Genomic DNA, 142563 nt, shown 5'->3' on the forward strand with positions numbered 1-142563 from the left:
AGCCATTTGGGATGTACCCAGAGAGAGGCTGATGGTTGAATGCAGCTCTCTCCTCTCCGTCTCTTTGTTCTGTCGGGACAAAAGGCAGTTTTCTCCACCAGGCTCACGGCCGGCCTTTCTCCCAGATTAATAACCCCAGCCGAGGAGCAACCAACCCCCCTTTGTCCCCTTCTGCCCCCTCTCCTTGGGGAATAGCCCCCCTGATCACCCACCACCCCAGACCCATCTAACTGCCCCATTCCTAAGTTAATGAGATGGGTCTGTTAGCAACACCATTAGTTAGTAACACTATGGAGGGTGATTTGCAACTGAAAGTTAGTCACTTCCTGCTGTGCCTTAGTAGGCCTACTGACTGAGCAAGGAGGATATTGGTAACTTCCTGCTGTGCCTTAAGGCTTCCGCATGCTTTAGTTCGGCTGGCGCATAGTAAACTGGTCTAGGGGAACCTAACGAGGGTGCACCGTACTTCCTTAAAAAACCTTAGCTTAAAAACAACAAAAAATCTGCAATAGTACTTTTTGTCCATTTTGAGATGCCGTAGCCAGTATACACGCCCTCAAAATAGATAACTCAAGAAATCTGTAGTTAATTTGGATGTGTTTGTCAAGGAGACCTTAGTCGCACAATTTTACATCTAAACTAAGATGTTTGGTGCTGTATTTCTCAATGAAAACATGTCATCGTCTCTGAATGACAACAAATACTTTATTGAAGAATCCCTACTGTTGACCGATCACCATCGAAGGGGCGTAGACTTGGTCTACCAACTTCTGCTTGCCTCGAGAGAACATTTAGTGTTCATGAACAGCCGGAAAAAAACCTTTACCGATGCCCAAAACGAACAAAAACGCCATAAACACAAACGTGATCCGAACTGTTTCGGCTGGGATGTGTGCATCCCATTTTACGTATGGGTGGTCCCAGGAATTGAACCCACTACCCTGTTGTTACAAGTGCCATTCTCTCCCAACTGAGCTACAAAGGACCAATGGTATTCTAACACAGTCAAGAGAAACCTTTCAGAAATCTGGCAACAACTTATACAACTGTCTCACACTTACAGAAGAACTAAGTTGAATATGTTGTATTGATACATAGTTGTACTAATCTCCCCTCTCCTTCTCTCTCTCCTGTAGACTCCATCCGTAATAAAGGCGGTCGTGTGTTTGTCCACTGCCAAGCCGGCATCTCCCGCTCCGCCACCATCTGTCTGGCCTACCTGATGAGGACCAACCGCGTGAAGCTGGACGAGGCCTTTGAGTTCGTCAAGCAACGCCGCAGCATCATCAGTCCTAACTTCAGCTTCATGGGCCAACTCCTACGGTTTGAGTCCCAGGTCCTGGCTACTTCATCCTGCTCGTCGGAAGCCGGGAGTCCTGCCCTGGGGAAGAGCAGTACGGTCTTTAACTTCCCCGTGTCTATCCCCGTCCATGGCTCTGCTGGACACGGACAGCTCTCCTTCCTCCACAGCCCCATCACCACCTCACCAAGCTGCTAAGGGGAAGAGTAGGATCAGATGGAGGGCTGTCTGTCTTAGCCTGGACTTGAACTGAACTGTCACTATTGGTGTCGAGTCGTTGTGAATACTAGTACTGTACTGTAACAATACTAGTAGTGACAATACTAGTAGTGTACTGTAACAATACTAGTAGTGTACTGTAACAATACTAGTAGTGTACTGTAAAAATACTAGTAGTGTACTGTGACAATACTAGTACTGTACTGTAACAATACTAGTGCTGTACTGTAACAATACTAGTAGTGACAATACTAGTAGTGTACTGTAACAATACTAGTAGTGTACTGTAACAATACTAGTAGTGTACTGTAACAATACTAGTAGTGTACTGTAAAAATACTAGTAGTGTACTGTGACAATACTAGTACTGTACTGTAACAATACTAGTGCTGTACTGTAACAATACTAGTAGTGACAATACTAGTAGTGTACTGTAACAATACTAGTAGTGTACTGTAACAATACTAGTAGTGTACTGTAACACTACTCGGAGTGTACTGTAACAATACTAGTAGTGTACTGTAATAATACTAGTAGTGTACTGTAACAATACTAGTAGTGTACTGTAACAATACTAGTAGTGTACTGTAATAATACTAGTAGTGTACTGTAACAATACTAGTAGTGTACTGTGACAATACTAGTAGTGTACTGTAACAATACTAGTAGTGTACTGTAACACTACTCGGAGTGTACTGTCAGTGTCACTCAACTACAGGTGACTAAGGATTGAGTTTTGGATAGACATTGAGCCCTAGAACTGATGGAACCCTTATTGTTGCCCTTCCTGGTGTAAAGGTCATAAAGAAGTGATCTTGGCATCACAGGACAAAAGGGATCACTTTTGGAGAGACAAACCAAGTGACCTAGTTTATGGGTTAAATCCACAGGTCTGCAGGTCTGCCCCATCGCCTTAAAAGGAGTTTCTCTGGCTACCAATATGGCAGTATGGTTATCACAGCATCCTCTTCTGAAGGTGAATGATACCCACAGATCTGCCTAGAATACCTCAACTTCTAGGAAGAGACAGAGAAGTCAATGGCTGAAGGTGAATGATACCCACAAATCTGCCTAGAATACCTCATCTTATAGGAAGAAACAGAGAAGTCAATGGCTGAAGGTGAATGATACCCACAGATCTGCCTAGAATACCTCATCTTATAGGAAGAAACAGAGAAGTCAATGGCTGAAGGTGACTGGGGGAAAGGGTCAATTCTTTAAAGGAAGTTAGACGTATTTTAATGAGATGAAGAGAAGAAATTGTATTCAAAGAACTTTGTCAAGTATGCAAAGTCATTTAATGAGAGTGGTCAGCTTTTCATAATCACAATAGCAAAATGTACCTGCCACAACTCTACTCAGAATGGGCAAGTAAACCCTCCCTTGGTTACTCACAGACAGTCATATTTATTGCTACCAACCAGACTCTCAGGAATCATGAATTACTTTCAATGTCCCACAGCTTTGTTCACACAGAAACGAGCTGTCATCCTGAGAGAATCCCGCTAATGCCTCGGCAAACGACACGCAGGTTTGGATAAATCACTCCTCAGGCTCTTTATTGTTGACGAACAATGAATGTATCTCTGATCTCTGGCCAATCGGCCGGCTCGGAGAGCGCCAGAAGGTTTAGTTTAAAGTGGATGGGAAAGCCCCATTCACATGCAAATGTATGCCTTTTATAAAACACCGTAAGACCCTGACGATCCCGACAAATATTGGGGGAACCAACCAACCAACCACCAGATACCTCTGAAACACCACCATGCCTTTGTAGTGCTAGCAGCTGTTAGCTAACACTAGCTCTGTTAGCAACATGTACCGTTCGCATGTTAGCTCTGTTAGCATCATGCTAGCTCTGTTGGCATCTTGTACTGTTAGTATCATTAGCATGCTAGCTCTGTTAGCATCTTCTACAATTAACATCTCTGGGAGAGAGTCAGAACCCCTAAAGCACTAAGACGGGGGATCAGGCTCACCAGAGACTGCTGTCTGTCATTACCTATGTGATATTTATTGAACTAAAGTAATATATTTCTTACCATATATATTTTTGCATATGTTTGTTAGTAGTTGTTTTTGATACCGTTAAATAAATCATATTTGTCTTTTGTACTTCGTTGCAGAACTTTGTCGTTTCTTTATTTTTGACACATAAAGTCAATTGGAAATGCTAAAAGACACCACAATCTATATTATATACATAGGATGACTATACACATGACTACATCATCAATCTAATGCTGACATCTAGGCTTCCAAATAAGAAATGTTATAGTTTAGCAGTGTTGGGCCTGAATTTCAGGACAAAACATTACAGAATAAAATATTATTTTAAAATATCTGAAAAATATATTTCATCAAAATGTTATCAATGGTACATGAAACAACAACTGATGGTGTAATAATCGAAAATATATGGACCCTGAACCACAGGGTTCGTGTCGGAAGCACAAAGTGGCCAGTATAGTTACCATACCCAGTATAGTTACCATACCTACTATAGTTACCATACCCAGTATAGTTACCATACCCAGTATAGTTACCATACCCAGAATAGTTACCATACCCAGTATAGTTACCATACCCGGTATAGTTACCATACTCAGTATAGTTACCATACCTACTATAGTTACCATACCCAGTATAGTTACCATAACCAGTATAGTTACCATACCTAGTATAGTTACCATACCCGGTATAGTTACCATACCCAGTATAGTTACCATACCCGGTATAGTTACCATACCCAGTATAGTTACCATACCTACTATAGTTACCATACCCAGTATAGTTACCATACCCAGTATAGTTACCAAACCTACTATAGTTACCATACCCAGTATAGTTACCATACCCAGTATAGTTACCATACCTACTATAGTTACCATACCCAGTATAGTTACCATACCTAGTATAGTTACCATACCCAGTATAGTTACCATACCCAGTATAGTTACCATACTCAGTATAGTTACCATACCCAGTATAGTTACCAGTATAGTTACCAGTATAGTTACCATACCCAGTATAGTTACCATACCCAGTATAGTTACCATAACCAGTATAGTTCCCATTACCGGTATAGTTACCATACCCAGTATAGTTCCCATACCCAGTATAGTTACCATAACCATTATAGTTCCCATACCCAGTATAGTTACCATACCCAGTATAGTTACCATACCCAGTATAGTTCCCATACCCAGTATAGTTACCATAACCATTATAGTTCCCATACCTACTATAGTTACCATACCTACTATAGTTACCATACCTACTATAGTTACCATAACCATTATAGTTACCATACCCGGTATAGTTACCATAACCAGTATAGTTACCATACCCAGTATAGTTACCATACCTACTATAGTTACCATACCTACTATAGTTACCATACCTACTATAGTTCCCATACCCAGTATAGTTCCCATACCCAGTATAGTTACCATACCCAGCATAGTTACCATACCTAGTATAGTTACCATACCTACTATAGTTACCATACCTACTAGAGTTACCATACCTACTATAGTTCCCATACCCAGTATAGTTCCCATACCCAGCATAGTTACCATACCTAGTATAGTTACCATACCTACTATAGTTACCATACCTACTAGAGTTACCATACCTAGTATAGTTACCATACCCAGTATAGTTACCATAACCAGTATAGTTCCCATACCCAGTATAGTTACCATACCCAGTATAGTTACCATAACCAGTATAGTTCCCATAACCAGTATAGTTACCATACCCAGTATAGTTACCATACCTACTATAGTTACCATACCCAGTATAGTTACCATAACCAGTATAGTTCCCATAACCAGTATAGTTACCATACCCAGTATAGTTACCATAACCAGTATAGTTACCATACCTAGTATAGTTACCATACCTACTATAGTTACCATACCTACTATAGTTACCATACCCAGTATAGTTACCATACCTACTATAGTTACCATACCTACTATAGTTACCATACCCAGTATAGTTACCATAACCATTATAGTTACCATACCCAGTATAGTTACCATACCCAGTATAGTTACCATACCCAGTATAGTTACCATAACCAGTATAGTTACCATACCTACTATAGTTACCATACCTAGTATAGTTACCATACCTACTATAGTTACCATACCCAGTATAGTTACCAGTATAGTTACCAGTATAGTTACCATACTTAGGATAGTTATCATACCTACTAGAGTTACCATACCCAGTATAGTTACCATACCCAGTATAGTTACCATACCTACTATAGTTACCATACCCAGTATAGTTACCATAACCATTATAGTTACCATACCCAGTATAGTTACCATACCCAGTATAGTTACCATAACCAGTATAGTTACCATACCTAGTATAGTTACCATACCCAGTATAGTTACCATAACCAGTATAGTTACCATACCCAGTATAGTTACCATACCCAGTATAGTTACCATACCCAGTATAGTTACCATACCTACTATAGTTACCATACCTACTATAGTTACCATACCCAGTATAGTTACCATACCCAGTATAGTTACCATACCCAGTATAGTTACCATACCTACTATAGTTACCATACCTACTATAGTTACCATACCCAGTATAGTTACCATAACCATTATAGTTACCATACCCAGTATAGTTACCATACCCAGTATAGTTACCATAACCAGTATAGTTACCATACCTAGTATAGTTACCATACCCAGTATAGTTACCATAACCAGTATAGTTACCATACCCAGTATAGTTACCATACCTAGTATAGTTACCATACCTAGTATAGGTCCCATACCTGCTTCCCACAGCTATTACTGTTACCTCAGGTCCTGGTCATTCATTGATATTTGAAATGTCATGGGTGCTATGACTCTGACGATCCTCTTCAGGATTGGTGGGTCTCCCGCGGGACAGTTGAGATAATGTAGGCTAATGTGATTAGCATGAGGTTGTAAGTAACAAGAACATTTCCCAGGACATTGACATATCTGATATTGGCCTGGTCTGAGGTTCCTATGTGAAGTAACATTCCCATTCCAAGTTGTGACCTCACATCCTGCTTGGGTCTAAAGCGATGGAATCTCCCTGTACCGCAGGCTGCATCGGGACTCTCCCGTATAGAATCCCCGGGGCAATACGTCTTCTACTGTTTAGACAAGACAGTGTTTCCCACTCCCCATGGAACTGATCACGGGCCAAGCTGGCAACAGTCTGGAGAAATACCCACACACACACGCACACACACACGCACGCACGCACGCACGCACACACACACACACACACACACGAAGGACCCCCCCCCCCCCATCCCTCCTCCACACCCTCTTGCGGGCCACAAAAGGAGCATCTGCTAAGCGTTTGGGAAAAGTGTGACAACTAAAGAGCATTGATGGTTGAGTCATTGAGCCAGAGCCCCCGCCTTGTGTCCCCTGTCTGTCCCTCTGTCCTCCTCCTGGCCAATGAGAGATGGAGATGTGTGTTTGTGTGAAAGGTCTTTTAGTGCAAGGGATACAATACACCCTGGGCTTCATCCAGGGCAAACCCTTCCCTCTCCCTAGCGGTCAGGAACCCGAAAGGCAGCTGGTTCGAATCACCAAGCCGACGACGTGAAAAGTCTGTTAATGTGTCCTTTAGCAAGGCCCTTAGCCCTATTTGCCAGGATAAGGGTGTCTGCTAAAAAATGACGACAATTTAAAGAACGGATTCTGTGAATGGTGTAGTCATTTTGAAACTGAATCTCAAACTGTTGGGTTCCAGAATTAGATTTTTTGTTGCTTTTTATTTAACCTTTATTTAACTAGGCAAGTCAGTTAAGAACAAATTCTTATTTACAATGACGGCCTACAGCGGGTTAACTGCCTTGTTCAGGGGCAGAACGACAGAGTTTTACCTTGTCAGCTCGGGGATTCTATTCAGCAACCTTTCTGTTACTAGTTCAACGCTCTAACCACTAGGCTACCTGCCGTCCCTACGCTCTAACCACTAGGCTACCTGCCTCCTCTACACTCTAACCACAAGGCTACCTGCCGCCCCTACACTCTAACCACAAGGCTACCTGTCGCCCCTACACTCTAACCACAAGGCTACCTGCTGCCCCTACACTCTTAACCACAAGGCTACCTGCCGCCCCTACACTCTAACCACAAGGCTACCTGCCGCCCCTACACTCTAACCACTAGGCTACCTGCCGCCCCTACGCTCTAACCACAAGGCTACCTGCCGCCCCTACACTCTAACCACAAGGCTACCTGCCGCCCCAATGGCACCAAAATAACTTGGGTTGTAGGTTCTAGAAGTTGGAGAATGTTTTGGAAACTCCACAAACACCATCAATGTGACCAAAGTGTTCACACAGCTAGCACATTTGGTTCCTTGAAAGTTATGGGAAAGTATGTTTTTGTTTCCCATTAGGTTCTGGGAACGAAGTCATACGTTTCCTGACATTTAAAACTGAAAGTGTTCTAAACGTTCTGAGAACAGAAGTGAACATTTGGACTTCTTGTCACGAATCCCGTTTCCTGAGTCTGTTTTTTGCCTATGTTCTGTCCTGGAGAGTTTTTCCGGCGTCCTGGAACGCACCCTGTCTGGTTGCCGGGCAATGTAGCCAGTTGGGGTTTCTGATTATCCGCACCTGTATCCTATCAGCTATCTGCACACCTGGTCCTGATCATCATCTCTCCTCTTCATAAGCCCGGACCTGACATCCATTCCCTGCCGGATCGTTAGCCATGAACAGTATGTTGTGCCAGAGTATCAGCCTCAAGTTGGATAGAAGTTGTTTTGTTGTTTGTTACGTATTGCTTGCCTTGAACTTACCTCTGTTTGTTCTGTCTTCAGTTACTCACCCGGATCATTTACCCCATTCCCGCCTGGTCGTCAGAAGATTCCGCTTCCCCATTGGATCCACCTATTTACTCCCATCAACTCATCACCGCTACACCACCTGGATATATCTACCCATTCACTTGTAAATAAATACTCACCTTTTTCCTACTCTCCTTATCCTGGTCTGCTTCTGGGTTCGACTTTGAAGAATCGTGACACTTCTAGGGAATATTTTAGGTTGCACGGAGGTTCTGAGAACGTTTATCTATGGTTCCTTGAATGTTTTCCGGGGAGGTTTTTATTAACGTTCTGAGAACGTAATTAAATAATGTTCTCTCAACATGTTTCAATAAGAGTTTTAATAACACTGCTAGCTTTAACTGTTATGAAATCCAAGCACAGATATGAGACATGGAAATGAATTTGCTTAGGCATTAATCATGCACATCAGGTGTCTTTTTTACTGTGGCATGGCATCAGTGAGATTATAATGATCTTCTGCTCTCTATCCAGGGAATTAGTCCACTGTGACACCAAGATGGAGCTACATGGTAATTTTTTTTCTCATACAAAGCTGCTCATTTTAGTCTATTCAAACAGACTCCATTTCAAAAGAAACAAGCACTCATTAAGATCAGGTGTGGCCAATTAGTGGGCGCTCCTCAAGGTTGTGTTGTGTTGATGCTGAGAACGGAATGTATATGTTTTTAAATAACATTCTTAGAATGTTCTAAGAACATTACTAGGGTTTTTTATGGAACGTTTTATTAAATAGAACCACGAGGAAACTTGTAGAAAATGTTATGGGAAGATTGTATGCAAAATAACCATGACAACCAAAGCTCTCATCGAGCTCTAAGAAACATCTGCTTCTCGGAATGCTATGTGCTAGGTGGGAAGTGCTTACCTCACCCCAACAACCAACCACAGACAAGCTGGGAGTTTGGAATGCTATGTGCTAGGTGGGAAGTGCTTACCTCACCCCAACAACCAACCACAGACAAGCTGGGAGTTTGGAATGCTATGTGCTAGGTGGGAAGTGCTTACCTCACCCCAACAACCAACCACAGACAAGCTGGGAGTTTGGAATGCTATGTGCTAGGTGGGAAGTGCTTACCTCACCCCAACAACCAACCACAGACAAGCTGGGAGTTTGGAATGCTATGTGCTAGGTGGGAAGTGCTTACCTCACCCCAACAACCAACCACAGACAAGCTGGGAGTTTGGAATGCTATGTGCTAGGTGGGAAGTGCTTACCTCACCCCAACAACCAACCACAGACAAGCTGGGAGTTTGGAATGCTATGTGCTAGGTGGGAAGTGCTTACCTCACCCCAACAACCAACCACAGACAAGCTGGGAGTTTGGAATGCTATGTGCTAGGTGGGAAGTGCTTACCTCACCCCAACAACCAACCACAGACAAGCTGGGAGTTTGGAATGCTAGGTGGGAAGTGCTTACCTCACCCCAACAACCAACCACAGACAAGCTGGGAGTTTGGAATGCTATGTGCTAGGTGGGAAGTGCTTACCTCACCCCAACAACCAACCACAGACAAGCTGGGAGTTTGGAATGCTATGTGCTAGGTGGGAAGTGCTTACCTCACCCCAACAACCAACCACAGACAAGCTGGGAGTTTGGAATGCTAGGTGGGAAGTGCTTACCTCACCCCAACAACCAACCACAGACAAGCTGGGAGTTTGGAATGCTATGTGCTAGGTGGGAAGTGCTTACCTCACCCCAACAACCAACCACAGACAAGCTGGGAGTTTGGAATGCTATGTGCTAGGTGGGAAGTGCTTACCTCACCCCAACAACCAACCACAGACAAGCTGGGAGTTTGGAATGCTATGTGCTAGGTGGGAAGTGCTTACCTCACCCCAACAACCAACCACAGACAAGCTGGTAGTTTGGTGACATATGTGCTATCCCCCCCCCCCCTCTCTCTCTCCCCAACCTCCTTTCACCCTTCCTCTCCCACATCCCTCCCTCCTCTGCTTAGTTCACCCTTCTCCCCCTCTCAGACTGTTCTTCTCCTCCTCTTCTCCCTCCTCCCAGCCTCCTGTTCTTTTGTGTATTTTGACTTCCTGTTGTTAAGGATGAGGTCACAGGGATAAGGAGGAGATGGGAGTGTGTCACCTCATTGGCCCTTCTTTAGAAGCAGATGAATGTGAGAATAAACAGTCCAATCACACACAGGACAGAGAGGAGGATCACACCGTTTGGTCAAAGTCAATGTCAATACCGCTGAAATAAGGAAATGGTCTCCTGTTCATCTGGACAGCCTGCGACCAGTTTGACCAATTTGGTGCTGTGGACCACTTGGAGAATATTAGACATATTTACTTCAGTAAAATCTCTATGATGTTGTCTTCATCACTTTCTAACTACTGGTAAATCTACAGTGTTTTATGATTCTTCTTCTTCTTCTTATTATTTGTGTTGTTGTTGTTGTTTAGCTGCATTTCATGATGGATTATTTGATGCTTACGGGTGCTTCTTTGTTGCTGTCTATCGAAGCAGTTATTTGGCCATAGATTAGAAAGTGTTAACTCAATGTGAGTCTTTTTGGGTAATGAGCCGTCATCAGGACTGTGCAAGAGAACAATGGCTGGCTATTGTATCAGACACTACTGTGTCTGGCAGGAGTACCGACAACGACAGGAATAGACACACACACTAGCGCTGTTTGTTTCCCCAACCGCACGACTATATGTGATAAAGTGAAAATCGGAGGCCTGCAACCGATCCTAAAAGGCACTGCATGGTCAATCTGAGTCCTCATTGGCGGTGCAGCGCAATTACGGTGATATGGCCTCAGTAGAAATCTGGGCATGCATACATCTTGCGCTCTGCTGCGAAGCAGTATATAGATAGTAGGGGGGGTGTAGTCTGGGTATAGAGAGTATATAGATAGTGGGGGGGGTGTAGTCTGGGTATAGAGAGTATATAGATAGTGGGGGGGGTGATAGTGGGGGGGTGTAGTCTGGGTATAGAGAGTATATAGATAGTGGGGGGGTGTAGTCTGGGTATAGAGAGTATATAGATAGTGGGGGGGGGTGATAGTGGGGGGGTGTAGTCTGGGTATAGAGAGTATATAGATAGTGGGGGGGTTGTAGTCTGGTTATAGACAGTATATAGATAGTGGGGGGTTGTAGTCTGGTTATAGACAGTATATATATAGTGGGAAGGGTTGGGCTTGAAGTCTTGTTATAGAGGAGGGGGGGGGGGTGGGCTTGAAGTCTTGTTATAGAGGGGGGGGGGGGTTGGGCTTGAAGTCTTGTTATAGAGGGGGGGGGGTTGGGCTTGAAGTCTTGTTATAGAGGAGGGGGGGGTTGGGCTTGAAGTCTTGTTATAGAGGAGGGGGGGGGTTGGGCTTGAAGTCTTGTTATAGAGGGGGGGGTTGGGCTTGAAGTCTTGTTATAGAGGGGGGGGGGGTTGGGCTTGAAGTCTTGTTATAGAGGGGGGGGGGGGGGTTGGGCTTGAAGTCTTGTTATAGGGGGGGGGGGGGGTTGGGCTTGAAGTCTTTCCTTGGTCTCTACTAACTAGGTTTGTCATACATCGTCTCTACTAACTAAGGGTTTCATACATGGTCTCTACTAACTAGGGGTGTCATACATGGTCTCTACTAACTAGGGGTTTCAGACATGGTCTCTACTAACTAGGGGTCTCTACTAACTAGGGGTCTCTACTAACTAGTGGTCTCTACTAACTAGGGGTCTCTACTAACTAGGGGTTTCATACTAACTAGGGGTGTCATACATGGTCTCTACTAACTAGGGGTGTCATACATGGTCTCTACTAACTAGGGGTTTCATACTAACTAGGGGTTTCATACATGGTCTCTACTATCTAGGGGTGTCATACATGGTCTCTACTAACTAGGGGTCTCTACTAACTAGGGGTCTCTACTAACTAGGGGTCTCTACTAACTAGGGGTCTCTACTAACTAGGGGTTTCATACTAACTAGGGGTGTCATACATGGTCTCTATTAACTAGGGGTTTCATACATGGTCTCTACTAACTAGGGGTCTCTACTAACTAGGGGTCTCTACTAACTAGGGGTTTCATACTAACTAGGGGTGTCATACATGGTCTCTACTAACTAGGGGTTTCATACATGGTCTCTACTAACTAGGGGTGTCATACATGGTCTCTACTAACTAGGGGTCTCTACTAACTAGGGGTCTCTACTAACTAGGGGTCTCTACTAACTAGGGGTTTCATACTAACTAGGGGTTTCATACATGGTCTCTACTAACTAGGGGTGTCATACATGGTCTCTACTAACTAGGGGTTTCATACATGGTCTCTACAAACTAGGGGTGTCATACATGGTCTCTACTAACTAGGGGTTTCATACTAACTAGGGGTTTCATACATGGTCTCTACTAACTAGGGGTGTCATACTTGGTCTCTACTAACTAGGGGTCTCTACTAACTAGGGGTCTTTACTAACTAGGGGTTTCATACATGGTCTCTACTAACTAGGGGTCTCTACTAACTAGGGGTTTCATACATGGTCTCTACTAACTAGGGGTGTCATACATGGTCTCTACTAACTAGGGGTCTCTACTAACTAGGGGTTTCATACTAACTAGGGGTGTCATACATGGTCTCTACTAACTAGGGGTGTCATACATGGTCTCTACTAACTAGGGGTTTCATACTAACTAGGGGTTTCATACATGGTCTCTACTATCTAGGGGTGTCATACATGGTCTCTACTAACTAGGGGTCTCTACTAACTAGGGGTCTCTACTAACTAGGGGTCTCTACTAACTAGGGGTTTCATACTAACTAGGGGTGTCATACATGGTCTCTATTAACTAGGGGTTTCATACATGGTCTCTACTAACTAGGGGTCTCTACTAACTAGGGGTCTCTACTAACTAGGGGTTTCATACTAACTAGGGGTGTCATACATGGTCTCTACTAACTAGGGGTTTCATACATGGTCTCTACTAACTAGGGGTGTCATACATGGTCTCTACTAACTAGGGGTCTCTACTAACTAGGGGTCTCTACTAACTAGGGGTCTCTACTAACTAGGGGTTTCATACTAACTAGGGGTTTCATACATGGTCTCTACTAACTAGGGGTGTCATACATGGTCTCTACTAACTAGGGGTTTCATACATGGTCTCTACAAACTAGGGGTGTCATACATGGTCTCTACTAACTAGGGGTTTCATACTAACTAGGGGTTTCATACATGGTCTCTACTAACTAGGGGTGTCATACTTGGTCTCTACTAACTAGGGGTCTCTACTAACTAGGGGTCTTTACTAACTAGGGGTTTCATACATGGTCTCTACTAACTAGGGGTCTCTACTAACTAGGGGTTTCATACATGGTCTCTACTAACTAGGGGTGTCATACATGGTCTCTACTAACTAGGGGTCTCTACTAACTAGGGGTCTTTACTAACTAGGGGTGTCATACATGGTCTCTACTAACTAGGGGTCTCTACTAACTAGGGGTTTCATACATGGTCTCTACTAACTAGGGGTGTCATACATGGTCTCTACTAACTAGGGGTCTCTACTAACTAGTGGTTTCATACATGGTCTCTACTAACTAGGGGTGTCATACATGGTCTCTACTAACTAGGGGTGTCATACATGGTCTCTACTAACTAGGGGTGTCATACATGGTCTCTACTAACTAGGGGTCTCTACTAACTAGGGGTGTCATACATGGTCTCTACTAACTAGGGGTGTCATACATGGTCTCTACTAACTAGGGGTTTCATACATGGTCTCTACTAACTAGGGGTGTCATGCTAACTAGGGGTGTCATACATGGTCTCTACTAACTAGGGGTTTCATACATGGTCTCTACTAACTAGGGGTTTCATACTAACTAGGGGTGTCATACATGGTCTCTACTAACTAGGGGTGTCATACATGGTCTCTACTAACTAGGGGGTTCATACATGGTCTCTACTAACTAGGGGTTTCATACTAACTAGGGGTTTCATACATGGTCTCTACTAACTAGGGGTCTCTACTAACTAGGGGTTTCATACTAACTAGGGGTGTCATACATGGTCTCTACTAACTAGGGGTTTCATACATGGTCTCTACTAACTAGGGGTGTCATACATGGTCTCTACTAACTAGGGGTCTCTACTAACTAGGGGTCTCTACTAACTAGGGGTTTCATACTAACTAGGGGTTTCATACATGGTCTCTACTAACTAGGGGTGTCATACATGGTCTCTACTAACTAGGGGTTTCATACATGGTCTCTACAAACTAGGGGTGTCATACATGGTCTCTACTAACTAGGGGTTTCATACTAACTAGGGGTTTCATACATGGTCTCTACTAACTAGGGGTGTCATACTTGGTCTCTACTAACTAGGGGTCTCTACTAACTAGGGGTCTTTACTAACTAGGGGTTTCATACATGGTCTCTACTAACTAGGGGTCTCTACTAACTAGGGGTTTCATACATGGTCTCTACTAACTAGGGGTGTCATACATGGTCTCTACTAACTAGGGGTCTCTACTAACTAGGGGTCTTTACTAACTAGGGGTGTCATACATGGTCTCTACTAACTAGGGGTCTCTACTAACTAGGGGTTTCATACATGGTCTCTACTAACTAGGGGTGTCATACATGGTCTCTACTAACTAGGGGTCTCTACTAACTAGTGGTTTCATACATGGTCTCTACTAACTAGGGGTGCCATTCGTGGTCTCTACTAACTAGGGGTGTCATACATGGTCTCTACTAACTAGGGGTGTCATACATGGTCTCTACTAACTAGGGGTGTCATACATGGTCTCTACTAACTAGGGGTGTCATACATGGTCTCTACTAACTAGGGGTGTCATACATGGTCTCTACTAACTAGGGGTCTCTACTAACTAGGGGTGTCATACATGGTCTCTACTAACTAGGGGTGTCATACATGGTCTCTACTAACTAGGGGTTTCATACATGGTCTCTACTAACTAGGGGTGTCATGCTAACTAGGGGTGTCATACATGGTCTCTACTAACTAGGGGTTTCATACATGGTCTCTACTAACTAGGGGTTTCATACTAACTAGGGGTGTCATACATGGTCTCTACTAACTAGGGGTGTCATACATGGTCTCTACTAACTAGGGGTTCCATACATGGTCTCTACTAACTAGGGGTTTCATACATGTTCTCTACTAACTATGGGTTTCATACATGGTCTCTACTAACTAGGGGTTTCATACATGGTCTCTACTAACTAGGGGTGTCATACATGGTCTCTACTAACTAGGGGTGTCATACATGGTCTCTACTAACTAGAGGTTCCATACATGGTCTCTACTAACTAGGGGTTTCCAAAGGGCACAGCGGTCTAAGACGTCGTTGCATCGTGTTGTTGCATCACCCAACTTCTGACGAGCTTCATATGGCGGACAGATAGCCTTACATTCTCTTGCAAAATGTCTTGATCAAATCAAATGTAGCCTTTCTTACATCAGCTGATATATCAAAGTGCTGTACAGAAACCCAGCCTAAAACCCCAAACAGCAAGCAATGCAGGTGTAGAAGCACGTTGGCTAGGAAAAACTCCCTAGAAAGGACAAAACCTAGGAAGAAACCTAGAGAGGAACCAGGCTGAGGGGTGGCCAGTCCTCTTCTGGCTGTGCCAGGTGGAGATTATAACAGAACATGGCCAAGATGTTCAAATGTTCATAAATGACCAGCATGGTCAAATAATAGTAATCACAGTGAAGTCAGGGTTCCATAGCCGCAGGAAGAACAGTTGAAACTGGAGCAGCAGCACGGCCAGGTGGACTGGGGACAACAAGGAGTCATCATGCCAGGTAGTCCTGAGGCATGGTCCTAGGGCTCAGGTCCTCTGAGAGATAGAAAGAAAGAGAGAATTAGAGAGAGCATACTTGAATTCCCACAGGACACCGGATAAGACAGGAGAAATACTCCAGATATAACAGACTGACCCTAGCCCCCCGACCCATAAACTACTGCAGCATACATACTGGAGGCAGAGACAGCAAGGGTGGTTCGTTGCTCCAGTGCCTTTCTGTTCACCTTCACACTCCTGGGCCAGACAACACTCAATCATATGACCTACTGAAGAGATGATTCTTCAGTAAAGACTTAAAGGTTGAGACCGAGTTTGCATCTCTCACATGGGTAGGCAGACCATACCATAAAAAAATGAACTCTATAGGAGAAAGCCCTGCCTCCAGCTGTTTGCTTAGACATTCTAGGGACAATTAGGAGGCCTGCATCTTGTGACCGTAGCGTACGTGTAGGTATGTACGGCAGGACCAAATCAGAAAGATAGATAGGAGCAAGCCCATGTAATGCTTTGTAGGTTGGCAGTAAAACCTTGAAATCAGCCCTTGCCTTAACAGGAAGTCAGTGTAGGGAGGCTAGCACTGGTAATATGATAAAATATTTTGGTTCTAGTCAGGATTCTAGCAGCCGTATTTAGTACTAACTGAAGTTTATTTAGTGCTTTATCCGGGTAGCCGGAAAGTAGAGCATTGCAGTAGTCTAACCTAGAAGTGACAAAAGCATGGATTAATTTATCTGCATCATTTTTGGACAGAAAGTTTCAGATTTTTGCAATGTGACATAGATGGAAACTGTTATGTTCGTCAAAAGAGAGATCAGGGTCCAGAGTAACGCAGAGGTTTTTTTGAGACGACTGTACAACCATTAAGATTAATTGTCAGATTCAACAGAAGGTCTCTTTGTTTCTTGGGACCTAGAACAAGCAGCTCTGTTTTGTCAGAGTTTAAAAGTAGAACGTTTGCAGCCATCCACTTCCTTATGTCTGAAACACAGGCTTCTAGCGAGGGCAATTTCGGGCTTCACCATGTTTCATTGAAATGTACAGCTGTGTGTCATCCGCATAGCAGTGAAAGTTAACATTATGTTTTCGAATGACATCACCAAGAGGTAAAATATTTAATGAAAACAATAGTGGTCCTAAAACGTAACCTTGAGGAACACCAAAATTTACAGTTGATTTGTCAGAGGACAAACCATTCACAGAGACAAACTGATATCTTTCCGACAGATAAGATCTAAACCAGGCCAGAACTTGTCCATGTAGACCAATTTGGGTTTCCAATCTCTCCAAACGAATGTGGTGATCGATGGTATCAAAAGCAGCACTAAGGTCTAGGAACACGAGGACAGATGCAGATCCTCGGTCTGACTCCATTAAAAGGTAATTTACCAGCTTCACAAGTGCAGTCTCAGTATTATGATGGGGTCTAAAACCAGACTGAAGCATTTCGTATACATTGTTTGTCTTCAGGAAGACTGATCAACAGCTTTTTCAAAAAAAATTGAGAGGAAGGGGAGATTCGATATAGGCATATAGTTTTTTATATTTTCTGGGACAAGGTTTGGCTTTTTTTACTGCCACTTTTAGTGAGTTTGATATACTTCATTTTTCCGTCGATGATAGCAAGCTGTCCAGGCCCTGATGCCTGGTGTGCTGTTCCTTTTTTCTCCACACATAGTGTTGTGTGTTCCTTCCAAACAACTCAACTGTAGTTTAATCTGTCCACAGAATATCCTGCCAGTAGCACTGTGGAACATCCAGGTATTAGGTCTTCCGATATCTCTTTTGTTCGAGGCATGGTTCACATCAGGCATTGCTTCTTGTGAATAGCAAACTCAAATTTTGTGAGTGTTTTTTATAGGGCAGGGCAGCTCTAACCAAAATCTCCAATCTTGTCTCATTGATTGGAGAGTAGCAACCAAAGGGAGTGACATATATAGGGAAGGAACCAAAGGGAGTGACATATATAGGGAAGGAACCACAGGGAGAGACATATACAGGGAAGGAACCAAAGGGAGGGACATATATATAGGGAAGGAACCACAGGGAGGGACATATATAGGGAAGGAACCACAGGGAGGGACATATATATAGGGAAGGAACCAAAGGAAGTGACATATATAGGGAAGGAACCAAAGGGAGGGACATATATAGGGAAGGAACCACAGGGAGTGACATATATAGGGAAGGAACCAAAGGGAGGGACATATATAGGGAAGGAACCAAAGGGAGTGACATATATAGGGAAGGAACCAAAGGGAGTGACATATATTGGGAAGGAACCACAGGGAGGGACATATATAGGGAAGGAACCACAGGGAGGGACATAAATAGGGAAGGAAGCAAAGGGAATGACATATATAGGGAAGGAACCAAAGGAAGTGACATATATAGGGAAGGAACCACAGGGAGGGACATATGTTGGGAAGGAACCACAGGGAGGGACATATATTGGGAAGGAACCACAGGGAGGGACATACAGTGCCTTGCGAAAGTATTCGGCCCCCTTGAACTTTGCGACCTTTTGCCACATTTCAGGCTTCAAACATAAAGATATAAAACTGTATTTTTTTGTGAAGAATCAACAACAAGTGGGACACAATCATGAAGTGGAACGACATTTATTGGATATTTCAAACTTTTTTAACAAATCAAAAACTGAAAAATTGGGCGTGCAAAATTATTCAGCCCCTTTACTTTCAGTGCAGCAAACTCTCTCCAGAAGTTCAGTGAGGATCTCTGAATGATCCAATGTTGACCTAAATGACTAATGATGATAAATACAATCCACCTGTGTGTAATCAAGTCTCCGTATAAATGCACCTGCACTGTGATAGTCTCAGAGGTCCGTTAAAAGCGCAGAGAGCATCATGAAGAACAAGGAACACACCAGGCAGGTCCGAGATACTGTTGTGAAGAAGTTTAAAGCCGGATTTGGATACAAAAAGATTTCCCAAGCTTTAAACATCCCAAGGAGCACTGTGCAAGCGATAATATTATTGAAATGGAAGGAGTATCAGACCACTGCAAATCTACCAAGACCTGGCCAAGAGGCCCATGATCACTCTGGATGAACTGCAGAGATCTATAGCTGAGGTGGGAGACTCTGTCCATAGGACAACAATCAGTTGTATATTGCACAAATCTGGCCTTTATGGAAGAGTGGCAAGAAGAAAGCCATTTCTTAAAGATATCCATAAAAAGTGTTGTTTAAAGTTTGCCACAAGCTACCTGGGAGACACACCAAACATGTGGAAGAAGGTGCTCTGGTCAGATGAAACCAAAATTGAACTTTTTGGCAACAATGCAAAACGTTATGTTTGGCGTAAAAGCAACACAGCTGAACACACCATCCCCACTGTCAAACATGGTGGTGGCAGCATCATGGTTTGGGCCTGCTTTTCTTCAGCAGGGACAGGGAAGATGGTTAAAATTGATGGGAAGATGGATGGAGCCAAATACAGGACCATTCTGGAAGAAAACCTGATGGAGTCTGCAAAAGACCTGAGACTGGGACGGAGATTTGTCTTCCAACAAGACAATGATCCAAAACATAAACACAAAATCTACAATGGAATGGTTCAAAAATAAACATATCCAGGTGTTAGAATGGCCAAGTCAAAGTCCAGACCTGAATCCAATCGAGAATCTGTGGAAAGAACTGAAAACTGCTGTTCACAAATGCTCTCCATCCAACCTCACTGAGCTCGAGCTGTTTTGAAAGGGGGAATGGGAAAAAATTTCAGTCTCTCGATGTGCAAAACTGATAGAGACATACCCCAAGCGACTTACAGCTGTAATCGCAGCAAAAGGTGGCGCTACAAAGTATTAACTTAAGGGGGCTGAATAATTTTGCACGCCCAATTTTTCAGTTTTTGATTTGCTAAAAAAGTTTGAAATATCCAATAAATGTCATTCCACTTCATGATTGTGTCCCAGTTGTTGTTGATTCATCACAAAAAAATACAGTTTTATATCTTTACGTTTGAAGCCGGAAATGTGGCTTAAGGTCGCAAAGTTCAAGGGGGCCGAATACTTTCGCAAGGCACTGTATATTGGGAAGGAACCACAGGGAGGGACATATATTGGGAAGGAACCACAGGGAGGGACATATATTGGGAAGGAAGCACAGGGAGGGACATATATTGGGAAGGAACCACAGGGAGGGACATATATTGGGAAGGAACCACAGGGAGGGACATATATTGGGAAGGAACCACAGGGAGGGACATATATTGGGAAGGAACCACAGGGAGGGACATATATAGGGAAGGAACCAAAGGGAGGGACATATATAGGGAATGAACCAAACGGAGGGACATATATAGGGAAGGAACCAAAGGGAGGGACATATATAGGGAAGGAACCAAAGGAAGTGACATATATAGGGAAGGAACCAAACGGAGGGACATATATAGGGAAGGAACCACAGGGAGTGACATATATAGGGAAGGAACCACAGGGAGGGACATATATATAGGGAAGGAACCAAAGGAAGTGACATATATAGGGAAGGAACCAAAGGGAGGGACATATATAGGGAAGGAACCACAGGGAGGGACATATATAGGGAAGGAACCAAAGGGAGGGACATATATAGGGAAGGAACCACAGGGAGGGACATATATAGGGAAGGAACCAAGGGAAGTGACATATATAGGGAAGGAACCAAAGGGAGAGACATATATAGGGAAGGAACCACAGGGAGAGACATATACAGGGAAGGAACCAAAGGGAGGGACATATATATAGGGAAGGAACCACAGGGAGGGACATATATAGGGAAGGAACCACTGGGAGGGACATGTATATAGGGAAGGAACCAAAGGAAGTGACATATATAGGGAAGGAACCAAAGGGAGGGACATATATAGGGAAGGAACCAAAGGGAGGGACATATATAGGGAAGGAACCAAAGGGAGGGACATATATAGGGAAGGAACCAAGGGAAGTGACATATATAGGGAAGGAACCAAAGGGAGAGACATATATAGGGAAGGAACCACAGGGAGAGACATATACAGGGAAGGAACCAAAGGGAGGGACATATATATAGGGAAGGAACCACAGGGAGGGACATATATAGGGAAGGAACCACAGGGAGGGACATATATAGGGAAGGAACCACAGGGAGGGACATATATAGGGAAGGAACCAAATGAAGTGACATATATAGGGAAGGAACCAAAGGGAGGGACATATATAGGGAAGGAACCACAGGGAGGGACATATATAGGGAAGGAACCAAAGGAAGTGACATATATATAGGGAAGGAACCAAAGGAAGTGACATATATAGGGAAGGTAATCAATTAAATGATGGAGTCCAGATGAGTGTCAAAATACGCGTAAAGATGATGACAGGTGTGCGCCATAACGAGCAGCCTGGTGACCTCGAGGCCGGAGAGGTTTTTGTGTTATGAGAACATTTGCCACGACCTAACAAATGTTCTGGGAACTTTCACAAAACCAATTTTGATTTGCTGTGTAGGTTAGCCAGGAAGGATCTGCTGTGTAGGCTAGCCAGGAAGGATCTGCTTTGTAGGCTAACCAGGAAGGATCTGCTGTGTAGGCTAGCCAGGAAGGATCTGCTGTGTAGGCTAGCCAGGAAGGATCTGCTTTGTAGGCTAACCAGGAAGGATCTGCTGTGTAGGCTAACCAGGAAGGATCTGCTGTGTAGGCTAGCCAGGAAGGATCTGCTGTGTAGGCTAGCCAGGAAGGATCTGCTGTGTAGGCTAACCAGGAAGGATCTGCTGTGTAGGCTAGCCAGGAAGGATCTGCTGTGTAGGCTAGCCAGGAAGGATCTGCTGTGTAGGCTAGCCAGGAAGGATCTGCTGTGTAGGCTAACCAGGAAGGATCTGCTGTGTAGGCTAACCAGGAAGGATCTGCTGTGTAGGCTAACCAGGAAGGATCTGCTGTGTAGGCTAACCAGGAAGGATCTGCTGTGTAGGCTAACCAGTAAGGATCTGCTGTGTAGGCTAACCAGGAAGGATCTGCTGTGTAGGCTAACCAGGAAGGATCTGCTGTGTAGGCTAGCCAGGAAGGATCTGCTAATACCACATTAGCTACATTTTACAGGAATGAAAAATGTCATAATGTTTGAAAATTCTGTAGTCAAAACACTGACAATATCTCTTCAAAAACAAGCCGCTTCTTATACAGTGGTGGGAAGCATATCACCCACAAATTGTCTAACTGTTGTTCTGTCAGAGTGTAGTAGTCTAACTGTTGTTCTGTCAGAGAGTAGTATTCTAACTGTTGTTCTGTCAGAGAGTAGTAGTCTAACTGTTGTTCTGTCAGAGTGTAGTAGTAGTCTAACTGCTGTTCTGTCAGAGTGTAGTAGTAGTCTAACTGTTGTTCTGTCAGAGTGTAGTAGTCTAACTGTTGTTCTGTCAGAGTGTAGTATTCTAACTGTTGTTCTGTCAGAGTGTAGTAGTCTAACTGTTGTTCTGTCAGAGTGTAGTAGTAGTCTAACTGCTGTTCTGTCAGAGTGTAGTAGTCTAACTGTTGTTCTGTCAGAGTGTAGTATTCTAACTGTTGTTCTGTCAGAGTGTAGTAGTATTCTAACTGTTGTTCTGTCAGAGTGTAGTAGTCTAACTGTTGTTCTGTCAGAGAGTAGTAGTCTAACTGTTGTTCTGTCAGAGTGTAGTAGTCTAACTGTTGTTCTGTCAGAGTGTAGTATTCTAACTGTTGTTCTGTCAGAGTGTAGTAGTATTCTAACTGTTGTTCTGTCAGAGTGTAGTAGTCTAACTGTTGTTCTGTCAGAGTGTAGTAGTCTAACTGTTGTTCTGTCAGAGTGTAGTAGTCTAACTGTTGTTCTGTCAGAGTGTAGTATTCTAACTGTTGTTCTGTCAGAGTGTAGTAGTATTCTAACTGTTGTTCTGTCAGAGTGTAGTAGTCTAACTGTTGTTCTGTCAGAGTGTAGAAGTAGTCTAACTGTTGTTCTGTCAGAGTGTAGTATTCTAACTGTTGTTCTGTCAGAGTGTAGTAGTATTCTAACTGTTGTTCTGTCAGAGTGTAGTAGTCTAACTGTTGTTCTGTCAGAGTGTAGTAGTCTAACTGTTGTTCTGTCAGAGTGTAGTAGTCTAACTGTTGTTCTGTCAGAGTGTAGAAGTAGTCTAACTGTTGTTCTGTCAGAGTGTAGTAGTCTAACTGTTGTTCTGTCAGAGTGTAGTATTCTAACTGTTGTTCTGTCAGAGTGTAGTAGTCTAACTGTTGTTCTGTCAGAGTGTAGTAGTCTAACTGTTGTTCTGTCAGAGTGTAGTATTCTAACTGTTGTTCTGTCAGAGTGTAGTAGTCTAACTGTTGTTCTGTCAGAGTGTAGTAGTCTAACTGTTGTTCTGTCAGAGTGTAGTAGTCTAACTGTTGTTCTGTCAGAGTGTAGTAGTCTAACTGTTGTTCTGTCAGAGTGTAGTAGTCTAACTGTTGTTCTGTCAGAGTGTAGAAGTAGTCTAACTGTTGTTCTGTCAGAGAGTGTAGGGTTGTGTCCCAAATACCAACCTATACCCTAGCCATTTGGGAATCAACCTAGTCATGCAGTTCACTTCTACAAGGCAACGTTCTTCAAATCTTGGTTCTACCGTTCTACAGGCCGTGCAGGCTTTTGTTCCCACCTAGCACAAACACACCTGCTTCTACTAATCAAGGTCTTGCTGAGTAATGAATTAGTTAAATCGGGAGGGTTCGTGCTGGGCTGGAACTAAAGCCTGAAGCTCTCCAAGATCAGAGTTCAACAACACAGTAAACTTCCTGTCTCACTCTCCTGATTGGTAGGCATGGCATGTGAGCGCCCCCTAGCGTTGAAACAGAGCTACTGCTCTTGTTTTTAAAACATTTAAAATGTAACCTTTATTGAACTAGGCAAGTCAGTTAAGAACAAATTCTTATTTACAAGGACGGCCTACACAGGCCAAACACAGATGAAGCTGTGTGCCGCCCTGTGGGAATGCCAATCACAGCCAGTTGTGATTCGGCCTAGATTCGAACCAGGGTGTCTGTAGTGACGCCTCTAGGATTGAGATTGTAGTGCCTTACATTGCTGCACCACTCGGGATACATTTTAGAACTATTTGCTTTCTACCTACGGCAGTTCAGCACCCTCTTCACATGTAGGACAGCACGTATTCTGGCTCACTGCAATATGATCAGATTTATACTTAATAACTTCCTATCAGATTATCGAAGGGAAATAACTTTATTAACAACATCACATTATGACATTGTGTGAAGTCTGACACTTGATTTAAACGCCCTGAGTCAAGCCACTTGACTGCTGAATGGGTGGCCAAGATTATTCTGAGTCGTGGCATTAGAGAGGAAGTGAAATGTAATACGTCTGACCGTATATCAATGGTACATATATAATGCCGGGACCAGTCTGATAATGCTGCGTGTCATTATCTGTCTAGTAGTCACTCCAATGCTCACCAGACCAGGGTCAAACGTGTCAAATACTTTAAAGTATTCGGGGGGAGGATCTTGATTTGAGTGTAGGGTTTGCTAATTGAATATTTCATTGTACCAGGCAAACCAAATCAAGCAGAGATCCAATATATTATACATGCAGTTAACCCAGGTCAGACACCCATACATTACAGCCCCGATACTGGCTATCTGTGGAGACTTCACATCAATACAACTGAGACTAGTGGAAATCAGCACAGCTTCAACATGTAAAGAGTTGTTGGACGGTTAATGACATCTATTTCTGCAGGCTCTGCTGCTATCGACTCAACGAGTCCCACATGGCACCCTACTCCCTATATAGTGCACTACTTTAGACCAGAGACCTATGGGCCGTAGCACCCTATTCCCTATATAGTGCACTACTTTAGACCAGAGACCTATGGGCCGTAGCACCCTATTCCCTATATAGTGCACTACTTTAGACCAGAGACCTATGGGCCGTAGCACCCTATTCCCTATATAGTGCACTACTTTTGACTAGAGACTCACGCACAGTGTGTGGTTGTTGGGTCAAAGATGTTGACTTCACAGCCAAAGTTAATAAGTTACATTACTGATATTGGAGTGGGAAAAGCAAGCAGAGTAGGCTATCGAAACCATTACTGTTCACTGTTCCATTACCCTTCACAGTTCCATTACCCTTCACAGTTCCAGTACGCTTCACCATTCCATTACTCTTCACAGTTCCATTACCCTTCACAGTTCCATTACCCTTCACAGTTCCATTACCCTTCACAGTTCCAGTACTCTTCACCATTCCATTACTCTTCACAGTTCCATTACTGTTCACTGTTCCATTACTGTTCACAGTTCCATTACCCTTCACAGTTCCATTACTGTTCACTGTTCCATTACTGTTCACTGTTCCATTACTCTTCACAGTTCCATTACTCTTCACAGTTCCATTACCCTTCACAGTTCCATTACTTTTCACAGTTCCATTACTCTTCACAGTTCCATTACCCTTCACAGTTCCATTACCCTTCACAGTTCCATTACTCTTCACAGTTCCATTACTCTTCACAGTTCCATTACCCTTCACAGTTCCATTACTGTTCACTGTTCCATTACTGTTCACAGTTCCATTACCCTTCACAGTTCCATTGCCGTTCACTGTTCCATTACTGTTCACTGTTCCATTACTGTTCACTGTTCCATTACCCTTCACAGTTCCATTACTGTTCACAGTTCCATTACCCTTCACAGTTCCATTACCCTTCACAGTTCCATTACCCTTCACAGTTCCATTACTCTTCACAGTTCCATTACTCTTCACAGTTCCATTACCCTTCACAGTTCCATTACCCTTCACAGTTCCATTACCCTTCACAGTTCCAGTACTCTTCACCATTCCATTACTCTTCACAGTTCCATTACCCTTCACAGTGACATTACCCTTCACAGTTCCTTTACCCTTCACAGTTCCATTACTCTTCACAGTTCCATTACTCTTCACAGTTCCATTACCCTTCACAGTTCCAGTACTCTTCACCATTCCATTACTCTTCACAGTTCCATTACCCTTCACAGTGACATTACCCTTCACAGTTCCTTTACCCTTCACAGTTCCATTACTCTTCACAGTTCCATTACCCTTCACAGTTCCATTACTCTTCACAGTTCCATTACCCTTCACAGTTCCATTACTCTTCACAGTTCCATTACTCTTCACAGTTCCAGTACTGTTCACCATTCCATTACTCTTCACAGTCCACAGTTTCTGAGGGGCGGCAGGTAGACTAGTGATTAGAGGATTGGGCTAGTAAGCGAAAAGTTGCTGTATCGAGTCCCAAGCAGACAAGGCAGTTAACCCTCTGTTTCCTGACTGACAGTTAACCCACTGTTTCCTGACAGTTAACCCAATGTTTCCTGACTGACAGTTAACCCACTGTTTCCTTACTGACAGTTAACCCTCTGTTTCCTGACTGGCAGTTAACCTACTGTTTCCTTACTGACAGTTAACCCACTGTTTCCTGACTGACAGTTAACCCACTGTTTCCTTACTGGCAGTTAATCCACTGTTTCCTGGCTGACAGTTAACCCACTGTTTCCTGACTGACAGTTAACCCACTGTTTCCTGACTGACAGTTAACCCACTGTTTCCTGACTGACAGTTAACCCTCTGTTTCCTGACGACAGTTAACCAACTGTTTCCTGACTGACAGTTAACCCACTGTTTCCTTACTGACAGTTAATCCACGGTTTCCTGGCTGACAGTTAACCCACTGTTTCCTGACTGACAGTTAACCCACTGTTTCCTGACTAACAGTTAACCCACTGTTTCCTGACTAACAGTTAACCCACTGTTTCCTGACTGCTGAAGCCGTGGATGTCAATTAAAGCAGCCCCCCCCCACCCCATCTCTGATTCAGAGGGGTTAAACGAGGAAGACACATTTCAGTTGAATGTATTCAGTTGTACAACTGACAAGGTATCTCCCTTTATTCATAAGAAAGAATGAATGTAGTTCAATACAAATATATTCATTAAGAGGCTAGGGAGTAACAGATATCACTTTCAATAGATCTTTGTAAAAACAATTTATCCTATGTAAGAAGTGGTGGAAATGACGACGGAAAGCATGGCTGATGTTTTATGTGTTCCTAACCAACTGTGCTATTTTGTTAGTTGTTTTGCGTTGTTTTGTAACTTATTTTTTAACTTATTTTGTACATAATGTTGCTGCTACCTTCTCTTATGACCGAAAATAACTTCTGGTCATCAGAACAGTCGATTACTCACCTCGAACTGGAAGAAGCTTTTTTCCTTTAACGAGTCCAATGCGAAGGATATACAGCTTTCCCAGGAACAGGCCCAGATCCCCGTCATTTGCGTGAAGAAAAGACAGAGAAAAAGGGTGCGGAGGTCGGGCTGACTTCTGAGAATTCATAGGCGAGCGAGTAAACTCCCACTGCCATCCGTTCTATTGGCCAACGTGCCATCGATCAAGATTATCCAACGGCACATTAAAAACTGTAAAACGTTTCACTGAGTCGAACAACAACATGGGTAATATAGAGCTGGAGGGATTTTCCACCGGCAGAACAGAGAAGCTACAGTTTAAGTCGTAAGTTTACATACACCTCAGCCAAATACATTTAAACTCAGTTTTTCACAATTCCGGACATTTAATCCTAGTAAAAATGCCCTGTCTTAGGTCAGTTAGGATCACCACTTTATTTTAAGAATGTGAAATGTCAGAATAATAGTAGAGATAATGATTTATTTCAGCTTTTATTTCTTTCATCACATTCCCAGTGGGCCAGAAGTTTACATACACTCAATAAGTATTTGGTAGCATTTCCTTTAAATTGTTTAACTTGGGTCAAACATTTCGGGTAGCCTTCCACAAGCTTCCCACAATAAGTTGTGTGAATTTTGGCCCATTCCTCCTAACAGAGCTGGTGTAACTGAGTCAGGTTTGTAGGCCTCCTTGCTCACACACGCTTTTTCAGTTCTGCCCACACATTCTCTATAGAATTGAGGTCTGGGCGTTGTGAAGGCCACTCCAATACCTTGACTTTGTTGTCCTTCAGCCATTTTGCACAAACTTTGGAAGTACGCTTGGGCTCATTGTCCATTTGGAAGGCCCATTTGCGACCAAGCTTTAACTGATGTCTTGAGGTGTTGTTTCAATATATCCACATAATTTTCCTGCCTCAAGATGCCATCTATTTTGTGAAGTGCACCAGTCCCTCCTGCAGCAAAGCACCCCCACAACATGATGCTGCCACCCCCGTGCTTCACGGTTGGGATGGCGTTCTTCGGCTTGCAAGCCTCCCCCTTTTTCCTCCAAACATAACGATGGTCATTATGGCCAAACAGTTCTATTTTTGTTTCATCAGACCAGAGGATTGGTTTCTCTAAAAGTACGATCTTTGTCCCCATGTTCAGTTGCAAATCGTAGTCTGGCTTTTTTATGCCGGTTTTGGAGCAGTGGCTTCATCCTTGCTGAGCGGCCTTTCAGGTTATGTCGATATAGGACTCGTTTTACTGTGGATATAGATACTTTTCTACCTGTTTCCTCCAGCTTCTTCGCATGGTCCTTTGCTGTTGTTCTGGGATTGACTTGAACTTTTCGCACCAAAGTACGTTCATCTCTAGGAGACAGAATGCGTCTCCTTCCTGAGGGTCCTGACTGCTGCGATATACAGTATATTTATTTTTGCCATTGCTTGATCTATTTTGAATGTAAGAATGTGTTGCAGGTTAACTTTAATTGGTGAGTATGGAAACACATGGAAATGTCATGAACAATGTTTTCAATATCCAATTTTATCCTCTGCAATCCTTTCTACAGTAGGTAAGAAGCTGTAGTCAGGTGGTCATTGCCAGGTTAGGACAAGGTCCTAAAGGGGAAATTCACCTAAAACCACCAATTCCTGTAATTTATAGTATTAAATAATACTAATGGAAGAACAATTTATTATGTGAACAAATGTTCATTTTGTCATTATAATAAGGTTGGTAGCAACATGTAAAAAAAAAAAAAAAATAGTTTTTTGTAAATATGTTGATGCTCAAGTCGACTACAAACCCCACAATGCACTGCTCCCTATGGGCTGGCTGGCCGAACCCAAGCAAACGTAGCTACACGCAATAACACCAAAGTAAATATCGGCGTTTTGACGTAGCTAGTTCGCTGTAAAATCTAAACAAACTGCACTATTCATTTAGGATTCTACAATCTCACGATGTTTTAACCTGCAGGTCGATGAGGCAGACAAATAGGAGGACAAATCTCGTTGCCTGCGCTGGCACTGCAGATGGATATGTCCCGTAATACAGGACTATTAAAAGGTCCTTTTGTGATAAAAAAAAAAAAAAAAGTTTGTTATTTAAATCAGATATTTCATGCTGCATACCCACAGCTCCCCTACTTACTGCAGCTATGAAACTGAACTGTGTATGTGACCAATTGTAGGCTTTGCCATAAAATAACGTTCCACTTTAGGTGTGCCAGGATCATGTGTAGGCTATATTCCATACATAAACAAAGTTAGGAGATTTCGTCTTCTTGGCCAAATGGCGCTTCTCCGTCCATTCGTGAGCTACAGATTCCGTACGCAGAGTTACCGTCTCTGTTGCGCAAAAAAAATATTCAGGAAGGAGTCAGAATAAAATGCGTTTTTTGAATCCCCAAAACATTTGTCAAGTTGCATTCTGTGAAATTAAATGGTCAGTCTGCTTTGCCAATGTAATACTCACATTTTCAGTTACCTGATGGCAGTTTAACAACAGATGCGCGGGAGCTATTTCCAGACACTTTACGGCAGTGCCAAGTCCTCCCCTTTATGGAGCATCACTTTTATTGGAAAGAAGGGAAACAATGGTGTCCATGTGGAGAAGGGAGATAATAATGTCCATGTGGAGAAGGGAGATACTAGTGTCCTTGGGGAGAAGGGAGATAATAATGTCCATGTGGAGAAGGGAAATAATAGTGCCCTTGGGGAGAAGGGAGATAATAGTGTCCATGTAGAGAAGGGAGATAATAGTGTCCTTGGGGAGAAGGGAGATAATAGTGTCCATGTAGAGAAGGGAGATACTAGTGTCCTTGGGGAGAAGGGAGATAATAGTGTCCATGTAGAGAAGGGAGATAATAGTGTCCTTGGGGAGAAGGGAGATAATAGTGTTCATGTAGAGAAGGGAGATAATAGTGTCCATGTAGAGAAGGGAGATAATAGTGTCCATGTAGAGAAGGGAGATAATAGTGTCCTTGGGGAGAAGGGAGATACTAGTGTCCTTGGGGAGAAGGGAGATAATAGTGTCCTTGGGGAGAAGGGAGATAATAGTGTCCTTGGGGAGAAGGGAGATAATGGTGTCCTTGGGGAGAAGGGAGATAATAGTGTCCTTGGGGAGAAGGGAGATACTAGTGTCCTTGGGGAGAAGGGAGATAATAGTGTCCATGTAGAGAAGGGAGATAATAGTGTCCTTGGGGAGAAGGGAGATAATGGTGTCCTTTGGGGGGAAGGGAGATAATAGTGTCCTTGGGGAGAAGGGAGATAATAGTGTCCTTGGGCGAAGGGAGATAACAGTGTCCTTGGGCTCTTGTTTAAATCTTGTCAACCAAATTACGGGAACAATTTTTGTTTTTAAATACAGGAGTCTGATTGAGACACTGTAGGCATGACACTGTGTCACTGAACATATTGTAACGACCCTGGGTTTATAAGCGTGGATATCGACTCTGCTTTCGCGGCACAGTCGATGGCACGCTGGACTTCGGGCTAGAAGGTCGAGGGTTTGAGACCGGCTCCCTGCTGTTTCATTACAACATCATCCTCTTCAGAGAGGCTTCTCATCCGTAAAGACACGGCGCTATGTCACTGAACACATCGTCCTCTACAGAGATGGAAGAAGAAGATAAAGTAGAAAGTAATTAAAGGCCTATCATAAAGATGTACATAAAAAATGACTAAGACAATGTATTATCTTAGTATTGTGTAATCCCTGTAGACAGACTGTGAGTAGGATATTATAGACAAGCCTAATAAATGTTTGATGTCACATATTTAAAGATTGGATGAGTTAGGGCAGGAAATGCCTGTCCTGGCTCTGGCTGCTCATTGGCTTGGAGGGGTTCCGAGAGGGGCTGCTGATGATATCACAGCTTTCCCAGGACCCTTTGGGTGATGGGAAAATGGAGAGGGAGAGAAAGCGAGGGAAGGATGGAGAGGGGGAGTGTGAAATAGTGGTGGGAGGAAGAGAGGAATGTAATTTGGACCATGAGTCACCTCCATATCTGGTTATTTAGAGAGAGAGAGAGAGAGAGAGAGAGAGAGAGAGAGAGAGAGAGAGACAGAGAGAGAGACAGAGAGAGACAGAGAGAGAGACAGAGAGAGAGAGAGAGACAGAGAGAGAGAGAGAGAGACAGACAGAGAGAGACAGAGAGAGAGACAGAGACAGAGAGAGAGAGGCAGAGGGAGAGAGAGAGAGACAGAGAGAGAGAGAGAGACAGAGAGAGAGAGAGAGAGAGACAGAGAGAGGCAGAGGGAGAGAGAGAGAGACAGAGACAGAGAGAGAGAGAGAGAGAGAGAGAGAGAGAGAGAGAGAGACAGAGAGAGAGAGAGAGAGAGAGACAGAGACAGAGACAGAGACAGAGAGAGAGAGAGACAGAGACAGAGACAGAGACAGAGACAGAGAGAGAGAGAGAGAGAGAGAGAGAGAGAGAGACAGAGAGAGAGACAGAGAGAGAGAGAGAGAGAGACAGAAAGAGTAGGGAAAAGTTCCATTGAGCTACTGAAATACAATACTCTATTCAGTGAATTCTGGGACTCTTCTCAGTGTTTATTTTTCATAGCCTGATCATGTGTATACCAGGTCCATCCACTGGGGGGAAGGATATTTTACATTCGTGTGCCACTTCAGTGCCAAAGAGGTTCTTCAAATACCCCGATCTGTGTTTGAACGCTGCAGGCTAATGTATGTCCCTGTAGCCTGGTAGCTTGGTAGCCTGATAGCCTGGTAGCTTGGTAGCTTGGTAGCCTGGTAGCCTGGTAGCCTGGTAGCTTGGTAGCTTGATAGCCTGGTAGCCTGGTAGCCTGATAGCCTGGTAGCCTGGTAGCTTGGTAGCTTGGTAGCTTGGTAGCTTGGTAGCCTGGTAGCCTGATAGCCTGGTAGCTTGGTAGCCTGGTAGCCTGGTAGCCTGATAGCCTGGTAGCCTGGTAGCTTGCTAGCCTGGTAGCCTGGTAGCTTGGTAGCCTGGTAGCCTGGTAGCCTGATAGCCTGGTAGCCTGGTAGCTTGGTAGCCTGATAGCCTGATAGCTGATAGCCTGATAGCCTGGTAGCCTGTGCATAACAACCTACTGCTTATTTACACAGTACATCTCCTCTTATAGAAACAGAGCAGGTGAAACATGTTATTTAGACGATATTAAGATGTGTTTATTAGCATGTTGTTTAGATGTGTTTATTAGCATGTTGTTTAGATGTGTTTATTAGCATGTTAGGTTGTGTGGACACAGTAAAGTAGAGAAGGTCGTGTTGACATAGTAAAGTAGAGAAGGTCCTGTTGACACAGTAAAGTAGAGAAGGTCGTGTTGACATAGTAAAGTAGAGAAGGTCGTGTTGACATAGTAAAGTAGAGAAGGTCGTGTTGACACAGTAAAGTAGAGAAGGTCGTGTTGACATAGTAAAGTAGAGAAGGTCGTGTTGACACAGTAAAGTAGAGAAGGTCGTGTTGACACAGTAAAGTAGAGAAGGTCGTGTTGACACAGTAAAGTAGAGAAGGTCGTGTTGACACAGTAAAGTAGAGAAGGTCGTGTTGACACAGTAAAGTAGAGAAGGTCGTGTTGACACAGTAAAGCAGAGAAGGTCGTGTTGACACAGTAAAGTAGAGAAGGTCGTGTTGACACAGTAAAGCAGAGAAGGTTGTGTTGACATAGTAAAGTAGAGAAGGTCGTGTTGACACAGTAAAGTAGAGAAGGTCGTGTTGACACAGTAAAGTAGAGAAGGTCGTGTTGACACAGTAAAGTAGAGAAGGTCGTGTTGACACAGTAAAGTAGAGAAGGTCGTGTTGACATAGTAAAGTAGAGAAGGTCGTGTTGACACAGTAAAGTAGAGAAGGTCGTGTTGACACAGTAAAGTAGAGAAGGTCGTGTTGACACAGTAAAGTAGAGAAGGTCGTGTTGACACAGTAAAGTAGAGAAGGTCGTGTTGACACAGTAAAGCAGAGAAGGTCGTGTTGACACAGTAAAGTAGAGAAGGTCGTGTTGACACAGTAAAGCAGAGAAGGTTGTGTTGACATAGTAAAGTAGAGAAGGTCATGTTGACACAGTAAAGTAGAGAAGGTCGTGTTGACATAGTAAAGTAGAGAAGGTCGTGTTGACACAGTGAAGCAGAGAAGGTCGTGTTGACATAGTAAAGTAGAGAAGGTCGTGTTGACACAGTAAAGCAGAGAAGGTTGTGTTGACATAGTAAAGTAGAGAAGGTCGTGTTGACACAGTAAAGTAGAGAAGGTCGTGTTGACATAGTAAAGTAGAGAAGGTCGTGTTGACACAGTGAAGCAGAGAAGGTCGTGTTGACATAGTAAAGTAGAGAAGGTCGTGTTGACACAGTAAAGTAGAGAAGGTCGTGTTGACACAGTAAAGTAGAGAAGGTCGTGTTGACATAGTAAAGTAGAGAAGGTCGTGTTGACACAGTAAAGTAGAGAAGGTCGTGTTGACATAGTGAAGCAACAGGTGTAGTTACGTGATAATATATACTGTGTTTAGACAGATGTGTCCTAGTCAACTCTGATAATATATACCGTGTTTAGACAGATGTGTCCTAGACAACTGTCTGTCTGTCTCTGTCTGTCTGTCCCTGTTCCTGTCTCTGTCTCTGTGTATGCGTGGTTGTGGGTGGAGGAGCACAGATAATACTGAAGTCTAGTACAGACATTTAGGCCAGTCCCATTTCTTTTATCAGTGGTCTACTAACGTGCACTACCAGAACAGATGTTATGTTTTGAGTAGCCTCTCTCTCTCCCTGGCCATATCTCTACCCCTCTCTCTCACCCTGGCCAGATCTCTACCCCTCTCTCTCCCTGGTCAGATCGCTACCCCTCTCTATCTCCCTGGCCAGATCTCTACCTCTTTCTCTCCCAGGCCAGATCTCTACCTCTCTCTCTCCCTGGCCAGATCTCTACCCCCCTCTCTCTCCCAGGCTAGACATCTACCTCTCTCTCTCCCAGGCCAGATCTCTGCCCCTCTCTCTCACCCTGGCCAGATCTCTACCCCTCTCTCTCACCCTGGCCAGATCTCTACCCCTCTCTCTCACCCTGGCCAGATCTCTACCCCTCTCTCTCTCCCTGGCCAGATCTCTACCCCTCTCTCTCACCCTGGCCAGATCTCTACCCCTCTCTCTCACCCTGACCAGATCTCTACCCCTCTCTCTCTCTGGTCAGATCTCTACTTCTCTCTCTCTCCCTGGTCAGATCGCTACCCCTCTCTATCTCCGTTGGCCAGATCTCTACCTCTCTCTCTCCCTGGTCAGATCACTACCCCCCTCTCTCTCCCAGGCTAGACATCTACCTCTCTCTCTCCCAGGCCAGATCTCTACCTCTCTCTCTCCCTGGCCAGATCTCTCTACCTCTCTCAGACCAGGCAGGAGGCCGGGAGTACGGAGGTTGGATCCATGTGCCGCTCCTCTGTGTCATACAGCCGGGACAGTGCATCTGCCTTGACGTTCTGGGAACCTGGTCTGTAAGAAAGGGTGGAAACAAAACGAGGGTTCAGTCTCCTCGCTGCCCGGATGTCCTGCAGGTTGCGGTGGTCAGTCCAGATGAGAAAAGGGTGTCTAGCCCCCTCAAGCCAATGTCTCCACGTCTTCAACGCACTGACACCAGCCAAAAGCTCCCGGTCCCCCACATCCTAGTTTCTCTCCACCAGGCGGAGCTTCTTCGAAAAGAAGGCACAGAGGCGGAGCTTCGGTGGCGAGCCCTGATAGAGCACGGCTCCTATCCCAGCCTCGGACGTGTCAACCTCCACTATGAAGGCCAAAGAGGGATCAGGATGAGCCAGCACGGGAGCCGAGGTAAACAGAGCCCTCAGGTGACCAAAAGCCCTGTCCACCTCAGGTGACCACCGTTCCCCCCTTCAGCAGTGAGGTAATGGGAGCCGCTACCTGACCAAAACCCCAGATAAACCCCAGGTAGTAGTTGGCAAACCCTAAAAAACTGCACCTCCTTTACCGTGGTGGGAGTCGGCCAATTATGCACGGTTGAAATGCGGTCACTCTCCATCTCCACCCCTGAGGTGGAAATGCGAAATCCTAGGAAGGAGACAGACTGCTGGAAGAACAGACATTTCTCAGCCTTGACATACATGTCATGCTCCAACAGTCGACCAAGCACCTTGCCCACCAGGGACACATGCTAGGCGCGTGCAGCGGAGCATATCAGAATGTCATCGATATACTCCACTGCCAGGGTACGAAAGTCCATCGGAACTCCTGGTTCCTCGTCCCCTGCCTCAGGTGGAAGAGACATTCAGTGGCGGGTGAAATCCTCAAAGTGGTCCAGCATCTCCTTCTCCCCACAGCGGTGGCCCACTTTCCCCGAGAGACAGGAGATGAGGGCGGACACCCTTTCACGGCCCAAAGGAGCCGGGTGGACGGACGGAATTCTTACTGGTTGGTAGGTGATCAAATACTTATGTCATGCAATAAAATGCTAATTAATTACTGAAAAATCATACAATGTATTTTCTGGATTTTTGTCTCTCACAGTTGAAGTGTACCTATGATACAAATTACAGACCTCTACATGCTTTGTAAGTAGGAAAACCTGCAACATCGGCAGTGTATCAAATACTTGTATATATATTATTCAATAGGTCTCAATACAGGTGAATATATTCAATAGGTCCAGTCACAATAGAAGTAAATACATAATATTCAGTAGGACTGTGTGATGGCATTGAGTTGAGCTGGTTTAGGCTGATCTCATGGGGCTAGAGATGATTCCCTTCCATTTAGGACTTATTTTATTGTACTAATTAACAACATTTGCATAGAAGTAGCTTATTATATAGAAGTAGCTTATTATACAGAAGTAGCATATTACATAGAGGTGGCTTATTATATAGAAGTGGCTTATTATATAAAAGTGAATGAATAAGGTTTTTGGCAACAGCACGGCCAGGTAGACTGGGGACAGCAAGGAGTCATCATGCCAGGTAGTCCTGAGGCATGGTCCTAGGGCTCAGGTCCTCCGAGAGAGAGAAAGAAAGAGAGAATTAGAGAGAGCATACTTAAATTCACACGGGACACCGGATAGGACAGGAGAAGTACTCCAGATATAACAAACTGACCCTAGCCCCCCGACACATAAACTACTGCAGCATAAATACTGGAGGCTGAGACAAGAGGGGTCAGGAGACACTGTGGCCCCATCCGAGGACACCCCCGGACAGGGCCAAACAGGAAGGATATAACCCCACCCATTTTGCCAAAGCACAGCCCCCACACCACTAGAGGGATATCTTCAACCACCAATGTACCAGCCTGAGACAAGTCTGAGTATAGCCCACAAAGCTTTATCCGGGTAGCCGGAAAGTAGAGCATTGCAGTAGTCTAACCTAGAAGTAACAAAAGCATGGATTAATTTTTCTGCATAATTTTTGGACAGAAAGTTTCTGATTTTTGCAATGTTACGTAGATGGAAAAAAGCTGTCCTTGAAACATTCTTGATATGTTCGTCAAAAGAGAGATCAGGGTCCACAGCACAACCTAAGGGGGGGCGCCAACCCAGACAGGAAGATCACATCAGTGACTCAACCCACTCAAGTGACGCACCCCTCCTAGGGACGGCATGAAAGAGCACCAGTAAGCCAGTGACTCAGCCCCTGTAATAGGGTTAGAGGCAGAGAATCCCAGTGGAAAGAGGGGAACCGGCCAGGCACAGACAGCAAGGGCGGTTCTTTGCTCCAGAACCTTTCCGTTCACCTTCACACTCCTGGGCCAGACTACACTCAATCATATGACCCACTGAAGAGATGAGTCTTCAGTAAAGACTCAAAGGTTGAGACAGAGTTTGCGTCTCTCACATGGATAGGCAGACCATACCATAAAAAATGAACTCTATAGGAGAAAGCCCTGCCTCCAGCTGTTTGCTTAGAAATTCTAGGGACAATTAGGAGGCCTGCGTCTTGTGACCGTAGCGCACGTGTAGGTATGTACGGCAGGACCAAATCAGAGAGATAGGTAGGAGCAAGCCCATGTAATGCTTTGTAGGTTAGCAGTAAAACCTTGAAATCAGCCCTTGCCTTGACAGGAAGCCAGTGTAGGGAGGCTAGCACTGGAGTAATATAATCAAATTTTTTGGTTCTAGTCAGGATTCTAGCAGACGTATTTAGTACTAACTGAAGATTATTTAGTGCTTTATCCGGGTAGCCGGAAAGTAGAGCATTGCAGTAGTCTAACCTAGAAGTAACAAAAGCATGGATTAATTTTTCTGCATAATTTTTGGACAGAAAGTTTCTGATTTTTGCAATGTTACGTAGATGGAAAAAAGCTGTCCTTGAAACATTCTTGATATGTTCGTCAAAAGAGAGATCAGGGTCCAGAGTAACACAGAGGTCCTTCACAGTTTTATTTGAGACGACTGTACAACCATTAAGATTAATTGTCAGATTCAACAGGAGGTCTCTTTGTTTCTTGGGACCTAGAACTAGCATCTCTGTTTTGTCCGAGTTTAAAAGTAGAACGTTTGCAGCCATCCACTTCCTTATGTCTGAAACACGGGCTTCTAGCGAGGGCAATTTTGGGGCTTCACCATGTTTCATTGAAATGTACAGCTGTGTGTCATCCGCATAGCAGTGAAAGTTAACATTATGTTTTTGAATGACATCCCCAAGAGGTAAATATTTAGTGAAAACAATAGTGGTCCTAAAACGGAACCTTGAGGAACACCGAAATTTACAGTTGATTTGTCAGAGGACAAACCATTCACAGAGACAAACTGATATCTTTCCAACAGATAAGATCTAAACCAGGCCAGAACTTGTCCGTGTAGACCAATTTGGGTTTCCAATCTTTCCAAAAGAATGTGGTGAGCGATGGTATCAAAAGCAGCACTAAGGTGCAAAGCCTCGGTCGGATGCCATTAAAAGGTAATTTACCACCTTCACAAGTGCCGTCTCAGTGCTATGATGGGGTCTAAAACCAGACTGAAGCATTTTGTATACATCAGGAAGGCAGTGAGTTGCTGCGCAACAGCCTTTTCTAAAATTTTTGAGAGGAATGGAAGATTCGATTTAGACCGATAGTTTTTTATATATTCTGGGTCAAGGTTTGAATTTTACAAGATAGGCTTTATTACTGACACTTTTAATGAGTTTAGTACATGTTGGTACAGTTTGGTGGATAGAGAGCCGTTTATTATGCTCAACATAGGAGGGCCAAGCACAGGAAGCAGTTCTTTCAGTCGTTTAGTTGGAATAGGGTCCAGTATGCAGCTTGAAGGTTTAGAGGCCATGATTATTTTCATCATTGTGTCAAGAGATATAGTACTAAAACACTTGAGTGTCTCTCTTGATCCTAGGTCCCGGCAGAGTTGTGCAGACTCAGGACAACTGAGCATTGAAGGAATATGCAGATTTGAAGAGGAGTCTGTAATTTGCTTTCTAATGATCATGATCTTTTCCTCAAAGAAGTTCATGAATTTATTACTGCTGAAGTGAAAGCCATCCTCTCTTGGGGAATGCTGCTTTTTAGTTAGCTTTGCGACAGCATCAAAACTAAATTTCGGATTGTTCTTATTTTCCTCAATGAAGTTGGAAAAATAGGATGATCGAGCAGCAGTGAGGGCTCTTCAATACTGCACGCTACTGTCTTTCCAAGCTAGTCGGAAGACTTCCAGTTTGGTGTGGCGCCATTTCCATTCCAATTTTCTGGAAGCTTGCTTCAGGGCTCGGGTATTTTCTGTATACCAGGGAGCTAGTTTCTTATGAGAATTTTTTTTAGTTTTTAGGGGTGCAACTGCATCTAGGGTAATGCGCAAGGTTAAATTGAGTTCCTCAGTTAGGTGGTTAACTGATTTTTGTCCTCTGACTTCCTTGGGTAGAGTCTGGAAGGACATCAAGGAATCTTTGTGTTGTCTGTGAATTTATAGCACAACTTTTGATGTTCCTTGGTTGGGGTCTGAGCAGATTATTTGTTGCAATTGCAAACGTAATAAAATGGTGGTCCGATAGTCCAGGATTATGAGGAAAAACATTAAGATCCACAACATTTATTCTACGGGACAAAACTAGGTCCAGAGTATGACTGTGACAGTGAGTGGGTCCAGAGACATGTTGGACAAAACCCACTGAGTCAATGATGGCTCCGAAAGCCTTTTGGAGTAGGTCTGTGGACTTTTCCATGTGAATATTAAAGTCACAAAAATTAGAATATTATCTGTTATGACTACAAGGTCCGATAGGAATTCAGGGAACTCAATGAGGAATGCTGTATATGGCCCAGGAGGCCTGTAAACAGTAGCTATAAAAAGTGATTGAGTAGGTTCCTCAGTCCAGACTCCCAGTGGTTCCTCAGTCCAGCCTCCCAGTGGTTCCTCAGTCCAGACTCGCAGTGGTTCCTCAGTCCAGACTCCCAGTGGTTCCTCAGTCCAGACTCCCAGTGGTTAATCAGTCCAGACTCCCAGTGGTTAATCAGTCCAGACTCCCAGTGGTTCCTCAGTCCAGACTCCCAGTGGTAAATCAGTCCAGACTCCCAGTGGTTAATCAGTCCAGACTCCCAGTGGTTCCTCAGTCCAGACTCCCAGTGGTTCCTCAGTCCAGACTCCCAGTGGTTAATCAGTCCAGACTCCCAGTGGTTAATCAGTCCAGACTCCCAGTGGTTAATCAGTCCAGACTCCCAGTGGTTCCTCAGTCCAGACTCCCAGTGGTAAATCAGTCCAGACTCCCAGTGGTTATTAATCAGTCCAGACTCCCAGTGGTAAATCAGTCCAGACTCCCAGTGGTTCCTCAGTCCAGACTTCCAGACTCCCAGTGGTTCCTCAGTCCAGACTCCCAGTGAGTTCAGTTGTTCCACAGGACAGACTAGAGTCAGTATGAGAGAGGAGATAACATGACGCAGCCCAGGCTCCCAGTGGTTCCTCAGGACAGACTAGAGTCAGTATGAGAGGGGAGATAACATGATACAGTCCAGACTCCCAGTGGTTCCTCAGTCCAGACTCCCAGTGGTTCCTCAGTCCAGACTTCCAGACTCCCAGTGGTTCCTCAGTCCAGACTCCCAGTGGTTCCTCAGGATATACTAGAGTCAGTATGAGAGAGGAGATAACATGATACAGTCCAGACTCCCAGTGGTTCCTCGGGACAGACTAGAGTCAGTATGAGAGAGGAGATAACATGATATAGTCCAGACTCCCAGTGGTTCCTCAGGACAGACTCCCCGTGGTTCCTCAGGACAGACTAGAGTCAGTATGAGAGAGGAGATAACATGGTATAGTCCAGACTAGAGTCAGTATGAGAGAGGAGATAACATGATACAGTCCAGACTCCCAGTGGTTCCTCAGGACAGACTAGAGTCAGTATGAGAGAGGAGATAACATGATACAGTCCAGACTCCCAATGGTTCCTCAGTCCAGACTCCCAGTGGTTCCTCAGGACAGACTAGAGGCAGTATGAGAGAGGAGATAACATGGTACAGTCCAGACTCCAAGACTCCCAGTGGTTCCTTAGGACAGACTAGAGTCAGTATGAGTGAGGAGATAACATGGTACAGTCCAGACTCCCAGTGGTTCCTCAGGACAGACTAGAGTCAGTATGAGAGAGCATGATACAGTAGAGTAGATACAGTAGAGTCAGTATGAGAGAGGAGATAACAACTCAGCCCAGCCTCCCAGTGGTTCCTCGGGACAGACTAGAGTCAGTTTGAGAGGGGAGATAACACGATACAGTCCAGACTCCCAGTGGTTCCTCAGGACAGACTAGAGTCAGTATGAGAGAGGAGATAACATGATACAGTCCAGACTCCCAGTAGTTCCTCAGGACAGACTCCCAGTGGTTCCTCAGGACAGACTCCCCGTGGTTCCTCAGGACAGACTAGAGTCAGTATGAGAAGGGAGATAACATGGTACAGTCCAGACTAGAGTCAGTATGAGAGGGGAGCTAACATGATACAGTCCAGACTCCCAATGGTTCCTCAGGACAGACTCCCAGTGGTTCCTCAGGACAGACTCCCAGTGGTTCCTCAGGACAGACTAGAGTCAGTATGAGAGAGGAGATAACATGATACAGTCCAGACTCCCAGTGGTTCCTCAGGACAGACTAGAGTCAGTATGAGAGAGGAGATAACATGATACAGTCCAGACTCCCAGTGGTTCCTCAGGACAGACTAGAGTCAGTATGAAAGAGGAGATAACATGATACAGTCCAGACTCCCAGTGGTTCCTCAGGACAGACTAGAGTCAGTATGAGAGAGGAGATAACATGATACAGTCCAGACTCCCAGTGGTTCCTCAGGACAGACTAGAGTCAGTATGAGAGAGGAGATAACATGATACAGTCCAGACTCCCAGTGGTTCCTCAGGACAGACTAGAGTCAGTATGAAAGAGGAGATAACATGATACAGTCCAGACTCCCAGTGGTTCCTCAGGACAGACTAGAGTCAGTATGAAAGAGGAGATAACATGATACAGTCCAGACTCCCAGTGGTTCCTCAGGACAGACTAGAGTCAGTATGAGAGAGGAGATAACATGACTCTCCCTCCTCATGACTCCCCCTCCTCATGACTCCCCCTCCTCATGACTGCCCCTCCTCATGACTCCCCCTCCTCATGACTCCCCCTCCTCATGACTCTCCCTCCTCATGACTCCCCCTCCTCATGACTCTCCCTCCTCATGACTCCCCCTCCTCATGACTCCCCCTCCTCATGACTCTCCCTCCTCATGAGTTCCTCTCCTCTTGACTCTCCCTCCGTCACCTTGTGGAAACAGCAGCATGTGGGCACTTCTCCAAATCCATTGCCCATAATGCCTCACACCAACAGAAGGAAGGAAAACCCCTTATATAGCAGACACTGTATCCATAGCTACTTACAGTCATGTGTTCATACATTGTTGTATGAGTGGGCAGGAGTTGAACCCACAATCCTGGAGTTGGAAGTGCGTGCTGTACAAACTGGGCCACAGTCCAGGGCCTCAGATCTCATCCCAAATGGCAGCCTAGTCCCAACATAGTGCCCTTTGGCTCTCGTACCCTATTTCCTACATAGTGACTCTGGTAAGAAGTATTGCATAGGATGTCATTTCAGACTTCCCTGTTCCCTCTCATCCTGAAGTGAACCTCCTCTATGGAAATTCCACATTCCAGCTCTCCAGCGTTTTCCCGCTCTCTGTCTGAAGTACCTAGAGACTAGTGCCTTCTTCTGTCTCCTCTTCAAGTGCACCCTATTCCCTATATGTTGCACTACTTTTGACCAATAGAGCACTATGTAGGGCCAATAGAGCACTATGTAGGGCCAATAGAGCACAATGTAGGGCCAATAGAGCACTATGTAGGGCCAATAGAGCACAATGTAGGGCCAATAGAGCACTATGTAGGGCCAATAGAGCACTATGTAGGGCCAATAGAGCACAATGTAGGGCCAATAGAGCACTATGTAGGGCCAATAGAGCACAATGTAGGGCCAATCGAGCACTATGTAGGGCCAATAGAGCACTATGTAGGGCCAATAGAGCACTATGTAGGGCCAATAGAGCACTATGTAGGGCCAATAGAGCACTATGTAGGGCCAATAGAACACTATGTAGGGCCAATAGAGCACTATGTAGGGCCAATAGAGCACTATGTAGGGAATAGGGTGCCATTTGGGACACATTGAGGTGTGGGTGTAATTGACAAGATCAGGATGCTCTAGTTAGGACTGTGGATCAATATATGATCCTCTAGTTAGGACTGTGGATCAATATATGATCCTCTAGTTAGGACTGTGGATCAATATATGATCGTTAGGGCCAGGAGTTTTTCCTGGTCAGGTCACAAGATTAGTATCCAACAGCTGCTTGTTGTTCATAATGTAGAGATTAGTCAGTAACCAAAATCAGTTTTCTACTTCTGTTCTTCTTCTCTAGTCTCTCTACTCAGCTGGACATGTATTCATGTGTTCATGTATTCATGTGTTCATGTATTCATGTTATTGAATCAGATAGATTGCTACACAAGAAGCATACATATCTCTGTCACTGTGGCTGTTCTGTAAATTCAGTTTGTGAATAATGAAGTAAGTAAGTAGATCATCTGTGAATAATGAAGTAAGTAAGTAGAGGAATCCTGGGGGGATCTTAGAACCGCTCTGGGAAGGAAGCTCCCATGTTTACAGGATCCTAAAATAGCACTGGTCACTCAGCAGGGGGTCAGGGGGTTAGAGCCAGGAGGAGGGGCCACTGAAGGTTCCCACACGTGTCGATGGCTGATGTCATTACAGTAGAGGGAGGAAGAGGGAGAGAGAGAGAGGGGCTGACTAAAGGACAGACAGTAAAGGAAGAGGAAGAGACCGTTGACAGGATAGAATGGAGAGAGTTCTGGAGAGAACTCTGGAGAGAGTTCTAGAACCCTGCCTTTAATCACCTGTTCCTGTTCCTGTTCTGCAACCCTCTGTGATCCTGTCACTCTGAACCAACAACACGTTGTGGACATTCTACTGGACAATGCAAAATCATCCAACTAAATATATTACATTTAACAAGTTTGGTCATTTCAGTAGACACTCTTATCCAGTGACTTACAGTCAGTGCAGTCAACTAAGGTAGGCAAGACAACTACTTATCACAGTAGTTGTTGGTTCAGCAAATAAAACTGTCCTCAATGTCAGGTATATTGAAATCCTAACCTGGGAGCCTTGCGTCACGATTAGGCAGCACAGTTCATTAGCATAATCAGTCTATAAAAAGACAAACAATAAGACAATAAGTCACTAAGATAAACACATTTTCTTTTTAATCAGAGGGTCTGTAGAGCAGTGTTGATGTTAGGGTAGCGTGAGGTGTAAGGCAGCCAAGACTAACAGATCTGAATCAAAGGAAAACAGACGGAGACTGACCTTGTGGACTCAGGACTCTGTACCTCACCCCGCCTCTCTCTCTCTCTCTCTCTCTACCTCTCTACCTCTCTCTCTCTACCTCTCTCTCTCTCTCTCTCTCTCTCTCTCTCTCTCTCTCTCTACCTCTCTACCTCTCTCTCTCTACCTCTCTCTCTCTCTCTCTCTCTCTACCTCTCTCTCTCTCTACCTCTCTCCCTCTCTACCTCTCCTTCTCACCTCTCTCTCTCTCTACCTCCTCCCTACCTCCTCTCTACCTCCTCCCTACCTCCTCCCTACCTCCTCCCTACCTCCTCTCTACCTCTGCCTCTCTACCTCTACCTCTCCTTCTCACCTCTCTCTCTCTCTCTCTACCTCTCTCTACCTCTCTCTACCTCTCTCTCTCTCTCTCTCTACCTCTCTCTACCTCTCTCTCTCTCTCTGTCTGTCTCTCTCTCTCTCTCTCTCTCTCTCTCACCTCTCTCTCTCTCTCTACCTCTCTCTACCTCTCTCTACCTCTCTCCCTCTCTACCTCTCTACCTCTCCTTCTCACCTCTCTCTCTCTCTACCTCCTCCCTACCTCCTCTCTACCTCTTCTCTACCTCCTCTCTACCTCCTCCAATCTACCTCTCCCTCTCTCTCTACCTCCTCTCTACCTCCTCCCTACCTCCTCCCTATCTCCTCTCTACCTCCTCTCTACCTCGTCTCTACTGCTCATCACACTTCCTCTTCCCCACAGCTGAGACCCAATCATGTGGTGGCACCCATGTTTCATGAGCTGAAATAAAAGATCCCAGAAATGTCCCATACACACCAAAAGCTTATTTCTCTCAAATGCTGTCAACAATTTTATTGCATCCCTGTTAGTGAGTATTTCTCCTTTGCCAAGATAATCTGTCCACCTGGCAGGTGTGGCATATCAAGAAGCTGATTAAACAGCAAGATCATTACATAGGTGCACCTTGTACCGGGGACAACAAAAGGTGCCAGGTTTCCTCCAGACGTGACGCTTGACATTCAGGCCAAAGAGTTCAATCTTGGTTTCATCAGACCAGGGAATATTGAGTCTTTAGGTGTCTTATGGCAAACTCCAAGCGGGCTGTCATGTGCCTTTTACTGAGGAATGGCTTCCGTCTGGTCTCTACTATAAAGGCCTGATTGGTGGAGTGCTGCAGAGATGGTTGTCCTTCTGGAAGGTTCTCCCATCTCCACAGAGGAACTCTGGAGCTCTGGAGCCATCCGGTTCTTGGTCACCTCCCTGACTAAGGCCCTTCTTCCCCGATTGCTCAGTTTGACCAGGCGGCCATCTTTATGAAGGGTCTTGGTGGTTCCAAACTTCTTCCATTTAAGAATCATGGAGGCCATTGTGTTCTTGGGGACCTTCAATGAAGCAGATTTCTTTGGTACCCTTCCCCAGATCTGAGCCTCGACACAATCCTGTCTCAGAGTTCTACAGACAATTCCTTTGACCTCATGGCTTTGTTTTTGCTCTGACCATACACTGTCAACTGTGAGACCTTATATAGACAGGTGTGTGCTTTTCCAAATCATGTCCAATCAATTGAATTTACCACAGGTGGACTCCAATCAAGTTGTAGAAACTTCTCAAGGATGATCAATGGAAACAGGATGCACCTGTGCTGTATTTCGAGTCTCATAGCAAAGGGTCTGAATACTTATGTAAATAAGGTATTTCTGTTTTACTTGTTTATATATTTGCAAATATGTCTAAAAACCTTTTTTTCCCTTTGTCATTATGGGGTATTGTGATGTCATCATGGGGTATTGTGATGTCATCACGCTAGCCAGCACCTCGCCTAAACAAGCGTGTCCTTTCTACTGTGTTCTACTCTGCTAGCCAGCACCAAGCCTAAACAAGTGTGCTTTTCTTCCAGCTAGCCAACAACAACAACATAGGCTGAAAGTAGATAACAAGTAGGGAGAAATGGTAGTCTAGCTAGCACCTAATGCTTACTAGCTAACGTTAGCGGTCAGCAATTGACATTTACTCCTGAGGTGGTCCTATAGCATGGTCCAATAGCATGGTCCTATAGCATGGTCCTATAGCATGGTCCTGTAGCATGGTCCTGTAGCATGGTCCTGTAGCATGGTCCTATAGCATGGTCCTATAGCATGGTCCTGTAGCATGGTCCTATAGCATGGTCCTATAGCATGGTCCTATAGCATGGTCCTATAGCATGGTCCTGTAGCATGGTCCTATAGCATGGTCCTATAGCATGGTCCTGTAGCATGGTCCTATAGCATGGTCCTATAGCATGGTCCTATAGCATGGTCCTGTAGCATGGTCCTATAGCATGGTCCTATAGCATGGTCCTGTAGCATGGTCCTATAGCATGGTCCTATAGCATGGTCCTGTAGCATGGTCCTGTAGCATGGTCCTATAGCATGGTCCTGTAGCATGGTCCTATAGCATGGTCCTGTAGCATGGTCCTATAGCATGGTCCTATAGCATGGTCCTATAGCATGGTCCTGTAGCATGGTCCTGTAGCATGGTCCTATAGCATGGTCCTGTAGCATGGTCCTATAGCATGGTCCTATAGCATGGTCCTGTAGCATGGTCCTATAGCATGGTCCTATAGCATGGTCCTGTAGCATGGTCCTGTAGCATGGTCCTATAGCATGGTCCTATAGCATGGTCCTGTAGCATGGTCCTGTAGCATGGTCCTATAGCATGGTCCTGTAGCATGGTCCTATAGCATGGTCCTATAGCATGGTCCTATAGCATGGTCCTGTAGCATGGTCCTGTAGCATGGTCCTATAGCATGGTCCTGTAGCATGGTCCTATAGCATGGTCCTATAGCATGGTCCTATAGCATGGTCCTGTAGCATGGTCCTGTAGCATGGTCCTATAGCATGGTCCTGTAGCATGGTCCTGTAGCATGGTCCTATAGCATGGTCCTATAGCATGGTCCTGTAGCATGGTCCTATAGCATGGTCCTGTAGCATGGTCCTATAGCATGGTCCTGTAGCATGGTCCTATAGCATGGTCCTGTAGCATGGTCCTATAGCATGGTCCTGTAGCATGGTCCTATAGCATGGTCCTGTAGCATGGTCCTATAGCATGGTCCTGTAGCATGGTCCTATAGCATGGTCCTGTGGCACTTACTATGTGACATGGCTCATCATCATCGTCATCGTATTTTGATATGATATATCGTGATGACTGACAGTTTGCTTCTTGAAAATCCGATATCTTGAAAACTCGATTGCTGACATAAAAACCATTTTGGGACTGTATCAACAATGGACTAACGAAACAAATACCAAAAATATATATTTTTTGAGTGGACTATTGTTTTAACAGACAGGAGAATGAAATGTGGTAGGTGATTCTAGAAGCTTCTTTCTATAGCAGCAGTTAATAAATCACTCGATGTCAGGCCCCCACCCTGTCACACACAGCCACCCTGCTATTTTCACGGACAGACAGACGAGACAAAGAAGGAACCCTATTACAGAGGCCCCGGTCAAAAATAGTGCACTATATAGGCAAAAGAGTGCTATTTGGGACAGGAAGGAGCTGGAGGGGAAAGAGACCTATATATAAGCCTCTAATGACATGGACAATGGAAGACGTTGTGTAATAAATAGCACCCTATTCCCTATACAGTGCCCTACTTTTGACCAGGACCTCTGGTTAAAACTAGCCCCGGTAAAACAAAAAAATAGTGCACTACATAGTGAATAGGATGTAATTTGGGTCGAGGATGAGGAAGTCAGACAATAGTATTTGTCTTACACCAAACGATAGATTTAGACCAAGTGATAGTTTTTTGAAGTTTCCATTTAAGTTTTCAGGTATCTCTCCTCTCCGTAGCGTCGAGGTGTGAGACTGTGCGGCGTGACTTCTGAAGAAGAACACGGTGTCCTGGCCAAAAGTAGTGCACTATAAAGGGAATAGGGAGCCATTTGGTCCTGGTATAAAGTAGTGCACTATAAAGGGAATAAGGAGCCATTTGGTCCTGGTATAAAGTAGTGCACTATAAAGGGAATAGGGAGCCATTTGGTCCTGGTATAAAGTAGTGCACTATAAAGGGAATAGGGAGCCATTTTGGATACGACCCAGGCGATTCAGCAGCATGTAATGACAAGCCTGTAGAGAACAGCTATATCCAACCTCTCTAGTATTAATATAGAAACAAGCCTGTAGAGAACAGCTGTATCCAACCTCTCTAGTATTAATATAGAAACAAGCCCATAGAGAACAGCTGTATCCAACCTCTCTAGTATTAATATAGAAACAAGCCTGTAGATAACAGCTGTATCCAACCTCTCTAGTATTAATATAGAAACAAGCCCATAGAGAACAGCTGTATCCAACCTCTCTAGTATTAATATAGAAACAAGCCTGTAGAGAACAGCTGTATCCAACCTCTCTAGTATTAATATAGAAACAAGCCTGTAGAGAACAGCTGTATCCAACCTCTCTAGTATTAATATAGAAACAAGCCTGTAGAGAACAGCTGTATCCAACCTCTCTAGTATTAATATAGAAACAAGCCCATAGAGAACAGCTGTATCCAACCTCTAGTATTAATATAGAAACAAGCCTGTAGAGAACAGCTGTATCCAACCTCTAGTATTAATATAGAAACAAGCCTGTAGAGAACAGCTGTATCCAACCTCTCTAGTATTAATATAGAAACAAGCCCATAGAGAACAGCTGTATCCAACCTCTCTAGTATTAATATAGAAACAAGCCTGTAGAGAACAGCTGTATCCAACCTCTCTAGTATTAATATAGAAACAAGCCCGTAGAGAACAGCTGTATCCAACATCTAGTATTAATATAGAAACAAGCCTGTAGAGAACAGCTGTATCCAACCTCTCTAGTATTAATATAGAAACAAGCCTGTAGAGAACAGCTGTATCCAACCTCTCTAGTATTAATATAGAAACAAGCCTGTAGAGAACAGCTGTATCCAACATCTCTAGTATTAATATAGAAACAAGCCCGTAGAGAACAGCTGTATCCAACCTCTCTAGTATTAATATAGAAACAAGCCCATAGATAACAGCTATATCCAACCTCTCTAGTATTAATATAGAAACAAGCCTGTAGATAACAGCTATATCCAACCTCTCTAGTATTAATATAGAAACAAGCCTGTAGAGAACAGCTGTATCCAACCTCTCTAGTATTAATATAGAAACAAGCCCGTAGAGAACAGCTGTATCCAACCTCTCTAGTATTAATATAGAAACAAGCCTGTAGAAAACAGCTGTATCCAACCTCTAGTATTAATATAGAAACAAGCCTGTAGAGAACAGCTGTATCCAACCTCTAGTATTAATATAGAAACAAGCCTGTAGAAAACAGCTGTATCCAACCTCTCTAGTATTAATATAGAAACAAGCCCGTAGAGAACAGCTGTATCCAACCTCTCTAGTATTAATATAGAAACAAGCCCATAGATAACAGCTATATCCAACCTCTCTAGTATTAATATAGAAACAAGCCTGTAGATAACAGCTATATCCAACCTCTCTAGTATTAATATAGAAACAAGCCTGTAGATAACAGCTATATCCAACCTCTCTAGTATTAATATAGAAACAAGCCTGTAGATAACAGCTGTATCCAACCTCTCTAGTATTAATATAGAAACAAGCCTGTATAGAACAGCTGTATCCAACCTCTCTAGTATTAATATAGAAACAAGCCTGTAGAGAACAGCTGTATCCAACCTCTCTAGTATTAATATAGAAACAAGCCCGTAGAGAACAGCTGTATCCAACCTCTCTAGTATTAATATAGAAACAAGCCCGTAGAGAACAGCTGTATCCAACCTCTCTAGTATTAATATAGAAACAAGCCCATAGATAACAGCTATATCCAACCTCTCTAGTATTAATATAGAAACAAGCCTGTAGAGAACAGCTGTATCCAACCTCTCTAGTATTAATATAGAAACAAGCCTGTAGAGAACAGCTGTATCCAACCTCTCTAGTATTAATATAGAAATAAGCCTGTAGAGAACAGCTGTATCCAACCTCTCTAGTATTAATATAGAAACAAGCCTGTAGAGAACAGCTGTATCCAACCTCTAGTATTAATATAGAAATAAGCCTGTAGAGAACAGCTGTATCCAACCTCTAGTATTAATATAGAGGGAAGCAAAGCATGTTAAACACTATTAACACACTGAGTCCATGCAACTTATTATGTGACTTGTTACTTAATTAATTTGTAAACATAAATATTTTTTTATGGGATATTGTGTGTAGGCTGTAACAACAAAATATATCTGGGTCTGGGATTGCTGTGAAGTGAAAAGTATCATGAGTTCTTTCTGTCTGCCAGTCCAACACAACATGCAGTCTCATGATACAACAGGGTTCTGGAAGTCATAACAATCTGGTGGTCGAACGTAGAATGAGTGAACATGGTATGAGTTCTGGTGGTGGGTTCCCAATGGTCAGCTGCAGACAGGGAGAGAGAGAGACAGAGAGAGAGACAGAGACAGAGACAGAGAGAGAGAGAGAGAGACAGAGAGACAGAGAGCGACAGAGACCGACAGAGAGACAGAGAGAGAGACAGAGACAGAGACAGAGAGAGAGAGAGAGAGAGAGAGAGACAGAGAGAGAGAGAGAGAGACAGAGAGACAGAGAGCGACAGAGACCGACAGAGAGACAGAGAGAGAGACAGAGACAGAGACAGAGAGAGAGAGAGACAGAGAGACAGAGAGCGACAGAGAGAGAGACAGAGAGACAGAGAGAGAGACAGAGAGAGAGACAGAGAGACAGAGAGACAGAGAGACAGAGAGAGAGACAGAGAGAGAGACAGAGAGACAGAGAGCGACAGAGACCGACAGAGAGACAGAGAGAGAGACAGAGACAGAGACAGAGAGAGAGAGAGAGAGAGACAGAGAGAGACAGAGAGACAGAGAGCGACAGAGAGAGAGACAGAGAGACAGAGAGAGAGACGGAGAGAGAGACGGAGAGAGAGACAGAGAGACAGAGAGACAGAGAGACAGAGAGACAGAGAGAGAGACAGAGAGACAGAGAAAGAGACAGAGACAGAGAGAGAGACAGAGAGCGACAGAGAGCGAGAGAGAGACAGAGAGAGAGAGAGACAGAGAGAGAGACAGAGAGAGAAAGAGAGAGAGAAAGAGAGAGAGACAGAGAGAGAGACAGAGAGAGACAGAGAGAGAGAGAGAGAGAGAGAGACAGAGAGAGACAGAGAGAGAGACAGAGAGAGAGAGACAGAGAGAGACAGAGAGAGAGAGTGCCCACTGCCCACAAAATGAGGTGGAAACTGAGCTGCACTTCCTAACCTCCTGCCAAATGTTTGACCATATTAGAGAGACATATTTCCCTCAGATTACACAGATCCACAAAGAATTCGAAAACAAATCCAAGTTTGATAAACTCCCATATCTACTGGGTGAAATCCCACAGTGTGCCATCACAACAGCAAGATTTGTGACCTGTTGCCACGAGAAAAGGGCAACCAGTGAAGAACAAACACCATTGTAAATACAACCCATATTTATGTTTATTTATTTTCCCTTTTGTACTTTAACCATTTATACATCGTTACACCACTGTATGTAGACATAATATGACATTTGTAATGTCTTCATTCTTTTGTAACTTCTTACAAGTGTAATGTTTACTGTTTTGGACTGGCAGCTGAAAGGTTGCAAGTTCAAATCCCCGAGCTGACAAATCTGTCGTTCTGACCCTGAGCAGGCAGTTAACCCACTGTTCCCCTGAACAGGCAGTTAACCCACTGTTCCTAGGCCGTCATTGAAAATAATAATTTGTTCTTAACTGACTTGCCTAGTTAAATAAAGAAAATGTGTACTGTTAATTGTTATAGTTTATTTTCCTTTTGCATATTATCTACTTCACTTGCTTTGGCAATGTCAATATAAACAATTTAATTGAAGTTTAATTGAATTGAGAGAGCGAGAGAGAGAGAGAGAGAGGGAGGGGCAGAACATGGGCCAAGCACCCGATTGAGACTCTATATAGACTGCTACATACACCGAGTATTCCAAACGTAAGGAACACCTTCCTAATATTGAGTTGCATCCCCACCCACCCCGCCGTTAGCCCTCAGAATAGACTCAATTTGTCAGGGCATGGACTCTACAAGTTGTTGAAAGCATTCCACAGGGATGGACCATTCTTGATACACATGGGAAACTGTTGAGCGTGAAAAACCCGACAGCGTTGCAGTTCTTGACAGAATCTTGCCCATTCACCCTCTGAATGGCACACACACAATCCATGTCTCATTTGTCTCAAGGCTTCAAAATCCTTCTTTAACCTGTCTCCTCCACTTTCATCTACACTGATTGAAGTGGATTTAACAAGTGACATCAATAAGGAATCATAGCTTTCACCTGGACTCACCTGGTCAGTCTAAGTCAAGGAAAGGGCAAAATTAGGAGCAATTAAATTCTACAACCACAACAAAGTCCTCACCGACAGAGAGACAGACATGGAAAAGAGTTCCCTCAGCCAACTGGTCCTGGGGCTCTGTTCACAGACCCCACAGAGCCCTCACCTACAGAGAGATGAACCTGGAGAAGAGTTCCCTCAGCCAACTGGTCCTGGGGCTCTGTTCACAGACCCCACAGAGCCCTCACCTACAGAGAGATGAACCTGGAGAAGAGTCCCCTCGGCCAGATGGTCCTGGGGCTCTGTTCACAGACCCCACAGAGCCCTCACCTACAGAGAAATGAACCTGGAGAAGAGTCCCCTCGGCCAGCTGGTCCTGGGGCTCTGTTCACAGACCCCACAGAGCCCTCTGTAGGTGAGGGCTCTGTGGGTCCAGGACAGCAACACAATTAGACCCAACCAAATTATAAGCAAACAAAAAGATAATGACCAAAAAACAGAGCAAACTAACATACTACTTGGCCCTAAACAGAGAGTACACAATACCTGACCACTATGACTGACACAACATTAATGAAAGCTTTGACTATTTACAGACTCCCATATCTGTATTTATATCTTTATTTATTTATTTTTAATTTGGTGGCTTGGACGGTTTGGTTGGGTTGTCGCCGAATGGAAGACTGATGGTGATACAACGACTGGTTAACCCTATGAGTCCTGGTCATCCTGGTCATACGTAGAGACAACGACTGGTTAACCCTATGAGTCCTGGTCGTCCTGGTCATACGTAGAGACAACGACTGGTTAACCCTATGAGTCCTGGTAATGTGTAGAGACAACGACTGGTTAACCCTATGAGTCCTGGTCATCCTGGTCATACGTAGAGACAACGACTGGTTAACCCTATGAGTCCTGGTAATGTGTAGAGACAACGACTGGTTAACCCTATGAGTCCTGGTCATCCTGGTCATACGTAGAGACAACGACTGGTTAACCCTATGAGTCCTGGTCATCCTGGTCATACGTAGAGCCAACGACTGGTTAACCCTATGAGTCCTGGTAATCCTGGTCATACGTAGAGACAACGACTGGTTAACCCTATGAGTCCTGGTCATCCTGGTCATACGTAGAGACAACGACTGGTTAACCCTATGAGTCCTGGTCATCCTGGTAATGTGTAGAGACAACGACTGGTTAACCCTATGAGTCCTGGTCATCCTGGTCATACATAGAGACAACGACTGGTTAACCCTATGAGTCCTGGTCATCCTGGTCATACGTAGAGACAACGACTGGTTAACCCTATGAGTCCTGGTCGTCCTGGTCATACGTAGAGACAATGACTGGTTAACCCTATGAGTCCTGGTAATGTGTAGAGACAACGACTGGTTAACCCTATGAGTCCTGGTCATCCTGGTCATACGTAGAGACAACGACTGGTTAACCCTATGAGTCCTGGTAATGTGTAGAGACAACGACTGGTTAACCCTATGAGTCCTGGTCATCCTGGTCATACGTAGAGACAACGACTGGTTAACCCTATGAGTCCTGGTCATCCTGGTCATACGTAGAGCCAACGACTGGTTAACCCTATGAGTCCTGGTAATCCTGGTCATACGTAGAGACAACGACTGGTTAACCCTATGAGTCCTGGTCATCCTGGTCATACGTAGAGACAACGACTGGTTAACCTTATGAGTCCTGGTCATCCTGGTAATGTGTAGAGACAACGACTGGTTAACCCTATGAGTCCTGGTCATCCTGGTCATGTGTAGAGACAACGACTGGTTAACCCTATGAGTCCTGGTCATCCTGGTCACACGTAGAGACAACGACTGGTTAACCCTATGAGTCCTGGTCATCCTGGTCATACGTAGAGACAACGACTGCTAACCCTATGAGTCCTGGTCATCCTGGTCATACATAGAGACAACGACTGGTTAACCCTATGAGTCCTGGTCATCCTGGTCATACATAGAGACAACGACTGGTTAACCCTATGAGTCCTGGTCATCCTGGTCATACATAGAGACAACGACTGGCTAACCCTAAGATTCCTGGTCATACGTAGAGACAACGACTGGTTAACCCTATTAGTCCTGGTCATCCTGGTCATGTTTAGAGACAACGACTGGTTAACCCTATGAGTCCTGGTCATGTGTAGAGACAACGACTGGTTAACACTATGAGTCCTGGTCATGTGTAGAGACAATGATTGGTTAACCCTATGAGTCCTGGTAAACCTGGTCATACATAGAGACAACGACTGGTTAACCCTATGAGTCCTGGTCATACGTAGAGACAACGACTGGTTAACCCTATGAGTCCTGGTCATCCTGGTCATACGTAGAGACAACGACTGGTTAACCCTATGAGTCCTGGTCATGTGTAGAGACAACGACTGGTTAACACTATGAGTCCTGGTCATGTGTAGAGACAACGATTGGTTAACCCTATGAGTCCTGGTCATCCTGGTCATGTTTAGAGACAACGACTGGTTAACCCTATGAGTCCTGGTCATGTGTAGAGCCAACGACTGGTTAACCCTATGAGTCCTGGTCATCCTGGTCATACGTAGAGACAACGACTGGTTAACCCTATGAGTCCTGGTCATCCTGGTCATGTTTAGAGACAACGACTGGTTAACCCTATGAGTCCTGGTCATCCTGGTCATGTGTAGAACCAACGACTGGTTAACCCTATGAGTCCTGGTCGTCCTGGTCATACGTAGAGACAACGACTGGTTAACCCTATGAGTCCTGGTCATCCTGGTCATGTTTAGAGACAACGACTGGTTAACCCTATGAGTCCTGGTCATCCTGGTCATACGTAGAGACAACGACTGGTTAACCCTATGAGTCCTGGTCATCCTGGTCATACGTAGAGACAACGACTGGTTAACCCTATGAGTCCTGGTCACAGTGTGTGCATGTGTGTGTGTGTGTGTGTGTGTGTGTGTATGTAACGACAGGTCAACTATCTTTGTAATAAAGTATAATGTCTGGATCCAGTAGAAGAAGAAGAGAGGGCTTTTCAGTCAGCAACACAGATTGTCCTGATTTTATCCTATACAGCTGGCTGGCTGGTTGGTTGCCTGGCTGGCTGGCTGGCTGGGTGGCTGGTTGGCTGGCTGGCTGGATGGCTGGCTTGGTCCATGTTTGTTAGATGGAGGAGCAGCCAGGTGTGTTACGATAAGTGTAAGTCCCAAATGGCACCCTATTCCCTGTATAGTGCACTACTTTAGACCAGAGACCTATGGGCCGTAGCACCCTATTCCCTATATAGTGCACTACTTTATACCAGAGCCCTATGGGCCATTTGAGACACTTCCGAGATATGAGGCTATGACTATATCACTGTAGCTGTTAGAACTGTGGCTTTGGACAGAAGCTGTCTACAGACACAGAGTTAGAGAGAGAAACCACCACAAGAACAAACCTCCCCTGACTGACAGTGGTTCAGTGTTTCTACAGCTCTTTTCAAACCTCCCCTGACTGACAGCTGTTCAGTGTTTCTACAGCTCTTTTCAAACCTCCCCTGACTGACAGCTGTTCAGTGTTTCTACAGCTCTTTTCAAACCTCCCCTGACTGACAGCTGTTCAGTGTTTCTACAGCTCTTTTCAAACCTCCCCTGGCTGACAGCTGTTCAGTGTTTCTACAGCTCTTTTCAAACCTCCCCTGACTGACAGCTGTTCAGTGTTTCTACAGCTCTTTTCAAACCTCCCCTGACTGACAGCTGTTCAGTATTTCTACAGCTCTTTTCAAATCTTCCAGGGGAATTAAAATACTACAAATGTGTAAGTTTAAGGACCCGAGACTTAGGGTTACAGTAGTTAGGGTTAGGGTTAGGGTTACAGTAGTTAGGGTTAGGGTTAGGGTTACAGTAGTTAGGGTTAGGGTTAGGGTTACAGTAGTTAGGGTTAGGGTTAGGGTTACAGTAGTTAGGGTTAGGGTTAGGGTTACAGTAGTTAGGGTTAGGGTTACAGTAGTTAGGGTTAGGGTTAGGGTTACAGTAGTTAGGGTTAGGGTTAGGGTTACAGTAGTTAGGGTTAGGGTTACAGTAGTTAGGGTTAGGGTTACAGTAGTTAGGGTTAGGGTTACAGTAGTTAGGGTTAGGGTTACAGTAGTTAGGGTTAGGGTTACAGTAGTTAGGGTTAGGGTTACAGTAGTTAGGGTTAGGGTTAGGGTTACAGTAGTTAGGGTTAGGGTTAGTGTTACAGTAGTTAGGGTTAGGGTTAGGGTTACAGTAGTTAGGGTTAGGGTTAGTGTTACAGTAGTTAGGGTTAGGGTTAGGGTTACAGTAGTTAGGGTTAGGGTTAGGGTTACAGTAGTTAGGGTTAGGGTTAGGGTTACAGTAGTTAGGGTTAGGGTTAGGGTTACAGTAGTTCCAGGAGCCCAGTATTGTAGACACTCAGCCCTCCTAGTGTACCGAGAGGGTTAGAATTAGTTCCAGACGTTAATACCAATACGTACACAAACCGTCTAGGTCAAATAAGGCGTTGTGCCGTGAGGTGTTGCTTTATCTGTTTTTTGAAACCAGGTTTGCTGTTTATTTGAGAAATATGAGATGGAAGGGAGTTCCATGCAATAATGGCTCTATATAATACTGTACGCTTTCTTGAATTTGCTCTGGATATGGGTACTGTGAAAAGACCCCTGGTGGCATGTCTGGTGGGCTATGTGTGTGTGTCAGAGCTGTGTGTAAGTTGACTATGAAAACCATTTGGGATTCAACACATTAATGTTTCTTAGAAAAAGAAGAAGTTATGCATTCATTCTCTCCTTAACTTTTAGCCAAGAGAGACTGGCGTGCATAGTATTTATATAAGCCCTCTGATTACAATGAAGAGCATTCTTTATATCATTCTTTATATCATTGATCTTGGCTTCATAATACAGTTTCTCCCTCTTCTTGTTGAGTTTAGTCACATCATTTCTAATTTGCAGTAAGTCAGCCAGTCAGATGTGCAACCAGACTTATCAGCCACTCCTTTTGCCTCCATCTCTTTCAACCATACAGTTTTTCAATTCCTCATCGATCCCATGGAGCCTTAACAGTTCTAACAGTCAGTACCTTAACAGGTTCATGTTTATCAATAATTGGAAGGATCAATTTCATAAATTCATCAAGTGCAGTGTCTGGATGCTCCTTATTATTCACATCAGACCAGTGTCTGGATGCTCCTCATTAGTCACATCAGACCAGTGTCTGGATGCTCCTCATTAGTCACATCAGACCAGTGTCTGGATGCTCCTCATTAGTCACATCAGACCAGTGTCTGGATGCTCCTCATTATTCACATCAGACCAACAAATATTTTAAACATCATCCACATAAGAGTCACAGTTAAATATTTTGTATGATCTCTTATACACTATGTTAGGCCCAGCTGGTGGAACATTGCCTTTCCTGGATATAGCCACTATATCGTGATCATGTCATCCAATGGGTATGGATATAGCCACTATATTGTGATCACGTCATCCAATGGGTATGGATATAGCCACTATATTGTGATCACGTCATCCAATGGGTATGGATATAGCCACTATATTGTGATCACGTCATCCAATGGGTATGGATATAGCCACTATATTGTGATCACGTCATCCAATGGGTATGGATATAGCCACTATATTGTGATCACGTCATCCAATGGGTATGGATATAGCCACTATATTGTGATCACGTCATCCAATGGGTATGGATATAGCCACTATATTGTGATCACGTCATCCAATGGGTATGGATATAGCTTTAGAACACCGTTCTACAGTATTAGTAAAAATGTGATCAATACGTGTGGATGATCTTGTTCCTGTAGTGTTTGTAAACATCCTGGTAGGTTGATTAATAACCTGAACCAGATTACAGACACTGGTTACAGTGAGAAGCTTCCTCTTGAGCGGACAGCGTGATGAAAACCAGTCGATATTCAGGTCACCAAGAAAGTAGACCTCTCTGTTTACATCACATACCACTACCAAGCATTTCACACATATTATTTAGAACCTGACTGATGGCCTATAGCAACACCCCAAAAGAAAAGGCTTTAGATGTGCCAAGTAAACCTGCAACCACAACACTTCAACAACACTTGACATTAGATCTTCTCTAAGCATTACAGAGATGTGGCTCTGAATATATACAGCAACACCTCCCCCATGAGCATTCCTGTCTCTTCTGTAGATGTTATATCCTTGTATTGCTACTAATGTATCATTCAATGATACAGTAGTCTTAGAAATAGCTAATATATGAATGTTATCTGATGTTAGCAGGTTATTGATTTCATGAATCTTATTCCTAAGGCTACATGTATTAATATGGGCTATTTTCAGCCCTTTTCCAGGGTAGCTTATCAGAGACATAATATGGAAAAGAACAAAGAAAGCAAGAGAAAAAATATATGCATTCAGCTGTCCATTAATCAATTGGTGTGTGTGTTGTGCTGTGTTGTGGGGTTGAAGCCATGAACCCATAGGCTTGGCTCTCTCATCCCTTCCAGGCTTCTGGGAGGGAGGGTGTACAATGAGTCTGTCATAGTGGATGTAAGCAATGTCCCCACGCGCTCTGGCAGCTTTCATGGCTGGGATCAGTTCTTTCCTCTTCTGGGGCACAGCTTCAGGATAGTCCTCGTTGAGGAAGATATACGTTCCTCTCAAGTTCTTGGCTCTTTCCAGAACAGCTACCTTGTCCTTGAACCTCAGGAACTTGACCACTATTGGCCTGGGCCTGTCACCTGGGCCTGTCACCTGGGCCTGTCACCTGGGCCTGTCACCTGGGCCTGTGGTGGGTTTTCCAGTCTTGTGGGCGCGCTCCACCTCAATCTATGACTGCCTGACAAACTGTCTGACTGGCTGTCTGACTGACAAACTGTCTGACTGGCTGACTGACTGACAAACTGATTGACTGGCTGTCTGACTGACAAACTGGCTGACTGGCTGACTGACTGACAAACTGATTGACTGGCTGTCTTACTGACAAACTGGCTGACTGGCTGACTGACTGACAAACTGGCTGACTGGCTGACTGACTGACAAACTGGCTGACTGGCTGACTGGCTGACAAACTGGCTGACTGGCTGACTGGCTGACAAACTGGCTGACTGGCTGACTGGCTGACAAACTGATTGACTGGCTGTCTGACTGACAAACTGATTGACTAGCTGTCTTACTGACAAACTGGCTGACTGGCTAATTGACTGACAAACCCCCTGACTGGCTGACTGGCTGACAAACTGGCTGACTGGCTGACTGGCTGACTGACAAACTGGCTGACTGGCTGACTGGCTGACTGACAAACTGGCTGACTGGCTGACTGACAAACTGAATGACAAACTGGCTGACTGGCAGGTTGGTTGACTGACTGACAAACTGGCTGACTGGCTGACTGACTGACAAACTGGCTGGCTGATAAATTCGCTGGCTGACTGACTGATTGGCGGACTGACTGCCTGACAAACTGAATGACTGGCTGACTGATAAACTGGCTGGCTGGCGACTGGCTGACTGCCTGCCTGACTGGCTGACTGCCTGGCTGGCTGACTGACTCTGGGAATGACTGACTGGCTGACCGGCTAAAAACTGGCAGATTGGCTGGCTGCCTCTCCTCTCTATGGCGTGATGGTAGCCTCCTTCATAGGCTACCGGGACAACCAGTCTATCGGGACTCCCAGGACTATCATAGTGATAGATCTGTGTTTACCAAGGGTCAGGGAGGATAGAGTACTGGATAGTAAAAACATTGAGTACCATGTCAGAAATATGAAATATTGGAGGAAAACCAATGACACACTTTTTAAACCGAAGGGTTCTGTTTAACATTCCTGCTTCAAGGAGATTAGCAGGAAACGGGGTGAATGACCTGGAGATCAGGAAGTAGTCTGGTGATCAGGAAGTAGTCTAGTGATCAGGAAGTAGTCTGGTGATCAGGAAGTAGTCTGGGGATCAGGAAGTAGTCTGGTGATCAGGAAGTAGTCTGGTGATCAGGAAGTAGTCTGGTGATCAGGAAGTAGTCTGGAGATCAGGAAGTAGTCTGGTGATCAGGAAGTAGTCTAGTGATCAGGAAGTAGTCTGGTGATCAGGAAGCAGTCTGGTGATCAGGAAGTAGTCTGGTGATCAGGAAGTAGTCTGGAGATCAGGAAGTAGTCTGGTGATCAGGAAGTAGTCTGGTGATCAGGAAGTAGTCTGGTGATCAGGAAGTAGTCTGGTGATCAGGAAGTAGTCTGGTTATCAGGAAGCAGTCTGGTGATCAGGAAGTAGTCTGGTGATCAGGAAGCAGTCTGGTGATCAGGAAGTAGTCTGGTGATCAGGAAGTAGTCTGGAGATCAGGAAGTAGTCTGGTGATCAGGAAGTAGTCTGGTGATCAGGAAGTAGTCTGGTGATCAGGAAGTAGTCTGGTGATCAGGAAGTAGTCTGGTGATCAGGAAGTAGTCTGGTGATCAGGAAGTAGTCTGGTGTATCAACAGTGGAAGACTGCCTGATTGGTTTTACATGATTATTACTGTACAATAGAGAATAACATGTAAATATCTTGGCTGTGCAGATCACTCCCAGCCCAGATGATACAACGATTCTACAATGGAATCAAAACACAGTCAGCTGCTGCAAAATCCCTGACAAATGGAGAAGTACTCACAAAATCCCCTTTAAATAGAGAAGTACTTACAAATAGAGAAGTAGTTACAAATGGAAAAGTTCTCACAAAATCCCTTTTTAATAGAGAAGTACTCATAAAATCCCTTTTAAATAGAGAAGTGCTCACAAAATCCCCTTTAAATAGAGAGGTACTCATAAAATCCCTTTTAAATAGAGAAGTACTCACAAAATCCCTTTTAAATAGAGAAGTACTCATAAAATCCCTTTTAAATAGAGAAGTACTTACAAAATCCCCTTTAAATAGAGAAGTACTTACAAAATCATGTTTAAATAGAGAAGTACTTACAAATAGAGAAGTACTTACAAATAGAGAAGTAGTTACAAATGGAAAAGTACTCACAAAATCCCTTTTAAATAGAGAAGTACTCATAAAATCTTTTTAAATAGAGAAGTACTCATAAAATCCCTTTTAAATAGAGAAGTACTCACAGAATCCCTTTTAAATAGAGAAGTACTCACAAAATCCCTTTTAAATAGAGAAGTACTCATAAAATCTTTTTAAATAGAGAAGTACTCACAAAATCCCCTTTTAAATAGAGAAGTACTCACAAAATCCTTTTCAAATAGAGAAGTACTCACAAAATCCCTTTTAAATAGAGAAGTACTCACAAATCCTTTTCAAATAGAGAAGTACTCACAGAATCCCTTTTAAATAGAGAAGTACTTACAAAACCCCTTTAAATAGAGAAGTACTCACAAAATCCCCTTTAAATAGAGAAGTACTCATAAATCCTTTTCAAATAGAGAAGTACTCACAGAATCTCTTTTAAATAGAGAAGTACTTACAGAATCCCCTTTAAATAGAGAAGTACTCACAGAATCCCTTTTAAATAGAGAAGTACTCACAGAATCCCTTTAAATAGAGAAGTACTCATAAATCCTTTTCAAATAGAGAAGTACTCACAGAATCCCTTTAAATAGAGAAGTACTCATAAATCCTTTTCAAATAGAGAAGTACTCACAGAATCCCTTTTAAATAGAGAAGTACTCACATAATCCCTTTAAATAGAGAAGTACTCACAGAATCCCCTTTAAATAGAGAAGTACTTACAAAATCCCTTTTAAATAGAGAAGTACTCACAAAATCCCCTTTAAATAGAGAAGTACTTACAAAATCCCTTTTAATAGAGAAGTACTCACAGAATCCCCTTTAAATAGAGAAGTACTCACAGAATCCCTTTTAAATAGAGAAGTACTTACAAAATCCTTTTTAAATAGAGAAGTACTCACAGAATCCCTTTTAAATAGAGAAGTACTTACAAAATCCCTTTTAAATAGAGAAGTACTCACATAATCCCTTTTAAATAGAGAAGTACTTACAAAATCCCTTTTAAATAGAGAAGTACTCACAGAATCCCTTTTAAATAGAGAAGTACTCACAGAATCCCTTTTAATAGAGAAGTACTCACAAAATCCCCTTTAAATAGAGAAGTACTCACAGAATCCCTTTTAATAGAGAAGTACTCACAGAATCCCTTTTAATAGAGAAGTACTCACAAAATCCCCTTTAAATAGAGAAGTACTTACAGAATCCCCTTTAAATAGAGAAGTACTCACAGAATCCCTTTTAAATAGAGAAGTACTCACAGAATCCCTTTAAATAGAGAAGTACTCATAAATCCTTTTCAAATAGAGAAGTACTCACAGAATCCCTTTAAATAGAGAAGTACTCATAAATCCTTTTCAAACAGAGAAGTACTCACAGAATCCCTTTTAAATAGAGAAGTACTCACAGAATCCCTTTAAATAGAGAAGTACTCACAGAATCCCCTTTAAATAGAGAAGTACTTACAAAATCCCTTTTAAATAGAGAAGTACTCACAAAATCCCCTTTAAATAGAGAAGTACTTACAAAATCCCTTTTAATAGAGAAGTACTCACAGAATCCCCTTTAAATAGAGAAGTACTCACAGAATCCCTTTTAAATAGAGAAGTACTTACAAAATCCTTTTTAAATAGAAAAGTACTCACAGAATCCCTTTTAAATAGAGAAGTACTCACAGAATCCCTTTTAATAGAGAAGTACTCACAAAATCCCCTTTAAATAGAGAAGTACTCACAGAATCCCTTTTAATAGAGAAGTACTCACAGAATCCCTTTTAATAGAGAAGTACTTACAAAATCCCTTTTAAATAGAGAAGTACTCACATAATCCCTTTTAAATAGAGAAGTACTTACAAAATCCCTTTTAAATAGAGAAGTACTCACAGAATCCCTTTTAAATAGAGAAGTACTCACATAATCCCTTTTAAATAGAGAAGTACTTACAAAATCCCTTTTAAATAGAGAAGTACTCACAGAATCCCTTTTAAATAGAGAAGTACTCACATAATCCCTTTTAATAGAGAAGTACTCACAAAATCCCCTTTAAATAGAGAAGTACTCACAGAATCCCTTTTAATAGAGAAGTACTCACAGAATCCCTTTTAATAGAGAAGTACTCACAAAATCCCCTTTAAATAGAGAAGTACTTACAGAATCCCCTTTAAATAGAGAAGTACTCACAGAATCCCTTTTAAATAGAGAAGTACTCACAGAATCCCTTTAAATAGAGAAGTACTCATAAATCCTTTTCAAATAGAGAAGTACTCACAGAATCCCTTTAAATAGAGAAGTACTCATAAATCCTTTTCAAACAGAGAAGTACTCACATAATCCCTTTTAAATAGAGAAGTACTCACAGAATCCCTTTAAATAGAGAAGTACTCACAGAATCCCCTTTAAATAGAGAAGTACTTACAAAATCCCTTTTAAATAGAGAAGTACTCACAAAATCCCCTTTAAATAGAGAAGTACTTACAAAATCCCTTTTAATAGAGAAGTACTCACAGAATCCCCTTTAAATAGAGAAGTACTCACAGAATCCCTTTTAAATAGAGAAGTACTTACAAAATCCTTTTTAAATAGAAAAGTACTCACAGAATCCCTTTTAAATAGAGAAGTACTCACAGAATCCCTTTTAACAGAGAAGTACTCACAAAATCCCCTTTAAATAGAGAAGTACTCACAGAATCCCTTTTAATAGAGAAGTACTCACAGAATCCCTTTTAATAGAGAAGTACTTACAAAATCCCTTTTAAATAGAGAAGTACTCACATAATCCCTTTTAAATAGAGAAGTACTTACAAAATCCCTTTTAAATAGAGAAGTACTCACAGAATCCCTTTTAAATAGAGAAGTACTCACAGAATCCCTTTTAATAGAGAAGTACTCACAAAATCCCCTTTAAATAGAGAAGTACTCACAGAATCCCTTTTAATAGAGAAGTACTCACAGAATCCCTTTTAATAGAGAAGTACTCACAAAATCCCCTTTAAATAGAGAAGTACTCACAGAATCCCTTTTAAATAGAGAAGTACTTACAAAATCCCTTTTAAATAGAGAAGTACTCACATAATCCCTTTTAAATAGAGAAGTACTTACAAAATCCCTTTTAAATAGAGAAGTACTCACAGAATCCCTTTTAAATAGAGAAGTACTCACAGAATCCCTTTTAATAGAGAAGTACTCACAAAATCCCCTTTAAATAGAGAAGTACTCACAGAATCCCTTTTAATAGAAAAGTACTCACAGAATCCCTTTTAATAGAGAAGTACTCACAAAATCCCCTTTAAATAGAGAAGTACTTACAGAATCCCCTTTAAATAGAGAAGTACTCACAGAATCCCTTTTAAATAGAGAAGTACTCACAGAATCCCTTTAAATAGAGAAGTACTCATAAATCCTTTTCAAATAGAGAAGTACTCACAGAATCCCTTTAAATAGAGAAGTACTCATAAATCCTTTTCAAACAGAGAAGTACTCACAGAATCCCTTTTAAATAGAGAAGTACTCACAGAATCCCTTTAAATAGAGAAGTACTCACAGAATCCCCTTTAAATAGAGAAGTACTTACAAAATCCCTTTTAAATAGAGAAGTACTCACAAAATCCCCTTTAAATAGAGAAGTACTTACAAAATCCCTTTTAATAGAGAAGTACTCACAGAATCCCCTTTAAATAGAGAAGTACTCACAGAATCCCTTTTAAATAGAGAAGTACTTACAAAATCATTTTTAAATAGAAAAGTACTCACAGAATCCCTTTTAAATAGAGAAGTACTCACAGAATCCCTTTTAATAGAGAAGTACTCACAAAATCCCCTTTAAATAGAGAAGTACTCACAGAATCCCTTTTAATAGAGAAGTACTCACAGAATCCCTTTTAATAGAGAAGTACTTACAAAATCCCTTTTAAATAGAGAAGTACTCACATAATCCCTTTTAAATAGAGAAGTACTTACAAAATCCCTTTTAAATAGAGAAGTACTCACAGAATCCCTTTTAAATAGAGAAGTACTCACATAATCCCTTTTAAATAGAGAAGTACTTACAAAATCCCTTTTAAATAGAGAAGTACTCACAGAATCCCTTTTAAATAGAGAAGTACTCACAGAATCCCTTTTAATAGAGAAGTACTCACAAAATCCCCTTTAAATAGAGAAGTACTCACAGAATCCCTTTTAATAGAGAAGTACTCACAGAATCCCTTTTAATAGAGAAGTACTCACAAAATCCCCTTTAAATAGAGAAGTACTTACAGAATCCCCTTTAAATAGAGAAGTACTCACAGAATCCCTTTTAAATAGAGAAGTACTCACAGAATCCCTTTAAATAGAGAAGTACTCATAAATCCTTTTCAAATAGAGAAGTACTCACGGAATCCCTTTAAATAGAGAAGTACTCATAAATCCTTTTCAAACAGAGAAGTACTCACAGAATCCCTTTTAAATAGAGAAGTACTCACAGAATCCCTTTAAATAGAGAAGTACTCACAGAATCCCCTTTAAATAGAGAAGTACTTACAAAATCCCTTTTAAATAGAGAAGTACTCACAAAATCCCCTTTAAATAGAGAAGTACTTACAAAATCCCTTTTAATAGAGAAGTACTCACAGAATCCCCTTTAAATAGAGAAGTACTCACAGAATCCCTTTTAAATAGAGAAGTACTTACAAAATCCTTTTTAAATAGAAAAGTACTCACAGAATCCCTTTTAAATAGAGAAGTACTCACAGAATCCCTTTTAATAGAGAAGTACTCACAAAATCCCCTTTAAATAGAGAAGTACTCACAGAATCCCTTTTAATAGAGAAGTACTCACAGAATCCCTTTTAATAGAGAAGTACTTACAAAATCCCTTTTAAATAGAGAAGTACTCACATAATCCCTTTTAAATAGAGAAGTACTTACAAAATCCCTTTTAAATAGAGAAGTACTCACAGAATCCCTTTTAAATAGAGAAGTACTCACAGAATCCCTTTTAATAGAGAAGTACTCACAAAATCCCCTTTAAATAGAGAAGTACTCACAGAATCCCTTTTAATAGAGAAGTACTCACAGAATCCCTTTTAATAGAGAAGTACTCACAAAATCCCCTTTAAATAGAGAAGTACTTACAGAATCCCCTTTAAATAGAGAAGTACTCACAGAATCCCTTTTAAATAGAGAAGTACTCACAGAATCCCTTTAAATAGAGAAGTACTCATAAATCCTTTTCAAATAGAGAAGTACTCACAGAATCCCTTTAAATAGAGAAGTACTCATAAATCCTTTTCAAACAGAGAAGTACTCACAGAATCCCTTTTAAATAGAGAAGTACTCACAGAATCCCTTTAAATAGAGAAGTACTCACAGAATCCCCTTTAAATAGAGAAGTACTTACAAAATCCCTTTTAAATAGAGAAGTACTCACAAAATCCCCTTTAAATAGAGAAGTACTTACAAAATCCCTTTTAATAGAGAAGTACTCACAGAATCCCCTTTAAATAGAGAAGTACTCACAGAATCCCTTTTAAATAGAGAAGTACTTACAAAATCCTTTTTAAATAGAAAAGTACTCACAGAATCCCTTTTAAATAGAGAAGTACTCACAGAATCCCTTTTAATAGAGAAGTACTCACAAAATCCCCTTTAAATAGAGAAGTACTCACAGAATCCCTTTTAATAGAGAAGTACTCACAGAATCCCTTTTAATAGAGAAGTACTCACAAAATCCCTTTTAATAGAGAAGTACTCACAGAATCCTTTTCAAATGGAGTAGTAGAAGATCTATTATTGAACAATAACAAAAAAAATCCCTTCACACTTCTCAAAAGATTGATCTAAAATAATACTAAAGTTATTTTGGGGGACAAGAACCAACCTCCGTGTTATTAGGCTTTAATGTATTAATGTAATAATGTGATTGAGTAGATGAGTAAAAAGTACTAGGCTGTTCCAACCGGTGACAACATTACACCCACAGTGAGCAGGGTGGCGCTGAGCTGTTGTGTTTCCTTTGTGTTGAGTGCAGGGCTTGATTGCGACCTCCGTCATTGGCTCACTTAGACTCACTTCCTGTGTTGAAATCCCTCTCTGACACGGTGGCACTACGTGTATGTGTGTGTCTGCGTGTCTGTGTCTCTCCGAGTGGGAGGAATGTCACTTCGCCTCATACCCAAACATTTTCTATTCTGCTTCACTTCAACTGCTAAGTGATCAGAGAGTCTCTGTCACACACTGCTGCTTCCAGGAGGGTCCTGTGTGGTAACCTATTGCAGGAGGGTCCTGTGTGGTAACCTATTCCAGGAGGGTCCTGTGTGGTAACCTATTCCAGGAGGGTCCTGTGTGGTAACCTATTGCAGGAGGGTCCTGTGTGGTAACCTATTCCAGGAGGGTCCTGTGTGGTAACCTATTCCAGGAGGGTCCTGTGTGGTAACCTATTGCAGGAGGGTCCTGTGTGGTAACCTATTGCAGGAGGGTCCTGTGTGGTAACCTATTGCCCAACTTGCGGCTCCTAATACAAAAACAGCACCTGGATTCCGGGACCAGGCTGGACTTCCCTTCCTGTCACAGCTGCTCCTTGAGACCCATCCCTGGGTCTGGGAAAGCCAGGCCTCCAACCCAGGCTGTGTACTAAACCCCTGTACCCTCAGAGAACAGTATAGAATACTCCGCCCCGTAGCTCTGCAGCTATATAATACTGCAGGCCCAGACCATGAGGTACTAACTAGCCCTCCAGCCCTCCAACCCAGCGGACTCATCAGAGAGCACTGTGGTCCAGGAGACAGGAAACAGCTTGAGAGGAGCCCAACAGTCAAGGCAATGAGAGGAGGGAGGAACAGGGGAAGAGGGGGGCAGAGGACGGGTGTGTGTGTGGGGGGGGGGGGGGGGGGGGGGGATTTCCTCATATGGCTTAGACACTTTCAAAAGTACACAGCAGCAAGACAAACCCACCACTCATTTGTAGTGTATCAGTTACTGGTACCTAGTCAGTTACTGGTACCTAGTCAGTTACTGATACCTAGTCAGTTACTGATACCTAGTCAGTTACTGGTACCTAGTCAGTTACTGATACCTAGTCAGTTACTGGTACCTAGTCAGTTACTGATACCTAGTCAGTTACTGATACCTAGTCAGTTACTGATACCTAGTCAGTTACTGATACCTAGTCAGTTACTGGTACCTAGTCATAAGTCACCCTTATTGGTGTGTTAGGGTGAGGAGAGAGGGGGCTTTCCCCTTATTGGTGTGTTAGGGTTAGGGTGAGGAGAGGGGGCTTTCCCCTTATTGGTGTGTTAGGGTTAGGGTGAGGAGAGGGGGCTTTCCCTTTATTGGTGTGTTAGGGTTAGGGTGAGGAGAGGGGGCTTTCGCCTTATTGAGGGGTTAGGGTGAGGAGAGAGGGGGCTTTCCCCTTATTGCAGGGTTAGGGTGAGGAGAGAGGGGGCTTTCCCCTTATTGGGGTGTTACGGTGAGGAGAGAGGGGGCTTTCCCCTTATTGGGGGGTTAGGGTCAGGAGAGAGGGGGCTTTCCCCTTATTGGGGTGTTAGGGTGAGGAGAGAGGGGGCTTTCCCCTTATTTTGGTGTTAGAGTTAGGGTGAGGAGAGAGGGGGCTTTCTCTTATTTACGGGGTAGGGTTAGTGTGAGGAGGGGTGAGGAGGGCAGGGGCTTTCCCCTTATTGGGGGTAGGGGTTAGTGTGAGGAGAGAGGGGGCTTTCCCTTATTGGGGGGTTAGGGTGAGAAGAGAGGGGGCTTTCCCTTTTGGGGTGGTAGGGTTAGGGTGAGGAGAGAGGGGGCTTTCTCCTTGATAGAGGTTAGAGTTAGGTTGAGGAGGGGTGAGGAGGGCAGGGGATTTCCCCTTATTGGGGTAGGGGGGTTAGAGTTAGGGTGAGGAGAGAGGGGCCTTTTTCCTTAGTGGGAGGGATCTATCAGAATGGTGAGGAGGTACGGAGGGGTGAGGAAGAGGAAATGAGAGGGAGGTCTCCCAGACAGGAAGATCACGTCATGCGACCGTGAACAAACCTATGATTTAATCATTTTCATGTTGTTGAGAGGTTTACAACCGTCTAGGTTGTAGAAACCCCCTTCTAAGTTCAATGCCAAACACACCACTGCTCAGTCTACAGTCTAGGTTCAACTACCTTTCTTATTGGTCCATTAGCTCATTTTGCTGATGTCACCAGGCAGATCAAAACTCCATCCCACCAAAACAGGCTGAAATCTCAGCCGGTCGTTTCAAACAGCTCTTACACTTAAAGGGAATGATCCTAATTTTCACAATTTCACAGTATTTATCCAACCTCATACCGTGAGAATGTATGTAAAGCACAGGTAAATCATATTTTTGACAGCACTGGGCCTTTAATCAGCATTTTGCAATGGCCATCTCAGTCTGCTGACTTAAACCTGATTTGAAACACTGTGGTTTGAATTGAAGAGGGAAGTCAATAAGACCAGATGAAGAAAATCAACGATCTGGAAAGATTCTGTAAAGAGGAACAGGTTAAGATTCCTCTCAATGTGTTGATATTGGTATTGATAAGGCTCAGTGCCGTTGTCCTGGAGGGGTGAGATATTGATAAGGCTCAGTGCCGTTATCCTGGAGGGGTGAGATATTGATAAGGCTCAGCGCCGTTGTCCTCGAGAGATGAGATATTGATAAGGCTCAGTTCCGTTGTCCTCGAGAGGTGAGATATTGATAAGGCTCAGTGCCGTTATCCTCGAGAGATGAGATATTGATAAGGCTCAGTTCTGTTGTCCTGGAGGGGTGAGATATTGATAAGGCTCAGTGCCGTTATCCTCGAGAGGTGAGATATTGATAAGGCTCAGCGCCGTTGTCCTCGAGAGGTGAGATATTGATAAGGCTCAGTGTCGTTGTCCTCGAGAGTTGAGATATTGATAAGGCTCAGTGCCATTGTCCTGGAGGGGTGAGATATTGATAAGGCTCAGTTCCGCTGTCCTCGAGAGGTGAGATATTAATAAGGCTCAGTGCCGTTGTCCTGGAGGGGTGAGATATTGATAAGGCTCAGCGCCGTTGTCCTCGAGAGGTGAGATATTGATGAGGCTCAGTGCCGTTGTCCTCGAGAGGTGAGATATTGATAAGGCTCAGTGCCGTTGTCCTCGAGAGGTGAGATATTGATAAGGCTCAGTGCCGTTGTCCTCAAGAGGTGAGATATTGATAAGGCTCAGTGCCGTTATCCTCGAGAGGTGAGATATTGATAAGGCTCAGTGCCATTATCCTCGAGAGGTGAGATATTGATAAGGCTCAGCGCCGTTGTCCTCGAGAGGTGAGATATTGATAAGGCTCAGTTCCGTTGTCCTCGAGAGGTGAGATATTGATAAGGCTCAGTTCCGTTTTCCTGGAGGGGTGAGATATTGATAAGGCTCAGTTCCGTTGTCCTCGAGAGGTGAGATATTGATAAGGCTCAGCGCCGTTGTCCTCGAGAGGTGAGATATTGATAAGGCTCAGTGTCGTTGTCCTCGAGAGTTGAGATATTGATAAGGCTCAGTGCCATTGTCCTGGAGGGGTGAGATATTGATAAGGCTCAGTTCCGCTGTCCTCGAGAGGTGAGATATTAATAAGGCTCAGTGCCGTTGTCCTGGAGGGGTGAGATATTGATAAGGCTCAGCGCCGTTGTCCTCGAGAGGTGAGATATTGATGAGGCTCAGTGCCGTTGTCCTCGAGAGGTGAGATATTGATAAGGCTCAGTGCCGTTGTCCTCGAGAGGTGAGATATTGATAAGGCTCAGTGCCGTTGTCCTCAAGAGGTGAGATATTGATAAGGCTCAGTGCCGTTATCCTCGAGAGGTGAGATATTGATAAGGCTCAGTGCCATTATCCTCGAGAGGTGAGATATTGATAAGGCTCAGCGCCGTTGTCCTCGAGAGGTGAGATATTGATAAGGCTCAGTTCCGTTGTCCTCGAGAGGTGAGATATTGATAAGGCTCAGTTCCGTTTTCCTGGAGGGGTGAGATATTGATAAGGCTCAGTTCCGTTGTCCTCGAGAGGTGAGATATTGATAAGGCTCAGCGCCGTTGTCCTCGAGAGGTGAGATATTGATAAGGCTCAGTTCCGTTGTCCTCGAGAGGTGAGATATTGATAAGGCTCAGTGCCATTGTCCTGGAGGGTTGAGATATTGATAAGGCTCAGTTCCGTTGTCCTCGAGAGGTGAGATATTGATAAGGCTCAGTGCCGTTGTCCTGGAGGGGTGAGATATTGATAAGGCTCAGCGCCGTTGTCCTCGAGAGGTGAGATATTGATGAGGCTCAGTGCCGTTGTCCTCGAGAGGTGAGATATTGATAAGGCTCAGTGCCGTTGTCCTCGAGAGGTGAGATATTGATAAGGCTCAGTGTCGTTGTCCTCAAGAGGTGAGATATTGATAAGGCTCAGTGCCGTTATCCTCGAGAGGTGAGATATTGATAAGGCTCAGCGCCGTTGTCCTCGAGAGGTGAGATATTGATAAGGCTCAGTTCCGTTGTCCTCGAGAGGTGAGATATTGATAAGGCTCAGTTCCGTTTTCCTGGAGGGGTGAGATATTGATAAGGCTCAGTGCCGTTGTCCTCGAGAGGTGAGATATTGATAAGGCTCAGCGCCGTTGTCCTGGAGGGGTGAGATATTGATAAGGCTCTGTTCCGTTGTCCTCGAGAGGTGAGATATTGATGAGGCTCAGTGCCGTTGTCCTCGAGAGGTGAGATATTGATAAGGCTCAGTTCCGTTTTCCTGGAGGGGTGAGATATTGATAAGGCTCAGCGCCGTTGTCCTCGAGAGGTGAGATATTGATAAGGCTCAGTTCCGTTGTCCTCGAGAGGTGAGATATTGATAAGGCTCAGTTCCGTTTTCCTGGAGGGGTGAGATATTGATAAGGCTCAGCGCCGTTGTCCTCAAGAGGTGAGATATTGATAAGGCTCAGCGCCGTTGTCCTCGAGAGGTGAGATATTGATAAGGCTCAGCGCCGTTGTCCTCGAGAGGTGAGATATTGATAAGGCTCAGCGCCGTTGTCCTCGAGAGGTGAGATATTGATAAGGCTCAGTGCCGTTGTCCTTGAGAGGCGAGATATTGATAAGGCTCAGCGCTGTTGTCCTCGAGAGGTGAGATATTGATAAGGCTCAGTGCCGTTGTCCTCGAGAGGTGAGATATTGATAAGGCTCAGTGCCGTTGTCCTGGAGGGGTGAGATATTGATAAGGCTCAGTGCCGTTGTCCTCGAGAGGTGAGATATTGATAAGGCTCAGTTCTGTTTTCCTGGAGGGGTGAGATATTGATAAGGCTCAGTGCTGTTGTCCTCGAGAGGTGAGATATTGATAAGGCTCAGTGCTGTTGTCCTCGAGAGGTGAGATATTGATAAGGCTCAGCACCGTTGTCCTGGAGGGGTGAGATATTGATAAGGCTCAGCGCCGTTGTCCTCGAGAGGCGAGATATTGATAAGGCTCAGTGCCGTTGTCCTGGAGAGGCGAGATATTGAAAGGTCTTGAAAACAGGGTTGGTAATCAGTATTAAAAAGTATTACTTGTTAAACAAAATCTCTTTCTCTGAGTGACTGTATTAGTATTAGTATAATTTGCCCATATAGTTCAGTATTTAAATCATTTATTTTATACAGTCATTTTTGTTGATCTTTATCAATGGGGTCAATAATTTGGGAGCCCACTGTGTATAGTGACTGGCCTAGGTGTGTCTCTGAACTCAGTGCCTTTATTAAAAGCATGTGTTTGATGTTGTGTAGAGACAGAGACGGATGGGAATGGTATTGACCTTCATGATGAAAGCTGAATAATGAGTTTAGGTAATGATCTAATAACTGTCATCCAATTTCTCCATATGAGGGAAATGTTTCAACTCCGTTATTTGATATTAAACTGATGTTGTATAATTGTGACAGAGATCATTGAATGGAATGGTCCTGAGTTGACCTCGGAGTGAGTTGATCCAATCATTCCGTTAGACAGTAGTGTCTGTTGTGTGTCTTGTAGCCCATGGATAGTCAATTCGGCTCAGAGCAGCAGAGTAACTAGCTGAGTCTAGTCCACTGTGCCTTAGATTCTGTAACTGCCTGGGAGAGGAGCACCAGCCAAGCTTACTGTTTCTTTAAAGTCACGGAGAAGATAGAGAGGGGAGAGGATACTGAAGAGAGGAGGGGGAGGCACAGTGCGCCAGTTAGCACTGCTGTTTAGAGAGAGAGAGAGAGAGAGAGAGAGAGAGAGAGAGAGAGAGAGAGAGCGAGAGAGGGAGAGGGAGAGGTAGAGAGAGCAGCCTGCCTGATCGTCACATTTCTTGCAGAGATAACATTACAGAGAATGTCCATGCTTCTTTAAGGAGACTCAGCGCTGTTCAAATGGTTCAGAAATACCCAGACTAAAAGGCAAATAAGTAGCTCTTTGACACACCATATTGGACATACATAAATGGATGGACAAAGAGATATTACATTCAGAATTCACTTGTCAACCAGTGAGACGCATCAGTGGATATAATGGGCAACACAACACATAAACCTTTAGGTAAGATCTAAGACTTTCTGATTTTAATAATCATAACAGCATAATAAGGAATGTTCACACAGCTCTCCGTCTCTATTTAATAATTGAGAGCACTTAGCAATACAGTGCGCCTTTATGCGGTGTTGATAAAGACGGTTCACGGAGAACTGAAGTGGGCAGCTCGAGCTGCGCAGCACTGCTGACGCCCGACGGCAGGCGTGCAAGCTCTCCGGTGCGCGGGAAAGACGAGAGAGCGTGATTCTCGACGATGTCTTAGACTAAACATAGTTTTTCAAAGTCTTTAACTTGTCATTTATTTATTTACATTATATTTTTGTATGGTTAAATCTATTTTATTTTTTTGACTTGATCTCCAATGCGTGGGAGAAAACAGAGAATCCCCGAGATGTATCAGATGAATTAAATAGAAGTTCAATCTTGTGTTTCCGGTTATATTTAGTATTTATTTTTAGGCACTTTTTTCAATATGTTTTAATGTCGTAGTTTATTTTCTGAATATATATCTGAATGTAATGACATGGTAATAACAACTGTTATTCATCTGATTTTATTGCTCTAAATATTTTACGCCGTGTTAATTTCCCAGCTCATGTAGTCCACAATAACGCTAGCTCGTTGCCTTGTAGTTTAGCCACAGCCATGGAAGATTAGTTTGCAAAGCTAGCTGTGGTTTTCTAACCATTGTCTCCTTTTAGATCAGCCCAGGTTCGTAGAGGTGATCCAGTGATTTACCCTAACACACACACACACACACACACACACACACACACACACACACACACACACACACACACACACACACACACACACACACACACACAAACACACAAACACACACACACACACAAACACACACCTCCTCCTACTCTATCAGTTTGCACCCACACTCATATCAGCTGACAGTGGATCAGACCTCACCATGTCGACTGTTAGTCAGACAGATACTAGGCATGTGAAAATCAGAAGTGTAACTGTTAATAACTAATCTCGTTCCCAGTCACTTCTGTCCAGAAGAGTCTGGTGGACCGACGTGTCAAACTTGACCTTCGTTAGCAAATAGAAAGACCTCGCTGCGTAGGCATTGTCTTAATCGGCTTCATCTACCAATCATCTCCAACAGTACCTTCTGTTAACCCGCCCCCGACTTGTCATCTATCCACTTCAAGCCACGCCTCGCAGTCGTGTGATTCGCTAATGTTAAATTATACTTCACTCAGACTGATGATACCAGTCTATAGTCTCTACCCTCCTGATGATACCAGTCTATAGTCTCTACTCACATGATGATACCAGTCTATAGTCTCTACCCTCCTGATGATACCAGCCTATAGTCTCTACCCTCCTGATGATACCAGTCTATAGTCTCTACTCTCCTGATGATACCAGTCTATAGTCTCTACCCTCCTGATGATACCAGTCTATAGTCTCTACTCACATGATGATACCAGTCTATAGTCTCTACCCTCTTGATGATACCAGTCTATAGTCTCTACCCTCCTGATGATACCAGTCTATAGTCTCTACTCTCCTGATGATACCAGTCTATAGTCTCTACCCTCCTGATGATACCAGTCTATAGTCTCTACCCTCCTGATGATACCAGTCTATAGTCTCTACTCTCCTGATGATACCAGTCTATAGTCTCTACCCTCCTGATGATACCAGTCTATAGTCTCTACTCTCCTGATGATACCAGTCTATAGTCTCTACCCTCCTGATGATACCAGTCTATAGTCTCTACCCTCCTGATGATACCAGTCTATAGTCTCTACCCTCCTTATGATACCAGTCTATAGTCTCTACCCTCCTGATGATACCAGTCTATAGTCTCTACCCTCCTGATGATACCAGTCTATAGTCTCTACCCTCCTGATGATACCAGTCTATAGTCTCTACCCTCCTGATGATACCAGTCTATAGTCTCTACTCTCCTGATGATACCAGTCTATAGTCTCTACCCTCATGATGATACCAGTCTATAGTCTCTACCCTCCTGATGATACCAGTCTATAGTCTCTACTCTCCTGATGATACCAGTCTATGGTCTCTACCCTCCTGATGATACCAGTCTATAGTCTCTACCCTCCTGATGATTCCAGTCTATAGTCTCTACTCTCCTGATGATACCAGTCTATAGTCTCTACTCTCCTGATGATACCAGTCTATAGTCTCTACCCTCCTGATGATACCAGTCTATAGTCTCTACTCTTCTAATGATACCAGTCTATAGTCTCTACTCTCCTAATGATACCAGTCTATAGTCTCTACCCTCCTGATGATACCAGTCTATAGTCTCTACCCTCCTGATGATACCAGTCTATAGTCTCTACCCTCCTGATGATACCAGTCTATAGTCTCTACCCTCCTGATGATACCAGTCTATAGTCTCTATTCTCCTGATGATACCAGTCTATAGTCTCTATTCTCCTGATGATACCAGTCTATAGTCTCTACCCTCCTGATGATACCAGTCTATAGTCTCTACCCTCCTGATGATACCAGTCTATAGTCTCTACCCTCCTGATGATACCAGTCTATAGTCTCTACCCTCCTTATGATACCAGTCTATAGTCTCTACCCTCCTGATGATACCAGTCTATAGTCTCTACTCTCCTGATGATACCAGTCTATAGTCTCTACTCTCCTGATGATACCAGTCTATAGTCTCAACTCTCCTGATGATACCAGTCTATAGTCTCTACTCTCCTGGTGATACCAGTCTATAGTCTCTACCCTCCTGATGATACCAGTCTATAGTCTCTACCCTCCTGATGATACCAGTCTATAGTCTCTACCCTCCTGATGATACCAGTCTATAGTCCCTACTCTCCTGATGATACCAGTCTATAGTCTCTACTCTCCTGATGATACCAGTCTATAGTCTCTACCCTCCTGATGATACCAGTCTATAGTATCTACTCTCCTGATGATACCAGTCTATAGTCTCTACCCTCCTGATGATACCAGTCTATAGTCTCTACTCTCCTGATGATACCAGTCTATAGTCTCTACCCTCCTGATGACACCGGTCTATAGTCTCTACCCTCCTTATGATACAGTCTATAGTCTCTACCCTCCTGATGATACCAGTCTATAGTCTCTACCCTCCTGATGATACCAGTCTATAGTATCTACCCTCCTGATGATACCAGTCTATAGTCTCTACCCTCCTGATGATACCAGTCTATAGTCTCTACTCTCCTGATGATAGCAGTCTATAGTCTCTACCCTCCTGATTATACCAGTATATAGTCTCTACCCTCCTGATGATACCAGTCTATAGTCTCTACCCTCCTGATGATACCAGTCTATTGTCTCTACCCTCCTGATGATACCAGTCTATAGTCTCTACCCTCCTGATGATACCAGTCTATAGTCTCTACTCTCCTGATGATACCAGTCTATAGTCTCTACCCTCCTGATGATACCAGTCTATAGTCTCTACTCTCCTAATGATACCAGTCTATAGTCTCTACTCTCCTAATGATACCAGTCTATAGTCTCTACCCTCCTGATGATACCAGTCTATAGTCTCTACCCTCCTGATGATACCAGTCTATAGTCTCTACCCTCCTGATGATACCAGTCTATAGTCTCTACCCTCCTGATGATACCACTCTATAGTCTCTATTCTCCTGATGATACCAGTCTATAGTCTCTACTCTCCTGATGATACCAGTCTATAGTCTCTACCCTCCTGATGATACCAGCGTATAGTCTCTACCCTCCTGATGATACCAGTCTATAGTCTCTACCCTCCTGATGATACCAGTCTATAGTCTCTACCCTCCTGATGATACCAGTCTATAGTCTCTACTCTCCTGATGATACCAGTCTATAGTCTCTACTCTCCTGATGATACCAGTCTATAGTCTCTGCCCTCCTGATGATACCAGTCTATAGTATCTACTCTCTTGATGATACCAGTCTATAGTCTCTACCCTCCTGGTGATACCAGTCTATAGTCTCTACCCTCCTGATGATACCGGTCTATAGTCTCTACCCTCCTGATGATACCGGTCTATAGTCTCTACCCTCCTTATGATATCAGTCTATAGTCTCTACCCTCCTGATGATACCAGTCTATAGTCTCTACCCTCCTGATGATACCAGTCTATAGTATCTACCCTCCTGATGATACCAGTCTATAGTCTCTACCATCCTGATGATACCAGTCTATAGTATCTACCCTCCTGATGATACCAGTCTATAGTCTCTACCATCCTGATGATACCAGTCTATAGTCTCTACTCTCCTGATGATAGCAGTCTATAGTCTCTACCCTCCTGGTGATACCAGTCTATAGTCTCTACCCTCCTGATGATACCAGTCTATAGTCTCTACCCTCCTGATGATACCGGTCTATAGTCTCTACCCTCCTTATGATATCAGTCTATAGTCTCTACCCTCCTGATGATACCAGTCTATAGTCTCTACCCTCCTGATGATACCAGTCTATAGTATCTACCCTCCTGATGATACCAGTCTATAGTCTCTACCATCCTGATGATGCCAGTCTATAGTATCTACCCTCCTGATGATACCAGTCTATAGTCTCTACCATCCTGATGATACCAGTCTATAGTCTCTACTCTCCTGATGATAGCAGTCTATAGTCTCTACCCTCCTGATGATACCAGTATATAGTCTCTACCCTCCTGATGATACCAGTCTATAGTCTCTACCATCCTGATGATACCAGTCTATAGTCTCTACTCTCCTGATGATAGCAGTCTATAGTCTCTACCCTCCTGATGATACCAGTATATAGTCTCTACCCTCCTGATGATACCAGTCTATAGTCTCTACCCTCCTGATGATACCAGTCTATAGTCTCTACCCTCCTGATGATACCGGTCTATAGTCTCTACCCTCCTGATGATACCAGTCTATAGTCTCTACTCACATGATGATACCAGTCTATAGTCTCTACCCTCCTGATGATACCAGCCTATAGTCTCTACCCTCCTGATGATACCAGTCTATAGTCTCTACTCTCCTGATGATACCAGTCTATAGTCTCTACCCTCCTGATGATACCAGTCTATAGTCTCTACTCACATGATGATACCAGTCTATAGTCTCTACCCTCTTGATGATACCAGTCTATAGTCTCTACCCTCCTGATGATACCAGTCTATAGTCTCTACTCTCCTGATGATACCAGTCTATAGTCTCTACCCTCCTGATGATACCAGTCTATAGTCTCTACCCTCCTGATGATACCAGTCTATAGTCTCTACTCTCCTGATGATACCAGTCTATAGTCTCTACCCTCCTGATGATACCAGTCTATAGTCTCTACTCTCCTGATGATACCAGTCTATAGTCTCTACCCTCCTGATGATACCAGTCTATAGTCTCTACCCTCCTGATGATACCAGTCTATAGTCTCTACCCTCCTTATGATACCAGTCTATAGTCTCTACCCTCCTGATGATACCAGTCTATAGTCTCTACCCTCCTGATGATACCAGTCTATAGTCTCTACCCTCCTGATGATACCAGTCTATAGTCTCTACCCTCCTGATGATACCAGTCTATAGTCTCTACTCTCCTGATGATACCAGTCTATAGTCTCTACCCTCATGATGATACCAGTCTATAGTCTCTACCCTCCTGATGATACCAGTCTATAGTCTCTACTCTCCTGATGATACCAGTCTATGGTCTCTACCCTCCTGATGATACCAGTCTATAGTCTCTACCCTCCTGATGATTCCAGTCTATAGTCTCTACTCTCCTGATGATACCAGTCTATAGTCTCTACTCTCCTGATGATACCAGTCTATAGTCTCTACCCTCCTGATGATACCAGTCTATAGTCTCTACTCTTCTAATGATACCAGTCTATAGTCTCTACTCTCCTAATGATACCAGTCTATAGTCTCTACCCTCCTGATGATACCAGTCTATAGTCTCTACCCTCCTGATGATACCAGTCTATAGTCTCTACCCTCCTGATGATACCAGTCTATAGTCTCTACCCTCCTGATGATACCAGTCTATAGTCTCTATTCTCCTGATGATACCAGTCTATAGTCTCTATTCTCCTGATGATACCAGTCTATAGTCTCTACCCTCCTGATGATACCAGTCTATAGTCTCTACCCTCCTGATGATACCAGTCTATAGTCTCTACCCTCCTGATGATACCAGTCTATAGTCTCTACCCTCCTTATGATACCAGTCTATAGTCTCTACCCTCCTGATGATACCAGTCTATAGTCTCTACTCTCCTGATGATACCAGTCTATAGTCTCTACTCTCCTGATGATACCAGTCTATAGTCTCAACTCTCCTGATGATACCAGTCTATAGTCTCTACTCTCCTGGTGATACCAGTCTATAGTCTCTACCCTCCTGATGATACCAGTCTATAGTCTCTACCCTCCTGATGATACCAGTCTATAGTCTCTACCCTCCTGATGATACCAGTCTATAGTCCCTACTCTCCTGATGATACCAGTCTATAGTCTCTACTCTCCTGATGATACCAGTCTATAGTCTCTACCCTCCTGATGATACCAGTCTATAGTATCTACTCTCCTGATGATACCAGTCTATAGTCTCTACCCTCCTGATGATACCAGTCTATAGTCTCTACTCTCCTGATGATACCAGTCTATAGTCTCTACCCTCCTGATGACACCGGTCTATAGTCTCTACCCTCCTTATGATACAGTCTATAGTCTCTACCCTCCTGATGATACCAGTCTATAGTCTCTACCCTCCTGATGATACCAGTCTATAGTATCTACCCTCCTGATGATACCAGTCTATAGTCTCTACCCTCCTGATGATACCAGTCTATAGTCTCTACTCTCCTGATGATAGCAGTCTATAGTCTCTACCCTCCTGATTATACCAGTATATAGTCTCTACCCTCCTGATGATACCAGTCTATAGTCTCTACCCTCCTGATGATACCAGTCTATTGTCTCTACCCTCCTGATGATACCAGTCTATAGTCTCTACCCTCCTGATGATACCAGTCTATAGTCTCTACTCTCCTGATGATACCAGTCTATAGTCTCTACCCTCCTGATGATACCAGTCTATAGTCTCTACTCTCCTAATGATACCAGTCTATAGTCTCTACTCTCCTAATGATACCAGTCTATAGTCTCTACCCTCCTGATGATACCAGTCTATAGTCTCTACCCTCCTGATGATACCAGTCTATAGTCTCTACCCTCCTGATGATACCAGTCTATAGTCTCTACCCTCCTGATGATACCACTCTATAGTCTCTATTCTCCTGATGATACCAGTCTATAGTCTCTACTCTCCTGATGATACCAGTCTATAGTCTCTACCCTCCTGATGATACCAGCGTATAGTCTCTACCCTCCTGATGATACCAGTCTATAGTCTCTACCCTCCTGATGATACCAGTCTATAGTCTCTACCCTCCTGATGATACCAGTCTATAGTCTCTACTCTCCTGATGATACCAGTCTATAGTCTCTACTCTCCTGATGATACCAGTCTATAGTCTCTGCCCTCCTGATGATACCAGTCTATAGTATCTACTCTCTTGATGATACCAGTCTATAGTCTCTACCCTCCTGGTGATACCAGTCTATAGTCTCTACCCTCCTGATGATACCGGTCTATAGTCTCTACCCTCCTGATGATACCGGTCTATAGTCTCTACCCTCCTTATGATATCAGTCTATAGTCTCTACCCTCCTGATGATACCAGTCTATAGTCTCTACCCTCCTGATGATACCAGTCTATAGTATCTACCCTCCTGATGATACCAGTCTATAGTCTCTACCATCCTGATGATACCAGTCTATAGTATCTACCCTCCTGATGATACCAGTCTATAGTCTCTACCATCCTGATGATACCAGTCTATAGTCTCTACTCTCCTGATGATAGCAGTCTATAGTCTCTACCCTCCTGGTGATACCAGTCTATAGTCTCTACCCTCCTGATGATACCAGTCTATAGTCTCTACCCTCCTGATGATACCGGTCTATAGTCTCTACCCTCCTTATGATATCAGTCTATAGTCTCTACCCTCCTGATGATACCAGTCTATAGTCTCTACCCTCCTGATGATACCAGTCTATAGTATCTACCCTCCTGATGATACCAGTCTATAGTCTCTACCATCCTGATGATGCCAGTCTATAGTATCTACCCTCCTGATGATACCAGTCTATAGTCTCTACCATCCTGATGATACCAGTCTATAGTCTCTACTCTCCTGATGATAGCAGTCTATAGTCTCTACCCTCCTGATGATACCAGTATATAGTCTCTACCCTCCTGATGATACCAGTCTATAGTCTCTACCATCCTGATGATACCAGTCTATAGTCTCTACTCTCCTGATGATAGCAGTCTATAGTCTCTACCCTCCTGATGATACCAGTATATAGTCTCTACCCTCCTGATGATACCAGTCTATAGTCTCTACCCTCCTGATGATACCAGTCTATTGTCTCTACCCTCCTGATGATACAAGTCTATAGTCTCTACCCTCCTGATGATACCAGTCTATAGTCTCTACTCTCCTGTTGATACCAGTCTATAGCCTCTACCCTGCTGATGATAACAGTCTATAGTCTCTACCCTCCTGATGATACCAGTCTATAGTCTCTACCCTCCTGATGATACCAGTCTATAGTCTCTACCCTCCTGATGATACCAGTCTATAGTCTCTACCCTCCTGATGATACCAGTCTATAGTCTCTACCCTCCTGATGATACCAGTCTATTGTCTCTACCCTCCTGATTATACCAGTCTATAGTCTCTACCCTCCTGATGATACCAGTCTATAGTCTCTACTCTCCTGATGATACCAGTCTATAGCCTCTACCCTCCTGATGATACCAGTCTACAGTCTCTACCCTCCTGATGATACCAGTCTATTGTCTCTACCCTCCTGATGATACCAGTCTATAGTATCTACCCTCCTGATGATACTAGTCTATAGTCTCTACTCTCCTGATGATACCAGTCTATAGCCTCTACCCTCCTGATGATAACAGTCTATAGTCTCTACCCTCCTGATGATACCAGTCTATAGTCTCTACCCTCCTGATGATACCAGTCTATAGTCTCTACTCTCCTGATGATACCAGTCTATAGTCTCTACCCTCCTGATGATACCGGTCTATAGTCTCTACCCTCCTGATGATACCAGTCTATAGTCTCTACTCTCCTGATGATACCAGTCTATAGTCTCTACCCTCCTGATGATACCGGTCTATAGTCTCTACCCTCCTTATGATACCAGTCTATAGTCTCTACCCTCCTGATGATACCAGTCTATAGTCTCTACCCTCCTGATGATACCAGTCTATAGTATCTACCCTCCTGATGATACCAGTCTATAGTCTCTACCCTCCTGATGATACCAGTCTATAGTCTCTACTCTCCTGATGATAGCAGTCTATAGTCTCTACCCTCCTTATGATACCAGTCTATAGTCTCTACCCTCCTGACGATACCAGTCTATTGTCTCTACCCTCCTGATGATACCAGTCTATAGTCTCTACCCTCCTGATGATACCAGTCTATAGTCTCTACTCTCCTGATGATACCAGTCTATAGCCTCTACCCTCCTGATGATAACAGTCTATAGTCTCTACCCTCCTGATGATACCAGTCTATAGTCTCTACCCTCCTGATGATACCAGTCTATAGTCTCTACCCTCCTGATGATACCAGTCTATTGTCTCTACCCTCCTGATGATACCAGTCTATAGTCTCTACCCTCCTGATGATACCAGTCTATTGTCTCTCCCTTTCTGCAAAATCTAAGGGGAGAGCTCAAAGATTCAAGTCCCTTGGGTGCTGCTATAGAGTTACATTAGAAGTGGCCATCCAAGAAGGCTCAAGGTCATTGGCCACAGATAAAAATAAATTCAAATCACGTTATATGTACAGTAGCCTTGATTGGACCAATCATGTCAACATCATACTTTTAAAATCTCAGCTAGCAGTCATCATTATGATCAATTTGACGATATACTGGCAAATCCTTTTCAATCCGGATTAGTGTCCCGCTCCTTGAAAGCGTCAGCTCTAGCCTTTAGCTTGATGCAGATGTTGCCTGTAATCCATGGCTTCTGGTTTGGATATGTACGTACGGCCACTGTGGGGATGACGTCGTCGATGCACTTATTGATGAAGCCGGGGACTGAGGTGGTATACTCCTCAATGACATTAGATGAATCCCGGAACATATTCCAGTCTGTGCTGCAAAACCGTCCTGTAGCCTAGCAACTGTGTCATTTGACCACTTCCGTATTGAGTCACTGGTACTTCCTGCTTTAGTTTTTGCTTGTAAGCAGGAATGAGGAGGATAGAATTGAGTGCGGTCTTAGTGCCAGCAGCGGTTTGTGGTGGTAAATAGACGCCTACTCTCTTGGTAGATAGTGTGGTCTACAGCTTATCATAAGGTACTCTACCTTAGGCGAGCAATACCTCAAGACTTCTTTAATAGTCTTGAGGGGGCGCGGGCGTATGCCTTATGGCTAACGTGACATGGTGTGATGAAAGAAACATACAGGAACTCAAATCCTTCTGTTCACCTGATTTAGAATTCCTCACAATCAAATGTAGACCGCATTATCTACCAAGAGAATTCTCTTCGATTATAATCACAGCCGTATATATCCCCCCCCAAGCAGACACATCGATGGCTCTGAACAAACTTTATTTAACTCTCTGCAAACTGGAAACGATTTATCCGGAGGCTGCATTCATTGTAGCTGGGGATTTTAACAAGGCTAATCTGAAAACAAGACTCCCTAAATTTTATCAGCATATCGATTGCACAACCAGGGGTGGAAAGACCTTGGATCATTGTTACTCTAACTTCCGCGACGCATATAAGGCCCTGCCCCGCCCCCCTTTCGGAAAAGCTGACCACGACTCCATTTTGTTGATCCCTGCCAACAGACAGAAACTAAAACAAGAGGCTCCCACGCTGAGGTCTGTCCAACGCTGGTCCGACCAAGCTGACTCCACACTCCAAGACTGCTTCCATCACGTGGACTGGGACATGTTTCGTATTGCGTCAGATAACAATATTGACGAATACGCTGATTCGGTGTGCGAGTTCATTAGAACGTGCGTTGAAGATGTCGTTCCCATAGCAACGATTAAAACATTCCCTAACCAGAAACCGTGGATTGATGGCAGCATTATTGTGGAACTGAAAGCGCGAACCACTGCTTTTAATCAGGGCAAGGTGTCTGGTAACATGACCGAATACAAACAGTGCAGCTATTCCCTCCGCAAGGCTATCAAACAAGCTAAGCGTCAGTACAGAGACAAAGTAGAATCTCAATTCAACGGCTCAGACACAAGAGGCATGTGGCAGGGTCTACAGTCAATCACGGACTACAGGAAGAAATCCAGCCCAGTCACGGACCAGGATGTCTTGCTCCCAGGCAGACTAAATAACTTTTTTGCCCGCTTTGAGGACAATACAGTGCCACTGACACGGCCTGCAACGAAAACATGCGGTCTCTCCTTCACTGCAGCCGAGGTGAGTAAAACATTTAAACGTGTTAACCCTCGCAAGGCTGCAGGCCCAGACGGCATCCCCAGCCGCGCCCTCAGAGCATGCACAGACCAGCTGGCCGGTGTGTTTACGGACATATTCAATCAATCCCTATACCAGTCTGCTGTTCCCACATGCTTCAAGAGGGCCACCATTGTTCCTGTTCCCAAGAAAGCTAAGGTAACTGAGCTAAACGACTACCGCCCGTAGCACTCACATCCGTCATCATGAAGTGCTTTGAGAGACTAGTCAAGGACCATATCACCTCCACCCTACCTGACACCCTAGACCCACTCCAATTTGCTTACCGCCCAAATAGGTCCACAGACGATGCAATCTCAACCACACTGCACACTGCCCTAACCCATCTGGACAAGAGGAATACCTATGTGAGAATGCTGTTCATCGACTACAGCTCGGCATTCAACACCATAGTACCCTCCAAGCTCGTCATCAAGCTCGAGACCCTGGGTCTCGACCCCGCCCTGTGCAACTGGGTACTGGACTTCCTGACGGGCCGCCCCCAGGTGGTGAGGGTAGGCAACAACATCTCCTCCCCGCTGATCCTCAACACTGGGGCCCCACAAGGGTGCATTCTGAGCCCTCTCCTGTACTCCCTGTTCACCCACGACTGCGTGGCCACGCACGCCTCCAACTCAATCATCAAGTTTGCGGACGACACAACAGTGGTAGGCTTGATTACCAACAACGACGAGACGGCCTACAGGGAGGAGGTGAGGGCCCTCGGAGTGTGGTGTCAGGAAAATAACCTCACACTCAACGTCAACAAAACTAAGGAGATGATTGTGGACTTCAGGAAACAGCAGAGGGAACACCCCCCGATCCACATCGATGGAACAGTAGTGGAGAGGGTAGCAAGTTTTAAGTTCCTCGGCATACACATCACAGCCAAACTGAATTGGTCCACTCACACAGACAGCATCGTGAAGAAGGCGCAGCAGCGCCTCTTCAACCTCAGGAGGCTGAAGAAATTCGGCTTGTCACCAAAAGCACTCACAAACTTCTACAGATGCACAATCGAGAGCATCCTGTCGGGCTGTATCACCGCCTGGTACGGCAACTGCTCCGCCCTCAACCGTAAGGCTCTCCAGAGGGTAGTGAGGTCTGCACAACGCATCACCGGGGGCAAACTACCTGCCCTCCAGGACACCTACACCACCCGATGTTACAGGAAGGCCATAAAGATCATCAAGGACATCAACCACCCGAGCCACTGCCTGTTCACCCCGCTATCATCCAGAAGGCGAGGTCAGTACAGGTGCATCAAAGCTGGGACCGAGAGACTGAAAAACAGCTTCTATCTCAAGGCCATCAGACTGTTAAACAGCCACCACTAACATTGAGTGGCGGCTGCCAACACACTGACAATGACACTGACTCACTCCAGCCACTTTAATAATGGGAATTGATAGGAAATGATGTAAATATATCACTAGCCACTTTAAACAACGCTACCTTATATAATGTTACTTAACCTACATTATTCATCTCATATGCATACGTAGATACTGTACTCTATATCATCGACTGCATCCTTATGTAATACATGTATCACTAGCCACTTTAACTATGCCACTTTGTTTACATACTCATCTCATATGTATATACTGTACTCGATATCATCTACTGTATCTTGCCTATGCTGCTCTGTACCATCACTCATTCATATATCTGTATGTACATATTCTTTATCCCCTTACACTGTGTATAAGACAGTAGTTTTGGAATTGTTAGTTAGATTACTTGTTGGTTATTACTGCATTGTCGGAACTAGAAGCACAAGCATTTCGCTACACTCGCATTAACATCTGCTAACCATGTGTATGTGACAAATAAAATGTGATTTGATTTGATTTGTAATATTAGACATCGGGCACCAGCTGTTACTGACAAAATGACAGACACCCCCACTCCTCGTCTTACCAGACGTGGCTTCTCTGTTCTGCCAATGCATGGAAAATCCCTCCAGCTCTATATTATCCGTGTCGTCGTTCAGCCACGACTCGGAGAAACATAAGATATTACAGTTTTTAGTGGCCAGTTGGTAGGATAATCGTAATCATAGGTCATACATTTTATTTTCCAATGACTGCATGTTAGCAAGTCGAAATGATGGCAGTGGGAGTTTACTCGCTCGCCTACGGATTTTCAGAAGGCAGACCGATCTGCGTCCTCTTATCCTCCATCTTACAGGCTGTTTATGAGTTACAGGCTGTATACTGTATATGGGTTACAGGCTGTATATGGGTTACAGGCTGTATACTGTATATGGGTTACAGGCTGTATATGGGTTACAGGCTGTATATGGGTTACAGGCTGTATATGGGTTAAAGGCTGTATACTGTATATGGGTTACAGGCTGTATATGGGTTACAGGCTGTATACTGTATATGGGTTACAGGCTGTATATGGGTTACAGGCTGTATACTGTATATGGGTTACAGGCTGTATATGGGTTACAGGCTGTATACTGTATATGGGTTACAGGCTGTATATTGTATATGAGTTACAGGCTGTATATGGGTTACAGGCTGTATACTGTATATGGGTTACAGGCTGTATATGGGTTACAGGCTGTATACTGTATATGGGTTACAGACTGTATATGGGTTACAGGCTGTATACTGTATATGGGTTACAGGCTGTATATGGGTTACAGGCTGTATACTGTATATGGGTTACAGGCTGTATATGGGTTACAGGCTGTATACTGTATATGGGTTACAGGCTGTATACTGTATATGGGTTACAGGCTGTATACTGTATATGGGTTACAGGCTGTATACTGTATATGGGTTACAGGCTGTATACTGTATATGGGTTACAGGCTGTATACTGTATATGGGTTACAGGCTCTATACTGTATATGGGTTACAGGCTGTATATGGGTTACAGGCTCTATACTGTATATGAGTTACAGGCTGTATACTGTATATGGGTTACAGGCTGTATACTGTATATGGGTTACAGGCTCTATACTGTATATGGGTTACAGGCTGTATATGGGTTACAGGCTCTATACTGTATATGAGTTACAGGCTGTATACTGTATATGGGTTACAGGCTGTATACTGTATATGGGTTACAGGCTGTATATGGGTTACAGGCTGTATACTGTATATGGGTTACAGGCTGTATATGGGTTACAGGCTGTATACTGTATATGGGTTACAGGCTGTATACTGTATATGGGTTACAGGCTGTATACTGTATATGGGTTACAGGCTGTATACTGTATATGGGTTACAGGCTGTATACTGTATATGGGTTACAGGCTGTATACTGTATATGGGTTACAGGCTCTATACTGTATATGGGTTACAGGCTGTATATGGGTTACAGGCTCTATACTGTATATGAGTTACAGGCTGTATACTGTATATGGGTTACAGGCTGTATACTGTATATGGGTTACAGGCTCTATACTGTATATGGGTTACAGGCTGTATATGGGTTACAGGCTCTATACTGTATATGAGTTACAGGCTGTATACTGTATATGGGTTACAGGCTGTATACTGTATATGGGTTACAGGCTGTATATGGGTTACAGGCTGTATACTGTATATGGGTTACAGGCTGTATATGGGTTACAGGCTGTATACTGTATATGGGTTACAGGCTGTATATGGGTTACAGGCTGTATACTGTATATGGGTTACAGGCTGTATACTGTATATGGGTTACAGGCTGTATATGGGTTACAGGCTGTATATTGTATATGAGTTACAGGCTGTATATGGGTTACAGGCTGTATACTGTATATGAGTTACAGGCTGTATATGGGTTACAGGCTGTATACTGTATATGGGTTACAGGCTGTATACTGTAAATGAGTTACAGGCAGAATACTGTATATGGGTTACAGGCTGTATATGGGTTACAGGCTGTATACTGTATATGGGTTACAGACTGTATATGGGTTACAGGCTGTATACTGTATATGGGTTACAGGCTGTATATGGGTTACAGGCTGTATACTGTATATGGGTTACAGGCTGTATATGGGTTACAGGCTGTATACTGTATATGGGTTACAGGCTGTATACTGTATATGGGTTACAGGCTGTATACTGTATATGGGTTACAGGCTGTATACTGTATATGGGTTACAGGCTGTATACTGTATATGGGTTACAGGCTGTATACTGTATATGGGTTACAGGCTCTATACTGTATATGGGTTACAGGCTGTATATGGGTTACAGGCTCTATACTGTATATGAGTTACAGGCTGTATACTGTATATGGGTTACAGGCTGTATACTGTATATGGGTTACAGGCTCTATACTGTATATGGGTTACAGGCTGTATATGGGTTACAGGCTCTATACTATATATGAGTTACAGGCTGTATACTGTATATGGGTTACAGGCTGTATACTGTATATGGGTTACAGGCTGTATATGGGTTACAGGCTGTATACTGTATATGGGTTACAGGCTGTATATGGGTTACAGGCTGTATACTGTATATGGGTTACAGGCTGTATATGGGTTACAGGCTGTATACTGTATATGGGTTACAGGCTGTATACTGTATATGGGTTACAGGCTGTATATGGGTTACAGGCTGTATATTGTATATGAGTTACAGGCTGTATATGGGTTACAGGCTGTATACTGTATATGAGTTACAGGCTGTATATGGGTTACAGGCTGTATACTGTATATGGGTTACAGGCTGTATACTGTAAATGAGTTACAGGCAGAATACTGTATATGGGTTACAGGCTGTATATGGGTTACAGGCTCTATACTGTATATGGGTTACAGGCTGTATATGGGTTACAGGCTCTATACTGTATATGAGTTACAGGCTGTATACTGTATATGGGTTACAGGCTGTATACTGTATATGGGTTACAGGCTGTATATGGGTTACAGGCTGTATACTGTATATGGGTTACAGGCTGTATATGAGTTACAGGCTGTATACTGTATATGGGTTACAGGCTGTATACTGTATATGGGTTACAGGCTGTATACTGTATATGGGTCACAGGCTGTATATGAGTTACAGGCTGTATATGGGTTACAGGCAGAAAATGTATATGAGTTACAGGCTGTATACTGTATATGGGTTACAGGCTGTATATGGGTTACAGGCTGTATAATGTATATGGGTTACAGGCTCTATACTGTATATGAGTTACAGGCTGTATACTGTATATGTGTTACAGGCTGTATATGGGTTACAGGCTGTATACTGTATATTAGCTACAGGCTGTATATGAGTTACAGGCTGTATACTGTATATGTGTTACAGGCTGTATATGAGTTACAGGCTGTATACTGTATATTAGCTACAGGCTGTATATGGGTTACAGGCTGTATACTGTATATGGGTTACAGGCTGTATACGGGTTACAGGCTGTATATGGGTTACAGGCTGTATACTGTATATTAGCTACAGGCTGTATATGGGTTACAGGCTGTATACTGTATATGGGTTACAGGCTGTATACCGTATATGGGTTACAAGCTGTATACTGTATATGGGTTACAGGCTGTATATGGGTTACAGGCTGTATATGGGTTACAGGCTGTATACTGTATATGGGTTACAGGCTGTATACTGTATATGGGTTACAGGCTGTATACTGTATATGAGTTACAGGCTGTATATGAGTTACAGGCTGTATACTGTATATGAGTTACAGGCTGTATATGTGTTACAGGCTGTATACTGTATATGGGTTACAGGCTGTATATAAGTTACAGGCTGTATACTGTATATGGGTTACAGGCTGTATATGGGTTACAGGCTGTATACTGTATATGGGTTACAGGCTGTATATAAGTTACAGGCTCTAGACTGTATATGGGTTACAGGCTGTATACTGTATATGGGTTACATGCTGTATATAAGTTGCAGGCTCTATACTGTATATGGGTTACAGGCTGTATATGGGTTACAGGCTCTATACTGTATATGGGTTAGAGGCTGTATACTGTATATGGGTTACAGGCTGTATATTGTATATGGGTTACAGGCTGTATACTGTATATGGGTTACAGGCTGTATATGGGTTACAGGCTCTATACTGTATATGGGTTACAGGCTGTATACTGTATATGGGTTACAGGCTGTATATAAGTTACAGGCTCTATACTGTATATGGGTTACAGGCTGTATATGGGTTACAGGCTCTATGCTGTATATGGGTTACAGGCTGTATACTGTATATGGGTTACAGGCTGTATATGGGTTACAGACTGTATATTGTATATGGGTTACAGGCTATATACTGTATATGGGTTACAGGCTCTATACTGTATATGAGTTACAGGCTGTATATGGGTTACAGGCTGTATATATTATATGGGTTACAGGCTGTATATGGGTAACAGGCTGTATACTGTATATGGGTTACAAGCTGTATATGGGTTACAGGCTGTATACTGTATATGGGTTACAGGCTCTATACTGTATATGGGTTACAGGCTGTATACTGTATATGGGTTACAGGCTGTATATGGGTTACAGACTGTATATTGTATATGGGTTACAGGCTATATACTGTATATGGGTTACAGGCTCTATACTGTATATGAGTTACAGGCTGTATACTGTATATGGGTTACAGGCTGTATATGGGTTACAGACTGTATACTGTATATGGGTTACAGGCTGTATATTGTATATGGGTTACAGACTGTATATGGGTTACAGACTGTATACTGTATATGGGTTACAGACTGTATACTGTATATGGGTTACAGGCTGTATATGGGTTACAGGCTCTATACTGTATATGGGTTACAGGCTGTATATGGGTTACAGGCTGTATACTGTATATGGGTTACAGGCTGTATACTGTATATGGGTTACAGGCTGTATATGGGTTACAGGCTGTATATGGGTTACAGACTGTATACTGTATATGGGTTACAGGCTCTATACTGTATATGGGTTACAGGCTGTATATGGGTTACAGACTGTATACTGTATATGGGTTACAGGCTGTATACTGTATATGGGTTACAGGCTGTATACTGTATATGGGTTACAGGCTGTATACTGTATATGGGTTACAGGCTCTATACTGTATATGGGTTACAGGCTCTATACTGTATATGGGTTACAGACTGTATACTGTATATGGGTTACAGGCTGTATATGGGTTACAGGCTGTATATTGTATATGGGTTACAGGCTGTATACTGTATATGGGTTACAGGCTGTATATGGGTTACAGGCTGTATACTGTATATGGGTTATAGGCTGTATACTGTATATGGGTTACAGGCTGTATACTGTATATAGGTTACAGGCTGTATATGGGTTACAGGCTGTATACTGTATATGGGTTATAGGCTGTATATGAGTTGCAGGCTGTATACTGTATATGGGTTACAGGCTGTATACTGTATATGGGTTACAGGCTGTATACTGTATATGGGTTACAGGCTGTATATGGGTTACAGGCTGTATACTGTATATGGGTTATAGGCTGTATATGAGTTGCAGGCTGTATACTGTATATGGGTTACAGGCTGTATACTGTATATGGGTTACAGGCTGTATACTGTATATGGGTTACAGGCTGTATATGGGTTACAGGCTGTATACTGTATATGGGTTATAGGCTGTATATGAGTTGCAGGCTGTATACTGTATATGGGTTACAGGCTGTATACTGTATATGGGTTACAGGCTGTATACTGTATATGGGTTACAAGCTGTATATTGTATATGTGTTACAGGCTGTATATGGGTTACAGGCTGTATATGGGTTACAGGCTGTATATGGGTTACAGGTTGTATACTGTATATGGGTTACAGGCTGTATATGAGTTACAGGCTGTATACTGTATATGGGTTACAGGCTGTATATGGGTTACAGGCTCTATACTGTATATGGGTTACAGGCTGTATACTGTATATGGGTTACAGGCTGTATATGGGTTACAGGCTGTATATGGGTTACAGGCTGTATATGGGTTACAGGCTGTAAACTGTATATGGGTTACAGGCTGTATATGAGTTACAGGCTGTATACTGTATATGGGTTAGAGTCTGTATATGGGTTACAGGCTCTATACTGTATATGGGTTACAGGCTGTATATGGGTTACAGGCTGTATATTGTATAAGGGTTACAGGCTGTATACTGTATATGGGTTACAGGCTGTATACTGTATATGAGTTACAGGCTGTATACTGTATATGAGTTGCAGGCTGTATACTGTATATGGGTTACAGGCTGTATTTTGTATATGGGTTACAGGCTGTATACTGTATATGGGTTACAGGCTGTATACTGTATATGAGTTGCAGGCTGTATACTGTATATGGGTTACAGGCTGTATTTTGTATATGGGTTACAGGCTGTATACTGTATATGGGTTACAGGCTGTATATGGGTTACAGGCTGTATACTGTATATGGGTTACAGGCTGTATATGGGTTACAGGCTGTATACTGTATATGGGTTACAGGCTGTATATGGGTTACAGGCTGTATACTGTATATGGGTTACAGGTTGTATATGGGTTGCAGGCTGTATACTGTATATGGGTTACAGGCTGTATATGGGTTACAGGCTGTATATTGTATATGGGTTACAGGCTGTATACTGTATATGGGTTACAGGCTGTATATGGGTTACAGGCTGTATACTGTATATGGGTTACAGGCTGTATATGGGTTACAGGCTGTATACTGTATATGGGTTACAGGCTGTATATGGGTTACAGGCTGTATACTGTATATGGGTTACAAGCTGTATACTGTATATGGGTTACAGGCTGTATATGGGTTACAGGCTGTATACTGTATATGGGTTACAAGCTGTATACTGTATATGGGTTACAGGTTGTATATGGGTTACAGGCTGTATACTGTATATGGGTTACAGGTTGTATATGAGTTACAGGCTGTATACTGTATATGGGTTACAGGTTGTATATGGGTTACAGGCTGTATATTGTATATGAGTTACAGGCTGTATACTGTATATGGGTTACAGACTCTATACTGTGTATGGGTTACAAGTTGTATACTGTATATGAGTTACAGGCTGTATACTGTATATGGGTTACAGGCTGAATACTGTATATGGGTTACAGGCTGTATACTGTATATTAGCTACAGGCTGTATATGGGTTACAAGCTGTATACTGTATATGGGTTACAGGCTGTATACTGTATATTAGCTACAGGCTGTATATGGGTTACAAGCTGTATACTGTATATGGGTTACAGGCTGTATACTGTATATGGGTTACAGGTTGTATACTGTATATTAGTTACAGGCTGTATACTGTATATGAGTTACAGGTTGTATACTGTATATTAGCTACAGGCTGTATATGGGTTACAGACTGTATACTGTATATTAGTTACAGGCTGTATATGGTATATGGGTTACAGGCTGTATACTGTATATTAGTTACAGACTGTATACTGTATATGGGTTACAGGCTGTATATGGGTTACAGGCTGTATACTGTATATGGGTTACAGGCTGTATATGGGTTACAGGTTGTATATGAGTTACAGGCTCTATACTGTATATGAGTTACAGGCTGTATACTGTATATGGGTTACAGACTGTATACTGTATATTAGTTACAGGCTGTATACTGTATATTAGTTACAGGCTGTATACTGTATATTAGCTACAGGCTGTATATGGGTTACAGGTTGTATATGAGTTACAGGCTCTATACTGTATATGAGTTACAGGCTGCATACTGTATATGGGTTACAGACTGTATACTGTATATCAGTTACAGGCTGTATACTGTATATGAGTTACAGGTTGTATACTGTATATTAGCTACAGGCTGTATATGGGTTACAGGCTGTATACTGTACATGGGTTACAGGCTGTATACTGTATATGGGTTACAGGTTGTATACTGTATATTAGTTACAGGCTGTATATGGGTTACAGGCTGTATACTGTATATGGGTTACAGGCTGTATACTGTAAATGAGTTACAAGCTGTATACTGTATATGGGTTACAGGCTGTATATGGGTTACAGGCTGTATATGGGTTACAGGCTGTATACTGTATATGGGTTACAGGCTGTATATGGGTTACAGGCTGTATACTGTATATGGGTTACAGGCTGTATATGGGTTACAGGCTGTATATGGGTTACAGGCTGTATATGGATTACAGGCTGTATATGGGTTACAGGCTGTATACTGTATATGGGTTACATGCTGTATATGGGTTACAGGCTGTATATGGGTTACAGGCTGTATATGGATTACAGGCTGTATATGGGTTACAGGCTGTATACTGTATATGGGTTACATGCTGTATATGGATTACAGGCTGTATACTGTATATGGGTTACTGGCTGTATATGGATTACAGGCTGTATATGGGTTACAGGCTGTATATGAGTTGCAGGCTGTATACTGTATATGAGTTACTGGCTGTATATGGGTTACAGGCTGTATACTGTATATGGGTTACAGGCTGTATACTGTATATGGGTTACAGGCTGTATATGGGTTACAGGCTGTATATGGGTTACAGGCTGTATACTGTGAATGGGTTATGGGCTGGTCCACTCAAGGATCATCCGGTAACCATTAACCAATTAACCAATCCCTCTCCCCTCTTCTTATTTTGTTATTGCCTCCTCCCAGAAGATGTGACTCTACAGCCCGACCCTGTGGTGAGCAGGCAGTTTTTCACTCTGCACGGTGGCAGCGGTGGGGGAGGAGGTGGCGGGGGTTCGATGGTAGAGAGGCGGACGTCGGCCCCCCCAGTGATCCTCAGTCTGGAGTCGCCCAGGTTCCACCCTCAGGCCAAGGGAAAGAACATCAGGCTGGACGGTCAGCTGAGACGAGCTACCAGGAAGAACAGCTTCTGCAACGGAATCACCTTCAGCCAACGACCGGTTAGACTCTATCAGAAGGTAAGACCCTGACCCTGATATACCCTGACCCTAACATACCCTGACCCTAACATACCCTGACCCTAACATACCCTGACCCTGATATACCCTGACCCTGACATACCCTGACCCTGACATACCCTGACCCTGACATACCCTGACCCTAACATACCCTGACCCTGACATACCCTGACCCTGACATACCCTGACCCTGATATACCCTAACCCTGACATACCCTGACCCTGACATACCCTGACCCTGACATACCCTGACCCTGACATACCCTGACCCTGATATACCCTGACCCTGATATACCCTGACCCTGACATACCCTGACCCTGAAATACCCTGACCCTGACATACCCTGACCCTAACATACCCTGACCCTAACATACCCTGACCCTGATATACCCTGACCCTGATATACCCTGACCCTGACATACCCTGACCCTGACATACCCTGACCCTGACATACCCTGACCCTAACATACCCTGACCCTGACATACCCTGACCCTGACATACCCTGACCCTGATATACCCTAACCCTGACATACCCTGACCCTGACATACCCTGACCCTGACATACCCTGACCCTGACATACCCTGACCCTAACATACCCTAACCCTGATATACCCTGACCTTAACATACCCTGACCCTAACATACCCTGACCCTGACATACCCTGACCCTGATATACCCTGACCTTAACATACCCTGACCCTAACATACCCTGACCCTGACATACCCTGACCCTGATATACCCTGACCCTAACATACCCTAACACTAACCCTAACACACCCTAACTCGGGCCAGGGTTAGGCAACTATATTAAGCCATGGGACGATTTTTGTCAGATTGGATGGTCGGGCGGACGGATGGACGGAACATAATTATAATGATTTATTTTATTTTAAAATAACATTTTCATACCTTGATTACATTGAGAGAAAAAAATCACATTTATTTTTGTTATTTGTGGGAATTTCCTAAATCATACTCATTTGGGGACCCTCCAAAAAATCCAGTCGCGATCCCTGCCCCAACGCTAACATTTAGCCAAAGACCTGTTAGACTACGAAATGGTAAGACCCCTCTCTGTCTCTCCTCAACTCTAACCCTGATATCTTCTTATGGCCAGTTGGGACGGTAAGCGTCCCACCTGGACAACATCCGGTGAAATTGCAGAGCGCGAAATTCAAAAATACCAAATTCAAATATTTAACATTCTTGAAAGTATAAGTGTTATACATCAAAAGAAGGCTTAACTTCTTGTTAATCCAGCCGCTGTGTCAGATTTCAAAAAGGCTTTACGGAGAAAGCACACCATATGAGGACAGCGCCCCGTATACAATCACATGAAAAACATATTTCAACCAGGCAGGTGCAGTACAAAAGTCAGAAATAGTGATATAGTTCATGCCTTACCTTTGATGATCTTCTTCTGTTGGCACTCCAAAATATCCCAGAAACGTCATAAATGGTCCTTTTGTTCGATAATGTCCTTTATTTATGTGACGCGTTTGATTCAGAAATACACCGGTCCCAACATGCCTACAAAGTATCTAATAAGTTACCTGTAAACTTGGTCCAAACATTTCAAACAACGTTCCTAATCCAACCTCAGGTATCCTGAAACGTAAATAAATCGCTAACATTTATGACGGAATAAACTGTTTCTAATACCGGATAAAAACAACATGAATCGCGCTCCTGTTCACACGCATCAAAACAGTAGAGTCCACCTGGAGTGACACTTACGATGAATAGGACTACTTCTCAAAAGAAAAACATCGAACAATTTCTAAAGACTAGTAGAAAAAGGAAGGGAAGCGCTACTAAGGTACACAATAGTACATTAGGGTAGATAGAAGGTGCTCTTTGGTAAAGGGGTTGAAAAAAGACGCCCACCCAGACCCTCCCCTATGGGTTTAGGTGTGCGGCCGAGAGTCCGCACCTTGGGGGGGGGTGTTCTGTCACGCCCTGGTCTTAGTATTTTGTGTTTTCTTTATTATTTTGATCAGGCCAGGGTGTGACATGGGTTAATTATGTGGTGTGTTTTGTCTGGGGTTGTTTGTAGTTATGGGATTGTGGTTAGAGTAGTACTCTAGGTAAGTCTATGGTTGCCTAGAGTGGTTCTCAATCAGAGGATATACCCAAGAGAGGATATACCATAACCCTGATATACCCTAACCCTGATATACCCTAACCCCGATATACCCTAGTCCTGATATACCATAACCCTGATAAACCCTAACCCTGATAAACCCTAACCCTGATATACCCTAACCCTGATATACCCTAACCCTGATATACCCTAACCCTAACCCTGATATACCCTAACCCTGATATACGCAAACCCTGATATACCCTAACCCTGATATACCCTAACCCTAGCCCTGATATACCCTAACCCTGATATACCCTAACCCTGATATACCCTAGCCCTGATATACCCAAACCCTGATATACCCTAACCCTGATATACCCTAACCCTAGCCCTGATATACCCTAACCCTGATATACCCTATCCCTAGCCCTGATATACCCAAACCCTGATATACCCTAACCCTGATATTATCTAACCCTGATATACCCTAACCCTGATATACCCTAACCCTAACCCTGATATACCCTAACCCTGATATACCCTAACCCTGATATACCCTAGCCCTGATATACCCTAACCCTGATATACCATAACCCTGATATAACCTAACCCTAACCCTGATATACCCTAACCCTGATATACCCTAACCCTGATATACCCTAACTCTGATATACCCTAACCCTGATATACCCTAACCCTGATATTCCCTAACCCTGATATACCCTAGCCCTGATTTACCCTAACCCTGATATACCCTAACCCTGATATACCCTAACCCTGATATATCCTAACCCTGATATACCATAACCCTGATATACCATAACCCTGATATCTGGCATCTCTGTCTGGAGACATCTCTGTCATCTCTATCTGGAGACATCTCTGTCATCTCTGTCTGGAGACATCTCTGTCATCTCTGTCATCGCTGTCTGGAGACATCTCTGTCATCTCTATCATCTCTGTCTGGAGACATCTCTGTCATCTCTGTCTGGAGACATCTCTGTCATCTCTATCATCTCTGTCTGGAGACATCTCTGTCATCTCTGTCTGAAGACATCTCTGTCATCTCTGCCATCTCTGTCTGGAGACATCTATGTCATCTCTGTCTTGAGACATCTCTGCCATCTCTATCATCTCTGTCTTTCTCTCTCATGTCACTGTTAATTTTGATCTCTCTCTCTGGGTCCGTAATGGGTCTGGGACCAAACGACCACCCCTCATCACTGTCAAACGCTCCCTAAAACACTTCTGCGAGCAGGCCTTTCTAATCGACCTGGCCCGGGTATCCTGGAATGACATTGACCTCATCCCATCAGTTGAGGATGCCTGGTTATTCTTTAAAAGTGCCCTCCTCACCATCTTAAATAAGCATGCCCCATTAAAAAAAAATTGAACTGTGAACAGATATAGCCCTTGGCTCACTCCAGACCTGTCTGCCCTTGACCAGCACAAAAACATCCTGTGGCGTTCTGAATTAGCATCGACTAGCCCCCGTGATATGCAACTTTTCAGGGAAGTTAGGAACAAATATACACAGGCAGTTAGGAAAGCTAAGGCTAGCTTTATCAAACAGAAATTTGCATCCTATATTACAAACTCAACAAAAGTTCTGGGACACTGTAAAGTCCATGTAGAATAAAAGCACCTCCTCCCAGCTGCCAACTGCTCTGAGGATAGGAAACACTGTTACCACCGAGAAATCCACTATAATTGAGAATTTCAATAAGCATTTCTCTACGGCTGGCCATGCTATCCACCTGGCTACCCCTACCCCGGTCAACTGCCCAGCACCCTCCACAGCAACCTGCCAAAGCCCCCACCATTTCTCCTTCACCCAGATCCAGATAGCTGATGTTCTGAAAGAGCTGCAAAATCTGGACCCCTAAAAATCAGCCGGGCTAGACAATCTGGACCCTCTCTTTCTAAAATGATCTGCCGAAATTGTTGCAACCCATATTACTAGCCTGTTCAACCTCTCTTTCGTATTGTCTGAGATTCCCAAAGATTGGTAAGCTGCCGCGGTCAGCCCCCTCTTCAAAGGGGGTGACACTCTAGACCCAAACTGCTACAGACCTATATCTATCCTACCCTGTCTTTCTAAGGTCTTCGAAAGCCTGGTTAACAAACAGATTACTGACCATTTCGAATCCCACCATACCTTCTCCGCTATGCAATCTGTTTTCAGAGCTGGTCATGGGTGCACCTCAGCCACGCTCAAGGTTCTAAACGACATCATAACCGCCATCGATAAGAGACATTACTGTGCAGCCGTATTCATTGATCTGGCCAAGGCTTTCGACTCTGTCAATCACCACATCCTCATCGGCAGACTCAATAGCCTTGGTTTTTCAAATGATTGCCTCGCCTGGTTCACCAACTACTTCGCAGACAGAGTTCAGTGTGTCAAATCGGAGGGCCTGTTGTCCGGACCTCTGGCGGTCTCTTATGGGGGTGCCACAGGGTTCCATTCTTGGACCGACTCTCTTCTCTGTATACATCAATGATGTCGCTCTTGCTGCTGGTGAGTCTCTTATCCACCTCTACGCAGACGACACCATTCTGTATACTTCTGGCCCCTCTTTGGACACTGTGTTAACAACCCTCCAGACGAGCTTCAATGCCATACAACTCTCCTTCCGTGGCCACCAACTGCTCTTAAATGCAAGTAAAACTAAATGCATGCTATTCAATCGATAACTGCCCGCACCTGCCCGCCCGTCCAGCATCACTACTCTGGACGGCTCTGACTTAGAATATGTGGACAACTACAAATACCTAGGTGTCTGGCTAGACTGTAAACTCTCCTTCCAGACTCACAGTAAGCATCTCCAATCCAAAATTAAATCTAGAATCATCTTCCTATACCGCAACAAAGCACCCTTCACTCATGCTGCCAAACATACCCTCGTAAAACTGACCATCCTACCGATCCTCGACTTTGGCGATGTCATCTATAAAATAGCCTCCAACACTCTACTCAGCAAATTGGATGCAGTCTATCACAGTGCCATCCGTTTTGTCACCAAAGCCCCATATACTACCCACCACTGCGACCTGTACGCTCTTGTTGGCTGGCCCTCGCTTCATACTCGTCGCCAAACCCACTGGCTACAGGTCATCTACAAGTCTCTGCTAGGTAAAGCCCCATACTACCCACCACTGCGACCTGTGCTTTAAGCACCAACTGTCAGAGCAGCTCACAGATCACTGCACCTGTACATAGCCTATCTGTAAACAGCCCATCTATCTACCTACCTCATCCCCATACTGTATTTATGTATTTATCTTGCTCCTTTGCACCCCAGTATCTCTACTTGTACATTCATCTTCTGCACATCTACCATTCCAGTGTTTAATTGCTATATTGTAATTACTTCGCCACCATGGCCTATTTATTGCCTTAACTCCCTTATCTTACCTCATTTGCACTCACTGTATATAGACTTTTTGTTTTCTTTAGTTCTACTGTATTATTGACTGTATGTTTTGTTTATTCCATGTGTTGTTGTATGTGTGGAATTGCTATGCTTTATCTTGGCCAGGTCGCAGTTGCAAATGAGAACTTGTTCTCAACTAGCCTACCTGGTTAAATAAAGGTGAAATAAATAAAAAAAATGAAAAAAAACTTCCTGTATGAAAAGCACAGAGTGTGATCATTACAATCCCCACTCCTTCCCAGGTGCGTCTGCGTCTGTCCGGTGTACACAACGGCTGGAGTGGTGCTCTGCGGTTCGGTTTCACCAGTCTGGACCCGAGTGAGCTCAACTCCTCCAACATCCCCAAGTACGCCTGTCCGGACCTGGTGACACGGCCGGGTTACTGGGCCAAAGCCCTGCCGGAACGCCTGGCGATCCGCAACAACGTCCTGTCCTTCTGGGCCGACAGACACGGCCGTGTGTTCTACAGTATCAACGAGGAGGAACCCATCCTCTTCCACTGTGGTCTGAGTATAGGATGTCCGCTCTGGGCCATCATAGACATCTATGGCCTCATCCAGGAGGTTACACTGCTAGGTCAGTCTCTGCCTTGTTAAATAGTATTTTCTGTCTTAGGGTTCCAACAACAGCATGACATTGGCCCAAAGTCTTGTCAAGTAATTCCTTCCTAACCAAAGGGTTGTACTCTGAGAGAAGAGTAGCAGCACGATATTACACTGTAGAACCACAAGCCTATGAGTCAGAGAGAAAGGCAGTTAATGGTAGCCAAACATTTCCCCTCATTAGGACCACAACACATTCACAGCTGAGTTGAGCTGTTCTCTTAAAAGGCCAATCATTCACAGCTGAGTTGAGCTGTTCCCTTAAGGAACTTAAGGGAACAGCTCCCTTAAAGGAACAGCTCAACTCAGCTGTGAATGGTTGGCCTTTTAAGGGAACAGCTCAACTCAGCTGTGAATGGTTGGCCTTTTAAGGGAACAGCTCAACTCAGCTGTGAATGGTTGGCCTCTTAGTAAGCAGCTCAACTCAGCTGTGAATGGTTGGCCTTTTAGGGAACAGCTCAACTCAGCTGTGAATGGTTGGCCTTTTAAGGGAACAGCGCAACTCAGCTGTGAATGGTTGGCCTCTTAGTAAGCAGCTCAACTCAGCTGTGAATGGTTGGCCTTTTAGGGAACAGCTCAACTCAGCTGTGAATGGTTGGCCTTTTAAGGGAACAGCTCAACTCAGCTGTGAATGGTTGGCCTCTTAGTAAGCAGCTCAACTCAGCTGTGAATGTTTGGCCTTTTAAAGGAACAGCTCAACTCAGCTGTGAATGGTTGGCCTTTTAAGGGAACAGCTCAACTCAGCTGTGAATGGTTGGCCTTTTAGGGAACAGCTCAACTCAGTTGTGAATGGTTGGCCTTTTAGGGAACAGCTCAACTCAGCTTTGAATGGTTGGCCTCTTAGTAAGCAGCTCAACTCAGCTGTGAATGTTTGGCCTTTTAAAGGAACAGCTCAACTCAGCTGTGAATGGTTGGCCTTTTAATTAAGGGTTCTTCTTAGGGATAGGTCGTTCCATCAACAGGACAGTTGTAAATCATGCAGCGCCTTGTGTCACGATCACAGATTTTAGAGAAACAACAAATGTCGGTACATATACAGTTGAAGTCAGAAGTTTACATCCACTTAGGTTGGAGTCATTAAAACGTGTTTTTCAACCACTCCACAAATGTCTTGTTAACAAACTATGGTTTTGGCAAGTCGGTTAGGACATCTACTTTGTGCATGACACAAGTCATTTTTCCAACAATTGTTTACAGACTTTACAGATTATTTCACGTATAATTAGCTGTATCACAATTTCAGTGGGTCAGAAGTTTACATACACTAAGTTGACTGTGCCTTTAAACGGCAGAGTTGAGGCGGCAGTGTAGCCTAGTGGTTAGCGCGTTGGACTAGTAACCGGAAGGTTGCAAGTTCAAACCCCCGAGCTGACAAGGTACAAATCTGTTGTTCTGCCCCTGAGGCAGAACAACAGGCAGTTAACCCACAAGGCAGTTAACCCACTGTTCCTAGGCAGTCATTGAAAATAAGAATTTTTTATTAACTGACTTGCCTAGTTAAATAAAGATTAAATAAACAGCTTGGAAAATACTAGAAAATTATATCATGGCCCTAGAAGCTTCTGATAGCCTAATTTGACAAATTCACCTCTGAAGGTGAAATGTGTACTTACATTGTGAAATCTTGCTCTGATTTATCATCTAAAGGGTCCCAGAGATAACATGAAGTGTCGTTTTGTTAGTTAAAATCCTTTTTCATGTCCTAAAAAGGTCCATAAAACATGCACGATCGATTTTGTATTTCCACTCGTTAAATTTGCAAAGAAAGGAATCTGTGGAAATCTCACATTAAACGTTGTTTCAACCAGTCAAATCACGTTCCTCAGAGATCCTAGAACGTAACCAGACTTCACTATATCATCAGGGGTGTAGTATATCCTATAGGACACCATATTTGGTTAGAGAGCGGCGCCTTCATGGCACGCCAATGTTGCGGGAGGTCTTCACTTGAACGACACTAACTTTGTCAAATAAGCACCAATCGGGGTCAAACAAAGATATCTAGATAACCAATGAGCTAGGCTTTACGGAAGTATCCGGAAACCCTGTATCTGTTGTAAAATGTAGATGCTAACCTTTTGTGACAGCATGCCTTTTCCTTTTGGACTAAAATTATAAGAATATTCAGAGTTATGAAGTTATGAAAACGGGTTGTTTTGCAAATGTTGACCTTATAATATGGCTACTAATACTGGAAAAGCTAAATCAAAGTCCAAGTATATTTATTAGATTTGACAATATTCTTTCAGAAAAATGTAACATGAATGCAAATGTCTACTTCATGATTTGCCCAAATGTACCTGGGTGACTTCACACAAAATGTCATGTAGTTCGCTCATACTTCAGGTTATGTGTCTGAAACTTTGCACATGCACTGCTGCCCTCTTGTGGACACCATCAGAACTACAACCAGAGTGATGGCTAGACGTGGGACCTTTCTGTTTCATTTTAAAGATGGTGGTAGAACAAAGAAAAACAGTAGTTTCTTTCTTTGTATTATCTTCTCTCAGATCTATTGTGTTATATTCTCCAACATTCAATTCACATTTCCACAAATTTCAAAGTGTTTCCTTTCAAATGGTACCAAGAAAATGCATATCCTTGCTTCAGGGCTTGAGCTACAGGCAGTTAGATTTGGGTATGTAACTTTAGGTGAAAATTGAGGAGAAAAAAAGGGGGCTATCCCTAAGGGCTTGTAAAGTAAGCATTTCACTGTAAGGTCTACACTTGTATTCGGCACATGTGACAAATAAAGTTTGATTTGTCAAGATGCTGTCAATGGTGCAGCACTACCCTCTGTAGCGTCTTCCCAAACAGTTTCCATACCAGGCGGTGATGCAGCCAGTCAAGATGGTGCAGCTGTATAACTTTGAGGATCTGAGGGCCCCGTGCCAAATCTTTTCAACCCCCTTAGCGGGGAAGAGGCACTACCACGCCCTCTTCACAACTGGGTTGGTGTGTGTGGACCATGATAGATCCTTAGTGATGTGGACACTGAGGAACATGAAGATCTCGATCCGCTCCACTACAGTTCCATGGATATGGATGGGGACGCCCCTCCGTTTCCTCTGGTCCACGAACAGCTCCTTGGTCTTGACGTTGAGGGAGAGGTTGCAGTGCTGGCAGTGTGGGGTCTCTGACCTCCTCCCTATAGGTTGTCTCATCGTTGTCTGTGATCAGTCCAACCAGTGTCTCCTCTCTCTCTCTCTCTCTCTCTCTCTCTCTCTGTGTGTGTGTTAATCATTGGTCTGACCATGTTTGGTAAAGGCTGCTGGTGCTGGGAGCAGTCTACTCAGTGAAGCGCCTCAGCTCTCTGCTTGCTGCTCCAGCAACAGTCCTGGGTTCAAATACTATTTGAGATCTTTCAAACAGCGTTAGTGTTTGCTCTAGTCTGCCTAAAGTACCATATGTGCTGGGTTTTAATTATTGAGACTATTCTATTGGTAACATTGCAACAGGCAAACTCAATCTAGTCCAGATAAAGTATTTGAAATGATTTCAAATAGTATTTAAACCCTGATTTCTATAGTATCACTGGAAACAGTCATCACCCTCACACAGTCACCTTCGGCCAAGACACAGTCATCACCCTCACACAGTCACCTTCAGCCAAGACACAGTCATCACCCTCACACAGTCACCTTCAGCCAAGACACAGTCATCGCTCTCACACAGTCACCTTCAGCCAAGACAGTTTGTTATATAAACTGATAATGTCTGGGACAGTTTGTTATATAAACTGATAATGTCTGGGACAGTTTGTTATATAAACTGATAATGTCTGGGACAGTTTCTTATATAAACTGATAATGTCTGGGACAGTTTGTTATATGAACTGATCATGTCTGGGACAGTTTGTTATATAAACTGATCATGTCTGGGACAGTTTGTGTAAAAAACCCGATAATGTCTGGGTCAGTTTGTTATATAAACTGATAATGTCTGGGACAGTTTGTTATATAAACTGATAATGTCTGGGACAGTTTGTGTAAAAAACCCGATAATGTCTGGGACAGTTCAGCTTCCAATTCTAATGAAGTCTACTTCCTCACATCAGCAGTGCAGATAGGAGCCGAGTGAGACAGTTATATTAGACTGCTTCGCTTCAATAATTTAAGCCTTTAAGTGGCTCAAAGCACAAACATTCTGGGTTCACTGAAATACAGCATCTTTCTCAGCAGTGTCACGCTGCTAGACAGGCTGGGGGCTGGGCTGGGGGCTGGGCTGGGGTCTGGGCCGGGTTCTGGGCTGGGGGCTGGACTGGGGGCTGGGGTCTGGGGGCTGGGCTGGGGTCTGGGCTGGGCTGCGGGCTGGGCTGGACAGGACTGGGGGCTGGGCTGGGGGCTGGGCTGGGGGCTGGGCTGGGGGCTGGGCTGGGGTCTGGGCTGTGGTCTGGGGTCTGGGCTGGGGGCTGTGGTCTGGGCTGGGTTCTGGGCTGGGTTCTGGGCTGGGGTCTGGGCTGGGGTCTGGGCTGGGGTCTAGGCTGGGTTCTGGGTTTGAGGCTACAAAAGGAATAGTTCTCAGAACATACCAGACCATCTCCCTCACCTCTGCTATTTTCCCTCTAAAGTATGTTTGCATAGGAGTTCCTTCATTTAGAGTAACGTAAAGCAATCTCTATGGGCTTGTTATCTTCAGTCCAAAAATACTTAACATTTGACTTGACTATCATTATTCTGCTTTGCTCCAGAAGGAACGATGTTGCTAGTGAATCAGTAGTCTCTTTAATGGAACCTACTGCTCACCTACCTTATCTTGTTCTCCCCCTATCTCTCTCTCTCTATCTCTCCTTCCCCTCTCTTTCCCTCCCTCTTCCTCTCTCCCTCTCTCTGTCCCTCTCTCTTCTCTCCCGTGCTCTCCTGCCCCTCTCTCTCCTGCCCCTCTCTCTCCCTCTCCCTCTCTCTCACTCTCTCTCCTTTCCCTCTCCCCTTGCTCTCTCTCCTCCCAGAGAGCAAGTTTGCAGAGAGTGTCGGGTCCAGTTGTCTGTCTGCGGCCCGTCTCAGTGCCTACCTCCCTCAGAGCAGCCACGACTCCGCAAACTACAACAACAACCAGCTAGAGAACAACCAGGCCGCCGCGAAGATGGCCACGTTACAGCTCAACAACAAAGCCACTGCGAAGATGGCCACTGCGAACTACAGCTCAAATTCTGTAAGTTGTTTGTCTATATATTCTGTCTGTATATTGTGTTTATGGACTATATATTCTGTCTGTATATTGTGTTTATAGTCTATATATTCTGTCTGCATATTGTGTTAATTTACTATATATTCTGTCTGTATATTGTGTTTATAGTCTATATATTCTGTCTGTATATTGTGTTAATTTACTATATATTCTGTCTGTATATTGTGTTTATTGACTATATATTCTGTCTGTATATTGTGTTTATGGTCTATATATTCTGTCTGTATATTGTGTTAATTTAATATATATTCTGTCTGTATATTGTGTTAATTTACTATATATTCTGTCTGTATTTGTGTTTATGGTCTATATATTCTGTCTGTATATTGTGTTTATAGTCTATATATTCTGTCTGTATTTGTGTTTAGGGTCTATATATTCTGTCTGTATATTGTGTTAATTTACTATATATTCTGTCTGTATATTGTGTTTATGGTCTATATATTCTGTCTGTATTTGTGTTTAGGGTCTATATATTCTGTCTGTATTTGTGTTTATAGTCTATATATTCTGTCTGTATATTGTGTTTATGGTCTATATATTCCGTCTGTATTTGTGTTTAGGGTCTATATATTCTGTCTGTATATTGTGTTAATTTACTATATATTCTGTCTGTATATTGTGTTTCTGGTCTATATATTCTGTCTGTATTTGTGTTTAGGGTCTATATATTCTGTCTGTATATTGTGTTAATTTACTATATATTCTGTCTGTATATTGTGTTTATGGTCTATATATTCTGTCTGTATTTGTGTTTATAGTCTATATATTCTGTCTGTATATTGTGTTTATGGTCTATATATTCTGTCTGTATATTGTGTTAATTTACTATATATTCTGTCTGTATATTGTGTTTATGGTCTATATATTCTGTCTGTATATTGTGTTAATTTACTATATATTCTGTCTGTATATTGTGTTTATGGTCTATATATTCTGTCTGTATATTGTGTTAATTTACTATATATTCTGTCTGTATATTGTGTTTATGGTCTATATATTCTGTCTGTATATTGTGTTAATTTACTATATATTCTGTCTGTATATTGTGTTTATGGTCTATATATTCTGTCTGTATATTGTGTTAATTTAATATATATTCTGTCTGTATATTGTGTTTATAGTCTATATATCTTGTCTGTATATTGTGTTTATGGTCTATATATTCTGTCTGTATATTGTGTTAATTTAATATATATTCTGTCTGTATATTGTGTTTATAGTCTATATATTCTGTCTGTATATTGTGTTTATGGTCTATATATTCTGTCTGTATATTGTGTTAATTTAATATATATTCTGTCTGTATATTGTGTTTATAGTCTATATGTTCTGTCTGTATATTGTGTTAATTTACTATATATTCTGTCTGTATATTGTGTTTATAGTCTATATATTCTGTCTGTATATTGTGTTAATTTAATATATATTCTGTCTGTATTTGTGTTAATTTACTATATATTCTGTCTGTATATTGTGTTTATGGTCTATATATTCTGTCTGTATATTGTGTTTATGGTCTATATATTCTGTCTGTATATTGTGTTAATTTACTATATATTCTGTCTGTATATTGTGTTTATGGACTATATATTCTGTCTGCATATTGTGTTAATTTACTATATATTCTGTCTGTATATTGTGTTTATGGTCTATATATTCTGTCTGTATATTGTGTTAATGGTCTATATATTCTGTCTGTATTTGTGTTAATTTACTATATATTCTGTCTGTATATTGTGTTTATGGACTACATATTCTGTCTGCATATTGTGTTTATGGTCTATATATTCTGTCTGTATATTGTGTTTATGGTCTATATATTCTGTCTGCATATTGTGTTAATTTACTATATATTCTGTCTGTATATTGTGTTTATGGTCTATATATTCTGTCTGTATATTGTGTTAATTTACTATATATTCTGTCTGTATATTGTGTTTATGGACTACATATTCTGTCTGCATATTGTGTTTATGGTCTATATATTCTGTCTGTATATTGTGTTAATTTACTATATATTCTGTCTGTATATTGTGTTTATGGACTACATATTCTGTCTGCATATTGTGTTTATGGTCTATATATTCTGTCTGTATATTGTGTTAATTTACTATATATTCTGTCTGTATATTGTGTTTATGGACTATATATTCTGTCTGCATATTGTGTTAATTTACTATATATTCTGTCTGTATATTGTGTTTATGGTCTATATATTCTGTCTGTATATTGTGTTTATAGTCTATATATATTATTGTGGCAGCATCATCTCACCAGGTCAAATTCCTGGTGCATGTACAGTGCACTACAATTCAAAAGTTTGGGGTCACTTGACCTTGTTTTTGAAAGAAAAGCACATTTTTGGGCCATTAAAATAACATCAAATTGATCAGAAATATAGTGTAGACATTGTTAATGTTGTAAATGACTATTGTAGCTGGAAACGACAGATTTTAATGGAATATCTACATAGGCGTACAGTCCCATTATCAGCAACCATCACTCCTGTGTTCCAATGGCACGTTGTGTTAGCTAATCCAAGTGTATCATTTTAAAAGGATAATTGATCATTAGAAAACCCTTTTGCAATTATGTTAGCACAGCTGAAAACTGTTGTCCTGATTAAAGAGGCAATACAACTGGCCTTCTTTAGACTAGTTGAGTATCTGGAGCATCAGAATTTGTGGGTTCGATGTCAGGCTCAAACTGGCCAGAAACAAAACACTTTCTTCTGAAACTCATCAGTCTATTCTTGTTCTGAGAAATGAAAGCTATTCCATGCGAGAAATTCACAAGAAACTGAAGATCTTGTACAACGCTGTGTACTTCTCCCTTCACAGAACAGCGCAAACTGTCTCTAACCAGAATAGAAAGAGGAGTGGGAGGCCCCGGTGCACAACTGAGCAAGAGGACAAGTACATTAGTGTGTCTAGTTTGAGAAACAGACGCCTCACAAGTCCTCAACTGGCAGCGTCATTAAAAAAGTACCCTCAAACACCAGTCTCAACGTCAACAGTAGAGAGGTGACTCCGGGATGCTGGTTTTCTAGGCAGAGTTGCAAACAAAAAGCCACATCTCAGACTGGCCAATAAAAAGAAAAGATTAAGATGGGCAAAAGAACACAGACACTAATGTTGTCATTAACAAAATTAACAATGTCTACACTGTATTTCTGATCAATTGTATGTTATTTTATTGAACAAAAAAATTTGTTTTTTTCAAAACAAGGACATTTCTAAGTGACCCCAAACGTTTGAACGGTCGTGTAAATGTACCTGGGGAATAAATGTGTTTTTGATTCTGACACCTTACAGCTCAACAACTACAGCCAGATGATCCCCTGTTGTACCACATCTTCCTCCTCCATAACATCATCATCATCATCCGTCCCATTCTCCACCCCCCGGTTGGTCCGAGCTGGGCTCCCCTCGCCGCTCGACACCGACCTCCACTTCCATCCAGTCCATGGCCCGGACGTCATCCTGTCAGCTGACCGCTCTGCAGCGTGTATCCACTTCCTTGACTCTTCGAGGACTCTGGTGTTCTCAGATCGCCCCCTAAGGGTCAGGGAGACGCTCTACGTCGAGGTCGGTCATCTCGGCCTGCCCTACTTCGGGGCGCTCCTTTTCGGACTGACCTCCTGCGATCCGGGGTCCCTCCATGCTGGGGAACTTCCTGCCGACCCAGAGGTGCTGCTGGACAGGAAGGAGTACTGGGTGGTGTACCGCGGCTTCCCCATGCCCTGCTCCGGGGACGTTCTGTCCTTCAGCCTGACACCCAGCGGTGAGGTGCATCATGGGGTCAACGGGGCGGCCAGAGGGAGGCTGCTGTGTGTCGATTCATCACAGAAACTCTGGGCCTTCTTTACCCTGCATGGAGCGGTCAACAGACTCAGGATACTGGGTAGGTTATTCACATACACTATAAGAAATGAAATATAACATTTACATAAGTATTCAGAACCTTTACTCAGTACTTTGTTGAAGCACCTTTGGCAGCGATTACAGCCTCGAGTCTTCTTGGGTATGACGCTACGAGCTTGACACATCTGTATTTGGGGAGTTTCTCCCATTCTTCTCTGCAGATCCTCTCAACCTCTGTCAGGTTGGATGGTGAGCGTCTCTGCACAGCTCTTTTCAGGTCGATCGGGTTCAAGTCCAGGCTCTGGCTGGGCCACTCAAGGACATTCAGAGACTTGTCCCGAAGCCGCTCCTGCGTTGTCTTGGCTTTGTGCTTTGGGTCGTTGTCATGTGCCTTTTACTGAGGACTGGCTTCCGTCTGGCCACTCTACCATAAAGGCCTGATTGGTGGAGTGCTGCAAAGATGGTTGTCCTTCTGGAAGGTTCTCCCATCTCCACAGAGGAACTCTGGAGCTCTGTCAGAGTGACCATCGGGTTCTTGGTCACCTCCTTGACCAAGGCCCTTCTCCCCCGATTGCTCAGTTTGGCCAGGCGGCCATCTTTAGGAAGAGTCTTGGTGGTTCCAAACTTCTTCAATTTAAGAATGATTGAGGGCGCTGTCTTCTTGGGGACCTTCAATGCTGCAGAAATATTTTGGTACCCTTCCCCAGATCTGTGCCTCGACACAATCATGTCTCGAAGCTCTACGGATAATTCCTTCGACCTCATGGCTTGGTTTTTGCTGTTACATTCACTCTCAACTGTGCGACCTTCTATAGACAGGTGTGTGCCTTTCCAAATCATGTCCAATCAATTGAATTTACCACAGGTGGACTCCAATCAAGTTGTAGAAACATCTCAAGAATGATCAATGGAAACAGGATGCGCCTGAGCTCAATTTTGAGTCTTATTAGCAAAGGATCTGAATATTTATGTAAATAAGGTATTTAAAAAGAATTGTTCAAATTTCTAAAACCCTGTTATTACTGTCATTATGGGGTATTGTGATGTCACTATGGGGTATTGTGATGTCATTATGGGGTATTGTGATGTCATTATGGGGTATTGTGTGTAGATTGATGAGGATTTTTTATTTATTTAATCCATTTTAGAATATGGCTGGAACGTAACAACATTTGGAAAAAGTCCAAGTTGTCTGAATTCTTCCGAAGGCACTGCATACTATATCATATAGATACTGTATATAAATACTCATCACAGACACTCTGGGCATTCTTTACCCTGCATGGAGACATCAACAGACTCAGCCCTGCAATGTTTTCAGTATATCAGCAGAAATCCTATACCATTACTGAATGCTTGTACCGTATGGGCTATGTAATGGTCAGAAAGTGTACCAGTACGCAGTAGTCACACCCTCAGCTTCCTGGTTTCCAACAATCCCTTCAGTTCCCAGTTCTTTTTCATTCTTTCCCAGACCCAGAGGAATGCTGGTGCGTAGTGATGACGCTCCCATGGTCCTCTCTGTTCCCCTCTGGGTTATTTTAGGATGTGACTTATCTGCTCTCTCCCACCAACTGCTCCCTTATAAACCCCCCCCCCCCCTCTCTCTCCCTCTTTCTCTCGCTCGGTCAGCCCAGCCGACCACCCAGATTAATTACAGCTCCCTAGGGGCTTTATAACACTGTACACATTACTCCAATAAAACTATTTTCCTTTAAAATGTTTGAAATCTAGCTGTCTGATTACGTAATAACATATCTGATGTAGTGTTGTTAGCTATTGTATGACTTACTGAACAGGTTATTTATGTGATGTAATGCCTTACTGTTGTAGTTTTATGGCTATCGCTGTTCGCCATAACAATGTTTATCAGTGATGACCACCTCGTAAACGCTCATCACCCACGATGCAGTTCACCATTCTGTCATCGCTCTGTTTGCTGTTCTGTACCATCAGAGATTGCAACACACTGTTTTATAGCTGTACTGAGATTAGGTCTCAATTGAAAAAGAGATGTAACTCTCTCTTCTAACCAAACTAGGATATAAAAACAGTCTGTATTTCTTTCCTTCTCTTGAAAAAAAGAGATTTAATAATCTTGCAAAAAGTCTAAAGTTGTTAAAGTAGAACGTAACGTGTGTTTGTGTCACAGAGACAAAGATTACATTATAGCGAGAGACAGAGACATTATAGCGAGAGACAGAGACATTATAGCGAGAGCAGAGACATTATAGCGAGAGACAGAGACATTATAGCAAGAGACAGAGACATTATAGCAAGAGACAGAGATATCATAGCGAGAAACAGACATTATAGCGGGAGACAGAGACATTTTAGCGAGAGACAGAGACATTATAGCGAGAGACAGAGACATTATAGCAAGAGACAGAGATATCATAGCGAGAAACAGACATTATAGCGGGAGACAGAGACATTTTAGCGAGAGACAGAGACATTATATTAGCGGGAGACAGAGACATTTTAGCGAGAGACAGAGACATTATAGCGAGAGCAGAGACATTATAGCGAGAGACAGAGACATTATAGCGAGAGACAGAGACATTATAGCGAGAGACAGAGACCTTATAGCGAGAGACAGAGACATTATAGCGAGAGACAGAGACATTATAGCGAGAGACAGAGACATTATAGTGAGAGACAGAGATATTATAGCGAGAGACAGAGATATCATAGCGTGCTTGACATTGAAAGGTAATTTCCCACTGTGGAGCGATATTAACTGCGTGTGTGTCTCTGTCGCTGTGTTCCAGGCACGCTCCAGTCCAGCCCTTCCTTCCTTTCCTCCCAGACCAGTAGTAGCAGTAGTAGTCCAGACGACAGTGATTCTGACCTGGCCTTCAGCGTCAACAGATCCTCCTCCGAGTCCTCCCTGGGTTAGTTACACGCACGTGACCACACACACATGACTTTGAAGGCTCTATCGTAGCTGTTATAAACTGACTTCATGAAGGCTCTATAGTAGCTGTTATAAACTGACTTCATGAAGGCTCTATGTAGCTGTTATAAACTTGATTTATGAAGGCTCTATAGTAGCTGTTATAAACTGATTTTATGAAGGCTCTATAGTAGCTGTTATGAACTGACTTCATTAAGGCTCTATAGTAGCTGTTATAAACTGACTTCATTAAGGCTCTATAGTAGCTGTTATAAACTGATTTTATGAAGGCTCTATAGTAGCTGTTATAAACTGACTTCATGAAGGCTCTATGTAGCTGTTATAAACTTGATTTATGAAGGCTCTATAGTATCTGTTATAAACTGACTTCATGAAGGCTCTATAGTATCTGTTATAAACGGACTTCATGAAGGCTCTATAGTATCTGTTATAAACAGACTTTATGAAGGCTCTATAGTAGCTGTTATAAAACTGGCTTTATGAAGGCTCTATAGTAGCTGTTATAAACTGACTTCATGAAGGCTCTATGTAGCTGTTATAAACTGACTTTATGAAGGCTCTATAGTAGCTGTTATAAACTGACTTCATGAAGGCTCTATAGTAGCTGTTATAAACTGACTTTATGAAGGCTCTATAGTAGCTGTTATAAACTGACTTTATGAAGGCTCTATAGTAGCTGTTATAAACTGACTTCATGAAGGCTCTATAGTAGCTGTTATAAAACTCAACAAGTTGCTGTTCATTTGAAGTAGTTATGTAAAAATGTTTCCCAGGGCCTCCTCTCATTCTAACACCTCTCCTATCTCCATCTCCTCCTCAGTGACGGCCCCCAGCTCCCCTCTCAGCCCCCCTGTCTCCCCCACGCTGTCTCCCCCACCCTGTCTCCCCCACACTGTCTCCCCCACCCTGTCTGCCCCAGAGCTGCCTTCTGGTGGTAAGAACGGGGAGTGCACCGTCTGTTTCGACCAGGAAGTGGACACAGTCATCTACACCTGCGGTCACATGTGTCTGTGTAACAACTGTGGGCTAAAGCTGAAGAGACAAGTGAATGCCTGCTGTCCTATCTGCCGCAGGCCCATTAAAGACGTCATCAAGACATACAGACCATGAGAGGACTGGGACATTACTGGGACATTACTGCCGCAGGCCCATTAAAGACGTCATCAAGACATACAGACCATGAGAGGACTGGGACATTACTGCCGCAGGCCCATTAAAGACGTCATCAAGACATACAGACCATGAGAGGACTGGGACATTACTGCCGCAGGCCCATTAAAGACGTCATCAAGACATACAGACCATGAGAGGACTGGGACATTACTGCAGCAGGCCCATTAAAGACGTCATCAAGACATACAGACCATGAGAGGACTGGGACATTACTGGGACATTACTGCAGCAGGCCTATTAAAGACATCATCAAGACATACAGACCATGATGTCTGGGACATTACTGGGACATTACTGCAGCAGGCCTATTAAAGACATCATCAAGACATACAGACCATGAGAGGACTGGGACGTTACTGGGACATTACTGCAGCAGGCCTATTAAAGACATCATCAAGACATACAGACCATGAGAGGACTGGGACATTACTGGGACATTACTGCAGCAGGCCCATTAAAGACGTCATCAAGACATACAGACCATGAGAGGACTGGGACATTACTGGGACAGTACTGCAGCAGGCCTATTAAAGACATCATCAAGACATACAGACCATGATGTCTGGGACATTACTGCAGCAGGCCTATTAAAGACATCATCAAGACATACAGACCATGATGTCTGGGACATTACTGGGACATTACTGCAGCAGGCCCATTAAAGACGTCCCATTAAAGCCATCATCAAGACATACAGACCATGATGTCTGGGACATTACTGCAGCAGACATTGTCTAGAGCAGGGATATTCAACTCTGACCCTACGAGATCTGGAGTACTGCTGGTTTCCTGTTCTACGTGATGATTCATTTCACACCTGAGGTCCCAGGTCTATATCAGTCCTTGATTAGAGGGGAATATTTCTTTTTAAAGCAGTGAAACTGGCTTTGAGGTCCAGATGTATATTTGAAGGCTATAGAGACAGACTGGACACCATTTCAACAGGCTCATCAAGGTCATCATTAAGCCTGACCATCCATGAGAGGACAAACTACTGGGACAGGGCTCTGTCTGCACCCCAGAGACGTCTCTTACCAAACTGGACACTCTACACTACGGCAGGTCCATCACGGACCTCCCACATCAAGACATATTGGCCCTGATAGACTGGACACACTATGGCAGGTCCATCACGGACCTCCCACATCAAGACATATTGGCCCCGATAGACTGGACACACTGCAGCAGGTCCATCACGGACCTCCCACATCAAGACATATTGGCCCTGATAGACTGGACACACTGCAGCAGTCAGGCAGGGCCTTGAAAGAGCAGGCAGAGTCTACCCGAGACTCTCTCTCTCTCTACTCGAGACTCTCTCTCTCTACCCGAGACTCTCTCTCTCTCTCTACCCGAGACTCTCTCTCTCTCTCTACCCGAGACTCTCTCTCTCTCTACTCGAGACTCTCTCTCTCTCTCTACCCGAGACTCTCTCTCTCTCTACCCGAGACTCTCTCTCTCTCTCTCTACCCGAGACTCTCTCTCTCTCTACCCGAGACTCTCTCTCTCTCTCTCTCTACCCGAGACTCTCTCTCTCTCTCTCTACCCGAGACTCTCTCTCTCTCTACCCGAGACTCTCTCTCTCTCTCTCTACCCGGGACTCTCTCTCTCTCTACCCGAGACTCTCTCTCTCTCTACCCGAGACTCTCTCTCTCTCTCTCTCTACCCGAGACTCTCTCTCTCTCTCTCTCTCTCTCTCTCTCTCTACCCGAGACTCTCTCTCTCTCTCTCTCTCTCTCTCTCTCTCTCTCTACCCGAGACTCTCTCTCTCTCTCTACCTGAGACTCTCTCTACCATAGCTGAGGGCGGCAGGGCTTTCTTTTCCTGTTTGTCTGCCTGTCACATGGTTTTCTGACTGTGTGGTTTTAACCCTTCACGTGTTGGAAGGACAGCTGAGGGGACTCTTCTGTGAGTCACCACTCTGCCAAATACCTTCTATCTTTGTGCCTTAGACAATGTTTGTCAAATGTCTTCATGTCCAAGTTCTAAATATGATGACAATGCTATTTGTAAATGAAGGTGTTGTGGAATTAATGAAGAAGCACATTGGTCACTGCAGACAGCTTATGCAAAATAAAAGGAGACTGTTTATGTAATGTTTCTAAATGAGAAAAATATATAACCTTATGTTGGCGAATTGTTCAGGGCTTTTTACTATGAAGAGAAAGATGTTTGAACAAGACATGCAGAGTGTTATTAAATGAAACGTGCTGTACAGAGTATACAGATGTCTCCTTATAGTGCACTACGCTGGTCTAAAGTAGCACACTAAAAATAGGGAATAGGGTTCCATAGGTCCCTGGTCTAAAGTAGCACACTATATAGGGAATAGGGTGCCATTTGGGACACAGGCTTGTTCTGTGGTGTGCTAGAATGTAAATGTGATTTCTGGTGTATTCAGGTGTTCTCTCTGGCCCCGTTTATACCTGGTGGTTTGTTCTGATCTCTCTGGCCCCGTTTATACCTGGTGGTTTGTTCTGATCTCTCTGGCCCCGTTTATACCTGGTGGTTTGTTCTGATCTCTCTGGCCCCGTTTATACCTGGTGGTTTGTTCTGATCTCTCTGGCCCCGTTTATACCTGGTGGTTTGTTCTGATCTCTCTGGCCCCGTTTATACCTGGTGGTTTGTTCTGATCTGCTCTACATTCTGATTGTGCCCATATTTACAGAAATATGTCTACACAAAGTATTAAAAGTGTCTGTTATCCATCCACTGTCTGCATTGTGACCACATTTCCTGGTCCCTTCATTTAGGCAAATTGTTTCAAAGCTATTCTTTCAAAATAATATTTATTTATTGCAAGACACAAATGTAATCAATCAATGGTGCCACATGTCAATGATTTTAGGGGCCTATAATATTTATGATTTAAATGTTTTTTCTGTCCAGATCTGTCTACACTTGTACAATATCCAGACACAATGTGTGTCTGACTACCTCTAGAGGTGATCAGGAAGATCTGATCACAATGTGTCCTTTGTTTTGTCTACATCGGTCCAAAAAGAAATGTGGACACAATCAGAATGTGGACAAGATCAGGACAAAGGACGCATGTTAGAACCAGATATAAACAGGGCTTCTGTGAGAGGAACGAGTGAATCCACCCCTAGGGGGCAGCCTCTGCATTGACAAGTGATAACCATCCTAAGTCAAGAGACATCACTTAGTCAATCACAACATTTCACTTGACCTCTTGTATTTTAAAGAACATCGTTTTCCATTCCCGCTGTACCTTTGTAGAAATCTTAACGACTAAACAACAACCAGACGTCATGGTTTCTGCAGAACCAGTTCCTCCACATTTCCGCCTGTCATCCTGAACCTTCCAGTTGACGAGGAAACAACACAACTTTCCAGGTTGAAGCTCACTGGACGCAGTAACAAGAAGACTGTATAAAATGTTTTTAAATGAGGAACATAGCTATGTTTGGCTTATTTTTCAGGGCGTTTCACTATGAAAATACAATGCCACCAGAAAGTATTCATACCCCTTGACTTATTCCATGTTTTGTAACAGTCTGAATTCCAAATTGATTTGAGGCTGGTGAGAGGGGAGGACAGCTCATAATAATGTCTGGAATGGAGCAAACGAAACACATGTTAATTACGTTGCAGCATCACAATGAGCCATTAAAGTGCCAGCAGCAATACCGGAGTAGAACAGAGCAGGGGGGAGAGTAGCAGAGATTATGTACAGGTCTGTAAGTAGAGATGCTGAATAGGTCTGTAAGTAGAGATGCTGAATAGGTCTGTAAGTAGAGATGCTGTATAGGTCTGTAAGTAGAGATGCTGAATAGGTCTGTAAGTAGAGATGCTGTATAGGTCTATAGGTAGAGATGCTGTATCGGTCTGTAGGTAGAGATGCTGTATTGGTCTGTAAGTAGAGATGCTGAATAGGTCTGTAAGTAGAGATGCTGTATAGGTCTATAGGTAGAGATGCTGTATCGGTCTGTAGGTAGAGATGCTGTATCGGTCTGTAAGTAGAGATGCTGAATAGGTCTGTAAGTAGAGATGCTGTATAGGTCTATAGGTAGAGATGCTGTATAGGTCTGTAGGTAGAGATGCTGTATCGGTCTGTAAGTAGAGATGCTGTATAGGTCTATAGGTAGAGATGCTGTATAGGTCTGTAGGTAGAGATGCTGTATCGGTCTGTAGGTAGAGATGCTGTATAGGTCTATAGGTAGAGATGCTGTATAGGTCTGTAGGTAGAGATGCTGTATAGGTCTATAGGTAGAGATGCTGTATCGGTCTGTAGGTATAGATGCTGTATAGGTCTGTATGTAGAGATGCTGTATCGGTCTGTAGGTAGAGATGCTGTATAGGTCTGTAGGTAGAGATGCTGTATAGGTCTGTAGGTAGAGATGCTGTATAGGTCTGTAGGTAGAGATGCTGTATAGGTCTATAGGTAGAGACGCTGTATCTGTCCGTAGGTAGAGATGCTGTATCGGTCTGTAAGTAGAGATGCTGTATAGGTCTGTAGGTAGAGATGCTGTATAGGTCTATAGGTAGAGACGCTGTATCGGTCTGTAAGTAGAGATGCTGTATAGGTCTGTAGGCAGAGATGATGTATAGGTCTATAGGTAGAGATGCTGTATAGGTCTGTAGGTATAGATGCTGTATCTGTCTGTAGGTAGAGATGCTGTATAGTTGTGTAGGTAGAGATGCTGTATAGGTCTATAGGTAGAGATGCTGCATAGGTCTGTAGGTAGAGATGATGTATAGGTATATAGGTAGAGATGCTGTATAGGTCTGTAGGTATAGATGCTGTATCTGTCTGTAGGTAGAGATGCTGTATAGTTGTGTAGGTAGAGATGCTTTATAGGTCTTTAGGTAGAGATGCTGTATAGGTATGTAGGTAGAGATGCTGTATAGGCCTGTAGATAAAGATGCAGTATAGGTCTGTAGGTAGAGATGCTGTATAGGTCTGTAGGTAGAGATGCTGTATAGGTCTGTAGGCAGAGACGCTGTATCGGTCTATAGGTAGAGATGCTGTATAGGTCTGTAGGTAGAGATGCTGTATTGGTCTGCAGGTAGAGATGCTGTATCTGTCTGTAGGTAGAGATGCTGTATCGGTCTGTAGGTAGAGATGCTGTATAGTTCTGTAGATAGAGATGCTGTATAGGTCTGTAGGTAGAGATGCTGTATCGGTCTGTAAGTAGAGATGCTGAATAGGTCTGTAAGTAGAGATGCTGTATAGGTCTATAGGTAGAGATGCTGTATAGGTCTGTAGGTAGAGATGCTGTATCGGTCTGTAAGTAGAGATGCTGTATAGGTCTATAGGTAGAGATGCTGTATAGGTCTGTAGGTAGAGATGCTGTATCGGTCTGTAGGTAGAGATGCTGTATAGGTCTATAGGTAGAGATGCTGTATAGGTCTATAGGTAGAGACGCTGTATCTGTCCGTAGGTAGAGATGCTGTATCGGTCTGTAAGTAGAGATGCTGAATAGGTCTGTAGGTAGAAATGCTGTATAGGTCTATAGGTAGAGACTCTGTATCGTTCTGTAAGTAGAGATGCTGTATAGGTCTGTAGGCAGAGATGATGTATAGGTCTATAGGTAGAGATGCTGTATAGGTCTATAGGTAGAGATGCGGTATAGGTCTGTAGGTAGAGATGCTGTATAGGTCTGTAAGTAGAGATGCAGTATAGGTCTGTAGGTAGAGATGCTGTATAGTTCTGTAGGTAGAGATGCTGTATAGGTCTGTAGGTAGAGATGCTGTATAGGTCTGTAAGTAGAGATGCTGAATAGGTCTGTAAGTAGAGATGCTGTATAGGTCTATAGGTAGAGATGCTTTATAGGTCTGTAGGTAGAGATGCTGTATCGGTCTGTAGGTAGAGATGCTGTATAGGTCTGTAGGTAGAGATGCTGTATAGGTCTATAGGTAGAGATGCTGTATAGGTCTGTAGGTAGAGATGCTGTATAGGTCTATAGGTAGAGATGCTGTATAGGTCTGTAGGTATAGATGCTGTATCTGTCTGTAGGTAGAGATGCTGTATAGTTGTGTAGGTAGAGATGCTGTATAGGTCTGTAGGTAGAGACGCTCTATCGGTCTGTAGGTAGAGATGCTGTATAGGTCTATAGGTAGAGATGCTGTATAGGTCTGTAGGTAGAGACGCTGTATCGGTCTGTAAGTAGAGATGCTGTATAGGTCTGTAGGCAGAGATGATGTATAGGTCTATAGGTAGAGATGCTGCATAGGTCTATAGGTAGAGATGCGGTATAGGTCTGTAGGTAGAGATGCTGTATAGGTCTGTAAGTAGATATGCTGTATAGGTCTGTAGGTAGAGATGCTGTAAAGTTCTGTAGGTAGAGATGCTGTATAGGTCTGTAGGTAGAGATGCTGTATAGGTCTGTAAGTAGAGATGTTGAATAGGTCTGTAAGTAGAGATGCTGTATAGGTCTGTAGGTAGAGATGCTGTATAGGTCTGTAGGTAGAGATGCTGTATCGGTCTGTAGGTAGAGATGCTGTATAGGTCTGTAGGTAGAGATGCTGTATAGGTCTATAGGTAGAGATGCTGTATAGGTCTGTAGGTAGAGATGCTGTATAGGTCTATAGGTAGAGATGCTGTATAGGTCTGTAGGTATAGATGCTGTATCTGTCTGTAGGTAGAGATGCTGTATAGTTGTGTAGGTAGAGATGCTGTATAGGTATGTAGGTAGAGACGCTGTATCGGTCTGTAGGTAGAGATGCTGTATAGGTCCATAGGTAGAGATGCTGTATAGGTCTGTAGGTAGAGATGCTGTATAGGTCTATAGGTAGAGATGCTGTATAGGTCTGTAGGTAGAGATGCTGTATAGGTCTGTAGGTAGAGATGCTGTATAGGTCTGTAGGTAGAGACGCTCTATCGGTCTGTAGGTAGAGATGCTGTATAGGTCTATAGGTAGAGATGCTGTATAGGTCTGTAGGTAGTGATGCTGTATAGGTCTGTAAGTAGAGATGCTGAATAGGTCTGTAAGTAGATGCTGTATAGGTCTGTAGGTAGAGATGCTGTATAGGTCTGTAGGTAGAGATGCTGTATCGGTCTGTAGGTAGAGATGCTGTATAGGTCTGTAGGTAGAGATGCTGTATAGGTCTATAGGTAGAGATGCTGTATAGGTCTGTAGGTAGAGATGCTGTATAGGTCTATAGGTAGAGATGCTGTATAGGTCTGTAGGTATAGATGCTGTATCTGTCTGTAGGTAGAGATGCTGTATTGTTGTGTAGGTAGAGATGCTGTATAGGTCTGTAGGTAGAGACGCTGTATCGGTCTGTAGGTAGAGATGCTGTATAGGTCTATAGGTAGAGATGCTGCATAGGTCTGTAGGTAGAGATGCTGTATAGGTATATAGGTAGAGATGCTGTATAGGTCTGTAGGTATAGATGCTGTATCTGTCTGTAGGTAGAGATGCTGTATAGTTGTGTAGGTAGAGATGCTGTATAGGTATGTAGGTAGAGATGCTGTATAGGCCTGTAGATAAAGATGCTGTAAGGTCTGTAGGTAGAGATGCTGTATAGGTCTGTAGGTAGAGATGCTGTATAGGTCTGTAGGTAGAGATGCTGTATAGGTCTGTAGGTAGAGATGCTGTATAGGTCTGTAAGTAGAGATGCAGTATAGGTCTGTAGGTAGAGATGCTGTATCGGTCTGTAGGTAGAGATGCTGTATAGGTCTGTAGGTAGAGATGCTGTATAGGTCTGTAGGTAGAGATGCTGTATAGGTCTATAGGTAGAGATGCTGTATAGGTCTGTAGGTAGAGATGCTGTATAGGTCTGTAGGTAGAGACGCTCTATCGGTCTATAGGTAGAGATGCTGTATAGGTCTATAGGTAGAGATGCTGTATAGGTCTGTAGGTAGAGACGCTGTATCGGTCTGTAAGTAGAGATGCTGTATAGGTCTGTAGGCAGAGATGATGTATAGGTCTATAGGTAGAGATGCTGTATAGGTCTATAGGTAGAGATGCGGTATAGGTCTGTAGGTAGAGATGCTGTATAGGTCTGTAAGTAGAGATGCTGTATAGGTCTGTAGGTAGAGATGCTGTAAAGTTCTGTAGGTAGAGATGCTGTATAGGTCTGTAGGTAGAGATGCTGTATAGGTCTGTAAGTAGAGATGTTGAATAGGTCTGTAAGTAGAGATGCTGTATAGGTCTGTAGGTAGAGATGCTCTATCTGTCTGTAGGTAAAGATGCTGTATAGGTCTGTAGGTAGAGATGCTGTATAGGTATGTAAGTAGAGATGCTGTATAGGTCTGTAGGTAGAGATGCTGTATAGTTCTGTAGGTAGAGATGCTGTATAGGTCTGTAGGTAGTGATGCTGTATAGGTCTGTAAGTAGAGATGCTGAATAGGTCTGTAAGTAGATGCTGTATAGGTCTGTAGGTAGAGATGCTGTATAGGTCTGTAGGTAGAGATGCTGTATCGGTCTGTAGGTAGAGATGCTGTATAGGTCTGTAAGTAGATGCTGTATAGGTCTGTAGGTAGAGATGCTGTATAGGTCTGTAGGTAGAGATGCTGTATCGGTCTGTAGGTAGAGATGCTGTATAGGTCTGTAGGTAGAGATGCTGTATAGGTCTATAGGTAGAGATGCTGTATAGGTCTGTAGGTAGAGATGCTGTATAGGTCTATAGGTAGAGATGCTGTATAGGTCTGTAGGTATAGATGCTGTATCTGTCTGTAGGTAGAGATGCTGTATTGTTGTGTAGGTAGAGATGCTGTATCTGTCTGTAGGTAGAGATGCTGTATTGTTGTGTAGGTAGAGATGCTGTATAGGTCTGTAGGTAGAGACGCTGTATCGGTCTGTAGGTAGAGATGCTGTATAGGTCTATAGGTAGAGATGCTGCATAGGTCTGTAGGTAGAGATGCTGTATAGGTATATAGGTAGAGATGCTGTATAGGTCTGTAGGTATAGATGCTGTATCTGTCTGTAGGTAGAGATGCTGTATAGTTGTGTAGGTAGAGATGCTGTATAGGTATGTAGGTAGAGATGCTGTATAGGCCTGTAGATAAAGATGCTGTATAGGTCTGTAGGTAGAGATGCTGTATAGGTCTGTAGGTAGAGATGCTGTATAGGTCTGTAGGTAGAGATGCTGTATAGGTCTGTAGGTAGAGATGCTGTATAGGTCTGTAAGTAGAGATGCAGTATAGGTCTGTAGGTAGAGATGCTGTATCGGTCTGTAGGTAGAGATGCTGTATAGGTCTGTAGGTAGAGATGCTGTATAGGTCTGTAGGTAGAGATGCTGTATAGGTCTATAGGTAGAGATGCTGTATAGGTCTGTAGGTAGAGATGCTGTATAGGTCTGTAGGTAGAGACGCTCTATCGGTCTGTAGGTAGAGATGCTGTATAGGTCTATAGGTAGAGATGCTGTATAGGTCTGTAGGTAGAGACGCTGTATCGGTCTGTAAGTAGAGATGCTGTATAGGTCTGTAGGCAGAGATGATGTATAGGTCTATAGGTAGAGATGCTGTATAGGTCTGTAAGTAGAGATGCTGTATAGGTCTGTAGGTAGAGATGCTGTAAAGTTCTGTAGGTAGAGATGCTGTATAGGTCTGTAGGTAGAGATGCTGTATAGGTCTGTAAGTAGAGATGTTGAATAGGTCTGTAAGTAGAGATGCTGTATAGGTCTGTAGGTAGAGATGCTCTATCTGTCTGTAGGTAAAGATGCTGTATAGGTCTGTAGGTAGAGATGCTGTATAGGTATGTAAGTAGAGATGCTGTATAGGTCTGTAGGTAGAGATGCTGTATAGTTCTGTAGGTAGAGATGCTGTATAGGTCTGTAGGTAGTGATGCTGTATAGGTCTGTAAGTAGAGATGCTGAATAGGTCTGTAAGTAGATGCTGTATAGGTCTGTAGGTAGAGATGCTGTATAGGTCTGTAGGTAGAGATGCTGTATCGGTCTGTAGGTAGAGATGCTGTATAGGTCTGTAGGTAGAGATGCTGTATAGGTCTATAGGTAGAGATGCTGTATAGGTCTGTAGGTAGAGATGCTGTATACGTCTATAGGTAGAGATGCTGTATAGGTCTGTAGGTATAGATGCTGTATCGGTCTGTAGGTAGAGATGCTGTATAGGTCTATAGGTAGAGATGCTGCATAGGTCTGTAGGTAGAGATGCTGTATAGGTATATAGGTAGAGATGCTGTATAGGTCTGTAGGTATAGATGCTGTATCTGTCTGTAGGTAGAGATGCTGTATAGTTGTGTAGGTAGAGATGCTGTATAGGTATGTAGGTAGAGATGCTGTATTGTTGTGTAGGTAGAGATGCTGTATAGGTCTGTAGGTAGAGACGCTGTATCGGTCTGTAGGTAGAGATGCTGTATAGGTCTATAGGTAGAGATGCTGCATAGGTCTGTAGGTAGAGATGCTGTATAGGTATATAGGTAGAGATGCTGTATAGGTCTGTAGGTATAGATGCTGTATCTGTCTGTAGGTAGAGATGCTGTATAGTTGTGTAGGTAGAGATGCTGTATAGGTATGTAGGTAGAGATGCTGTATAGGCCTGTAGATAAAGATGCTGTATAGGTCTGTAGGTAGAGATGCTGTATAGGTCTGTAGGTAGAGATGCTGTATAGGTCTGTAGGCAGAGACGCGGTATCGGTCTATAGGTAGAGATGCTGTATAGGTCTGTAGGTAGAGATGCTGTATTGGTCTGCAGGTAGAGATGCTGTATCTGTCTGTAGGTAGAGATGCTGTATCGGTCTGTAGGTAGAGATGCTGTATAGTTCTGTAGATAGAGATGCTGTATAGTTGTGTAGGTAGAGATGCTGTATCGGTCTGTAAGTAGAGATGCTGAATAGGTCTGTAAGTAGAGATGCTGTATAGGTCTATAGGTAGAGATGCTGTATAGGTCTGTAGGTAGAGATGCTGTATCGGTCTGTAAGTAGAGATGCTGTATAGGTCTATAGGTAGAGATGCTGTATAGGTCTGTAAGTAGAGATGCTGTATCGGTCTGTAGGTAGAGATGCTGTATAGGTCTATAGGTAGAGATGCTGTATAGGTCTATAGGTAGAGACGCTGTATCTGTCCGTAGGTAGAGATGCTGTATCGGTCTGTAAGTAGAGATGCTGAATAGGTCTGTAGGTAGAGATGCTGTATAGGTCTATAGGTAGAGATGCTGTATAGGTCTATAGGTAGAGATGCGGTATAGGTCTGTAGGTAGAGATGCTGTATAGGTCTGTAAGTAGAGATGCAGTATAGGTCTGTAGGTAGAGATGCTGTATAGGTCTGTAGGTAGAGATGCTGTATAGGTCTGTAAGTAGAGATGCAGTATAGGTCTGTAGGTAGAGATGCTGTATCGGTCTGTAGGTAGAGATGCTGTATAGGTCTGTAGGTAGAGATGCTGTATAGGTCTGTAGGTAGAGATGCTGTATAGGTCTATAGGTAGAGATGCTGTATAGGTCTATAGGTAGAGATGCTGTATAGGTCTGTAGGTAGAGACTCTGTATCGGTCTGTAAGTAGAGATGCTGTATAGGTCTGTAGGCAGAGATGATGTATAGGTCTATAGGTAGAGATGCTGTATAGGTCTATAGGTAGAGATGCGGTATAGGTCTGTAGGTAGAGATGCTGTATAGGTCTGTAAGTAGAGATGCTGTATAGGTCTGTAGGTAGAGATGCTGTAAAGTTCTGTAGGTAGAGATGCTGTATAGGTCTGTAGGTAGAGATGCTGTATAGGTCTGTAAGTAGAGATGTTGAATAGGTCTGTAAGTAGAGATGCTGTATAGGTCTGTAGGTAGAGATGCTGTATAGGTCTATAGGTAGAGATGCTGTATAGGTCTGTAGGTAGAGATGCTGTATCGGTCTGTAAGTAGAGATGCTGTATAGGTCTATAGGTAGAGATGCTGTATAGGTCTGTAGGTAGAGATGCTGTATCGGTCTATAGGTAGAGATGCTGTATAGGTCTATAGGTAGAGATGCTGTATAGGTCTATAGGTAGAGACGCTGTATCTGTCCGTAGGTAGAGATGCTGTATCGGTCTGTAAGTAGAGATGTTGAATAGGTCTGTAAGTAGAGATGCTGTATAGGTCTGTAGGTAGAGATGCTCTATCTGTCTGTAGGTAAAGATGCTGTATAGGTCTGTAGGTAGAGATGCTGTATAGGTATGTAAGTAGAGATGCTGTATAGGTCTGTAGGTAGAGATGCTGTATAGTTCTGTAGGTAGAGATGCTGTATAGGTCTGTAGGTAGTGATGCTGTATAGGTCTGTAAGTAGAGATGCTGAATAGGTCTGTAAGTAGATGCTGTATAGGTCTGTAGGTAGAGATGCTGTATAGGTCTGTAGGTAGAGATGCTGTATCGGTCTGTAGGTAGAGATGCTGTATAGGTCTGTAGGTAGAGATGCTGTATAGGTCTATAGGTAGAGATGCTGTATAGGTCTGTAGGTAGAGATGCTGTATACGTCTATAGGTAGAGATGCTGTATAGGTCTGTAGGTATAGATGCTGTATCTGTCTGTAGGTAGAGATGCTGTATTGTTGTGTAGGTAGAGATGCTGTATAGGTCTGTAGGTAGAGACGCTGTATCGGTCTGTAGGTAGAGATGCTGTATAGGTCTATAGGTAGAGATGCTGCATAGGTCTGTAGGTAGAGATGCTGTATAGGTATATAGGTAGAGATGCTGTATAGGTCTGTAGGTATAGATGCTGTATCTGTCTGTAGGTAGAGATGCTGTATAGTTGTGTAGGTAGAGATGCTGTATAGGTATGTAGGTAGAGATGCTGTATAGGCCTGTAGATAAAGATGCTGTATAGGTCTGTAGGTAGAGATGCTGTATAGGTCTGTAGGTAGAGATGCTGTATAGGTCTGTAGGCAGAGACGCTGTATCGGTCTATAGGTAGAGATGCTGTATAGGTCTGTAGGTAGAGATGCTGTATTGGTCTGCAGGTAGAGATGCTGTATCTGTCTGTAGGTAGAGATGCTGTATCGGTCTGTAGGTAGAGATGCTGTATAGTTCTGTAGATAGAGATGCTGTATAGTTGTGTAGGTAGAGATGCTGTATCGGTCTGTAAGTAGAGATGCTGAATAGGTCTGTAAGTAGAGATGCTGTATAGGTCTATAGGTAGAGATGCTGTATAGGTCTGTAGGTAGAGATGCTGTATCGGTCTGTAAGTAGAGATGCTGTATAGGTCTATAGGTAGAGATGCTGTATAGGTCTGTAGGTAGAGATGCTGTATCGGTCTGTAGGTAGAGATGCTGTATAGGTCTATAGGTAGAGATGCTGTATAGGTCTATAGGTAGAGACGCTGTATCTGTCCGTAGGTAGAGATGCTGTATCGGTCTGTAAGTAGAGATGCTGAATAGGTCTGTAGGTAGAGATGCTGTATAGGTCTATAGGTAGAGATGCTGTATAGGTCTATAGGTAGAGATGCGGTATAGGTCTGTAGGTAGAGATGCTGTATAGGTCTGTAAGTAGAGATGCAGTATAGGTCTGTAGGTAGAGATGCTGTATAGGTCTGTAGGTAGAGATGCTGTATAGGTCTGTAAGTAGAGATGCAGTATAGGTCTGTAGGTAGAGATGCTGTATCGGTCTGTAGGTAGAGATGCTGTATAGGTCTGTAGGTAGAGATGCTGTATAGGTCTGTAGGTAGAGATGCTGTATAGGTCTATAGGTAGAGATGCTGTATAGGTCTATAGGTAGAGATGCTGTATAGGTCTGTAGGTAGAGACTCTGTATCGGTCTGTAAGTAGAGATGCTGTATAGGTCTGTAGGCAGAGATGATGTATAGGTCTATAGGTAGAGATGCTGTATAGGTCTATAGGTAGAGATGCGGTATAGGTCTGTAGGTAGAGATGCTGTATAGGTCTGTAAGTAGAGATGCTGTATAGGTCTGTAGGTAGAGATGCTGTAAAGTTCTGTAGGTAGAGATGCTGTATAGGTCTGTAGGTAGAGATGCTGTATAGGTCTGTAAGTAGAGATGTTGAATAGGTCTGTAAGTAGAGATGCTGTATAGGTCTGTAGGTAGAGATGCTGTATAGGTCTATAGGTAGAGATGCTGTATAGGTCTGTAGGTAGAGATGCTGTATCGGTCTGTAAGTAGAGATGCTGTATAGGTCTATAGGTAGAGATGCTGTATAGGTCTGTAGGTAGAGATGCTGTATCGGTCTGTAGGTAGAGATGCTGTATAGGTCTATAGGTAGAGATGCTGTATAGGTCTATAGGTAGAGACGCTGTATCTGTCCGTAGGTAGAGATGCTGTATCGGTCTGTAAGTAGAGATGCTGAATAGGTCTGTAGGTAGAAATGCTGTATAGGTCTATAGGTAGAGACTCTGTATCGGTCTGTAAGTAGAGATGCTGTATGGGTCTGTAGGCAGAGATGATGTATAGGTCTATAGGTAGAGATGCTGTATAGGTCTATAGGTAGAGATGCGGTATAGGTCTGTAGGTAGAGATGCTGTATAGGTCTGTAAGTAGAGATGCAGTATAGGTCTGTAGGTAGAGATGCTGTATAGTTCTGTAGGTAGAGATGCTGTATAGGTCTGTAGGTAGAGATGCTGTATAGGTCTGTAAGTAGAGATGCTGAATAGGTCTGTAAGTAGAGATGCTGTATAGGTCTATAGGTAGAGATGCTTTATAGGTCTGTAGGTAGAGATGCTGTATCGGTCTGTAGGTAGAGATGCTGTATAGGTCTGTAGGTAGAGATGCTGTATAGGTCTATAGGTAGAGATGCTGTATAGGTCTGTAGGTAGAGATGCTGTATAGGTCTATAGGTAGAGATGCTGTATAGGTCTGTAGGTATAGATGCTGTATCTGTCTGTAGGTAGAGATGCTGTATAGTTGTGTAGGTAGAGATGCTGTATAGGTCTGTAGGTAGAGACGCTCTATCGGTCTGTAGGTAGAGATGCTGTATAGGTCTATAGGTAGAGATGCTGTATAGGTCTGTAGGTAGAGACGCTGTATCGGTCTGTAAGTAGAGATGCTGTATAGGTCTGTAGGCAGAGATGATGTATAGGTCTATAGGTAGAGATGCTGTATAGGTCTATAGGTAGAGATGCGGTATAGGTCTGTAGGTAGAGATGCTGTATAGGTCTGTAAGTAGAGATGCTGTATAGGTCTGTAGGTAGAGATGCTGTAAAGTTCTGTAGGTAGAGATGCTGTATAGGTCTGTAGGTAGAGATGCTGTATAGGTCTGTAAGTAGAGATGTTGAATAGGTCTGTAAGTAGAGATGCTGTATAGGTCTGTAGGTAGAGATGCTGTATAGGTCTGTAGGTAGAGATGCTGTATCGGTCTGTAGGTAGAGATGCTGTATAGGTCTGTAGGTAGAGATGCTGTATAGGTCTATAGGTAGAGATTCTGTATAGGTCTGTAGGTAGAGATGCTGTATAGGTCTATAGGTAGAGATGCTGTATAGGTCTGTAGGTATAGATGCTGTATCTGTCTGTAGGTAGAGATGCTGTATAGTTGTGTAGGTAGAGATGCTGTATAGGTCTGTAGGTAGAGACGCTGTATCGGTCTGTAGGTAGAGATGCTGTATAGGTCTATAGGTAGAGATGCTGTATAGGTCTGTAGGTAGAGATGCTGTATAGGTCTATAGGTAGAGATGCTGTATAGGTCTGTAGGTAGAGATGCTCTATATGTCTGTAGGTAAAGATGCTGTATAGGTCTGTAGGTAGAGATGCTGTATAGGTATGTAAGTAGAGATGCTGTATAGGTCTGTAGGTAGAGATGCTGTATAGTTCTGTAGGTAGAGATGCTGTATAGGTCTGTAGGTAGTGATGCTGTATAGGTCTGTAAGTAGAGATGCTGAATAGGTCTGTAAGTAGAGATGCTGTATAGGTCTGTAGGTAGAGATGCTGTATAGGTCTGTAGGTAGAGATGCTGTATCGGTCTGTAGGTAGAGATGCTGTATAGGTCTATAGGTAGAGAAGCTGTATAGGTCTATAGGTAGAGATGCTGTATATGTCTGTAGGTTGAGATGCTGTATAGGTCTATAGGTAGAGATGCTGTATAGGTCTGTAGGTATAGATGCTGTATCTGTCTGTAGGTAGAGATGCTGTATTGTTGTGTAGGTAGAGATGCTGTATAGGTCTGTAGGTAGAGACGCTGTATCGGTCTGTAGGTAGAGATGCTGTATAGGTCTATAGGTAGAGATGCTGTATAGGTCTGTAGGTAGAGATGCTGTATAGGTATATAGGTAGAGATGCTGTATAGGTCTGTAGGTATAGATGCTGTATCTGTCTGTAGGTAGAGATGCTGTATAGTTGTGTAGGTAGAGATGCTTTATAGGTCTATAGGTAGAGATGCTGTATAGGTATGTAGGTAGAGATGCTGTATAGGCCTGTAGATAAAGATGCTGTATAGGTCTGTAGGTAGAGATGCTGTATAGGTCTGTAGGTAGAGATGCTGTATAGGTCTGTAGGCAGAGACGCTGTATCGGTCTATAGGTAGAGATGCTTTATAGGTCTGTAGGTAGAGATGCTGTATTGGTCTGCAGGTAGAGATGCTGTATCTGTCTGTAGGTAGAGATGCTGTATCAGTCTGTAGGTAGAGATGCTGTATAGTTCTGTAGATAGAGATGCTGTATAGGTCTGTAGGCAGAGATGCGGTACAGGTCTGTAGGTAGAGATGCTGTATAGTTCTGTAGGCAGAGATGCTGTACAGGTCTGTAGGCAGAGATGCTGTACAGATTTGTAGGTAGAGATGCTGTATATGTATGTAGGCAGAGATGCTGTACAGGTCTGTAGGTAGAGATACTGTATAGTTCTGTAGGTAGAGATGCTGTATAGGTCTGTAGGTAGAGATGTTGTATAGGTCTGTAGGTAGAGATGCTGTATAGGTCTGTAGGTAGAGATGCTGTACAGGTCTGTAGGTAGAGATGCTGTATAGGTCTGTAGGTAGAGATGCTGTATAGGTCTCTAGGTAGAGATGCTGTATCGGTCTGTAGGTAGAGATGCTGTATCGGTCTGCAGGTACAGATGCTGTATAATATTCTGTAGGTAGAGATGCTGTATAGTTGTGTAGGTAGAGATGCTGTATAGGTCTGTAGGTAGAGATGCTTTATAGGCCTGTAGGTAGAGATGCTGTATAGTTGTGTAGGTAGAGATGCTGTATCGGTCTGTAGGTAGAGATGCTGTATCGGTCTGTAGGTAGAGATGCTGTATAGGTCTGTAGGTAGAGATGCTGTATAGGTCTGTAGGTAGAGATGCTGTATAGTTCTGTAGGTAGAGATGCTGTATAGGTCTGTAGGTAGAGATGCTGTATAGGTCTGTAAGTAGAGATGCTGAATAGGTCTGTAAGTAGAAATGCTGTATAGGTCTGTAGGTAGAGATGCTGTATAGGTCTGTAGGTAGAGATGCTGTATCGGTCTGTAGGTAGAGATGCTGTATAGGTCTGTAGGTAGAGATGCTGTATAGGTCTATAGGTAGAGATGCTGTATAGGTCTGTAGGTAGAGATGCTGTATAGGTCCGTAGGTAGAGATGCTGTATAGGTCTGTAGGTATAGATGCTGTATCTGTCTGTAGGTAGAGATGCTGTATAGTTGTGTAGGTAGAGATGCTGTATAGGTCTGTAGGTAGAGACGCTCTATCGGTCTGTAGGTAGAGATGCTGTATAGGTCTATAGGTAGAGATGCTGTATAGGTCTGTAGGTAGAGATGCTGTATAGATCTATAGGTAGAGATGCTGTATAGGTCTGTAGGTAGAGATGCTCTATCTGTCTGTAGGTAAAGATGCTGTATAGGTCTGTAGGTAGAGATGCTGTATAGGTCTGTAAGTAGAGATGCTGTATAGGTCTGTAGGTAGAGATGCTGTATAGTTCTGTAGGTAGAGATGCTGTATAGTTCTGTAGGTAGAGATGCTGTATCGGTCTGTAGGTAGAGATGCTGTATCGGTCTGTAGGTAGAGATGCTGTATAGGTCTGTAGGTAGAGATGCTGTATAGGTCTGTAGGTAGAGATGCTGTATAGGTCTGTAGGTAGAGATGCTGTATAGGCCTGTAGATAGAGATGCTGTATAGGTCTGTAGGTAGAGATGCTGTATAGGTCTGTAGGTAGAGATGCTGTATCGGTCTGTAGGTGCAGTGGAGATGGCAGTTCTAAATGTTTGTTTTTGGGTATTTTATTTAACCTTTATTGAACTATGCAATTCAGTTGAGAATAAATTCTTATTTATAATGACGGCCTACCAAAAGGCAAAATGCCTCCTGCGGGGACAGGGGCCTGGGATTAAAAATAAAATAAAAAATACTATATAAATATAGGACAAAACACACATCACAACAAGAGAGACAACACTACATAAAGAGAGACCTAAGACAACAACACAGCATGGAAGCAACACATGACAACACAGCATGGTAGCAACACAACATAACAACAACACGGTAGCAACACAACGTGGTTTGATTGATGACGTACCATAACAAATCAAGTTTCACTTTCATTGTTTTCTTTGTGATGAGAGGTGAGGTAGTTTATACCAGTTCTTTGTGATGAGAGGTGAGGTAGTTTATACCAGTTCTTTGTGATGTGAGGTAGTTTATACCAGTTCTTTGTGATATGAGGTAGTTTATACCAGTTCTTTGTGATGAGAGGTAAGGTAGTTTATACCAGTTCTTTGTGATGTGAGGTAGTTTATACCAGTTCTTTGTGATGAGAGGTAGTTTATACCAGTTCTTTGTGATGAGGTAGTTTATACCAGTTCTTTGTGATGAGAGGTAAGGTAGTTTATACCAGTTCTTTGTGATGTGAGGTAGTTTATACCAGTTCTTTGTGATGAGAGGTAGTTTATACCAGTTCTTTGTGATGAGAGGTAGTTTATACCAGTTCTTTGTGATGAGAGGTGAGGTAGTTTATACCAGTTCTTTGTGATGAGAGGTGAGGTAGTTTATACCAGTTCTTTGTGATGAGAGGTGAGGTAGTTTATACCAGTTATTTGTGATGTGAGGTAGTTTATACCAGTTCTTTGTGATGAGAGGTGAGGTAGTTTATACCAGTTATTTGTGATAAGAGGTGAGGTAGTTTATACCAGTTCTTTGTGATAAGAGGTGAGGTAGTTTATACCAGTTCTTTGTGATAAGAGGTGAGGTAGTTTATATCAGTTATTTGTGATGAGAGGGGAGGTAGTTTAGACCAGTTCTTTGTGATGAGAGGGGAGGTAGTTTATACCAGTTCTTTGTGATGAGAGGTAGTTTATACCAGTTCTTTGTGATGAAAGGTGAGGTAGTTTATACCAGTTCTTTGTGATGAGAGGTGAGGTAGTGTATACCAGTTCTTTGTGATGAGAGGTGAGGTAGTTTATACCAGTTCTTTGTGATGAAAGGTGAGGTAGTTTATACCAGTTCTTTGTGATGAGAGGTGAGGTAGTGTATACCAGTTCTTTGTGATGTGAGGTGAGGTAGTTTATACCAGTTCTTTGTGATGAGAGGTGAGGTAGTTTATACCAGTTCTTTGTGATGAGAGGTGAGGTAGTTTATACCAGTTCTTTGTGATGAGAGGTGAGGTAGTTTATACTAGTTCTTTGTGTTGAGAGGTGAGGTAGTTTATACCAGTTCTTTGTGATGAGAGGTGAGGTAGTTTATACCATTTCTTTGTGATGAGAGGTGAGGTAGTTTATACTAGTTCTTTGTGATGTGAGGTAGTTTATACCAGTTCTTTGTGATGAGAGGTGAGGTAGTTTATACCAGTTCTTTGTGATGAGAGGTGAGGTAGTTTATACCAGTTCTTTGTGATGAGAGGTGAGGTAGTTTATACTAGTTCTTTGTGATGTGAGGTAGTTTATACCAGTTCTTTGTGATGAGAGGTTAGGTAGTTTATACCAGTTCTTTGTGATGTGAGGTGAGGTAGTTTATACCAGTTCTTTGTGATAAGAGGTGAGGTAGTTTATACCAGTTCTTTGTGATGAGAGGTGAGGTAGTTTATACCAGTTCTTTGTGATGAGAGGTGAGGTAGTTTATACCAGTTCTTTGTGATGTGAGGTGAGGTAGTTTATACTAGTTCTTTGTGATGAGAGGTGAGGTAGTTTATACCAGTTATTTGTGATGTGAGGTGAGGTAGTTTATACCAGTTCTTTGTGATGTGAGGTGAGGTAGTTTATACTAGTTCTTTGTGATGAGAGGTGAGGTAGTTTATACCAGTTCTTTGTGATGTGAGGTAGTTTAGACCAGTTCTTTGTGATGAGAGGTGAGGTAGTTTATACCAGTTCTTTGTGATGTGAGGTAGTTTATACCAGTTATTTGTGATGAGAGGTGAGGTAGTTTATACCAGTTCTTTGTGATGAGAGGTGAGGTAGTTTATACCCAGTTCTTTGTGATGAGAGGTGAGGTAGTTTATACTAGTTCTTTGTGATAAGAGGTGAGGTAGTTTATACCAATTCTTTGTGATGAGAGGTGAGGTAGTTTATACCAGTTCTTTGTGATGTGAGGTAGTTTATACCAGTTCTTTGTGATGTGAGGTAGTTTATACCAGTTCTTTGTGATGAGAGGTGAGGTAGTTTATACCAGTTCTTTGTGATGTGAGGTAGTTTATACCAGTTATTTGTGATGAGAGGTGAGGTAGTTTATACCAGTTCTTTGTGATGAGAGGTGAGGTAGTTTATACCAGTTATTTGTGATAAGACGTGAGGTAGTTTATACCAGTTATTTGTGATAAGAGGTGAGATAGTTTATACCAGTTCTTTGTGATAAGAGGTGAGGTAGTTTATACCAGTTATTTGTGATGAGAGGGGAGGTAGTTTAGACCAGTTCTTTGTGATGAGAGGGGAGGTAGTTTATACCAGTTCTTTGTGATGAGAGGTGAGGTAGTTTATACTAGTTCTTTGTGATGAGAGGTGAGGTAGTTTATACCAGTTCTTTGTGATGAGAGGTGAGGTAGTTTATACCAGTTCTTTGTGATGAGAGGTGAGGTAGTGTATACCAGTTCTTTGTGATGAGAGGTGAGGTAGTTTATACCAGTTCTTTGTGATGAGAGGTGAGGTAGTTTATACTAGTTCTTTGTGATGAGAGGTGAGGTAGTTTATACCAGTTCTTTGTGATGAGAGGTGAGGTAGTTTATACCAGTTCTTTGTGATGAGAGGTGAGGTAGTTTATACCAGTTCTTTGTGATGAGAGGTGAGGTAGTTTATACTAGTTCTTTGTGATGAGAGGTGAGGTAGTTTATACCAGTTCTTTGTGATGAGAGGTGAGGTAGTTTATACCAGTTCTTTGTGATGAGAGGTGAGGTAGTTTATACTAGTTCTTTGTGATGAGAGGTGAGGTAGTTTATACCAGTTCTTTGTGATGAGAGGTGAGGTAGTTTATACCAGTTCTTTGTGATGAGAGGTGAGGTAGTTTATACTAGTTCTTTGTGATGTGAGGTAGTTTATACCAGTTCTTTGTGATGAGAGGTGAGGTAGTTTATACCAGTTATTTGTGATGAGAGGTGAGGTAGTTTATACCAGTTCTTTGTGATGAGAGGTGAGGTAGTTTATACTAGTTCTTTGTGATGTGAGGTAGTTTATACCAGTTCTTTGTGATGAGAGGTTAGGTAGTTTATACCAGTTCTTTGTGATGAGAGGTGAGGTAGTTTATACCAGTTCTTTGTGATGAGAGGTGAGGTAGTTTATACCAGTTCTTTGTGATGTGAGGTGAGGTAGTTTATACTAGTTCTTTGTGATGAGAGGTGAGGTATTTTATACCAGTTCTTTGTGATGTGAGGTAGTTTAGACCAGTTCTTTGTGATGAGAGGTGAGGTAGTTTATACTAGTTCTTTGTGATGAGAGGTGAGGTAGTTTATACCAGTTCTTTGTGATGAGAGGTGAGGTAGTTTATACCAGTTCTTTGTGATGAGAGGTGAGGTAGTGTATACCAGTTCTTTGTGATGAGAGGTGAGGTAGTTTATACTAGTTCTTTGTGATGTGAGGTAGTTTATACCAGTTCTTTGTGATGAGAGGTGAGGTAGTTTATACCAGTTCTTTGTGATGAGAGGTGAGGTAGTTTATACTAGTTCTTTGTGATGAGAGGTGAGGTAGTTTATACCAGTTCTTTGTGATGAGAGGTGAGGTAGTTTATACCAGTTCTTTGTGATGAGAGGTGAGGTAGTTTATACCAGTTCTTTGTGATGAGAGGTGAGGTAGTTTATACCAGTTCTTTGTGATGAGAGGTGAGGTAGTTTATACTAGTTCTTTGTGATGTGAGGTAGTTTATACCAGTTCTTTGTGATGAGAGGTGAGGTAGTTTATACCAGTTCTTTGTGATGAGAGGTGAGGTAGTTTATACCAGTTCTTTGTGATGAGAGGTGAGGTAGTTTATACCAGTTCTTTGTGATGAGAGGTGAGGTAGTTTATACTAGTTCTTTGTGATGTGAGGTAGTTTATACCAGTTCTTTGTGATGAGAGGTGAGGTAGTTTATACCAGTTCTTTGTGATGAGAGGTGAGGTAGTTTATACCAGTTCTTTGTGATGAGAGGTGAGGTAGTTTATACCAGTTCTTTGTGATGAGAGGTGAGGTAGTTTATACTAGTTCTTTGTGATGTGAGGTAGTTTATACCAGTTCTTTGTGATGAGAGGTGAGGTAGTTTATACTAGTTCTTTGTGATGAGAGGTGAGGTAGTTTATACCAGTTCTTTGTGATGAGAGGTGAGGTAGTTTATACCAGTTCTTTGTGATGAGAGGTGAGGTAGTTTATACCAGTTCTTTGTGATGAGAGGTGAGGTAGTTTATACTAGTTCTTTGTGATGTGAGGTAGTTTATACCAGTTCTTTGTGATGAGAGGTGAGGTAGTTTATACCAGTTCTTTGTGATGAGAGGTGAGGTAGTTTATACCAGTTCTTTGTGATGAGAGGTGAGGTAGTTTATACTAGTTCTTTGTGATGTGAGGTAGTTTATACCAGTTCTTTGTGATGAGAGGTTAGGTAGTTTATACCAGTTCTTTGTGATGTGAGGTGAGGTAGTTTATACCAGTTCTTTGTGATAAGAGGTGAGGTAGTTTATACCAGTTCTTTGTGATGAGAGGTGAGGTAGTTTATACCAGTTCTTTGTGATGAGAGGTGAGGTAGTTTATACCAGTTCTTTGTGATGTGAGGTGAGGTAGTTTATACTAGTTCTTTGTGATGAGAGGTGAGGTAGTTTATACCAGTTATTTGTGATGTGAGGTGAGGTAGTTTATACCAGTTCTTTGTGATGTGAGGTGAGGTAGTTTATACCAGTTCTTTGTGATGAGAGGTGAGGTAGTTTATACCAGTTCTTTGTGATGTGAGGTGAGGTAGTTTATACTAGTTCTTTGTGATGGGAGGTGAGGTAGTTTATACCAGTTCTTTGTGATGAGAGGTGAGGTAGTTTATACCAGTTCTTTGTGATGTGAGGTGAGGTAGTTTATACTAGTTCTTTGTGATGAGAGGTGAGGTAGTTTATACCAGTTCTTTGTGATGTGAGGTAGTTTATACCAGTTCTTTGTGATGAGAGGTGAGGTAGTTTATACTAGTTCTTTGTGATGAGAGGTGAGGTAGTTTATACCAGTTCTTTGTGATGAGAGGTGAGGTAGTTTATACCAGTTCTTTGTGATGAGAGGTGAGGTAGTTTATACCAGTTCTTTGTGATGAGAGGTGAGGTAGTTTATACCAGTTCTTTGTGATGAGAGGTGAGGTAGTTTATACTAGTTCTTTGTGATGTGAGGTAGTTTATACCAGTTCTTTGTGATGAGAGGTGAGGTAGTTTATACCAGTTCTTTGTGATGAGAGGTGAGGTAGTTTATACCAGTTCTTTGTGATGAGAGGTGAGGTAGTTTATACTAGTTCTTTGTGATGTGAGGTAGTTTATACCAGTTCTTTGTGATGAGAGGTTAGGTAGTTTATACCAGTTCTTTGTGATGTGAGGTGAGGTAGTTTATACCAGTTCTTTGTGATAAGAGGTGAGGTAGTTTATACCAGTTCTTTGTGATGAGAGGTGAGGTAGTTTATACCAGTTCTTTGTGATGAGAGGTGAGGTAGTTTATACCAGTTCTTTGTGATGTGAGGTGAGGTAGTTTATACTAGTTCTTTGTGATGAGAGGTGAGGTAGTTTATACCAGTTATTTGTGATGTGAGGTGAGGTAGTTTATACCAGTTCTTTGTGATGTGAGGTGAGGTAGTTTATACCAGTTCTTTGTGATGAGAGGTGAGGTAGTTTATACCAGTTCTTTGTGATGTGAGGTGAGGTAGTTTATACTAGTTCTTTGTGATGAGAGGTGAGGTAGTTTATACCAGTTCTTTGTGATGAGAGGTGAGGTAGTTTATACCAGTTCTTTGTGATGTGAGGTGAGGTAGTTTATACTAGTTCTTTGTGATGAGAGGTGAGGTAGTTTATACCAGTTCTTTGTGATGTGAGGTAGTTTAGACCAGTTCTTTGTGATGAGAGGTGAGGTAGTTTATACCAGTTCTTTGTGATGTGAGGTAGTTTATACCAGTTATTTGTGATGAGAGGTGAGGTAGTTTATACCAGTTCTTTGTGATGAGAGGTGAGGTAGTTTATACCCAGTTATTTGTGATGAGAGGTGAGGTAGTTTATACTAGTTCTTTGTGATAAGAGGTGAGGTAGTTTATACCAGTTCTTTGTGATGAGAGGTGAGGTAGTTTATACCAGTTCTTTGTGATGTGAGGTAGTTTATACCAGTTCTTTGTGATGTGAGGTAGTTTATACCAGTTCTTTGTGATGAGAGGTGAGGTAGTTTATACCAGTTCTTTGTGATGTGAGGTAGTTTATACCAGTTCTTTGTGATGAGAGGTGAGGTAGTTTATACCAGTTCTTTGTGATGAGAGGTGAGGTAGTTTATACCAGTTCTTTGTGATGAGAGGTGAGGTAGTTTATACTAGTTCTTTGTGATAAGAGGTGAGGTAGTTTATACCAGTTCTTTGTGATGAGAGGTGAGGTAGTTTATACCAGTTCTTTGTGATTAGGTAGTTTATACCAGTTCTTTGTGATGAGAGGTGAGGTAGTTTATACCAGTTCTTTGTGATGTGAGGTAGTTTATACCAGTTCTTTGTGATGAGAGGTGAGGTAGTTTATACCAGTTCTTTGTGATGAGAGGTGAGGTAGTTTATACCAGTTCTTTGTGATGAGAGGTAGTTTATACCAGTTCTTTGTGATGTGGGGTAGTTTATACCAGTTATTTGTGATGAGAGGTGAGGTAGTTTATACCAGTTCTTTGTGATGAGAGGTGAGGTAGTTTATACCAGTTCTTTGTGATGAGAGGGGAGGTCGTTTATACCAGTTCTTTGTGATGTGAGGTGAGGTAGTTTATACTAGTTCTTTGTGATGAGAGGTGAGGTAGTTTATACCAGTTATTTGTGATGTGAGGTGAGGTAGTTTATACCAGTTCTTTGTGATGTGAGGTGAGGTAGTTTATACCAGTTCTTTGTGATGAGAGGTGAGGTAGTTTATACCAGTTCTTTGTGATGTGAGGTGAGGTAGTTTATACTAGTTCTTTGTGATGAGAGGTGAGGTAGTTTATACCAGTTCTTTGTGATGAGAGGTGAGGTAGTTTATACCAGTTCTTTGTGATGTGAGGTGAGGTAGTTTATACTAGTTCTTTGTGATGAGAGGTGAGGTAGTTTATACCAGTTCTTTGTGATGTGAGGTAGTTTAGACCAGTTCTTTGTGATGAGAGGTGAGGTAGTTTATACCAGTTCTTTGTGATGTGAGGTAGTTTATACCAGTTATTTGTGATGAGAGGTGAGGTAGTTTATACCAGTTCTTTGTGATGAGAGGTGAGGTAGTTTATACCCAGTTATTTGTGATGAGAGGTGAGGTAGTTTATACTAGTTCTTTGTGATAAGAGGTGAGGTAGTTTATACCAGTTCTTTGTGATGAGAGGTGAGGTAGTTTATACCAGTTCTTTGTGATGTGAGGTAGTTTATACCAGTTCTTTGTGATGTGAGGTAGTTTATACCAGTTCTTTGTGATGAGAGGTGAGGTAGTTTATACCAGTTCTTTGTGATGTGAGGTAGTTTATACCAGTTCTTTGTGATGAGAGGTGAGGTAGTTTATACCAGTTCTTTGTGATGAGAGGTGAGGTAGTTTATACCAGTTCTTTGTGAAGAGAGGTGAGGTAGTTTATACTAGTTCTTTGTGATAAGAGGTGAGGTAGTTTATACCAGTTCTTTGTGATGAGAGGTGAGGTAGTTTATACCAGTTCTTTGTGATTAGGTAGTTTATACCAGTTCTTTGTGATGAGAGGTGAGGTAGTTTATACCAGTTCTTTGTGATGTGAGGTAGTTTATACCAGTTCTTTGTGATGAGAGGTGAGGTAGTTTATACCAGTTCTTTGTGATGAGAGGTGAGGTAGTTTATACCAGTTCTTTGTGATGAGAGGTAGTTTATACCAGTTCTTTGTGATGTGAGGTAGTTTATACCAGTTATTTGTGATGAGAGGTGAGGTAGTTTATACCAGTTCTTTGTGATGAGAGGTGAGGTAGTTTATACCAGTTCTTTGTGATGAGAGGGGAGGTCGTTTATACCAGTTCTTTGTGATGAGAGGTTGAGGTAGTTTATACCAGTTATTTGTGATGTGAGGTAGTTTATACCAGTTCTTTGTGATGAGAGGTGAGGTAGTTTATACCAGTTCTTTGTGATGAGAGGTGAGGTAGTTTATACCAGTTATTTGTGATGTGAGGTAGTTTATACCAGTTCTTTGTGATGTGAGGTAGTTTATACCAGTTCTTTGTGATGTGAGGTAGTTTATACCAGTTCTTTGTGATGTGAGGTAGTTTATACCAGTTCTTTGTGATGAGAGGTTAGGTAGTTTATACCAGTTCTTTGTGATGTGAGGTAGTTTATACCCAGTTATTTGTGATGAGAGGTGAGGTAGTTTATACTAGTTCTTTGTGATGAGAGGTGAGGTAGTTTATACCAGTTCTTTGTGATGAGAGGTTAGGTAGTTTATACCAGTTCTTTGTGATGTTAGGTGAGGTAGTTAATACCAGTTCTTTATGATGAGAGGTAGTTTATACCAGTTCTTTGTGA

At 43.0% G+C, this 142563-nt stretch overlaps 2 protein-coding genes across 3 annotated transcripts in view; both read left to right on the forward strand.

Annotated features, from left to right (window-relative positions):
* Positions 1 to 3631, forward strand: part of LOC110487960 (dual specificity protein phosphatase 1) — a 7393-nt gene extending 3762 nt beyond the window's left edge. The window contains exon 4 of the mRNA XM_021559885.3: positions 1137 to 3631. Within this exon, the coding sequence (XP_021415560.2) occupies positions 1137 to 1498 (362 nt within the window). The 3' untranslated portion in view covers positions 1499 to 3631. The remainder of the gene's footprint in view (positions 1 to 1136) is intronic.
* A 69841-nt stretch (positions 3632 to 73472) lies between these two features.
* neurl1b (neuralized E3 ubiquitin protein ligase 1B) lies at positions 73473 to 117916 on the forward strand. 2 transcript variants are annotated; one of them, XM_036943564.2, is made up of 7 exons: positions 73473 to 73979; positions 96156 to 96424; positions 102194 to 102527; positions 107502 to 107704; positions 111058 to 111646; positions 114378 to 114500; positions 115344 to 117916. In XM_036943564.2, exons 1-7 carry the CDS (start codon positions 73952 to 73954, stop codon positions 115631 to 115633), a joined length of 1836 nt encoding a protein of 611 aa, XP_036799459.2. In that variant the 5' UTR covers positions 73473 to 73951; the 3' UTR covers positions 115634 to 117916. The 2 variants fall into 2 exon arrangements, with proteins under 2 accessions (XP_036799459.2, XP_036799457.2); XM_036943562.2 differs by having other exon boundaries at positions 73569 to 73979; positions 96153 to 96424; positions 115344 to 117792.
* The last annotated feature ends 24647 nt before the right edge of the window (positions 117917 to 142563 follow it).

This window comes from Oncorhynchus mykiss, chromosome 14, assembly GCF_057628025.1.
Source record: "Oncorhynchus mykiss isolate SJ-2025 chromosome 14, ASM5762802v1, whole genome shotgun sequence".
Classification (NCBI taxonomy): Eukaryota; Metazoa; Chordata; class Actinopteri; order Salmoniformes; family Salmonidae; genus Oncorhynchus; species Oncorhynchus mykiss.

Excerpts from the sequence above, each read along its gene's own strand:
- neurl1b (XM_036943562.2), top strand. The coding sequence starts at position 73,952 with ATGGGCAACACAACACATAAACCTTTAG. Across the intron at positions 96,425-102,193 it reads CGGTTAGACTCTATCAGAAG|GTGCGTCTGCGTCTGTCCGG; the intron begins GTAAGACCCTGA and ends ACTCCTTCCCAG. Across the intron at positions 114,501-115,343 it reads CTCCTCCGAGTCCTCCCTGG|TGACGGCCCCCAGCTCCCCT; the intron begins GTTAGTTACACG and ends TCTCCTCCTCAG.